Source organism: Myodes glareolus, chromosome 12 (genome assembly GCF_982192425.1).
Source record: "Myodes glareolus chromosome 12, mMyoGla1.1, whole genome shotgun sequence".
Taxonomy (NCBI): domain Eukaryota; kingdom Metazoa; phylum Chordata; class Mammalia; order Rodentia; family Cricetidae; genus Myodes; species Myodes glareolus.
In genome coordinates, this window is record NC_142037.1 from 5,169,458 (window position 1) to 5,291,648 (window position 122,191).

Consider the following 122,191-nt stretch of genomic DNA (forward strand, 5'->3'; position numbering starts at 1 on the left):
TGCAACAAGCCAGAACTCAATTGTGGGACATGGCCATGAGTGAGGAAGACAGGCTCTGTCTGTGAGGTACTACTGAGCCACACGGGGTGATTAACACAGCCTACTGAATGTGGGGAATTATATACAACATGGCTTGAACCTGTAGTCCCAAGGGGCTATCACTATGTTTGAGAGCCTGTTATGGGATTCAGCAATGATTGTTTTTATTTTTTAACATATTTTTAATTAAGTAATTAATATATTTATTGTATGTGTATGTACCTGTGTACATACATGCCACATTGTGTGTGGAGAGGTAAGAAGACAATCTATCGGTATTGGTTCTCTCCTTTTTTCATGCAGACACTGTTGCAAAGAGAGCGGGGGTCCCTTTGTTTCGTCCTGGCTCCCAGCTAGCTTACACCTGAAATAACCACACAGAAACTGTATTTATTTAAACACTGCCTAGCCCATTAGCTCTAGCCTCTTATTGGCTAACTCTATCATCTTGATTGACCCATTTCTATTAAATCTGTGTATCACCATGTGCCTGTGGCTTACTGGCAAGATTCTAACCAGCGTCAGTCTCAGGTAGGAGCTTCATGGCATCTGCCACTCTGCCCTTCTTCCCAGCATTCTGTTCTGTCTACTCCACCTATCTAAGTTCTGTCCTATCAAAAGGCCAAGGCAGTTTCTTTATTCAACCAATGAAACCAACACATAGACAGAAGGACCTCCTACACCATTTCCCCTTTTCTGTTTAAACAAAAAGAAAGGCTTTAACTTTAACACAGTAAAATTACATATAACAAAACTGTTATCAAGGAAGAATTATAGTTACAATATTTAGATCTATTTTATCTTTTATCATAATGAAGGAAAACTATAACTATCTATCTATTTTTCAACTCCATCAAAGACTCCAGAAGGATATAATATTACCTAAGTGAAAGAAAGTATATTGTAAGCAGCTTTCAAAGCTCTAGAAATGGCAGAGACATCTCGCTGCCTGGACAGTCACCCAAAGTTCTTCTGTACCATTGGGGCATCCATCTTCAGCCTATAGGCTCCTACACGAGACACTGAAGATGGAATTTCTGGCGGAGCCACCAGACTGTCTCTTTTTAATATATTCTGACCTGTCTTAACCCAACTCTGGGACAGGAAGGATGTCAAGGCACATCCCAGTTTACAAAGGACATGTTCTCATTTCTGAAGCCTTTTAGACACTCCAGGACACACTCCAGACCTTGGGATTAGCATCTCTGGGGACTGGCCCAGTAATTCTAGTGCATAGCCAAAAACGAATCCCTTTGTTTCATCTCTCCAGTCCAAAGACAGGTATGGTCAGACCTAGGGCCATCTTAGGCCTCAGGTCTGACATTTTCTCTATATTGCTGATGAGCAGCTTGTGTTGGAATTAGTTAATGCTGCTGATGGAAGATGGCTAGGAGTCTGAGCCAACTCCAACCTCAGCTCTCCTAATTCCCCTAGATACTAGCATGCCACAGTGCCCAGAAGGTTGAAGACAAGATGGTACACAGCAGAGCTGAGAGCATACTATACTCTAGGACAGGACTCCTGATATGAACAGACCGCCATACAGCCGTACATCAAAGGAGCACCACACAGCCCTCTAGGCTCCATTTCTGGTGCATACACTGTGTCCCAACTGAGCAATGGATCTGGAATAGCATTGGGCTGATATGGTGGTGTACTCCTGGAATGGAGAGTATAGTCACAGACATATCACTAAAATAGGGCCAGGTCTTATCAACAAGAAAGGTCTCCTTCCCTGCTGCCAACTCTCATATCTGGTACATTATGAAATCTCCTAAGGGATTCACTGATCAAGTGAGGGTGGATGCTACCTGTGACAGACTATAAGAGACTGATGTCATAGCATGACCTGCTCAAGGCCACAAATGGCAGGGATAGCCCTTAGCTTGAGGTCTTGTCCCTCCTAAGCCTCTGAGCATTCTTTCTGACCTCAGGAAGGACTCCAAAATCCAAATGGGAATTAGAGGTTTGTTGGGAGGACGAGGAACCCTTTGGCAAGACCTTTTCCTGGCATCTCTTAGAAGAGGGGGATTTTAAGTGTGGGGTTGCTCCAAGGGACCTTTCTGGATGGAAACACTTCCAAATCTGAGCATTAAGAGAGATTATAGGAGGGGACTCCAGAAAGGAGTCAACCTCATTTCCTCAGATATAAAACCCATGTTTGGCAGCTGAAGGACAGATTTGATACTCTGTGGGGGACATATACCAGTCTGTAGGTGCCCCTGCATATTGTAAGGAAGCACTTCTTCATTTCCTGGCCACCCAAACTCCCAAAATAATCGCACAGAAACCATATTATTTAAATCACTGCTTGACCCATTAGTTCTAGCTTCTTATTTGCTAACTCTTACATCTTAATTTAACCCATCACCATTAATCTGTGCATCACTACGAGGTTGTGACCTACCAGCAAAGTTTCAGTATGTCTGTCTCTGTCAGCAGCTCCATGGCTTCTCTCTGGCTCTGCCTCCTTTCTCCCAGCATTCAGTTTAGTTTTCCCTGCCTAGTTCTACTCTTCCCTATCAATAGGCCAAGACAGTTTCTTTATTCATTAACTAATAAAAGCAACACATATACAAAGGACTTCCCACACCACCTGCAGAGATGTACACTTCTTCTGGCACTTCCCTGAGTCCTAAATGAAGCTGATTCTTAGAATATGCTCAGAACAGTTTTACTTAAATTGCCCGCTATGGGTCATTCCCACTGTAGTCACAAATCCCCAGTAATGAATGCTGGAAAGAAGCCATGACAGGGCAGCATGCTAAATTAAGAGTGGAGAACCCCAGGCAGGGAAGGATGTTTGCTTAAGCTGGGATGATGCTGGTCTGGCTATGATTTGCTTGGTGGTGGGACCTGATAAATAGGCTGCACACAAAATGCTACATAATGGGTCCTGCTGTGTGTCTATACAGATTAAGTCCACTGGCCCTTTGGCTCTGACTTGGCAAGAAATGGCTCTCTCATCTCCCTCTTTGGTTTCCCTTGAGTCTGCATGATCACTAAGAAACCAGGATTTTTTTTCCTTTGAGAATAAAAACTGGATCCTGAGACTTGTATGTGTGTTAATGAATTACTTCCAGGCTGCTGTTTGTTAGGACAATAACGTTCCAGCTGCAGGGTAGAGGGAGACTGTAGCTCTGCCTTCTAATCAGCAAAGAGGACAGCTCTTGCTAGCTGTGCCTTTAAAAACGGTGTGACCCAGTGGAGAGAGCAGAACACCTGGGCTCCATTAGCTGCACAGCCTTGGGAGACTTCTTCAAGACTTCTTGTTTGTCAGAATAGCAGTCAAGCTCTTGCCTCTGCGTGCCTTAGGAATGTGGGTACATTGAGAACGTAAAAATGATATAGGATTCCCCTCTGTGTGCTGTGAATATGTTTTATCACCATTGGTTAATAAAGAAGCTGCTTTGGGGGCTGGAGAGATGGCTCAGAGGTTAAGAGCATTGCCTGCTCTTCCAAAGGTCCTGAGTTCAATTCCCAGAAACCACATGGTGACTCACAACCATCTGTAATGGGGTCTGGTGCCCTCTTCTGGCCTGCAGGCATACAGACAGAATATTGTATACATAATAAGTAAATAATTTTTTTTTTAAAAAAAGAAGCTGCTTTGGCCTATGGCAGGTCAGAATATAGGTAAGCGGGAAAACTAAACAAAATGCAGGGAGAAAGAAGGCAGAACCAGATAGACACCATGTAGCCACCGAAGGAGAAAGATGCCAGAACATTACCAGTAAGCCACAGCCTCATGGCAATACATAGATTAATGAAAATAGTTAATTTAAGATGTAAGAGCTAGCTAGTGATATGCCTAAGCATTTGGCCAGTGTTGTAATTAATATAGTTTTTGTGTGATTATTCATGTCTGAGTGACCAGGAAACAAAAAAGCAGTCTCCAATTATATAGAAATGCAGTAAGATAAATGTTAAACTTTATCAGTGCCAACTTACTGTGTGTGTATATATATATATGAGTGCATATGTGTGTGTGTGTGTGTGTATGCATGTGTGTATGTCTGCGTGTGTATGTGTATGTGTGTGAGGAGGCTAAAGTTCAACCTTAGGTTATTCCTCAAATGTCATCTATCTATTTTTGCATTAATTAATAAATTCAGAGCGTGCCGTGGCCCTGATGTGGAGGTCAGAGGGCAGCTTGCTTCTCTCCTTCTATCACGTGGATTCTGGGAACTGAACTTGGGTTGTCAGGCTTACAGCAAGATCATTTACCTTTTGAACCATCTTTGAGGTCCTGTTTGACACCCTAAAAGGAAAAAGCTGGGCACAGTGGCCTGCACTTATGATCCCAGTACTAGGAAGGTGGAGACAGGAGCCATATGGCTGGGCGGAGAAAGGAATGTAAAGGGGAGAGACAGGAACTCAGTGGAGTGTGGCGTGGAGTGTGGAGTCTTCAGGATTCAGGGAAACAGGATCTTGCCCATTTTCGGTCTGAGGTAGATAGAGATAAGAGCTCTCTAGTGGCTGGCCGTTTTGCTTTTCTGATCTTCAGGTTGAAACCCAATATCTGTCTTTGGGTTTTTATTATTCATGCTACAAGTATGCACCCCTGGATAATCTATAACTTTTTATGTACTCCAGACTGGCCTCAAATTCAAAGAGCTCTGCCTCTGTCTCCTGGGATAAAAGGGAGGCCTGGAACTTATAGTCTTTAAAAAAACAAAACGAGTCTGGTTTTTGCTTGTGTATGTATGTCCGTGGGGTGCATGCACGTTCAAGTGAGGGTGAAGTTGACATTGACTGCCTTCCTCCAAGGCTCTTCCATATGTTGAGGCAGGGTCTCTCACTGAACCTGGAGCTCACAAATTCAGCCAAGCAACATCTAAATAAAACCTCCATGCCAGAAGAGCTGGAACGTGCGAGAGTTATTTGGTTGTGGTGGCTTTCATTATAAGCTTTGACCACTACGGTTAACTTTGCTATCCAAGGTCACAACTCAGTGCCTGGAAACTGAACTACAATTCCCATAGTGCGTCACTAATGTCTCGGGGGATTCTGGGAAGTGTGGCAGAAGTATATTTTGGGCCAATTAGAATTACTGTCGCAGGCGTAGTGATTAAATTAAGTTTCCCAAAGTGCATTTTTAGGAGGATTCTGGGAGGAGTGGCAGAAGCATCAGTTCCCCCAGGGAAGAAAAAAAAAGAGAAAGCATTTGAACTTGAACATTTGGCGTTTCCTGAGGTTTTGGAGCATCGGAGGCACCCCGAAAGAATTCAGAGTGAGTACAGTGAAACGAAACCTGTTGTAACTGCAACCAGGACGTTGGCGCCATCATCAAAACTTAGCAGCCGCTCTCGGCTGCAGCGTTTGAATTTTAAAAGTGTTTCTAATCTCGAGAAACCAGACCTTTGCACCCAACTTTGAGTACCTCTGATTATTTCCTGAAACGTTTTTGGAGAGCTTTTTATACCTGAACTTTTTCGATTTCTCACCTTTTCTCTTAATTTTTGAATTGGTGGTCGGATATTTTAGAAATAAACCATAAAACTTTTTATATAGTCAAGACCGTGAAGTCTGCAACACAGTGACTTCGCGTCCTTCCCAGCCCCGCTGAAGTCCACAGTGGAATGGATGTCCCCAGGACTCTCTCCAACACAAGGAGCAATGCCTCTGCAGGGTGAGGGCACCCGTGAAGATTCAGAATGAATCTTCTGTCACGCTTTATGCTTTATAAGTCATTCCTTCTGGAAAGGCGAGCAAGTTGAGAAATTCGCGCGCACGTGCGTGCGTGTGTTGCAGTTATTTCATAAGAATCCTGCTTTGACATTTGTTAGTTTTAGGTAAAAACAGTTACACTTCATCCCATCTATAATTCTGTACACACACAGACACAGACACACACACACACACACACACACACGACAGGGCGTTGCACTCTGTGACAAATTCCCGAGTATCCAGACTGTGATAATCTGCAGCTGACTAAAATTAATTTAGTAACAGAAATTGGACCAGACACCAGACAGCCCTACAGTGGGCCACACAAAGTAGGAAGCAACCACAGTCACAACGAAGTACCTTTTGCAGTTCCCAGAACCCATAAACCTCATCAGAGAAATTCCAGTAGCCTAGAAATAATCTCCAGCTATTAGTCTCAGGAACTACTGTTTTTGTTATACATTCATCTTTCTTAAAAAGGAACATGTGCATGTGCTTAAATTTTTAAAGGAGGCCGGGCTTATAACCCCCTGCTGAGGCAAAATGGTCGGTGCCATGAGTCTGAGACCAGCCTCGGCTACAGAATGAGACCTTATCTCAAGAAGTAGTAAATGAATGAAATTTAAAATCATTAAAAATAAATAAATTTAAGTCAGGGCTGGGAAGATGGCTCAGTGAATAAAGTGCTTGCTGAGTTTGATTCCCCAGGACCCATGTAAATCTGGGTGCAAAACACGCATCTATAATTGTAATCTAAGCACACCCACGGTGAAAGGAGAGGCGGAGGAGGCTCACTGGATGCTCACAGACAAATTAGCCTGGTATACATAGGGATGAACAAGGAAAACAGCCTGTCTCAAAATAAGGTGTAGGGTGAGGGACCAACAGCTGAGGTTGTCCTTCAGTCTGTACGTGTGTCCTGTAGCATGTGTATGCCTACAGCCCAACCCCCACATCATATACACACAATCTGTACACGCTTCCTGTGGCATGCGTGTGCCTGCAGCCCCTCCCCCCACACCATATAACATAAATGTAAGTATAGAAAATGAACAGTTTATCGCATGTACCCTTCTCAACCTTCCTCATCTTCTCTTTCCCCTTACCTAGCCACTGTCTATAGTTTGGTCTGTATACTTCTAGTCTGAAATACCTAAATGCCTAACTATAATCTTAGCATTCGGTAGGTGGGAGTGGGGGGATGAGTAAATTCAAAGCCAGCCTGGGTTATGTGAGACCCTCTCAAACAAACAACAATAACAAATCCACATACCTCCAGATGAGTGAAGTGTCATACATTTGTAACAGCACCGTGGAGTCAGAGACAGGAGGATTGCCATGAGTTCAAGGCCAGCCTGGGTTACATAGTGATTTCCTGGCCCATCAAAGCTAAGACCCAATGTCAAAATAACAAAACAAAATAAAACTGTAATTTATGTATACTGGAATGTTTATCTGTTCTCTTCATTGTAAATGAATTAGGCAATCGTAACCAACCAATAGGCAAATAAAGCTCAGTAAGGTGGCTTATGTGTTTTATCTCAGTACTTGGGGGACTGATATAAGGTGATTGCCTCTGGTTCGAAGCCAGCCTAGGCTATATTGTGAGTTCCAGGCCAGATTCATCTTAAAAGTCAACATCATCATAAGTTGATAAAAATACATATTTATAGTATACAATGTAATATTTCAATATTTGCGTATCCTATTAAATCAAGCTAATATATCTATCACCTCACATATCTATAGTTGTTCTTTGTGATAAGGGCATTTAAGATCTCTTAAAGGTTTTCAAGTGTCTTTCAAGTATATATGGCAACTATCAGTACTACAGATTTGCAGAACTTACATATCCTGTCCAAGTGAAACTGTGTACTCTTTGGCCAGCATCTCCTCATTGCCCCCTAGGCATTTCTAACATAATAAAATATTATGAATACTACTTCCTGTTACTACACACATCATTTTCTATTTAAAAGCTACTTATTATTATATTTAATCATAGTTTTGGGGGTTGCTGAGGATCAAACCATAGACCTCATGCATGTTAGGTAAATAGTCTACAATTGAGCTACATCCCCAGACCATATCATAATTTAACCTTTTTATTTTATTATTATTAGTGTGTGTGTGTGTGTGTGTGTGTGTGTGTGTGTGTGTGTGTGATAAGTGTGCCTGCAGATGCAAGCATGCCATAGTATGCATGTGAAGGCCAGTGGACAGCTCTGGGGAGTCAGTTTTCTCCTTGCCCCATTGGTTCCAAGAATCAAACTCAGGTCACTAGATGTGCACAGCAGGTGCTTTTAGTGGCTGAACCATTCCACTGGGTTCCATTATCATAAATTTAAAATAAGTATTTATCTATTTTATGTTCATTCATAAGTAACTACATGTCCCTATACCATGTGAGTGCCTAGTGTCTAGTGCCTGTGGAGGCAAGAAGAGGGCACTGGATTCCATGGCACTGGAGTTACAGATAGTTGTGAGCTGGGAACTGAACAGATCCTCTGGAAGGGCAACCAGCTCCTTTAAATTCTGACTCATCCTCAGCCCATATACTTTTTATTAACATTCTTAACCATATTCTTTCCTCCCTAGAACATATTCTTAGATGTGGAATTTTTAGGTCAAAGAAAGTTTATTTAACACATTAATAGTTATTCCTAAATTAACTCTGAGCTAGTAAAGTTGACCTTAGTCACATACCTTTAGATTATTAAAATTAAACCTTTAACACTATTCTCACAGTGCCTTGTAACCCACATAGTACATAATGCCTTCTCTGAAGGTGATTCATACTATACATTTTTTGTTTTTTAAGCCATCTTGAGTAACATCAGTACCTAATATTTTGTTAGATCTCATTTGCTAAATATGTTTTATCTTAGCCAGGGTCATAGATTGCAGCCAAAACTATTCAAGATTAGTCATCAGTGACTCATAGTTGCACAATCAAGAAGCAGGCCTGAACGCTAAATGCTTCTTGGCAGGCTAGTCTCAAAGCTTGCTTCCTTTGGGCAGGTTAAAGGGTGGTTGGTTGTTTAACTGGTCTTTCTCAATGGAAATTTTTGACATTTTTCTACTAATATGAAAGATGCCCTTCACAAGAAAGACAGTACATTCTAATACACAATTTAAAAAGAAGCTTTGGGCTGGCAGTGTAGCTTGGAGGTTGAGTGCTTGCTTAGGATGTGCATAGGTAACATTCAGATGTGTGAGACTCTGGATTCAACCCCCATGTATGCAAAAACAAAGAATCAAACACAATTCTGAAAATGGATTTTTTTAAGAGACAGAATCTACTCCAAAAATGGGAATGAACGTGGATTCCTGTGAATTTGCATAGCTGCCTATTGAAATATTTTCCTAATGATCTTGTTTTTAATTTTTTTTTAAATCTACAGGATATTCTCCTACTTCATTCTCTAAGAGATGTTGGGTTTTTTGTTTGTTTGTTTTTCTTTTTGGTTTTTAGAGATAGGATTTTCCTGTGTAACAGTGCTGGCTATCCCAGAAATCACTTTGTAGACCAGGTTAGCCTCAAATTCACAGAGATCCGCCTGCCTCTGCCTCCCCAGTGCTGGGATTAAAGGTGTGTGCCTCCACCACCTGGCACTTTTAGCTTCTTAATATGATAAAACCTTTCATTTTAAGAATTCTTTTCTGTTATCACCCACAGTTCTAGGGATTGAATCCAGGGCCTTGCACATCCTATGAAAGTGTTCTATCATAACCCCATCCCCACCCCTACCCAATATGGTCAAACTTCTTGTCTTACAAAAAAAAAAAACAGTCCAATGCAAAAGATGGTTGGTAGGGAGCTTTCCTCCATATGTGAATCAAGGATCCATCTAATGACTGCCTTTTCCATTGGAGTCTTCCCAGAAAAGGGGAAATGAAGATAGAGAAGCCACATTCACTTCTAATGCTTCATCCTAGAAGGGACACACATCATTTTCACTAACACCATATTGTTAAGACCCGGGCATGACCCTACCTAGGAACAGGGAAGGGGAGAGAAATGATTAACTTTGCAACCACCTCCCAGAAACAACTTCAAAGTACGAAGGAGGAAGCACATTGTTTATGTGCTAGGATTAAAGGTGTAGTTGTGTGTGGTGGTACACACGTTTAACCCCAATGCTTGGTAGGCAGAGGCAGACAGACCTCTGTAAATTCAAGGTGTGGTGGCAGGCACCTTTAATCTCAGTACTGGGGAGGCAGAGACAGATGGATCTCTGTGAGTTCAAGGATAGCCTGGTCTACAGAGGGAGTTCCAGCACAAAGATACACAGAGAACCTGTCTCAAAAAGCCAAAACTTAAAAGTAAAAATAAAAGAAATACAGGTTAAAGTAAAGCCACATAAAGATGGAAAATACACAGAGAATCTTGATACTGTATACTATTATGCTCTCTTTGAATTGTTTAAATGCTGAGGAAGGAGCAACAGCTGCTAAAAGATATTTGTTTATAAATGCTGCTGAATTAATCCAAGATAGGTATTTTGAGAATACCTTGGCTTCAAAATTGAAGTCAAAAGGTATATTACTTTGAAGAAGAGGATTTGCTTTTGTTTCCACAGGAAATGAGAGGCTGTGGATTCATTCTGAGCTAAGAAAAATCAGGTTTGATCAAGGAAGACCACCTGAAAAAATCTCTGGTAGGAACAGATGTCCTGGATGTCTAAGGTCTGCATCCAGAACAGATTTAAGACTGCTGACTGAGATGATCAGGACTCATAGGATACTCCAGTCAGGACTTGATAATAATTCTAAATTTTCTTTACATCCCCATAAGATTATTGGCGCCCCCAACCAGCCGGAAGTAGCCTGGAATACTACACCCACATTTCCAACAAATGGACTATGGATATTTTCCTTTGTTTAGAAAAAAAAAAGAGGGCTGGAGAAATGGCTCAGCGGTCAAGAGCACTGACTACTCTTCCAGAGGACCCGGGTTCAATTCCCAGCACCCACATGGCATCTCACAACTGTCTGAAAATCCAGTTCCAGGGGATCTGACACCTTCATACCAATGCACATAAAATAAAGATAAATAGATCATAAAAAATTTTTTAAAAAAGAGGGGGAAGTGGTACGGGAGAATTGTCTGTATTCTGTCAATCATGTTTTAAATAAACGCTGATTGGCCAGGCAGGAAGTATAGGTGGGTCAGCCAGACAGGAATTAGAGGTGGGGCCATGAGAACAGGAGTATTCTGGGAAGCAGGAAGCTCCCTCCGCCGTTCTGCCCAGATCACTGAAGAAGCAAGATGTGAGCTGCCCCGCTGAGAAAGGTCCCAAGCCATGTGGCTAACATAGATAAGAATAATGGGTTAATATAAGCTTCAAGAGCTAATAGAAGCCAGAGCTAATGGGCCAATCAGTTTTATAACTTATGGAGATCTCTGTGTAATTTTCTTTGGGGCTTGCCAGCTGTGGGGAACTGGGCAGGACATAAACCCCAACAAGCAGGCTCCTTCATGTTACATTCTTCCTTTCCAATTGAATCCCCTTGATCTCCTTTAGTTGTCTTATTGCTATTGCTAAAACTTCAAGCACTATGTTGAAGAGATATAAAGAGTGGACAGCCTTGTCTTGTTCCTGATTTTAGTGGAATCGCTTTGAGTTTCTCTCCATTTAATTTGATGTTAGCTGTCAGTTTGCTGTATATTGCTTTTATTATATTTAGATATGATCCTTGTATCACTAATCTCTCTAAGACCATTATCATGAAGGGGTGTTGGATTTTGTCAAATGCTTTTTCAGCATCTAATGAAATGTTTATACACTTTTTCTTTCAGTTTATTAATATGATAGATTATATTGATATATTTTTATATGTTGAACCAGTCCTGTATCTCTGGGATGAAGCCTACTTGATCATGATGGATTTTTTTTTATGTGTTCTTGGAATCAGTTTGCCAGTATTTTATTGAGAATTTTTGCATCCATGTTCATGAGTGAGATTGGTCTGTAATTCTCTTTCTTGGTTGAATCTTTGTGTGGTTTTGGTATCAGGGTAACTATAGCATCATAAAAATATTTTGGCAATGTCCCTTCTGTTTCTAGCATGTGGGACACTTTGAGGAGTATAGGTATTAACTCTTCTTGGAAGTTCTGGAAGAATTCTGCACTAAAACCATCTGGCCTTGGGCTTGTTTTGGTTGGGAGGTTTTTGATGACAGCTTGTATTTCCTTGCAGCTTATAGGTCTATTTAAATTGTTCACCTGGTCTTGATTTAATTTTAGTATATGGTATCTATCTAACAAATTGTCCATTTCTTTTACGTTTTCCAGTTTTGTGGAGTACAGATTTTTGTAATAGAACCTAATGATTCTCTGAATTTCCTCAGTGTGTATTGTTATGTCCCCCTTTTCATTTCTGATTTTGCTAATTTGGATGTTCTCTCTCTACCTTTTGATTAGTTTGGATAAGGGTTTGTCAATCTTGTTGATTTTCTCAAAGAACCAGCTCTTTGTTTCATTGCTTCTTTGTATTGTTTTCTGTGTTTCTATTTTGTTGATTTCATCTCTCAACTTGATTATTTCCTGTCATCTATGCCTCCTGGGTGAGTCTACTTCTTTTTTCTAGAGCCTTCAGTTATGCTGTTAAGTCGCTAATGTGAGCTTTCTCCATTTTATTTATGTGAGCACTTAGTGCTAGAAATTTTCCTCTTAGCACTGCTTTCATAGCGTCCCATAGGTTTGGATATCTTGTGGCTTCATTTTCATTGAATTCAAGGAAGACTTTAATTTCTTTCTTTATTTCTTCCTTGACCCAGGGGTGGTTCAGTAGTTCATTGTTCAATTTCCATGAGTTTGTAAGCTTTCTGAGAGTTCTATTTTTATTAAATTCTAACTTCAATCCATAGTGATCTGATAAGATACAGGGGGTTATTCCAATTTTTTTGTATCCATGGAGGTTTGCTTTGTTACTGAGTATGTGATCAATTTTAGAGAAAGTTCCATGAGGTGCTGAGAAGAAGGTATATTCTTTTGTGTTTGGGTGGAATGTTCTATAGATGTCTGTTAAGTCCATTTGATTCATTACATCTGTTAGTTCTCTTATTTCTCTATTAAGTTTCTGTCTGGTTGGCTGTCCATTGATGAGAGAGGAGTGTTGAAGTCTCCTACTATTAGTGTGTGGGTTTTGATGTGTGATTTATGTTTTAGTAATGTTTCTTTTACATATGTGGGTGCTCTTATATTAGGGACATAGATATTCAGGATTGAGACTTCATCTTGGTGAATTGTTCCTGTTTATTGTGTAAAGTGTCCTTCTCCATTAGATATTAGGATAGCCACACCCACTTGTGCCTTAGGTCCATTTGATTGTAAAACCTTTTCCCAACCCTTTACTCTGAGGTAGTGTCTGTCTTTGAGGTTGAGGTGTGTTTCCTGTAAACAGCAGAAGACTGGATCCTATTTTTATATCCATTCTCTTAGCCTATGTCTTTTTATAGATGAATTGAGTCCATTGATATTAAGTGATGTTAATGACCAGTGATTGTTAACTCTGGTTATTTTTTGATAGTAGTATTTGTATGTTTATGCTGGAGGGAGGTTATCAGATGTATGGTTTTTTTGTGGGCTTAATTAGCTTCTTTGGGTTGAGGTTTTCCTTCTAGTGCTTTCTGTAAGGCTAGGTTTGTGGATATGTACTGTTTAAATCTGTTTTTGTCATGTAATATCTTGTTTTCTCCATCGATGGTGAACGAAAGCTTGCTGGGTATAGTAGTCTGGGCTTGCATCCATGATCTCTTAGTATCTGCAGTACATCTATCCAGGACCTTCTGGCTTCCATGGTTTTTATTGAGAAATTGGGTGTAATTCTGATAGGTTTACATTTATATGTTACTTGACCGTTTTCCTTCGCAACTCTTAATATTCTTTCTTTATTTTGTATGTTTTGTTTTGATTATTATATGGTGAGGGGATTTTTTTTATACAGTCTATTTGGTGTTCTGTAAGCTTCTTGTACCTTCATTGGCATATCCTTATTTAGGTTGGGAAAGTTTTCTTCTATAATTTTGTTGAATATATTTTCTGTGCCTTTGAGCTAGAGTTCTTCTCCTTCTTCTACTCCTATTATTCTTAGGTTTGGTCTTTTCCTGGTGAACCAGATTTCCTGAACATTTTCTTAAGAATTTGTTTGATTTAATGTTTCTTTGACCAATGAGTCTATTTCCTCTATAGTATCTTCAGCACCTGAGATTCTTTCTTCTATCTCTTGTATCTGTTGGTTATACTTGTCTCTGTAGTTCCTGTTCATTTATTCAGATTTTCCATATTCAGAATTCCCTTGGTTTGTGTTTTATCTATTACCTCTATTTCAGTCTTCAAGTCTTGAACTGTTTCCTTTCACCTGTTTGATTGTTTTCTCTTGGTTTTTTTGGGTTTCTTTGAGGGATTTATTAATTTCTTTCATTTTTTGTTTGTCTTCTCTTCCATTTCTTTAAAGGAGTTTTTCACTTTTTTAAAGGTCTCTATCATTTTCATAAAGTTATGTTTAAAGTTGTTTTCTTTATTTCTTCAAACATTCCTTCTAAAATATCTATGTTTGAATCAGATAGCAAAATATCATCCATGTAATGGTAAATTATAGATTTAGGAAATTGTTTATATATTATTTCCAATGGCTAACTTACAAAGTATTGGCACAGGGTGGGACTATGGAGCATTCCCTCTGGGAAAACCATCCACTAATATTTCCTAATAGGCTGAGAATTATATTAAGTAGGCACTGTGAAGGCAAATTTTTCTGTGTCCTTTTCTTGTAAAGATATAGTAAAGAAACAATCTTTTAAATCAATAACTTTCTAGATGTAACATGAGGGCCAGCTTGTTGGGGTTTCTGTCCCGCCCAGTACCCCACAACCGGCAACTCCTAAGGAAAAATCACACACAAGACTCCATAAGATTCTAAACTGATTGGCCCATTAGGTCAGGCTTCTTGTTAACTCTTATAACATATATTACCCCATTATCCTTAACTATGTTAGCCACATGGGCTCAGTACCTTTCTCAGTGTTACAGCTTACATGTTGCCTCTTCGGTGGTCTGCGCAGGAATCGCGAGGGAGCTTTCCTGCTTCCCAGAATTCTCCTGTTCTCATTGCATCACCTCTACTTCCTGTCTGGTTTTCCCGCCTATACTGCCTGCCTGGCCAATCAGCATTTTATTAAAATATGATTGATAGAACACAGACAATTCTCCCGCATCATCTAGAGGCCATCCTTTTGGTAATAGAGAAGACAGAGGAATTCCAGATTGTAGAGGGCCCATAGGTTGAATTACCTTGTTGACAGCTCTTAGATCTGTCGCATTCTCCATTTCTCAGATTTCTTTTTAACAACAAATACATGAGAATTCCGAGGGCTGGTTGATTCTTCAATAAGGTGAGCATCTAGTTGCTCCTGTACCAGCTGTTCTAAAGCCTGCAGTTTGTCTTCTGTTATAGGCCATTGTTTAATCCATATTGATTTTTCAGTTAACCATTTTAAAGGTAGTTTACTAGTTACTTTGTGTTCTTTTTTTAATTTTTTTATTGATTTTTATTAAGTTCTACATTTTTCTCTGCTCCTCTCCCTGCCTCTCCCCTTCCCCCTTCAAACCTCCCCCAAAGTCCCCATGCTCACAATTTACTCAAGAGATCTTGTCTTTTTCTACTTTCTATTTCCCATGTAGATTAGATCTATGTAAGTTTCTCTTAGTGTCCTCATTGTTGTCTAAGTTCTCTGGGATGTGGTTTCTAGGCTGGTTTTCTTTGCTTTATGTTTAAAAACCACCTATAAGTGAGTACATGTAATAATTGCTTTTCTGTGTCTGGGTTACCTCACTCAAAATAATGTTTTCTAGTCCCATCCATTTTCCTGCAAAATTCAAGATGCCATTATTTTTTCTGCTATGTACATTTCCATTGTGTAAATGTACCACATTTTCCTTATACATTCTTCAGTCAAGGGACATTTAGGTTGTTTCCATAGGTTTGGCTATGACAAACAAAGCTGCTATGAACATAGTTGAGCACATGTCCTTGTGGCACGATTGGCCGTCCTTTGGATATAGACATAAAAGTGGTATTACTTGTCTTCGAGGAAGGTTGTTTCCTACTTTTCTGAGAAATCACCACACTGACATCCAGAGGAGCTGTACCAGCTTGCATTCCCACCAGCAATGCAGGAGTGTTCTCTTTTCCCCACAACCTCTCCAGCATAAGTTGTCATCAGTGTTTTTGATCTTGGCTGGTTCTTTCAGGTGTAAGATGGAATCTCAGAGTTGTTTTGATTTGCATTTCTCTGATGACTAAGGATGTTGAACATTTCCTTAAGTGTCTTTCAGCCATTTTAGATCTCTCTGTTGAGAGTTGTTTAGGTCTGGACTCCATTTTTTTATTGGATTATGTGATCTTTTGGTGTCCAGTTTCTTGAGTTCTTTGTATATTTTGGAGATCAGACCTCTGTCTGATGTGGGGTTAGTGAAGATCTTTTCCCATTCTGTAGGCTGTTGCTTTGTCTTGTTGCCCATGTCCTTTGCTTTACAGAAGCTTTATAGTTTCAGGAGGTCCCATTTATTAATTGTTTTTCTCAGTGTCTGTGCTGCTGGGGTTCTATTTAGGAAGTGGTCTCCTGTGCCAATGCGTTCAAGTGTACTTCCCACTTTCTCTTCTGTAAGGTTCAGTGTGGCTGACTTTATGTTGAGGTCTTTGATCCATCTGAACTTGAGTTTTGTGCATGGTGATAGATATGGGTCTATTTTCATTTTTCTACACGTTGATATCCAGTTATGCCAGCACCATTTGTTAAATATGCTTTCTTTTTTCTATTTGATATTTTTTGCTTCTTTATTAAAAATCAGGTTTCGAGATGCATGGATTGATATCTGTGTCTTCTATTGGGTTCCATTGGTCCTCCTGTCTGTTCTTATGCCAATACCAGGCTGTTTTCAGTACTGTGGCTCTGTAGTAGAGTTTGAAGTCAGGGATTGTGATGCCTCCAGAAGTTCTTTTATTGTACAGGATTGTTTTGGCTATCCTGGGTTTTTTGCTTTTATATATGAAGTTGAGTACTGTTCTTTCAATTTTGCTGGGTACTTTGTGTTCTTGTACAGCCTGAATGCCTGTTGACCTTGTGTATAGTACCTTATATTATCTTTGTTTCTGGGACTCAGAAATGTTAATCTGGGTATTCCATTGCTGCAGCAGGTCTCGACTCCATAAATTAACTGTGATATTAACTACATATGTCCTCAGACTTCCTTTCTGTCCTTCTGGCCCTATGCATTCAAACCCATCTCGTGCTTTGTTTCACTTGAGATAAGGTTCCAATTCCTAGGAACTGAATATCTGCCTCTTGATGATGCCAGGATTCTGGAGTAATGACAGTCATAGCCACACCTATGTCCAGTAATCCATCAGTTACAATGTCATTTATATGCACTTTTAGCTTTGGTCTTTGATCATTTATAGAAGTCTGCCAGAATATATGTTTCCTATTTCCTACTGGAATTTTTGATTCATCCTCCATGTTTATTCCATCATCCAGAACAGTATGTTTTTTTTTTTTTTACAGCAGGCACTGAATTTGTTTTGATTTTCCTAGTGAGATAGGTCCTCCACAATTACGGGGAATGACTGGACCACTTTTGACTTGGGAGCCTGTGAGAGGCCTCCCAAGGAGTTTCCCCGATGGTATTGCCTTGTCTGTCTTTTGTTGATCTACCTTCATTGGTTCAAGTCAGCCTTTGCCACATCTCCTACATATTCCAGAAGGTTGAGGCCACCTATTCTTGCCATTCCCAAAGGAGGCATCATTTCTAGGACTGCCTACAGTCTTTTCTCAGGTGTCCTATTCTTCCACAATTAAAACATTTGTCATATTGATGTCTCCTCATATCATTGGAAATTGCTTATCCTACCCAAGCCTTAGAACTATAGTCAAATGTCTCAACATTTATTGTATGCAAGATCCATTAATCTATTGATGATGATCTGTCCTTTAAAGGCCCAAGTATCTTTTTGCATTCTAATTTGGAATTTTCAAAAGCCTGAGATTCAATAAGTACTCATCTAGCTTCTGGGCCCGTTACTCCTATTTGTACAGCCTTAGTTAATCTTTATAAAAAGTCACTAAAGGTTTCTCTCTGGCCCTGTTTAATCCTGGTATATGATTCAATTCCTTTTCTGGTTCCTGAATCCTGTCCCAAGCGTTTAAAGCTGCAGTGCTGCATAGAACAAAGTCCTAAGGATTGGAGTAATAGCCCTCACCAAGAATTTGATCTTGGGAGGCCTCAAATCCTTTTGTTTTTCCCTGTTGTTCTAAAAATTTTGCCTCTTCTTGCCAATAACATTTCCATAGCCGCTGTGGTCCATTTTCTAGGACCACTGAGACTAAGTGAAGTCAATTGTGTAGGGTAGCCTTATTGCTTGAAGCCTGCATTTTTTCTATTTCCCTAACAAATGGTGAGTGCAAGCCATAAGGTACTGTTGCTTGCTTAATTTTCTTTATATCGCTCATACCTATAAGTTTCCATTTATAGTCTTTGACTACCTTAGGGTATTTGGCTTCTCAGAGGAGATTGCTGGATAAACAATTAAAACTCTGGGTAAGTCATTTCTGACTTTAACCTCTACTAGCAAGGCTAAATCCTGTTCTTGTACCTTCTCTCCCTGCTCATCAGTTCTAATAATTTCCTCAATCATTTAAAATCTTTTTACCACTGCCTTTTGTAAAGTCTGAATCTCCAGTCCTGTGTTCTGTTCTAGTGCTCTCATTGATTCATTTAGCTTCTGGTTGTTATTTTTCACACATGATTCCAAGGTATGAAATTTGTCCAGTAAAGACAATGTCTCATCCTTGGACATTATTTGGATAGCATGCATATTGCCTTCCTACAGAGATACCTTGTCCGATAACTTATCATAACTTTTCAACAGATTCCAATTGTTAAATTTAGCAGTATGAATTCTTTCAGATAATTGCTCAGCACCCTTCGAACTGGATTGAATTTTGTCTGTCAAATTAATGTTATCCTTTTCAATAAGTGTTCATTTTTTCAGTTAGCTATTCATTATTAGTCTGTAAATCTGTATCATTTCTAAAAGTGTCTCATTCTTGGCTTTGTTATCAAACTATTTTCTTAAAGGTATAATATGAAAATCAAAGCTAATTCCCAAAATCAAATAAATGGATGTATAAGGAAAATCACATAAGTCTTGCAGAATACCATTCATAGCATGAACAAAGTGGTTATTAAATTCATGAATGGTAATATAGTCAGTCATCATATAACTTTCAAATTTCAATTTACTTACCTGCCCTAGGCAATTACAGTGAATTGGAGTAGGTGTAATAATCTTTATTGACCAGCAGGTGTCACAGTTGTAGCTGCATGGCAGAGGGCAGTGGAGGAGAGATGTAAGCAGCCCAGGCTCCTCCACACACGTTGCCTTCTTAGATACTGATAAATATGCCTTGTTTAACAAAATGAAAGCACTTATTAAGGACAATTAAAGTGATTCCATACATGGAGAGAGTTGGTGGCTGGAATAAGAAGAACACCCAAAGCTCCCCTTAATCACAAGTCCCTTCAACATTAGGCTATAGCGGGGAAAGTCAGGCTCCTAAGCAGCGGCAGGTGGGCCACGGGCAGGCGAGAAACATGCCCGGATGGCAAACTCCCAGTAAGCATGAACTCAGCCCCACATTGGGTAGCCAGATGAAGCAGAACGTGTCAGATGGGAGGGAGCATGAATAAAGGAATCCTATGCTAGCTCAGAATAGAGTATACTAAGGTTTTTCTTTATTAAAAGGGAAATTCATGGATTACAACAAGGAAACAGGAACGGGGTCCAACATCCAGGTATGGCAAGTGGGAACCAAGCAGGTGCTTCCATGGGCTTTTGGTACCCAAAGTCACACCCAACCTGGTCCAACCCCTCAAAGGCCATTGGCTGAAGGAAGTTCCCCATCAAACAAGCAACAGACAAATAAATAAAACAAGAATAGTGTCAAAGCCTGTCCATATGAGTATTGGTTTTTTGTTGTTGTTTGTTTTTTCCTGATACTGCAAAGTGGTTCTGGCCCAGCTTAAACTATAACTCTTTAGTACTTTAAATGCATACTATGACCCTAAAAACAAAACAAACAAACCTCCATTTTTTTCTAGGAGCGCAACAATGTCTCTGTATTGTGGAACAATTTGCAGAAGGAAATCTTTTTGGTGCTATAGGCTTCTGTCGACTTATGTCAACAAGACACGGTGAGTTCTGATCAATCTGATTATTTTGGGCCTAAAAATACTAAGCTCTAAACTCTTCTTTTTAAATCCCATATTAAAAATTAAATGTGTGCGATAAAAATTACACATACTATTGTTCACTGTAAATTATTTACCTTTGAAATCCATTTAGTAATAAAATTCCAACATTGAGAATGTTTCATAATCTTGACTATAAGTTCTACTCAAATAAGACATTGTCTTTTTGGCCAAGAGGTAATGCATACCTGAAATCCCAGCATGTAGCTGGTGGAGGCAGCAGGACCAGGAATTCAGGGTTCTCATCTCCATAGAGAATTTGAGGTCAGCTCAGATTACATGAAAGACTCTCTCAAGAAGAATAGGAAGAGTAGGAGGAAGAGACAAGGAGAAGAGAAAGAAGGGGGAAAGGAAAGGCTTTGTCTTTTTTGTTGTTGTTACTGGTTTTGTTTTGAGACAGGGTCTACTTGTATTTTTTTTTCATGTGTGTGTACATATTTATAGCTACACATGTGGAGAAGAATGAATGTACACATGGGTGTGCCTATGCATATGGAGGCAGAGGCTGACCAGATATCTTTCTCAATCACTTCTCCATCTTGCTATTTTTTTAAAGTATATATATATATGTGTGTGTGTGTGTGTGTGTGTGTGTGTGTGTGTGTGTGTGTGTGTGTGTGTGTATTTGGCCTGCATATGTTTATGTACCATGTGTGCAGTGTCCACAGAAGCCAGAAAAGAGTGTCAGATCCTGTGGAACTGTGTAGATGGTGGTTAGCTGCCACGTTGGGTGCCATGAGCTAAACTCAGGTCCTCTGGAAGAGCACCAGTGCTCTTTACTACAGAACCATTTCTTTAGTTCTCCACCTTATTTTTTCAAATGGGGATCTCTCAGCTAAACCTAGAGGTCACTGGTTGGCTAGCCAACAAGCCCCAGGGATCCTCTTGTCTCTGCCTCCCTGGCACTGGGATTATAAACCCTACCCAACTTTTTTGTGTGTTACAGATCCAAACTTGGGTCTTCATGTTGGCAGAGCAAGCACTTTACTGGCTGAGTCATCTCCATATCCCCTATTGGTTTTTTGAGTTACCATCCTTTTTTTTTTAAAAAAAAAAAAGACTTCTTTATTATGTATGCAGTGTTCAGCCTATATGTTTGCTTGCACACCTGAAGAGGGCACCAGATCTCATTATAGGTGGTTGTGAGCCACATGTGGTTGCTGGGAATTGAACTCAGTACCTCTGGAAGAGCAGCCAGTGCTATTAACCTCTGAGCCATCTCTCCATCCCCTTGAGGTAGTGTCTTACTATATATATAGTCCAAAATGGTTTGACCACTTGTTCTTTTGCTGCAGCCTCCCAGCTTCTGGGACTGCCCGTGTGCATAACCACACCCAGCTAATACTTTGACTTTCCTCTGTGATATATTGCCTGAAACAGTGCTTCCCACATAGCAGGCACTGAAATACTTTTAGGTGAATGCACAGAAAGGGAGATGTTAAAGCAGCCCTGTTTAGTATGATTTTTAACAAACACAGTTAAATTATATTGAATAGTGTATTTTTGTTTCTTGAAACAGCAAAGATAACTCTGAAACGAGCCTCCTTTCAAAGGAGATACACTTCAGTAGAAGATAGAATAGGGAGAGGGAGATTTAAAAAAAAAAAAGGCTGGAGCATAGGCTCAGCAGTTAAGAGCACCTGCTGCTCGTTCAGAAGGTCCAGATTTGGTTCCCAGCATCTGCATGGCAGCTCACGAACATCGTTAACTTTAGTTCCAAGGGATCCTGTAGCATGAATTCTAATTGTTCTTAATAATAAAAACCTAGAGTCAGATATTGGGGGTGAAAACTGAGAGATCAGAGAAACAGTACAGCCAGCCACTAGAGAGACCTTCTGCCTCTACGAATCCTCAGATGGACTGCATGCTCAGACTGCCTCTCAGATTGCATCCCCAGACTGCAGTGAGCTCCTGTCTCCTTCCACCTTATATTTCTCTCTTCACCCAGCCATATTACTCCAGTCTCCACCTCTCTGGTGTGGGATTAAAAGTGTGTGACTCTCAAGTACTAGAATTAAAGGTGTGAGTCACCACCCACCTGAGTCTCTTTCTCTCTTAGACTGGATCAATTTTGTATAGTCCAGGGTCACATTGAACTCACAGAGATCCGTCTGCCTCTGATTACCAAATGCTGGTACTAAAGGTGTGTGCACCACTGCCTGTCCTCTATGACTACCTAGTGGCTTAGCTCTGCACTCTGATCTTCAGGCAAGCTTTATTTGTTAGATTACAAACAAAATATCACTACATTTCCCCTTTTTGTCTAAAATAAAAAAGAAGACTATAGCTAATATAAGAAAACTATATGCAGTAAGTACAATAACTATATACAATATATACAGGCAGTAAATACATCAACGGTGTCTAGTTCATTTGCATTTGACAAATTCAGAGGAAATACTCCATTATCTTTCCTATCTTGGTAAATCAAAAGTCTTATACCTAACTTACTTTCGATCATAACTTGTATTGTCATCCAAAACTATTTTTTGATGTCTCTCAACCTTATACACTTTACACCTCTTTAGTGAGTTCCTTTTCTGTGTCTGGTAAACAAGGAAAACTATAACTATCTAGTCTTCAACTCCCTCAGAGACCCAAGAAGGAAATAGTGTTAACTAAGTAAACAGGAAGTGCAAGCAAGTAACTTCCAAAAAAAAAAAAGTGTTGAGAAATGACAGAAACAGCTGGCTGCCTGCCTGGACAGTCACCTAGAGTTCCTCTACAATGTTGGGGAATCCATCTTTGCCCTAAAGGCCTAGCATATCTGACAGACTTTTCTATGAAGCAGGATTTTTGAAGGACTGTTCTGCCTTGTCTCAACAAAGTTTGGCAGTCACTCTCTTTTGTGTCCTGCTTGTCCAGTATGTACAGCATACAGTTAGCAATCAAGGCCAGAGCACTTTCTTACCCAGTGGCTTACTTTTGCCACAAACAATGTAAACCTCAGGTGGAGGTTTTGGTTTTTTTTTATACCCATCATTTTCTCTGAAGTGCCAGGAGCAGATTTGTCTCACTGTCTTTTTTTTTTTTAAAGAACATACTTTTTAATAACATATTATTAAAACATCTTAAATGCCATATTCTGTAGTACTCTGAAGTGTTTGAAAATGACCTGTCTATTTAAAATAGATATGTTTGACCTTGTAAACAAACCTAATATGATTACAAATTCAATTATAATAGGTGATTCATTACTAACCTGTATTTCCTTATTATCCTAAACAGTTGGCAATAACAACTTTTAAAGACTAGAAATTTGTGTTTCAGTGTTAAATGAGCTGTACAGGTACAGTAGCTTGAACAGGAGTAGAAATGTATATGCAGTATGTTCTAACAAAATTAATCTTAAATTTGTATCAATATACAAAAGTCCAATCCAATGTAAAACATTAAAAACTAATAGTTGCTTTTTAAAAGTAGATTCAGGGGCTGGAGAGATGACTCAGAGGTTAAGAGCACTGACTGCTTTTTCAGAGGTTCTGTGTTCAATTCTCAGCAACCACATGGTGGTCCACAACCATCTGTAATGAGATCTGGTGCCCTCTTCTGGCCAGCAAGCATACAGACAGACAAGACACTGTATACATAATAAATAAATAAATAAATCTTAAAAAAATAAAATAAAAGTAGATTCAGAAATCTACCTTTTATCTTATATCTATAACCTCCCGTTTTTCTTTTCAGAGCATTCAGTAATCTACCCTTTTATCCTATCAAATTTATATCCTTCTTTTTTCTTTTCAAAACAAGGACTCTAAATCTAATCTCCTTTGTTCATTTTTTTTCCTGACCATTACCAATAATGATTTGTAACCAATCCTCCTAAACGATGACAAATATCCATAGCCCCATGAAAGACCAAAAACCACCCATTCCACCTCTTGGGAATGTTGTGTCATGTTCTTAAATTTACTTCCTGCTGTCTGGGAGTGATAGCATCTTTAGGGAATTCCAAAAAAGAAAAGGTTGGGCTAACTGTCAAGTCCTAGGAGAGGTAGCTCTATCATTTGTTGTCCGGTCTCTGCATAATGGGAAAGTGCAGGGTGTCTCATGTCCTGGCTAGAGTAGTCTGTGAGGCTGGATCATCTCAGCTAGTCACCTCAAAATTGTTAGGAGCAGTTTGTAGCCCAAAACCAATCTTTAGATGGTGTTTTTCAGCTTAGTGGTGTTATCATAGTTCTGGAATTGTCATTGTGGACCTCCATCCTCCTTTTGGAGACTTCAAAGGTTGCTGTTAGGCATGGTCATGGTTCACTGCAGAAAACTGATAGAGACTGGGGGCTGAAGAGATGTCCCAATGGTTAAGAGCACCGCCTGCTCTTCCAAGGGTTCTGAGTTCAAATTCCAGCAACCACATGGTGGCTCACAACCATCTGTAGTGGGATCTGGCGCCCTCTTCTGGCCTGCAGGCAGAGTTCTGAGAATACTGTATACATAATAAATAAATAAATCTTAAAAAAAAATACTTTAAAAAAAAACTGATAGAGACTCAAACCTGAAATCATGTAAGGAAGGTAGATGAAACCTTTTTCCAGAATTATTTAATATTCTATATGACCATTAATATCATGACAAAAAATTTAATATATATATATATTAATCCTATAAATTTTAGATAATGTTTACATCTTAAGAAAGCCCGTTAAAGAGTCAGAATAAAACCAAAGAATTGTGAGGTAGTGGCAATAAAATAGTCGCTTAATTTTGGTTTTTCTTCTGTCCCATATCAGGTGGCTCTTTTAACATGAGACAGAGATTTTGGTTTTTAATTTAACAAGCATGCTTGGCTTTAGAGAAGGAGAGAGCCACACTCCAACTCCAAGGTCAGCTTTAATTTTTTTAATTGAACTGGGACTACAACAGACCATTTGCATTATATTGAGAGTCTGTTTTAGGGCTTAATTTTTTTTTTTTTTTTGTCCTTTGTATGGAGATCAGACCCAGGGCCTTCCATGCCAGATAAGCACTCTAACACTGAGATACACCCTCGTTTGGTTTAAGAGTTTTAATAGTTAAATGGTTAATAATTAAGCTCCCAAGGGAATGCTCATTTAATCACCCACTATTTTTTTAAGGTATTTATTTATTTATTATGTATACAGTCTTTTTCCTGCACACCAGAAGAGGGCACCAGATCTCATTACAGATGGTTGTGAGCCACCATGTGATTTCTGGGAATTGAACTCAGAACCTCTAGAAGAGCAGCCAGTGCTCTTAACCTTTGAGTCATTTCTCCAGCCCCGCTACTGAATCTTAAAGACTCTGATTCATTTTGTGAAGCTTGTAGACAGATTACAGCCACCCTAAACAAAGGTACTAGAAAAGCCTAGAAGTTGCTTTATTTTTGTCTCTTTTTGAGAAATCAGTACTTTTACTTTTTTGAGACAGCCTTTCCACATAGCCCTTGTTGCCCTGGAACTCACATAGATCCACCACCTCTGCCTCCTGAGTCCTGGGATTAAAGACGTGTTTCACCAGAGAGTGCCGTACTTGATAAAATGATGGGCATTTTGGTTTGGTTTGATTTGACCTAATTGGATTTCTTTGTGTGGCCGAGTCCATGGCAGAAGAGAAAGGAAAGCATTGGGTCCAGGAGGGTCGTGCAAAGATGAGAGCACCACCAAGTCTAATAAACCAGACGCAAACTTTATTCCAGAAACCAGATCCTAGGAAAACCAGAAGCAAGCTTAAAAATAAAAAATAAAAATAAAAAACCACCGTGGGGCACAAAAGCTTATCAGCTAGCTGAGACCACAGCCAGAGATGGTGTTTGTTAGGTCATGGTCCCAGGCCAGTTTCTGAACCCACTTTTTATAGTAGGGGCACCAAGCATTAGCTCCAAACAGAGGAATTTTTACGATCTTGCCCTGACCCGTGGGTCAGTCTACATAGGAGGGGAGTGGGTTTTAACGTCCGTGGGTGACTAGGCAGCTATCACGAAATATGTTTTAGAGTAGATTACAATGAAAGTCACTAATTGCAAGAAAACAGATGTCTTTAGCAATTAGTCAGAAAGGGGGCTGCTAGTAATATCAGAGGGTTGATAAATCAGAATAATTGGTTCTTAGGCTGAGAACTTAGCAGAAAGTTCTTTACACTATCTCAAGGTAAAACTCAGATACTGACTCCCACACTTTACAACCTCCATTATCAGAGCTCATCAATTAAACCATTTTATTTGTCCACTGTCTCCTGGTACCTCCAGTTGTAAACTGGAGTCTTATGCCTCCCCTTTGGTGGCGCCAGTTTTCCATAACAGAGACTGTACCTAACCCAGAGGTCAGTATCTCTGTCTCCTAAAGGTTAACTCAGTTCACATCTGCCGTTTATCAAGGATGGCCAGGACACTACTCTCAATTTGCAGGGAGAAGCTCTGGCCTTGTAAATAAAACAGCTAGTTGTAAAAGGAAATGACCTAAGCTTCCCAAGCATCCGAGAAAATAGCTCACTGTGAATGACTGATCCTTGATCTGCTGAGAGTCTGTTCTCATTCTCCTAGACTTTCTAACTTTATATTTCTTTATTTCTACATTCTTATTTCTGGAATCTACTTTTTATTTTCTTATTCTTGGACTCTTCGGGGAGCACATGCAAACCCGGAACCACATGTTTCTTCTCTGGGAGCCCACTTAAATACCCTTTGGGAGTGGTTCTGACCCTCCCCCAGGGCATGCTGGGATTTGGAGTTCAGACAAATACAACTCCCAAGCCAGGGGGTCTGGGATGGAAGCCAAGGGCTGGGGGCTACGCTCCAGACTTAACAAGAGGGACCACCAATAAAGCCTATTCTTAACCTAACTCATATTGATAATATTTTCAGTAGCCAAAATGAAAATGTGGTTTAAGAAAATTTACTGGACCAGGCATAGAGGTGAAACACGCCTTTAATCCCAGGACTCAGGAGGCAGAGGTGGTGGATCTATGTGAGTTCCAGAGAGAGAGAGAGAGAAAGAAAGAGAAAGAAAAAACATGTTAAGAAAAAATTAAGAGGGGCAGCTCTGCCGACACAAAGAAATCCAATTAAATCAAATCAAACCAAATCAAAATGTCCATCGTTTTATTAAGTACGGTGCTCTCGGGTGGCTGAGCACATGGTGGGGAGACAGGAAAGCAGAGAGCACATGTAAACCCGGAATCACGTGTTTCTCCTCTGGGAGCCCACCCTGTGGGAATGGTCCTGACCCCTCCCCTATGGCATGCTGGGATTTGAAGTCCAGACTAATGCAACTTCCAAGCCATCGGGGGCTAGATTAAATGAAAATCCCTAAAGGTCAGATCCATCTGTGGATCTGTACTCCTTTTCCTTTCAGTCCCCTGCCTGCAAATACTTGCCTCACTGTGAAGAGCTGGTCAAGTTCCTTAAGGTATAATTCAGTGAGTTTTATTGCCCTTCAAGTTCAAGCCAATAAATACCGCTGAACTAAACCATTTCGTATGCTAATTACTGAGATGAAAAGCCAAGAATAACTGACCCTGTCCTTAAAGAAGCCAGTCTTTCTGCAGAGATGGACAGTGAACAAAAGGTTTAGTGGCACACAGAAGGGTGGACGGGCACACAGGATGAAGACCAGATCTGGTGCATGGTCACCTGTAGCCACCTCAACTTTGGAGCAAACTGGGATGAAAAGAAATGAGTGGAGCTTGTCGTGATGACACAGTCCTGTAGTCATAGCTACTCTAGAAGCTAAAGCAGGAGGATTATATTCAAGGCTTTACTAGAGTGAGTTCAAGACCAGCCAGGGCAACTTAGTGATAAAGGTGAGAAGAGAATTGAGCATATAGCTCAGTGTTGGAGAACTTGCCTAACATGTCCATGTCCCTGGGTTCAGGCTCCAGTACTGTTATACATACATACACACACACACACACACACACACACACACACACACACACACACACATAAAAACATACAGTGCAGGAGAGTTAAGAACTCCCCCAAATGAATGATAGACAAACAACCAAGTTTGGTTTATTTCTTGTTTATTTAACTTGGACTGTATCTGTATATGTCATGGCCTGTATGTGGAGGTCAGAGGATAACTCAAGGGAGTTGACTTTCTCCTTCTCCTGTGTGGGTTCTAGAGATTGAACTCAGGTTGTCAGGCTTGGTCACCTCACTAGTCTAAGTCTGGTCTTTCAATGGCTTACTTCCCAAATACAGATATTTGTTTGAATTGAAGGAAGATGATGAGGCCTGTAGGAAGGCTCAGCAGACCGGAGTATTTTACCTCTTTCATGATCTGGCTCCTTTGCTGCAGGCATCAGGACGTCAATACCTGGTCCCCCACCTTAGCCGAGCAGGTAAGGTCAAAGTGCACCAGTGGAGTAGATGAGGCTTTGCTCATTAGGTAGAATTCAGGTCACACTGGAGCTCCAAAAAATATCCTTGCATTTCAAATAGTTCAGATTTTTCTAACAGCTCTTGAGACTCAAGCTTACATAACTATTTCTACTAATTAATAACTTATTGTATGAACTTGAATTGCTAGTTAGATATTCTTGGTGGGAATGTGAACTATAAGTGACTTTAGCAGAAGTCCATGAAGCTACTGTTAAGTGGGATGGACCACTGCCCATTTTGTAAATGAAACTGTGTTGTAACATGCCATCCTCATTCCTTGACATACTGTGTCCACAGTATACTTTAATATACCACAGACTTTATTATAAACTATAAAATATTTATCTCTTTACAGAGAAGGTTTTCCAGCCTTGCCTTAGGCTAGTGATTTCTAGCCTCAGGGAATTGCAGTTTTCATAGTTCAAGATTTGTATCCTAACTTGATTTTGACTAGGTCAAAATTGAATAAAATTAGTTTTGAGACCCTTTTTAGTACATATAACTAGAGATCTACATCTTTTGAATTTGGAGATTTTATTTTTGAGATTCAAGTGTGAATTGAAAATATTTTTTAAAACTGACAGCAGGGGATGTGACTCAGTGGTCTAATACTTGACCAGCATACACGAGTGTCTTAGTTACTTTTCCATTGCTGTAGTAAAATGCCACGGCCAAGGCAGCTTACAGAAAGAAGGGTGTATTTCAGACTTGCCGTTTGGTTGAGAGCATCATGGGGTGGGGGACACTGGAGAAGTAGCTGAGGGCTTACAATTTGAAACTAGGAGGCAGAGACCACACTGGAAACAGTATGGGCTTTTAACACCTTCTCCAACAAGGCCACACCTCCTAATCCTTCCCAAATAGTTCTACCAACTGAGGACCAAATATCAAACATAAGGGCCATTCTTATTCAAACCTCCACAATGAGATTCTTAGATTCAATCCTAGTAGCAGGGAGAAAAAAATCCCGCAACCGTTGAATTAAGGGTAAATACCAATGAAAAAAAATCTATCTATGGTCAGGTGTTCATTCTTGTTATTATTCCCTAAACAATAGTGTAAAACAGTTGTGTACATAGTTGCATTGTTATTTGATATTTTAAACAACCAGGAGCTATTTAAAGTATTGGCAAATACTATCTTATTTTATTTAAGAGAGTGAAGCACATGCAGATTTCGGTATGTCAGGTATTCTGTAACAGACCCAGCTGATCCTGAGGTAGCAACTATATACTTTAAGCAGAAGTGCCTCCTGTGGGACTCACATGGCTGTGATGATGTGACTAAAATTCATGGCTTACTTTTCCTCTCCCTCTTCTTTGTTATTTAGAGTTGGAGAGGCTGCTGGGCAAGTTTGGACAGGATTCACAAAGAATAGAAGATTCAGTGCTGATTGGATGCTCCAACCAGTGTGAAGCGTGGTTTGCTCTGGATCTAGGTCTGAGTGGCGCATCCTCCATCCATAGTGCGTACCCTTCATCCACAGTCTGTACCCCTTTTTCTGCTAGGTACCTCCCTGATTTTAGGGTTTTGCATAAAATCACTTTAAAGAAAATTTTACACATACAAAAACATTACCAATTTTTCTCTTTAAATAAGGATATAAAACACTATTATCCACTGTCATCACTGAAAAGAGAATAAGAAAGGAGAGTTTTAGGTCATCGTATCCTACACAGTGAGTTTTTGAGTGGGGAGAGATAAAAAGCAGCGGAAGCTTGGCATGTTGGTACATGTTTGTAATCCCAGCACTTGAGCTACACAGAGGATGAGGTCAGCCAGTCAAGAATGTTTCCACGGAGTAGTTCTGGGTCCTCCCCCCTGCACTCTAGAGTCAGTTTGGATCCTCCCATGCTTTTCCTCTTTCTTCAGTGTCTGGTGAAAGTGGAATGGTGGTGGAGTGAGCTTAGACACCCCATCTATGTTTGCCAAGGACTGTGTTGCTGATCCTGACCACTCTAAGAGGATCTGGAGTAAGACTGTGCTCTACCATTTCCCAGACTAACCAGACTTGGGAACCCATACCCTGTGCGTGAGCATGCATTCCCCCACCCCAGGTAGAAGCCTGGGAACCTGTGTAAGTTCCCAAATCCTAGATGAGTCTTGTAGGCAAGTTTGGAAAGCAGAGCTCTGACAGGAGTGACTTTGCAGAGGCAAAGTGTTTAATCATGTGTTTAATCACGTTCTCTTTTCCAATTTTCTCCCCTCATTGACAGAACCTGAAGTGGAGGCAGAGCTCGGAGGTTCTTTCATCAGTCTGAGGCAGGCTCTTTTTAAGTTGAACTCCATGGATTCCTCCTTGCTGTTCACGGTACTTTGGTTTCTCAGTTCCCTAGGAAGTGTACGAAAGCCATGTGCGAGGACAGATGCTCATGTGCACACAATCCTGGGGTGACATGGATTCTCGGACCACAGACCTTCCTGACATTGCACATGTGCACACAGTCCTGGGGTGACACATGGATTCTCGGATCCCAGACCTTTCTGACATTCCACATGTGCACACAATCCTGGGGTGACATGGATTCTCGGACCACAGACCTTCCTGACATTGCACATGTGCACACAATCCTGGGGTGACATGGATTCTTGAATCCCAAACCTTCCTGACATTGCACATGTGCACACAATTCTGGGGTGACTTGAATTCTAGGACCACAGACCTTCCTGACATTGCACATGAGCACACAATCCTGGGGTGACATGGATTCTCGGATCCCAGACCTTCATGACATTGCACATGTGCACACAGACCTGGGGTGACACATGGATTCTCGGACCACAGACCTTTCTGACATTGGCAGGGGACAGTGTACTGTGAGAGGTGCTTTCCTCTTCCTTGTTCTGCTTTTAGCACGGCTACTGTGAAGACTTAACTCCTAAGAGCATAGCAACAGGCTCTATATATCTTTAAAATAAATATTGATTATTATTTATTAATATATGTTTTATATTTTTCTCAAATACTTTTTAAATTTTTTTTATATGCATTGGTGTTTGAGAGAGTTGGATCCACTGGAATTTCAGTTACAGACAGCTGTGAGCTGCACTCTGACTGCTAGGAATTGAACCTGGGTCCTCTGGAAGAGCAACCAGTGCTCTTAACCGCTGAGCCATCTCTCCAACCTATCATAAATGCTTTTTAAAGATTTTATTTTTAATTGTATGTGCATGTATGCCTGAGTGTAGGTTTTGCATGTGAGTGTAGGTGTCTGCAGAGACCAGAAGGGGTCAGCACCACTGCAGGAGATGGACTCACAAGTAGTGTAAGAAGTTACAGGCCATAGGTGCTGGGAACAGAACTCTGGTTCTCTGCAAGAGAAGTATGTAGTCTTTTTTTTCTTTCCAGTTTTTTGAGACAGGGTTTCTGGGTGTAGCCTTGGCTGTCCTGGAACTTGCTCTATAGACCAGACTAGCCTCAAACTCACAGAGATCCGCCTTGCCTCTGCCTCCTGAGTGCTGGAATTAAAGGTGTGCACCACCTCCATCCAGCCAGTATGTATTCTTAACCACTGGGCCATCTTGCCAACCCAACCTCATAAATATGTGTTTAATTCTATAGCATAATATATATCACATTTCTCATGAAAAATAATTTTACATTGCTTCAATAACTTGTTCTCAGAGCTTTGGATTCCACTAGTTAATTTTTACTATTGGTTTGTTTATTTGGGAATTTTAGGGGGAAAGGGGGTTTTGGGTTTTGTTTGTTTGTTTGTTTGTTTGTTTGTTTGAAACAGGGTCTTACCTACCTACCCCAGGGTGGTCTTGAACTCAGTGTGTAGCTGAAGATGACCTTGAACTTGTGATCCTTCTGCCTTTGTTCCTGAATTACCAGTATATTAATCATGCTCTTGAAGGACCCCATCTCGTTTTAACTTTAACCACAGTTATAACTTTTGCAAAGGATGAACAGATAACAAGCCTAGTCAGGGCCTCCGGAGTGCTGAACAAATAACAGGCTTAATTCAGGACCTCCGGAATGCTGAACAAAGATACTTGAAGTTAGGGCAAAGACAGCCTTATCTGGCTGCAAGACAGGGATTTATGGAATGGCCATAGAAACAAAGGAAGAAAGGATTGCGAGGCCTGAGTCACGTATAAAGCGGGGCTCTCACGAGTCAGGGGCTGTGCAATCAGACATCTGGTCGCCAGCCAGGAAGGGAGAGGGCAGGATAGGAGGAACAGCAAACCGCTGAGTAGTCCCCTCATTGTTACTTAGGTTAAAAATTTACCACCCTGCATCTCGCTTCTGTAAACCTTGCTTTTTGCTTTCCTATAAAAACCCCTCACCCCCAACCTGTGGCGCGCAAGTCTTCCGAGAGACTCTGTCGCCCCAGGTACCTGTGTATCCTATCCAATAAACCTCTTGCAGTTTGCATCCGGCTGTGTGTTTTCGACTGATCTTTGGGCACGGGGTCTCTCCCGAGGGAAGACGCCCTCACGGGAGTCTTTCATTTGGTGCATGGGCCGGGAAATGAGGCCCCTATCCCAGAGACCGCCGAATCACTGCCGGGAGGTGAGGTAAGCTGGCCAGAATTCCATGTTCTATGTTATATGTTCTGTATTTTGTCGTCTTTGGCGTCTGATTGTTGCGCTGCGAATTTGAATCTGTACGATTCAGCTGGGTCAGTCTGTATCTGGCGGGTCAAGGTCAGTGGTCACATTATATCCACAGTCAGGTGGCAAAGAGTCATGAAGGATCAGTTTGGTGTCTCCTTTTTATTCTGCCCAGGACCCCAGCCCATGAAATGGTGCTAGACACAATTAGGGTGGGTCTTTTCACCTCAGTGAACCTAACTAGATAATCTTTACCAGAACTGCCCAGAGTTTGTTTCCATGGGGATTCTAAATCCTGTCGATAACATTTCTCACCATACCAGCCTTTAACTTTAAGATGGGATCTCCGGTAGCCCAGGTTGGCCTTCGATTTACTGTCCAGCTGAGGTTGACCTTGACCTCCTGGTCCTCTGCTCTCCATTTCCCAGTGCTGGGATTGCAGACACCAGCACACCTGTCTGCTGTGGTGTTTTATTGTGTGTTCTGAGTTAAAGAGAAATCGCTAAGCCTTTTTTAGGTGGAAAAAGAAAATCACAACTTGAGTTGGGGAAACAGTGGCTGAAAGCAGCTGCCGCACAATCCTGACCTGAGTTCCATCCTGGGAACTTGTAAAACCAGATGCCGTGGTCTGCTGCTAGAATCCCAGGACTTCTATGGCAAGATCTCAAGCAGAGGCATTAGCCTGGTACACTGCACAGCAAAGCCAGTGAGGCCCTCTTCAGGGTGGAAGGCAAGAACTAATTCTTCTGACCTGCATGCACACACACACACACACACACACACACACACACACACAAAATTTTTAAAAAACAAATCACAACTTCATTGAGGAGGAATGCGTATGAAAGAAATGTTGTAGCTATACCAGAAATTGAAATGTTTTCTTTTTAAGCTGGGTGTGTATTATATTGCTGTATATTTTTATGTTTTAAGAAACTCATAGTGCATTTCAAAATACCTTTTAAGCTAGGAATATGGCTCAATGGAAGATTACTTCCTAGTGTATGCAAAGCTATAGATTTCCAGCACTCCAAAAAACAAAAAATAAAATAAAAAGTACATAAAATATGCTTTCTCTTAGACTTTTGATGCTAGGAAAATATATTTAGGTCATTTCCTTATTTTACAGTTTAAGGTCACTTGAAGTAAGTGAGCTAGGACCAGTGAGATAGCTCAGCAGGTAAAAGTCCCTGCCAGACAAGTCTGGTGACCTGGGGTGATCCTTGTAAAGGTGGAAGGGGAGAACCAACTCCACCAAGTTCTCCTCTGACCCATCCATGCACCATGGCACATGTACCATCCCCCCCCCCGCACATACACACACTATTTAGTAATACAATTAAACAACTTTATGAAATAAGTGAGCTAGAAAAAGATTCCCTCACGAATTGGTCTAGACACCTTTGTCTAAAGCCAGACCTTCCTTTGTGTCCCTAGGCTCGGGCTCTTCTCCGCTGGCATGATGGTCATCAGTTCTGCAGCAAAAGTGGGCAGCCCACTAAGAAGAACGTGGCTGGCAGCAAGCGAGTGTGTCCTTCCAACAACATCATCTATTACCCACAGGTGGGGCACAGCACTTGGGAGGTGAAGGAAGCCTGGACTACCTGAGATACTTTCACAAAAACCAAAGCAAGTAGCTGGAGAGATGGCTCTGCTCTCTTCCAAAGGAGCTGGGTTTGGTTCCCAGCACCCACATGGCAGCTCACAACAATCTGTAACTCCAATTCCAGGGGGTCCAATACCCTCTTATGGCCTCCTTGGGCACCACACATGCATGTGGGGCACATACCTACACACAGGCAAAACTTTCATAAATAAAAGTAAGCAGCCAGACACTGTGGTCAGCACTTGAGAGGCAGAGGTGGGCAGATCTCTGTGAATTTGAGGCCAGCCTGGTCTCCACGGTGAGTTCCAGGACAGCCAGGGCTATGTAGAGAGACCCTGTCTCCAAACAAACAAACAAAACAAAACAAAACAAAAAATAAAAATAAATTAAAAAACAAAAACAAACAAATTTATCTCAAAAATATTTCTCTTTGTGTTTTGAAAAAGGGTCTCTCTATGTAGCCCTGGCTATGGCAGAATTTGCTATGTAAAATGAAAAAAGAGGAAGAAGAAAATTGAGGACAGTAGCCCAGGAAAGCTGCTCCCTCTCTGCCGTGTGCTCAAAAGGCTTCCATGATTGCCTGTTCCTTTTGTCTTCTAGGCCCCAAAATGGCGGCACCTCAGTTTCCATTCTCCTTTCCTAGATGGCCCCTGTGGTGATCACCCTGGTGACAGATGGAGCCCGGTGCCTACTTGCCCGCCAGAGCTCCTTCCCCAAGGGCGTGTATTCTGCCCTGGCAGGCTTCTGTGATATAGGTGAGAGGTTTAAGGGAGGAGCTGCAGGTGACATGTCCTGTCACCATGCTGCTAGTCACAAACATTCATCCTCATGTCAAGAAAACTTTCCTGGAATCATGTATGATTTTCCTACATAGCAGGAGGCCAAGTTTCACACATGCAGCATAGCGGGAAGAATGATCCAGTGGGTGCCTCTTCGCCCACCGCCCTCAGTTTTATAATCTTTATTACACTCTTCCCACATATCCGTTTGTCTGCCCTGCCATCAACCCGTCTTACTTCCTGATGAACCAATTACAGACGTTAGTGAGTCTTTCGGCACACACAACACTGCTCACTGGACTCCCATGCCTACTGACACTGCTTTTCCATATGCTGTTATCTCTTTACTGGGTAAAGTCTCCAGATGGTGAAGCTGGCACTGTCATGCGGCTGAGGGCAGCAGTCACCTCCCCCACGGCTACACTCACCTGCATCAAAACCAGCCAACTAGACTTGAGCACTTGCTGATTCCTCGTGCTGGGGACTGAGACTTGGAACCTCACAGGAGCACCGCATTCAGACTCCTTTCACACAGTAGATGACATACAATTTTCCTGCTCCCTGGCTGTCTGGAATTAATCTGAGTGCTTTCAGGTGAAAGTGTGGAAGAGGCCATCCGGCGAGAAGTTGCAGAAGAGGTGGGCCTGGAAGTGGAAAACCTACAGTACTCCACGTCTCAGCACTGGCCCTTTCCCAATAGCTCGCTCATGATTGCTTGTCATGCAACCGTGAAACCAGGACAGACGGAGGTAAATTCTGAACTTTCCCTTATGCTGTGGTGTCCCCTTCACAGGCCACTGAGTACTCTCTGAGCATGTGTTTAAGGATACTGTCTGGGCTGTATGGCGGTATATAAGATAATCAGTATCGTGAAGGAATATGCACTTGAGAATGAAACAAATAATCACCATTCCCCCTTGCATATGTCTCAGCTATGAATCAGCTGCCCTTTGAGCTGCTTTGTTGAAGTGTAACTAACACAGTCTGCTGATGCACTGGGAGTGTGGCTCAAATGCTAGAGTATGATCCCCATACACCAAGTTAGGGGATCAGTCCTCAAGCACCATGTACACCCCAACTGGTAGTACCTGCTCATAATCCCACCACTTGCGAGGTGGAGGCAGGAGGGAAAATTTGAGGCCAGCCTAGACTACATGAGACCCTGTTTGATTTTAAAAGCCATCTGTAGATATCTAGTGCATCTAACTTGCTGGGTCTGGAGAGAGCATGTATTAGGAGCCATCAATCAGACATTACCGGCAGTGTCATAGATTTTACCCATCATTTTCTGTCCCCCTGTTTTACCTCTGTGCTAAGAGCAATGAGCATAAACTTTATTTTAATGTATTCAGCAGAATATTGCTAACTGTGAGTGTTGTGTAGGCCTCCACAACTTAGTTTGTGTAAGTGAAACTTTATATCCTTTGACCACTGCTTCCCCATTTCCCCCTCCTTCTGGGCCTTGGGAACGAGCACTCTACTCTTTGTCTCTACATGTTTGACTATTTTAGAGTCTCCAAGCACTGAGACCGCGTAGAATTTGCATAAGGTTTATTCTACTTAGCATGTCTTCCAAGCCCATCATCTTATTATAAATGTATGGTTTCCTTCATTTAAAAAACTCAGTAATGCCAGCCAGGGTGACAAATGCCTGTTACCTCGGTACTTGGAAAGCAGAGGAAGGAAGATTCAGAAGTTCAAGGCCAGCTTTGGTTGACATTGCAAGTTGAAGGCTTTAGACCCTCTCAAAAAAATATCAAACAAAACCTCTCAATACTAGTTCATAATGTCACACTTTCCTTTTTGACATACATCTATACTGTTTTTATATCATGGATGTTATGAACCATGTCACAGTAACAATAAGAATGTAGAGGTGCCTTTGACATCCTGATTTCAGCACACTTGGATTATGTGGTCAGAAGTGGGATTGCTGGATCAAATGATAGTTCTACTTTTTAAAATTTTATTTTGAGATAGGATTTCACTGTGTATCCCTGGCTGATCTAAAATTTACTATGTAGACCAGACAGGCCTGAAACTCCAAGAGCTCCACCTATCTCTGCTTACCCAATGCTGGGTTTAAAGGTCATAGCAACATTTTTATTTTTTTATAGAACTTCCATATATAGAACTATAGTGGCTGCACAAACTTTGGTTTCTGCCGATAGTTTACAGTGGCCCTCCATTTCCATACCCTTGCCGACATTTGCTGTCCGTTTGTTCATTTTTGAGGCAGGCTCTAACTATATGTAGCCCAGGTTGGCCTTCAACTTACTGTGTCACTCTGACTTGCCTCAAATTTAGGGTCTTCCTGTTTCAGCTTCCCAAGTGCTGAGGTTACAGGTGTGTCGTAATGACAGGCTTCTTGGTTTGTTTTGTTTGTTTGTTTGTTTGTTTGTTTTTATAGTAGCCATCTGACTTAGCTGCCTTTCTATTGCTGTGAAGAGACACCAAGGCAACTTGTAAAATAACTTGTAAACTGGGGTCTTGCTTAACAGTTCCAAAGGGTGAGTCCATGACTATCATGGGAGGAAGGCATGGTGCTGTAGAAGTAGCTGAGGGATTACATCTGATCCACAAGCAGGAAGGAGAGAGAATAACTAGGAATGCCATGGGCTTTTGAAACCTCAAAGCCCACTCCCCAGTGACACACCTCCTCTTAGGAGGACACACCTCCTAACCCTTTCCAAACAGTTCCACCTTCTGGGGACCAAGCATTCAAACATGTGAGCCTATGGAGGCCATTCTCATCCAAACCATCACACCATCTTAGAAGGTATGCAGCCATCTCTCCTTTTGACTTTGCGTTTCTCTGGTCAGTGACACACCGTATTCTTCCCTATATTTGTCATATGTATGTCTTCCTCTAAGAACCATCTATTCGGGTGTTGCCTTTTCCCCCCAGTACTAGGGATTGAACACGGGATCTCAAAGGTGAACGCTACCGCTGAGCTCTTCCCATTCTGCGTGTGGTGCTGAGCTGCAAGGGATCCTTTACATAGTTTGGATATTCTTTATGAGCTGTTTGTTCTACAGACATTCTCTCACATCCCGTGGGATGCTTTTTCATTTTGTGTTTCCTTTGCTGTATAGAAACTTTTTTCTTCTGAGACAGAGTTTCTCTGTGTAGTACTGACTGTCCTGGAACTCATTAGGTGGAACAGGCTGGCCTCAAACTCACAGAGATCCTCCTGCCTCTGCCTCCAAGTGCTGGAATTAAAAGAGTCTGCACCCCCTGCCTGACTTTTTATTCTGATCTCATCCTGTCTGCTTTAGCTTTTCCTGTCTTTGCTTTTAATGGCACACCTAAATAAGTCAGTGCCCAGCCCAGTATCACAAAACATTAATAGCAGTTTCTTCTAAAAGGTTTATGTGAGGTCCTACATGTACAATTAATTCCTGATACATTTTATGTTGTTTTTTTGGTGGACAGAGCGCAGTTTCACTCTCTTCATGTGTATCCAGTGTGCCAACCCCATTTATGTTGAGATTTTTCATCTTCAGTTTTGTTTTGTTTTAGTTTGGTTTTTGGTTTTTCGAGGCAGGGTTTCTCTGTAGCTTTGGAGTCTTTCCTGGAACTTGCTCTCTGAAGACCAGGCTGGCCTCAAACTCATATAGATCCACCTGTCTCTGCCTCCAGAGTGCTGGGATTAAAGGCGTGAGCCACCACCGCCCGGCCTCACCTTCAGTTTTTAACAGTACCTTATATACAGACAGAGTACACACACCTCACTTAACAATTTGTGAATTGGTCTTACTGCTCAGGGAATTCAGGATGTTGAGGACTAATGATATAAAACTCTAGGAACTTCTGGTTGAAAGGGACTTTGATGTCTTACCTAAATCCACCCTGGTTGTCTGTAGCATGTCTGACAGATGGAAGTCACCGAAGGCCCTGCCTATCAGTTTGCCAATTCTGTCGTCTGATTTTTATGGACTCTAATCTACTTCCACTTCCTGAGACAGTCTGTGTTGACTTTTCTTCTCGCTGTTAGTCGTCATTCACCTTTGCCCTGTAGAAAAGGGAAACATTTGTACAGATGTGTCTGTGTGTGTGCATGGTGGAAATCAGAGCCAGGCTGTGGGAGTCTGTTCTCTCCCATGTCTCATCATGTGAGTCTTGGGGACCAAGCGGGGGTCCTCAGGCTTGGCAACAAGTGCCTTTACCTGCTGAGCCAGCTTGCTGACCCTGTACCTGCTCTTTAATTGAACAAGTTATACAATTGATACAGACACAATTAATTATAACTTACCACTCAGTATTTTAGTATCTATACTTTGGGATTTTATGTGTATGTACACTGGGTATGTTCACTGGGTACATTTGTAAAACCAGGCTTAACAAATGTTCTTAGTCTTGTACAAATAAGATTTTTTTAATTTATATTTTTTAAAAGAACTATTTAAAAATACACTTACTTCTCTCTTGTGTTTCTGGTTTTCACCTAGCCCATCATCGCCAGGGGTTATCATTTGAGAAAACATAGTTTTATTTACATTTTCTCACTTTAGGCCTAGCATTTTAAATTTTATATTTCCTAATTTCGCCCCTTCCCCCTTGTCTTTCAGATCCAGGTGAACCTGAGAGAACTAGAAGCAGCTGCCTGGTTCAGTCTTGACGAGGTGACCGCAGCCCTGACGAGAAAGGGCTCCTTTATTCAGCAACAGAGTGATGCTCTCCCATTGTTGCTGCCTCCCAAGTTAGCTGTTGCCCACCACATGATTAAGAAGTGGGTGGAAACACAGACCTGTTCTTCCCTGGCTGCTTAGCTCATATCAGGCCATCTAGACCCTCCCAAGCATTGCTGAAGGACATGCCAGAGGACTGCAAGAGGAGGTGGCAAAGCCAGCTCCAGGGCCACCTCGTACAGTGAAGGAGCTCTGAGAAGTTCCTATTAATAAAAGAGGTTCCTGCTAATGAACAACCAGAAATGTCAGTATAACCTGGATAGAAGAACATCCTGTGCCCGCACTTGTCCAGCTACTTTGAAGGCTGAGGCAAGAGCATCACTTTTTCCTGACAACTTGGGAAACACATCAAGACTCTGTCTCTTTGACAAAGCAGGGCTCTAAGGAAAAAGTTGACTGATGAGATGCCGACTATGAAAAGCTGAGGGAAGGTGTTGATTTGTTTGGTGGAGGTCATTTTCTCCATGGCTGTATGAGCAAACACTTTCCAGCATGTGGCTCATTGATATTGCATTTATAGGAACTGCCAAATGTGCCTGGGGTGATTTATCTTAGTATCTAAACTATTAACAAATCTCAACTCACATTTGAGTTGCTTCTGTCCCCACAGAAAAATAACATAATATAATGTTTTTGAATTTGTGTGGAGGTATATTCTTTTTTAAATTTTATTATTATAAGTGTTTGCCTACATATACGTCTTTACACAACAGGCATACCTAGTTCCTATGGAGAGGGTGTCAGATTCCCTGGAACCAGAGTTACAGACTGTGGTGAGCTGCCATGTGGGTGCTGGGACTCAAACTTGAGTCTTCTGGATGACAGGCTCTGGGCCCTCTCCAGCCCCTAGAGGTATGTTCTTATGTGGTAGGAAAAGTCGACTTCTGTAGCAGTTGTTGCTAGAGGTGGAACCCAGGGCCTCATACATGGTAGGCAAGTGCTCTGTCGCAGAGCCCAAAAGTTATGGTTTTCTCTTTGTTTTTAAGCTCTTGAAGGGGTGAAGAAAGTGGGAGCAAAGGTCTTCCACAGCGCACCCTACAGGCAACCAGAGGCGGTGTACTTTTTTGAAGTAGCTAAATCCCAGCAGGGCTTGAGATGATTTGAAAGACTATGTTGTCCTTCCAGCTCTTTCGTTTGTTCAGTTTGTGACTCAGAGAAGAGACTAATCAAAAACAGAACTGGACTCTACACACCCAGAGAGTGCTGCTGCAGTTGAGGGGATGGCGAGGCTAAGCAAACACCACACCTGAAGCTCAAGTCAGGACGACCCCAACTCCACCCTTGCTGCCAGAGACCGAGCTCAGGACCTCACGCACCTAGGCAAGCCTGTCACTGAGCCGTACCCCAGTGCCTGTGTCCTCTGCTATAAAAGAGAAGATTCTCTGGAGGAAATGTATTTCATGCTTTTACTCAGACTTATTTTTTTTTCTGTTCTATGGTTCAAATTTTAAAAAAATGAGAATGGGGTGGGGACAGGAAAGCTCTTTGTGTGTGACAGACAAATGTCTGAGTCTAGATTGCCAGGCTGCGACACAACTGGGAAAATGTGCAGAAGAAGCTATCAGAGGGCCAGCTGGGAAGCGTGACTGTGGCAAGTCCTAGCTTCTGATAACGGCGCTCACTGATGGTTAAAAGATAGAAGACCCAACAGCCCTACGATTACCCGCACATTTGTGAAGCATTTATCTAATTATTCTTTCTTTATTTTTTATTATCAATAAAAAGTTGGGAGTCAGATATTGAGATAAGAACCTGAATGATCAACGAAGCGACAGAGAAGCCACCAGTGACCTCCTGTCTCTTCCATTCCTCCATCCAAAAGTCCAAGATTCTTTCAACCCACCTTCTTACTTCCTGTTTCCTATCTGTCCTCAGTCCTCCAAAATCTCTATGGTTAATTTGATCAGCTAGATGCTAACTCCGCCTTCTGACTCAAAACAAACATAATGGTCAGAATGCGATCAAGATATCACACAACACACTAAAGCCCCTTAGAACACTAGGCAAGAGATTCCAGAAGTGAAAAAGTTGAAACTCTGAATTTCCTTTTGACCCCAAAAGGTTACTTCCGGGAAAACCCAGGTGCCTCCATCTGGATTCTTGAAAGATACATCCTGGTCCTGATTTGGTGCCTTGCCTCCATCCAAGGAGGACAGCACTTGGGAAAAGAACCTGAGATTTCTGTACACCCCTGCAGTCAGAAAACAGTTCAGGGTCTGTGCATTACTACCTACTCATGCCGTGAATGGGCTGAGTTTGGAGAAGGGCTCAGAGTTTCAGCTTAATTATTTGCTTTTTGATGAACCTGGGTTTTTTGGAAAATATGAGGGAAGCCAATAGGAGACACTGCAATACTGAACTTCATTTTCCCAGCATGAGTTGGGAAGAGGAGCCTTACCACTCCAAGGTTATCTGGAAGATGGGGTTGGGATACTGAAAATGGCAGGTCTGTGGGCACAGGGTGTGTGTGCATGCACAAGGCACACACGTATTCATGTGCACAACACGGATTGTAGAAGTGCTAAGGATAGAGTGGCATAGCTGGGGCCATGGTGCAGATTAGCAAAAAACAAGCAAAACCTTTTACCAAATGTATTTGTCACCAGAGGGAGTCTGCATCAAGTTCAGTCACCTCTGGTAATGGGAATAAAGAAACAGCCCGCTCTTGCCTTAGTTTTATGTTTACCCTTCCTCAACATTTTGGCATCAATGAAGATATAATTAACATACATGAATGCATTATGGGAAAGCCTTTTTCTCATAATGAAGCTGGGACAAAACCATAATGTGGGGACTAAATTTCAAAACAAACTGTAAGATGTATTTACTTTTTGTTTGGTTTTTAAATTTATTCTTAAAATTTAAAATTATTTAAAATGCTAACAATTAAAAAAAATTCATCTGCTACTTCTGCATATGTGTGTGCTTGCAGGCAGACCTGTGTTCATGTGGGGAGGCAGAGCCATCCACATGGTTTTTTGAGAAAAGGTCTCACTGGCCAGGAGCTTGCTGATTAGACGAGGCTAGCTGGCAAGCAAGCTATGGATATACCCAGGGCTAGGATTATAAACATTTGTTACCAGGCCTGGCTTTTTTAGGTAGATTCTGGGGAACTAAAGGTGCAGCAAACATTTTATCGATAGGGCTCTCCACCCAGCCTGATTTTTATTAACATATTTTATTTGTATGTTTTGGGATTTTTTTTTTTGTGGGTTTGTTTTTTTGTTGTTGTTGTTTAGGTTTTTTGAGATAGGGTTTCTCTGTATAGCCCTGGCTGTCTTGGAACTCGCTGTGTCAACCAGGCTGGCCTTGAATTCACTGAGATCCACCTACCTCTGCCCCTGAGTGCTGGAATTAAAGGCATGCACCACCACCACTGCCCAGCTAATTATTATTTATATCTTATGTGTATATTTTGTCTTTATATATGTATGTATGTATGTATATATATATATATATGTATGTATGTATGTATGTATGTATATACCACATGCATGGAGTGCCCACAGAGGCTAGAAGAGGGCATCAAAACATTCTGGAACTGGAGTTATAGGTGGTTGTGAATGCTGAGAATGTGGGTCCTCTGCAGGAAAAGCAAGTGCTCTACATCACTGAACCATTTCTCCAGCCCCCAGCATTAGGCCTTCTCAGGACAATATATAGTAATTGTGTACAGCAAGACTAAAGGAAAGTTGAGTGTGACGGCCCACACTTATAATTCTAGCTCTTAGGCCATAGAAACAGAAGGCTCAAGGGATTGTCAACAAAATGGACATTAATTCTCAAATGAAAAACCTCCTTTCATGTGTCCGAACAAGTCTCAGGTACATAGACAATGTGAGCCCACCTGGCTACATGAGATTGCCTCAGTAAACTGAGAAAGAAACATAAATGTGCCATGAAAACAGAAGGGAACTAATGGGGAGAGACAAACGAGAAGTACCATCTCTCTCTGTGTGAAGCACAGCCCTGTGTTGGGGAGGGGATGGAAGGAGGCAGTGAGAGCTAAACAGAAGCCGGGCACTATACCAGGTACACAATGCCTCGGTGACACCCGGTCTGTATTCTGTTTTTAATTAATTAGAAAAATAAATTATCCTGAATTAGGAACATGTGCAGAATGTCACAGAATGAACATTTTAAAATCTTAGCACTTTATATATCTCATTAAAAAGTGAATGAAATGGGATTGCCAACTTAGAATTCTGACTGAGGAGGAACATACCTAAGAAACTAAATATTCAGAGTTACATCGAGGGTGCATCATGTTTTACTAAGCTACAAGGGAGACCATGTCTTGGGAAATTTTAAGCAAACAAAACAAGCTCATGAGGCCACAAGACTTGTGGAGAAGTGGTACTGGGGCTCTGGAACCTGCACGGAAGACTTTTTTTTAATTATTATTATTGTTTTTTGTTTGTTTGAGACAGGGTTTCTCTGTGTAGCTTTGGAGCCTTCCTGGAACTTGCTCTGTAGACCAGGCTGGCCTCAAACTTGCAGAGATCCGCCTGCCTCAGCCTCTGGAGTGCTGGGATTGAAGGTGTGCACCACCACCACCCAGCTAAGGCAGACATTCTTATGAACAGCCAACTAGAAATAGGACACTTGACTAATGGTCTAGTCAGTGGGAATTTATTGTTTATTCAGCTGATGTGCAGGCTAACCCTTCACTGGCTTTCCTTGGGGGTTGTGATCAGCGTTGTCAGGGAGTCGCACACCCATGCTGTGTAACAGGTTGGAAGCAGGTCCTGCCAGGCCAGCTTGGGAGCTGTAGGATTCCAGTATATTTGAAACCAGGTTCAGGTCTACATCCACTGCTTCAATGCAATCTCCTGCACCTGAGTCTTCCTCATCTGAATTGTTATTTGCAGTCTGGGATGGAAGGTCCTTCTAGAGAGAGGAAGAGAGAGAACAACATGAGATATTAACCCTTAGGTTGTTTGTTAGTTACAGTAAAATGCAATAACTTAGCAATAATATATATGTGTGTGTGTGTGTGTGTGTGTGTGTGTGTGTGTGTGTGTGAATTCCAAATTAAAAATGAAATTTCTAATCCTTGGTGACATAAAGTGAAAATGAGCTCTAATAATGTGATTTGATGCATACATTAACACCTGGTTCCATCAGGTGTGGTGATGGCACATGCCTGTAATCCTAGCACTTGAGAGGTGGAAGCCAGAGGATCAGAAATTCAAGATCATCCTCAGCTACACAGAGAGTTTAAGGACAATCTGGACTAGAGATCTTGTCTTAAAACAAGCTTAGTTCTAAAGAATGTGACACATTTCTGTCTCAAAAGAGTTTCTATATAATGGACATTTCCTGTCCTGACTGCCCAGACCCAAATAACTGACTCAGAGGCAGAATATGAATTATAATTGATCAGCTGATAGCTCAGGCTTGTTACTGGTTCATTCTTACATTTAAATTAACCCATTTCTATTAATCTATGCATGGCCACGTGGCTGTGGCTTCACCTGTCCTCTAGCATGTCTTGCTTCCTAGGCAGCTGACTCTGCCCTGCTCCTTCCTATCATTCTCAGCTTGGCTTTCCTACCTAACTTCCTGCCCAGCTACTGGCCTGTCAGCTTTTTATTAACCAATGAGAGTAATACACATTCATAGTGTAGAAAAGGATTGTTCTATAGCATTCCTACAAAGTGAGCAAAAACGTCTGCCCCTGCTTTGAAATAACCCAAAAGAGATAGCTAACATAAAGAGGTACACTCATAGCCTGCGTTAATATTAATACATCAATGAAAGAGAAAAATCTAAATTTTCCTTCAAATGAAAAAAGTTAAATTTCCTTTTTGGTTCCTGACCACAATCTTTTAAGTGGCGTCTAACTACAAAGCATCCAGTTTGCTACCTGGGTCTCCTATTTCACAGGCTGGAGGAAAAGATTTGAAAAATTGCATCTTGACCTATTGACCTTTATATCTTTGTTACTTGAACTGTGGTCCACTAACTTAACTGCCTGAATCTCTTAGGACTTCCCAAACAGAAAATTTCAGCTCTTTGCCCATTTGGCTTAATAAAGGCCATTAGTGCCTGGTGTGGTGGTGTCTTTAAGTGGATCTCTGTGCTTCAAGGCCAGCCTGATCCACAGAGAGGACAGCCAGGGCTAAACAGTGAAACCCTACCTCAAAATAAATAAATAAATAAATAAATAAATAAATAAATAAATAAACAAACATACCAACAAAAAAAGGCCCTTATTATAACAAGATCCTTGTGCAATATTTATTTACAATTAAATCTAATCTAACAATTTCTATTAAGGTGAAAGCAATTATAGTTTTAAATGTGGTCTAGATGGGTAAAGCACAGAGCTCACATTACCTATGGCTCCCTTGGCTTTGCTGTAATCTCATGCTAATTCTAGGACACGGGGGTGACTGGTTAGTTAGACAATGCACAGTAGATGGCCAAGCAGTATTCCAAACCCTGATTCACAATGCTCTAATGTCTGTGCTATTCCCATAATGTCTCCTGCTGGCTAAACAGTGTTGTCAAAAACACTAAGATGACTATGAGAACGGGAGAATTCTAAATTTGAATCTAAACTAGGAAAACAGGAAACAATTACGATTGAAGTTATTTTTTTCTTAGATACTTAAGCTCCTCTCAGCTTTCTTTACATTTTTGTTTGTTTTTGTTTTTCAAGACAGAGTTTCTCTGTGTAGTCTTGACTGTCCTGGAACTTGCTCTGTAGACCAGGCTGGCCTTGAACTCACAGAGATCCACTTGCCACCACCGCCCGGTTCCCTTTACATTTTTTAAAGGTTGATTCTTTGTGTGTGTGTCTGTGTTTGATATGTGTACAGGTGCTCTGAATTCAGAGGTCAATTTTGGGGAGTTGGTTCTCTCCTACAATGTGGATTCTCATTACTCCAGCCCCTCTTCTCTCTTTAAAAAAAAAAAAAAAGAAAAAGAAAAGAATCTACGTATTGCTAGACCCAGTTAGTTGCCCATGCCTGTAATTCCAGCTCAACTTTGAGGTCAGCTTGGACTACAAAGTGGGGCTCTATCTCAACTATCTCAAAAATCTACTCACTCCATAACCTTCCAAGCACCACACACAAAGGAAAAGAAAAAAATTCATTATAATGGCAGTAGTAGTAATAATCACAAGCTAATTTGAGTACATAATGATTCTTTACTTTAAATCCTGAAAAATCATAGCATAAAGAATTGAACTCTGGGGGCTGGAGGGATGGTCCAGCAGCTCAGAGCATCTCTGCGTCATCATGACGGTGAGTTTCAGTGACAACACCCAAGTAGAGAACCAGGTGTCCTGCAAACACCGTGACTGCTCTCAGAGACTCAATGCTCTCTTCTCACCCCAGCACAGACATAGTGTGGGATTTTTACAAAGTCGTTGGGTTAACTCATTGGTCCTTGCACATTGGTATAAAATCAAAGATTATAGGGGCCAGGTACAATGACATGTGCCTATAATTCATAACTACAAAAGAGGCTGAGCAGGGATGGTCACTTGTAAAACCCTGAGGCTCTGAAGGAGGCGGCAGTTGGTGGTAGAGCAGGCACTGGAGCACAAAGTCCTTCCTTGCGCCCTCACCACTGAAAGGAAAAGGCAGATTATAAACTTCAAATTAGGGAAAACTAGCATTCCTGGGGCTGAGAATATAGCTTAGTGATGGAGACTACATGTATCCCGGTCCCTGGGGTCAATTCTTAAAATCAATCAGCCAGCAATAAAATTAGCACTCATTTATTTCAAACCTCACAAATCAAAAGAAAAGAAAGGAAAACTCGGATTAAATATGACTGTCATTCTCCGACACATGGAGAATGAGAGGGTAAAAACACTTACTTCCTGCTTCCGTGTACTGAAGCTCTTGCCCATGCTGGTGTGTGCCAGTTCCTGATCCATCTGAGCCATATAGGACTTGAGACTGCCAAGAGCTCCTTTCAGAGACTCGGAGTCCTGAGTTTCAAAGTCCAAGTCCTCATCACTGTCTAAACATCCAAAGTCATCTTCTTCATCTTCATCCAGATCATCAGGGTCTGACTCTTGAGGTTTTGTTCCTATATTGACCAAGACACAGAAAGTACTACTAGGAATTTTTTTTTTTTTTTTTTTTTTTTTTTTTTGGTTTTTCTAGACAGGGTTTCTCTGTAGCTTTGGAGCCTGTCCTGGAACTAGAGCTCTTGTAGACCAGGCTGGCCTCAAACTCACAGAGATCCACCTGCCTCTGCCTCCCAAGTGCTGGGATTAAAGGCGCGCACTGGCAACTCGGTAAAAATTTTTGAGCAAGGTTACAAAGGATTGGAATATTCCACAAGGACCAAATGAGTTAACCCAACTATTTTGTAAAGATCCTTTCCCAAAAATGATGATTCAGGGAGACATTTATAGAACCATGAATAGGCTGAGCCAAAAGATTCGACTAGTTTTTTAAAGTGAATTTGATTAACTGAAAATATTTTTTAAAAAAGATGAAGCCAGACAGTGGTGGTGCACTCCTTTAATCCCAGCACTCGGGGAGACAGAGACAGGTGGGTCTCTGTGAGTTGGAGGCCTGCCTGGTCTAACAGAGTGAGTTCCAGGACAGACAAGGCTGTGACACAGAGAAATCCTGTCTTAAAAAAACCAAAATAAATAAACAAATAAAATGAAACATTGGGCTGTTGAGATGGTTCCCAAGGATAGGTATTTGCTGTGTAACCTGATGATCTGAGTTAGATCCCTGAAGGAAGAAGGAGAAAACTATTCCACAAAGTTATCCTCTGCCTGACCTTGACACCATGTGCTGTTTATACATACACTACCCCACACACATAATGCACACACACTAATAATAATAATAGTAATAATATTTTCTATTTAAAAACTGGGTTGGGGGGCTGGGGAAATGGCTCAGCAGTTAAGAGCACTGGCTACTCTTCCAGAGGTCCTGAATTCAATTTCTATAATGAGATCTGATGTCCTTTTCTGGCCTGCAGGCAGACATACAGGCAGAACACTATACATAATAAATAAATCTTTTTAAAAAAGTAAAATAAAAACTGAGTTGAAAGTATGTAAAAACTGAGTTTAGTGGTAGAAAACATGCCTACCATGTATGAGGCCCTGGGTTTGATCTCCAGCACCATAAAAAATACAGATTAAAAATATGGAGCTGGAAAGGTGGCTCAGAGGTTAAGAGCACTTGTCTTGGATTCTCAGCACCCACCAGGCAGCTTACAACCATCTGGAGCTCTAGTTCCAGGATATCCAACACCCTCTCCAGCCTCCTCAGGAAAGGCACACACATGACGCACATAAATTTATAAGCAAAATATTCATATATAAAATAAATCTTTAAATTACAGGGACATTTTTTAATTTAAAATTAGAAAATGACATAAATATACATTGACGTCAACATCCAGCTACTCTCTGAGACATCTTTGAACAGTTAGATGGAGTCCAGATGTCAGATGTAATAAATACAGGTCTGTGCACAGGAACATGCAAATACAGATAAAAGATTTTCATTTGTGTGTGTACAGACACATGCCCACGGGCCAGAAGAGGGCATCAGACGCCCTGGAGCTGGAGCTTGTGAGCTGCCTGATACGGGTGCTGAGAACCAAATTCCAGCCCCCTAAAAAACCAACAAGCCACCCCATGGCTTCCTTCTTAACCCAGATGTGCTCACAGTGAAGTGGTCTGCTTTTCTACACACTGTGTCTTGTAGGCCTTCTTACAAACTACACAGATGACTTCATACTTTATTATGATTGCGCAAATTCATAACACAGTGCTTTATTTACCCATTTCTCTTGGTCATTAGAATTTTGTTGCTACAAAAAAAAAAAAGCACTGAAATGATCATCAGTGACCGTTTATCACTTTCACAGAATAAATCTCTGAAGTGAAATTGCTAAGTCAAAAATAAGGGGCTTCCTAGATTCTCAAAATGTCCTTAGAAAAGACAACTTAGACTTACTTCTCCCCCACAGAGGTGATGGTGTTTATTTCTCTAACCCTTTAAAATAGCTGGTTAATTTTTTTCAATAAGGTAAGAAAAAAATCATGCTTTTATTTTACATTTGCTTGCTTACTAGGAAGAGTTAGCTATTTTCAAGGATGAACTGGTTACTCTTCAGTGCACAGCCTGTTCAAACCTTGGGTTTTGTTGTGTGTGTGTACACACAAGCACGTGCTTCACCTTGTACTTTGACACCGTCTCTCCACTGAACCCGGAGCTCCTCAGCAAGCTCCAGGGATCTGCCTATCTATTTCTGTCCCTTCGTTTCTCAGAGGCACAGAAAGATCTGTGCCTAGCTTTTTAAGTTAGTGCCAGCGATCTGAACTCAGGTCCTCATGCTCCTATGCAGCAAACACTCTATTGACTGAGCCATCTCCCCAGCCCTCTGTGTTGTCTCTTATTTTCTTATTGATTTCTAAAATAGTCAGTGTGAAAGAAAAGACAAAAAAACGAAATATGGAAGCCAATTAAAATCCTCTCAAAACATAAAATGTTTGTGCACTCTGTCAGTTAGCAGCTAGCAAGTCAAGCACTAATAGGTTACCTCTGTAAAGTGATTCAACCAGGCAGTAATTTATGGTTAAAAACAACTCAAAACTATCAAAAGAAAGTAGTATTTTGACTCGTAAATGACCTAATGTCCCAGTGCTCTAACAGCAGTGATGCCTCGTCACAGTTTCAAAATAAAAGTAAACACCACACTGTAACTCACCTAAAATCTTATCAAAATAATTAAGAAAAGAATCTGCATCAAAAGTAATTGGAGCCTCAGAAGGGTCTCTGAAAGATAAAAGGGAAAAGGCCATGTAATTTATCCTGATCACAGTTCTCTGAGGCATGTTCTAAGATGGTGCTACCAGAAATATCCAAGAAAGGAATACCTATGGTAATCATAGTTTAAATCAACAAGAAAAAATCCTTGTGTTTGTTTGAGTGACAATAGAAATACAAAAATCTGATCAAAGAAAAGCAAAAATTACACCTTGTTATCATACATTTAAGCATATGCATTTGGTGACCTATCTGCTCTTTACTCCCCACAAGACACATGGTAAAAGCATGATTTATCTGAGTTCACTTATAACACTTATTCTTATAGGATGTCAAGTTTATGTCTTTAGCCCCAGCACATGGGAGATGTAGTCAAGATGATCATGATTTTATGTGAATTTAAGGCAAGAAAACAGCAATAACAAAAATCAAAGCTTAACAAATTGCACTCTCCCTTATCTTTTCCCTCTTAACAACAAATAATGTGCATGAACTCTGTCTTTTCTTACAGTTCAGGAATAGTAACACTGACAAGGTTTCACTGGCCTAGAGAAGAAGCTCAGCAAGGTGTACTTCTTATTGTGTACAGTCCCTGGGCCAATGGTGTGCACGGCCTCTGGGTCAGTGAGTGGTGTGCACGGCCTCTGGGTCAGTGGCGTGCACGGCCTCTGGGTCAGTGAGTGGTGTGCACGGCTTCTGGGACAGTGTGTGCACGGCCTCTGGGTCAGTGGCGTGCACGGTCTCTGGGACAGTGTGTGCACGGCCTCTGGGTCAGTGAGTGGTGTGCACGGCTTCTGGGACAGTGTGTGCACGGCCTCTGGGTCAGTGAGTGGTGTGCATGGCTTCTGGGACAGTGTGTGCATGGCCTCTGGGTCAGTGAGTGGTGTGCACGGCCTCTGGGTCAGTGAGAGGTATGCACAGTCTCTGGGACAGTGGTGTGCACGGCCTCTGGGTCAGTGGTCTGCACGGCCTCTGGGCCAATAGTGTACACAATCTCTAACTCAATGGTGTGCACAACTTCTGGGTCAATCCGATTTCAACCAAAAAGAAAAGAGATATTTGCTGTTCAATTCTACCTCCTTTTTCCCAGTTACTTGCCACAAACAGCTTCACAGTTCTGTGATTCTTTCTGCCTATGATGAGTTTCTTTAATCCCTCTCTTTGAGTTTCAAGATTTCAGTCTGCTTGTGAGCTCAGGAATTTGAAACCAGGACAACACAGGAAGACTCAAACAAAACAAAACAGAGAAAAACCAAAGTGGAAATGATACTTTCTTGAAGCACAATTAATAAACACTCAGGGTCAGAAATTGGGGTTCAACCTGAAGATCTGAAAAGCAAAGCAGCCAGCCAGCCACTGGCTCTTACCTCAACCTCAGTCTGAAATGACGATCCTGCCTCCAGGAATCTCACAATGAGACTCTCTGAGAGCTGTCTCTCCTGCTCCAAACCACCCCCCATCTTATATTCCTTTCTAGGGCTGGGATTAAAGGTGTGCACCACCATCATTAAAGGCATGCTCCACCCAGTTTCTATGGCAACTAGTGTGGTTACTGGGATTAAAGGTGCATGTCATTATGGCCACTGAGATTAAAGGTATGTGCTACCATAATCTGGTCTGTAAGGCTGACCAGTGGGACTGTTCTACTCTCAGATCTTCAGGCAGCATTTGTTTGTTTGTTTGTTTTGTTTTGTCTTGTTTTGCTTTGTTTTTCAACACAGGGTTTCTCTGTAGCTTTGGAGCCTGTCCTGGAACTAGTTCTTGTAGACCAGGCTGGCCTCTGCCTCCCAAGTGCTGGGATTAAAAGCGTGTGCCACTACCTGGCCAGGCAGTCTTTATTAAAATACAGTTGAAATGCCACTACATTTTCCCTTTTTGACTTCCACATTAGGAATAACTGGGCATTTCTGCTTTAGCATAGCTACCTTGGCAGTTCTGCCCCTTTGTGGGTTGAGACTTTGGAGATGAAGGCCTTCACGCTGTCTGAGACCTGCACTACATCATAGTTCTGCTCCTCCTCCTTCTGGGAAATGGGCTGTGATTCTTTTCGGCCTGCAGCATCTTGCAGCAGCTGGTCCAGCTGGTCTGGTGAGAGGACTAACCACTGATCATCTGAAAAAGAAAGCAGGTGAGCCATGTCGCAGGACAGGCCCTCCTTTCTTTGCTTCCTGCTCTGCTCCTGGCCCATCACTCACCATCCTCAGGAGGAAGATCAGTTCCTTCTTTCCTGAGCTCCTCAACATCAAACGGCAGTGTCTGCAACACGGTTAAGATTTCCTCACCAGGACTCATAGCAAGTGAACTATAAACAATGAAAGACACAAGCATTCTTTATGATGGTGTGTAGGTGACATGACTTATTCTCTACACTGATGGAACCATCAGAACTATTTAGATGAAGCAAATTTAGTAAACAGTTGGATACTTTGAAAAATCACATAAGTAATAAATTATCCCGACCCCATGTTATGCAGACATGACTGGGCAAGAAAAGAATAATAAATGGCCAAACACAGGTGGGTGTGGCAGGGACGTCTGTAATCCCAGCTCCTGAAAGGTGGAGGCAGGAGGGTGTGGCAGGGACGTCTGTAATCCCAGCTTCCGAAAGGTGGAGGCAGGAGGGTTAAGGACTTCAAAAGCAGTCTCAGCTATGCCAAAGGTTGAGGCAGGCATGGACTAAAAAAAGATACTGAGAAGCAACCAACAAACAAAACCCTAAAAGTGATTTTCAAAAAAAAAAAAAAATGGGAAAAACAGTCATTTTAGAACAGCAAATGCTAAAGAAACATGAAAGAGGGCAATTAATTACTTTTATTAGGGTGTGGACAAGATTTTGTTTTTTGTTTTTGTTTTTCGAGACAGGGTTTCTCTGAAGCTTTAGAGCCTGTCCTGGAACTAGCTCTTGTAGACCAGGCTGGCCTCGAACTCATAGAGATCTGCCTGCCTCTGCCTCCCGAGTGCTGAGATAAAAGGCATGCGCCACCACCGCCCAGATATGTTTTTTTGTTTTGTTTTTTTAAGAAGAGATAGGACCTGAAACATGGATCAGTGGGTAAAGGTACCTGCTACCAATCCTGACGACCCGAGTTTGACTGTCAGGACCTGCATGGTGGAAGGAGAGAACCGACTCCTGCAAGTTGTCTCTGAGTTTCACAAGTGCGCTATGGCACACATGTACCGAGTGCTCGCCTCTCACCACGCAGTGTCGGTGCATCTCAAGTGTATATGAGGTAATACACATTTTACTTAGATTTGACATTCTGCAGTGGATACAGATTTTAAAATACCACATTGAGGTCGGGCAGTGGTGGTGCACACCTTGGCAATTTCAGCACTCAGGAGGCAGAGGCAGGTGGATCTCTGTAAGTTTGATGCCAGCCTGGTCTACACAGAGCAAGTACCGGGACAGACAAGGCTACACAGAGAAATCCTGACTCGAAAAACAAAAACAAAACAAAAAAATGACCACATTATACATGAAACACATGCACAATTTTCTCTGTTACTTAAAAAAAAAAAAAAGAATCTGAAAAGAAAAATACACGGCAATTCATTTATCTATTTTGGATGGATACTTAAGGTGCATGCATATTTTCATTGTTGTAATCTCCAATAAATTTTTAAAAGATGGGAGATTAGCACGACCAAAGGTATATTTTCCTGGCTCTAATCGTTAAAGTGAAAAAGTTATTAGAGGTTGAGAACCAAGTTTAGGTATAGACACAGTTGAAGAAATAAGGGTGTGGAGGGACAATGAGGAAGAAGGGTGCAGGACACGGATAATAAACAGAAGCTACAGACCAGACCAAGGACAATGGGGAGGCTAGTGGTGCTAATAAAAGATTACGACAATGAGCCAGGCAGTGGTGATCACTCGGAAGGCAGAGGCAGGTGGATCGGAGTATGAGGAAAGCCTAGTGTCCGGGTAGCACTTGCCTTGGGAGGTAGAGGATCAGAAGTTCAAGCTCAAGCTCAGCTACACAACAACAAACTCAAGGCCAGCCTAGGCTACAGAAGACCCTGCCTCAAAAGAAAGACAAAAAGTCATGTTATTATTTTTTAAAAAGCTCTAAGAATGGAGCTGGAGGAATGTCCCAGAGGTTAAGAACATTGACAGTTCTTCCAGAGGTCCTGAGTTCAGTTCCCAGCAACCACATGGTGGCTCACAACCACCTGTATGCCCTCTTCTAGTGTGCAGGCAAACACTATACACAATAAATACATAAAAATCGTTAAAACAAACAAAAAATCTCTAAGGACTGGAGAGATTGCTCAGTGGTTAAGAGCACTTAGCTCTTGCAGAGCATTTGGCTTGCTTCCCGGCACTCACATGACAGCTCACAATCACTGTTAACTCCAGTTGCAGAGATCTGATGCCCTCTGCTGACTCCTGAAGGCACCAGGAACACAAAATGCATTCAGGCAAAATACTCATAGACATAAAATGAAGGAAGTCTAAATAAATGAAAGAAGGTGTCTAAGCCTTGGGATTCAAGAACAGGTCTTCAGGGAGACAGGAGTTTAGTTTATAACAGTTTAAAACGTCAGTCATGGTGGTTCAAGTTCTCAATTCCAGAACTTGGGAGGAGGAGGCAAGAGGAATAAAAATAGAAGACCTATAGAAGGCTACACACCGAGACTCTGATTCAAATATCAAAAGATCAAACCAAAGCAAATCAAAAGGAAACTGTTGAAAAATGACTGGTGTGAGAAATGGGAGTCTCTCTTGAAACTTTCAAATTCCGGTTATTTTGCTTCTTGAGTCAAGGTCTCTCAATTACGTGGCCCAGTTGGCCTCCTACTCATAGTGATCTATAGTGCTATACTATCTGTGTTTTAATAAGGAAAGCTTCCCTGAAGACAAGAAGGCAAAGCAGCCACACCAGTCAGCCATATACGCCAGGCAGTGGTTGCACACACCTTTAATCCCAGAAACCACACTAGTCAGTCACAGAGGTAGGGTGATGGTGCACGCCTTTAATCCCAGCACTAGAGAGGAATACAAGGCGGAATGAGACAGGAACTCGCTCTCTTTCAGTCTCAAGATTTCAAAGCGGTAAGAGCTCTCTAATGGCTTGGCTGCTTTGCTTTTCTGACCTTCAGGCTGAACCCCAGCATCTGTCTCTGGGCTTTTATTATTTGTGCCACAGTGATCCTCCTGCTTCAGCCTCCTGGGTGCTAGGATTACACCCATGAACCACCACACTTGCTTAAAATATTAGATGTTTAAGCAGATTGTATATTTTTCTCAGTAACAAACATTTCCTTAGATATTGTGTTATAAAGAACTTCAGGGGACTGGAGAGGTGGCTCAGGCTCAGACGTTAAGAGCACTGGTTCTTCCAGAGGAACTGGATTCAGTTTCCAGCACCTACCTGGCTGTAACTGCTCTCAACTGTCTGTAACCCAGCTCCAGGGGTTCTCTAACCCCATCTTCTGGCTTCCTTAGGGAACCAGGAATGCATGTGGTGGACAAACATACTAGCAAAACATTCATATACGTAAAAATAATAATTTCTTAAAAAAGAATTGTACTCAAAGTAAAATGAACAAGTAAAATTATGTATGGAAATAAAAATATCTACAATATAGATACAAATGGTAACAATATCTAGAAACCAATAAATCAAAATAATAGTGGTCAACTTTGGTATAAATATTTTCCTTCTCACATCACTCTCCACATATACTAGAGTATCTATGCTATTTTCATAGCAATAACAAAAATCTTACTTAGGGCAGGCACAATGCCCATGGGAGCCTGACGATGTGAGTTTGTGTCCATAGCCATCCATACACACATTACACATACAGTTATGATACTTTTATAAAATAGACTAGTGAAAAAGAAATACCCACCCAGCAGCCTTCCTTCCTCTGTGGTGGGTCCTAGCTAGAACTCACCTTTCTGGCCGGTGTATGGAGAGCTGGAAGTAATTCTTTGCCATTTCTAGTCTTTCCTGGTACTCCACAGAACCTTCCATCAGTCCCTTGGAAACACAATACTGGCCATTAGAGCAGCACTTATACAATATGAAGTGCTCCGCTACTGGGCTCCATTCCCAGTCCAATTTTATTATGATTCTATAACTAGGTCTTGTAAGTAGCTCAGCTGGCCTTGAAATAGCTACAAAGACAAGGCTTTGAACTTAGAATTTCCTGTCTGAGCCTCTGGTAAACTGGGATTCCATGTGTGTGCCACCACACATGGCCTCAAAATGCATTGATTTTTAGTGTTTCATTATCATATGCTAATTATATATGATAACGGGTATCATTTTGACATTTTTCATATGTATATTTAATGCATTTGATCATACCCCTGCTGCACTCTCAGATTCCTGTCTGGTAAGGCCAGTGACAATGGCAGCAGTGATGTACAGGCGCATTCCCTTTCAACTGCCTTCATGACCACTCTCACGTGTCCACATCTGCTACTGGGAGCTCCAGGTTCAGTGAGAAGAACACCCCTTCCACCCACCTCTGGCCCCCACATGTGAGAACACAAACAACAAACACAGTCAGGCACACACTCACAAGAAGAAAGAAACAAGCACCACAAGTCCCACCTTAAAGTAATCATTCCTCTTCAGACTTTCGAGGAAGCTGGCCCAGACGGGTGAAGCAGTCACAAGGGATTTCCTGGAGTCAGAAAAATGTGGGCTACATTTGGAGCACAAAATCTCAAATCCATGAGCCTAGTTGAGACAGACAGAAGTTTTGTTATGTTATTCTTGTATTTTCTTTTTCTCTCTATCGTCTTAAATTAATTTCTTTCCATTTAGTTCAAATCAAGAACTAGATGACCATACACAATGGCATGTGAATACTTAGAATACTTTTTTGTTTTTGTGGGTTTTTTTCAGACAGGGACTCACTATGTAGCCCTGGCTGTCCTGGAACACACACAGTAGAAACAGAGAACCAACTCCCAAAAGTTATCCTCTGACCCCCACTGTGTACCATGGCAGGCTCCCCAACCCTGCCATGCACACAAAATAAGTAAATGAAAATGTAACAAAAATATGAAAGTAAGTTGAGCATATTCTCAGACAAAGGCAAGACGATGATTTTGTCTTATGATCCTTTGGTTTAAAATTACAGTAATATGGGACAATAATTCAAACATCATTACCAACGTCCAGCATCTCCCTTCAGAAGTAATCTGTGCACCCAAGCAGATCCTGGTGCCATCCTCCTCCACCCCTCTCATCACCCAACAGCAGCACATGCTCTGCTGCACGGAGAAAACTTCCTATCAGCACACATTTGTCTACTTCGCTGCACACACGTGCCGTAATTGACCTATTCTTCCACTACATGCACCAAGGTGTTTTCTATATTTTCACCATTACAACGATGCTTCCTGACTATGTCTATGTGGTTTCTGCACCTGGAAAACAGGTTTCTAGAAGTGCAAATGATAAGCAAAATGGCAGGTGCAACTGCAGTGTTAGTGGGCAGTGGAGGCTGTTTCCACAGGGACCAGTCAATCTCACTCTGGAGCCATGGCTGTCCTGGAACTCAAAGGCCTGCCTCTGCCTCCCAAGGGCTAGGATTAAAGGCATGCACCATCACACCCAGCTCAATTTTTATTTCAATCAACACGTTAGAGTATTTTTTCCTTTATGTATTCTTATAAATTCTTATCAACTCAGTATATGTTCTCATACATCTTTATACTTGCCAATCTAGTAGTGATAAACTATTTTGTAGCTTTAAATGATATTAATTCTTAAGAACAGAGGTCAACATTTTTTCATTTTTAAATTAAAATTCATTTGTACTTCCTTCTCTGCAAACTGTTAAGCTTCTGAATATTTAAAATTAATCAGTCAATATTCTTTTCTATAGGAACACGTAATATTCCTTCTCTGGGTTTTCTGATATCTTTTGAGCACATGACTTTTTTTTTCCATGCAGAACATTTACTGTTGTGTTGTTGTTTGAGACAGTTTTGCTATCTGTCATACAGGCTGCATTCTGGCTCCTAGACTCTAAATGGAACCACAGATGTATACTGTGCTTGGCTGGAAATCTTACATAATCAAAGTATCAATATATTTTTTTTTTTTCTGGATTTTTCAAGACAGGGTCTCTCTGTAGCTTTGGAGCCTGTCCTGGAACCAGCTTTTGTAGACCAGGCTGGTCTCGAACTCACAGAGATCCAGCTGCCTCTGCCTCCTGAGTGCTGATTAAAGCCGTGTGCCACCACCACCTGGTCAAATTATCAATCTTTTATTGCTTGCAATAAAAGCAATGTTGATTGCAAGCCACACTTTAAAAGGCCTTTCCCAGTCAGATAATTTTCTATAGTTTTTAACTTTATAGTTTCAATTTTTACATTTAATTATTTAATCCAAGTGGAACTGACTTTCTCAGATGGCTTTACAACTGTTGGATCACTATTTACTGAATAAGTCACTTGATGCTCTGATTTGGATTGATGAATTTTACTATATTCTCACATACTCAGGACTTATTTGTAGAGTTCCTATGCTGTGTCATTCATTACCTCAGGTGAAAATGACAAAAAAAAAGGTAGGTGTAATTTAAATGTTGATGAATAGCAGGAGATTTTTGGCAATAGGGATTGAATCAATTTATATCTCTATCATTGATGTTTAATGTTCAAGAGTGTCTTTCTTTGTGTAGTCTTTTTTAAAATAACGTATTGTTTAATTTATTCGGTTATTTATTTATCTATGTGTATGTGTGTAGATGGGCATGTACATGTGAATGCAGATACTCACAGACGCCTGAAGCATGGGAACCCACTGGTGCTGGAATTACAGGCTGCTGTGAGTCATTAGCTATAGATGCTGGCAATCAAACTTGGACCCTCTATAGGCAGCATGTACTTTTAGCCACTGAGCCATTTCTCCAGCCCGTTCATATTAGAGAAAGAAAGGAAGGGAAGGAGAAAAGGGAGGGAGGGAGGGAGGGAGGGAGGGAAAATTAGTTAGGTAGTTTTCTCATTCAACTTACCAACTTCATGCCCAATTCATGGGCTCGGTACTGGGGATGCGATGGAGGTGGCAGCCCATATCCACTCCGCCGGTCCGGCACAAACTTCTGTTGTACCAGCTGTGCGTACAGACATTTAGTAAAAGTGACCTGGGCGTTGAGATGCAAAATGTGTGAGTCTTTTCTTGAAATTGAGTTTTGAATACCATTTCTAACAGTTTGAATAACAGACCTAACGGTTGATCCATTCATGTACTCCATGTTTATAGACACATAGGTGCAGTCAGAGGTGCGGCCTGATCACTTCCTGTGTGTTTTCAGAAGCAGCTAGTGAAATAAACATTCACAGACTGTGAATTTACACTATTGCCCACTTTTCATTTGCCACTACTGAGATTATCACTAGTTATACCACAGCAATTTAGAAGAGAGTGGAAAATAATAATTCTTCAGAGATGAAATGTTTTATTGGTAAAAAGGAAGTAATTACAGAAGTAGGAAGAATATGGTCAAAAGTAGGTAGTACTAAGCCACAAAATGAGGAGTTTCTTAACATGCCCTGGATACACCACACACACACACACACACACACACACACACACACATACACACACACACACACACATACACACACACACACACACACATACACACACACACACACACACACACACACACACACACAGGTTAAAAAAAGAGAGAAAGACAGAAATGTGCATTGATTTTCTAAAAGACATATTAAAGTGATAAGAAAAACTAAATGACCAAGAAAGAAATATCTCACAGATGCCATTATTCGTGTTTCAGGCAAAAACATCTTGAATATGCGACAGGCTCTCAAGTCAATAGGGTCTCGTAGATAGAAGGCCTGAACTGCAGCAGACACCAGTCTGGGTCGTTGTCTGAGCACTGCCACGATGCCAGCTGGAAGGAAGCAGTGTGCCCGATGAAGGGAAGCTTCAATTTTTTCTGGGTACCTGTGGCAGGTAGCATAATGTTCTTATTGTAATTTTTTGTAATTATTGTAAATTATTGTAACTATTTAATGTAAATATTGTGGGGGTTTTTTTCAGGGTCTCACTGGGTACTCCTGGCTGACCTGGAACTCACAGAGATCTTCCTGCCTCTGCCCCAGAGTGCTAGGATTAAAGGTGCTAGCTAGCATGCCCAACTTAACAAGAATTTTAGTATCATTAAGACAGTATTGTTGAGAGTCAGGCAGTGGTGGCAAATGCCTTTAATCCCAGTGCTTGGGAAGCAGAGGCAGGTGAATCTCTGTGAGTTTGAGGCCAGCCTGGTCTACAGAGTGAGTTTCAGGATAGCCAGGGCAGGTTACACAGAGAAACCCTGATTCAAAAAACAAAACAAAAAGAGAGAGAGAATACGCTGAACTGAAGTGCTATTGGAACTTGTCTTCTCTTCAAAGTGAAGCCTAAAGGGGCCCACATAGGTCAAAGACCATAAAGAAGCTCTAAAATCACAAAAATTTCAATTTTTACTTTATTTTTAAAAATTTATTATTTCACATGTACGAATGTTTTGCCTATGTGTATGTTTGTACACCACATACATGCCTATGCGTATGTTTGTGCACTACATACATGCCTATGTGTATGTTTGTGCACCACATACATGCCTATGCGTATGTTTGTGCACTACATACATGCCTATGTGTATGTTTGTGCACCACATACATGCCTATGCGTATGGTTGTGCACCACATACATGCCTATGCGTATGTTTGTGCACCACACACATGGCCACAGAGGCCAGAAGAGGATATGGAATTCCCTGGGGCAAAGTTACAGACTGTATGAGCGGTCACACAGGTGCTGGGAACTGAATTCAGGTCTTCAGGTGTGTTTAACCATGAAGCCATCATTCTAGCCCCGATATCAAATTTTTATAGATAACACTTTGATAAGACACCTAAATAAGAAAAGATACTTTGGAGGTAGGATTTGAGACAGGGTTTCTCTGTGAAGTCCTGACTGTCCTGGAACTCACTCTGTAGACCAGGTTGGCCTCAAACTCACAGATCTCCAGCTGCCTCTGCCTCCTGAGTGGTGGATTAAAGGCATTTGCCACCACCGCCCGCCCAGCTAAGAGATACTTTAGAATGGGAAGTAAAACTACACCTAAGTCAGTCACAGTGATACACACCTGAAATCACAGCTACTCAGAAGGTTGAGGGAAGAGGTTGGCTTGAGCCTTGGAGTCCAAAGCCAGCCAGGGTAACATAACAAGACCCTATCTCAGTCAATCAACCAATCAATGTGATTTCTGAATTTAAATCCCATAAATTTAACTGTCAGTTTCATGAACAGCGCCACCAATAAAATGCAGATGAGTATTAAAGGCATTCTGTATGCGAATAAAACCTGTGTTGCCCTGAACCAAATGTTTCTCAGCTAACAATATCAGTGTTCTCTTTCTTACCCTCTGATGCGCCTGTCCACAGCAGCTCGTACAGATTCTGAAGCTAAAACAGCTTCTGGGTGTGCTGAGATAATACTCAAAGCCTGCTGGATTGTTGGGGATGTAGTGGGTAGCCAGGGTATTCCTCCAGATTTCCTTGGCACAGGAATAATGCACAGCTCCCCATGATGAAAAAATACCTGCAAAATAGTACGTCTTAGTCTCTTCGTGACCTCTGGGAAGCTCTAGGGACCCAGGAAATAACAGGGCATGAATTCACCTGTGTTCTAAGCCTGGGTGTACTTACCCTATTGGCACTATTATCAGGATCCAACCACTTAGGGAGAAAGTCAGCAGCTTCTATTAACAAGAATTCACCATCGTTGTCTTCAATCCTAGTGAGAGAAAAGTCCCTTTTCACATCCACAGAGCATAAACCAGCTGTGATCAAATACATTTCCCCTTCTTCTCCTCAGAAAAAACTTGTGTGTGTACTATGGACAGATGGTCATTCTAAAGTACAGTCAAGTAGGGCTGTGAAATGGCTCAGCAGTTAAGGTGGTACACACCTTTAGTCCCAGCACTCACAGGGCAATGGCAAGTGGATCTCTGTGAGTTCGAGGTCAGTCCGATCTACACATCAAGTTCCAGACCATCCTGGACTATACAACGAGACTGTCTTTAAAATGTGTGTGTGTGTGTCTACCAGACTTCAGACAAAAAATAATAAATGAACACAAATAAAATCACTTAAGTTTTAAAATGAGAATTCCTTTAGAATAATTAAAATAATTACATTACCTTGCTACTAACTCTGGAAGTGTCTTTGTAATCTCCTTTATTATATAAACAATAAACCATTCATCCTCAATGTTATCTCCAAACTTTGTCATGCCATATATATGAGCAGGAACACCTCCTATAAACAAGAAAGAACTGATCATAACCCAGGCACGTCTGACACTGCAAGGAAAGTAGACATAACTATTCAATAACTAACCACTGACTGCGTTCCAGAAATTATTTGGGACATCACAATCCCTGACTTCAAATTCTACTACAGAGCCACAGTACTGAAAACAGCCTGGTATTGGCATAAAAACAGACAGGAGGACCAATGGAACCCAATAGAAGACCTGGATTCAATCCACACATCTTCGAACACCTGATCTTTGATAAAGAAGCAAAAAAATATCAAATAGAAAAAAGAAAGCATATTTAACAAATGGTGCTGGCATAACTGGATATCAACATGTAAAAGAATGAAAATAGACCCATATCTATCATCATGCACAAAACTCAAGTCCAAATGGATCAAAGACCTCAACATAAAGCCAGCCACACTGAACCTTATCGAAGAGAAAGTGGGAAGTACACTTAAACACATTGGCATAGGGAACCACTTCCTAAATAGAACCCCAGCAGCACAGACATTGAGAAAACAATTAATATGGGTCCTCCTGAAACTGAAAAGCTTCTATAAAGCAAAGGACACGGTCAACAAGACAAAGCAACAGCCTACAGAATGGGAAAAGATCTTCACTAACTCCACATCAGACAGAGGTCTGATCTCCAAAATGTACAAAGAACTCAAGAAATTGGACACCAAAAGATCACATAATCCAATTTAAAAAATAATGGAGTACAGACCTAAACAGAGAACTTGCAACAGAGGAATCTAAAATGGCTGAAAGACACTTAAGGAAATGTTCAACATCCTTAGTCACCACAGAAATGCAAATCAAAACAACTCTGAGATTTCATCTTACACCTGTTAAGAATGGCCAAGATCAAAAACACTGATGACAACTTACGCTGGAGAGGCTGTGGGATGAAGGGAACACTCCTGCATTGCTGGTGGGAATGCAAGCTGGTACAGCCCTTTGGATGTCAGTGTGACGATTTCTCAGAAAATTAGGAAACAACCCTCCTCAAGACTTAGTAATACCAATTTTGGTCCAAAGGATGCTCAATTGTGCCAGAAGAACATGTGCTCAACTATGTTCATAGCAGCTTTGTTTGTCATAGTCAGAACCTGGAAACAAACCATGTGGTCGGGGGGAATTGAACTCAGGACCTTTGGAAGAGCAGGCAATGCTCTTAACCTCTGAGCCATCTCTCCAGCCCCCAATAAATAAATATTTTTAAAAAAAGAATTATTTGGGAGCTGGTATTTCAATTCTGAAAAAGATATGAAATGTGAATTTCTTAGGAGTTTGGGTCTAAAACAAGGATCTGACAACCAAACCGTCTTTGAAAGCAAACTAAAGGTTGTGTGAGCATAAAACTGTGTTGTTGCCAGGCGCCTTTAATTCCAGCACTTGGGAGGCAGAGGCAGGTGGATCTCTGTGAGTTCGAGGCCAACCTGTACTACAAGAGTTAGTTCCAGGATAGGCTCCAAAGCTACAGAGAAACCCTGTCTCAAAAACAAAAAACAAAACAAAACAAAAAAACCTGTGTTGTCTGGAGGAATGGCGGCTACAGAATGACCAGAGCTGGCTTTCCAGAAAAGGCACAGAACCATAGCAGATAAGGGAGTATCATGGGGATATAAGGATCCTGCTTTTTCAATTGTAGAACATTTGAAACAGTTGTAACATCTGTAAGTATACAGAAGCTAGGCTGGGCGGTGAAGGCATACGCCTTTAATCTCAGCACTCAGGAGGATCTTTGTGAGTTCGAGGCCAGCCTGGTCTACAAGAGCTAGTTCTTAGCCAGGCTCCAAAGCTACAGAGAAACCCTGTCTCGGAAAAAAAAAAAATTATACAGAAGCTAAACATCACACTCTTAAACAACCAAGAGTCAGAACAAATGAAAATGAAAATACTACATACAAAAATTTATAAAATTTAGCAAAAATAGTGACAGCAAGTTTACAGTTATGTAAAATCTCAAACCAGCACTCTAACTTTATACTTAAAGAAAACAGAAAAACAAAAAGCAATGCATAAATCTAGCAGGAGAAATGACAATTACAACAGAGATAAATGAAACAAACAGGGATTTTTGTTTTGTTTTGTTTTAATAGGGGAGAAGGCAACAAAATTAACAGACCAATAACAAGATTAAATAAGAGGAGATCCTACAATCAGATATGAAAGCAGGAACGTTATACTCTTTCTACAGAAAATAAAAGATTATAAGGAAATATATCAATGCCTCACATGAAGAAATTGGGAAATCTATAAGAAAAGGATAAATTCCTAATTAAGGTCTTGACTCAATCATGAAGAAGTAGAAAATATTATCAGGCCTATGACTAGAAAGGATATTGAATCAGTATCTAAAACCTCTAACAGCTGAGCAAAGTGGCACACATTTGTAATCCTAGCACTAGGGAGGCTGAGGCAGGAGGATAAAGAGTTTGAGGCCAGGCTGAGTTACACAGCAGAGCCAGGACTCTGAAACCATAAACTAAAATAAGTCTTAAGCTGATTTTTCTCAGGTATTTTTGGCACAACAATGAAAAGCTTACTAATAAAATTCAACAACACACTGAAAGGGTTATAATACTATAATTCAGTGGGACTTATTCTTAGACTACAAAGATGGTTCATAATACAAAAATCAATCAATAAGGGGGCTGAAGAGATGGTTCAGTGGTTAAGAGCACTGGCTGCTCTTCCAGAGAACCTGGGTGCAATTTCTAGCACCCACATGGTGGCTCACAATCCTCTGTATCAGAGGAGGATGTGATGAACACAGTGCACAGACATACATGCAGGCAAACACCCATGCACATAAAATAAATAAAAATTTAAGAATTCAATCAATGCAACGTACCACATTAACAATGAACGTCAAGCACTGAGTAATAAAGGGAACCATGAATGAAGAAATGGTAAACCTGGACCTGTGCAGTACAGCATCATAATTAAAGTTCACAACAATAGCCACAATCCCCACATTCTGATCTATATGGTATATATTTAAATTTAGGGGCTTACATGGATATGGGCAAACATCACTGATTTTAAAAGTTACAGGTGTAGCCTCTTTGATAACACTAAATGGAAGGATTACTTTACCTTTGGCAGGTTTATATTTGAGATTGAAAGGCTGATTCTGCCAGATATAAGGCACCAGTATAGGTGCAAACTGGGTCATTATTCTTTCAATGTACTTCTGAAGAATCTCTTTGGGTTCTTCTATGTCTCTTGCTTCATCTGGCATCAGGAACAGACAGTACTCCACAGCATCTTCTACCACTGCAAGCTTCATATTGGCCTCCATTCTTTGAAAATGACATTCAAAGTTTCAGTGATATAAGCCATATACAAGGAGAAATAACAGCATTCCCCAAATGCTTTTATATGACTGCACTATTTCCCAAAACTTTGATATGCACCTACCTACCATCTTCATGGTTTTGGTATTCATCAGACACCACCTGACTTATAATCTCTGAAGGTCATTAATACTTAAAACCATGTTTCTTATACTTAAATTATGTTAATTGGAAACCTTGACATTATAAAGTGAATGGAGACCCAACAATGCACTTCCCAATTACCAAATAAGTATGAAAAAATAAAAACTAAATTTAAAAATAGCTAAGTGCAATGAGTGTGCCTACTGTCTCAGCTGAAAGCCTGAGGCAAGAAAATCACTAGGGTCCAGGAGTTCAAGGATAGCATAGCAAGGCCCTGTCTCACCAACAAATGAAATGTTTGCCCTTAAATTAGTAGCAATATGTGTAACATAGTTTGAAAATATTACATTACTATCCACTATTTTCTCTCAAAACTTCCATCTGTGCTTCTATTGCATACTTTGGGCACTTTCTTGAGTCTTCTCGTTAATTGTGGAGCAGAAGTATTAACCAATCTCTAAAATACCTCATTACTTCAAAACTATGTTATCAAGCTGGGAGGTGTTGGCATACACCTTTAATCCCAGCACTAGGGAAGCAGAAGCAGGTGGAGCTAGTTCCAGAACAGCTAGGGCTGTTACACAGAAAAATCCTACCCTGGGGATGTGGGGAGCAAGCCTCTTACTTTACAAAATTTAAGTCTATAGAAGATTTAAAACTACAAATATTTGTGTGCTACCATTTTGTCCCAAAATAATTTACGATGGTTCCGCTGCCCGCCTCATGCAGCGATTTCTTTGTTTGTTTGTTGTTGTTTTGGTTTTTTGTTTGTTTCGTTTTTCAAGACAGGGTTTCTCTGTAGCTTTGGAGCCTGTCCTGAAACTAACTCTTGTAGACGAGGCTAGCCTCGAACTCACAGAGATCCGCCTGCCTCTGCCTCCCGAGTGCTGGGATTAAAGGCGGTCGTCACCACTGCCCGGCTTGAGATTTGATTCTTAAACTAAGGAACCTGCATCTTCTATGCAACTACCCTCTCACCACGGTAAATTAGAATTATGCTGTCTTTCAACCCGGAGGGTCGAGGAAAAACTCTACCCATCCTCGCACTAACCCAAGCAGGAGTCCTCATGCAGCATTTACAGGGTCGGAACTTGAACTTGATATCATTCGGGTTAAGGATCACAGCACAAATGACAAACCTGAGCGCACAGAATGAAGCGACCAAAGAGCACAAACTTGGCGCGGTCTAGAACTCTTTGATCAAACTAGACTCCCATCTTCTACCCGACAAAGGCTAAGCAGTTCCTTTTACGACTAGAGGTCCTCTCTTGAGGGCCTCTGCTCTGGCACCTTTCCTTGGCCGCCTCTTCCACTAGGACACCTAGTCAGAAGATACCATCAATCGCTGGGTCCCCTCCGCTTGGGCTGGAAACCGCTGCTGGAAACTTGGAAGAGGTGAGTCTATGTAGCCACTAATGCGCATCGGAGCCAGTTTCTGCACCATGGTGTATTAGTCCGTCACTTCCGCTCTTGAGAGGAAGGAGGCAGGTCGGAAGACTATAGAGTGGGAACTCTGGGAGGTGGCGGTCCGGAATCTAGGCGACGGGGCGAGACGGGGCCGGTAGGTGGCAGGAAGGGGCTGGGCCGGAGCTGGCGGGAGGGCCAGGCCCCGAGGTCCCCGCCCTGGCTTGCCCGCCCCGGCCGCGGAGGAGAAAACGGAAGATGATCTCCAGATACACTCGGAAGGCCGTGCCACAGAGCGTGGAGCTGTGAGTGGATTGCTCAACCCGTCCAGCCTGGGCCGCGGGAGCTCTAGGGACCCTTCCTTGGCCTGTCCTTCTCTCCTTTCCTTTCCCAGGGCTCGTGAGAGAAAATAGTATTCTCGTCTCTCAACCCTGGTGGAAGCTGTCTCTTGTCCGTGGGTCACCAGCGGAGAGTGTGTCATCCATGCTATCCTAAGACTGTTTTTTGGGCTGTTACTACGTGAATTGAGGGAATGGATATCCAGAAGCACTTAATGTTCCCACAGTGCTTCTGGCCCCACTGAAGATAATAGCTGAATGCTACAATAAAGTTGAACGTGTCTAGTTCCAAACACTTTGCAAAGCTGTTTGCCTGAATGCATTAGCAAAACCAGGAGACCGACTTAGCACAATCTGCAGATAAAAATAACAGATCTTTACAATGTGGTTACATTCTATTTTTTTAAGTGAATGATTACTTGTATTTATACAAGTTTTAAAAAAAGCATGTTTCCCTTACATGAGTAAACATTTTACATATTACAGGTAAAAAACTAGTTGTCCCAAGAACCCACGTACTCAAGCAGTTTGTTGTAGATGAATAGCAAGGTATTTTTCTTAGCCAGTTCTTTTGCTGAAAACTGCATTTTGTGGTTACAAAAAAGAGGACCAATCACTTTATTATTTATCTCAAAAGGTAACCTTATTTAAAAAAAAACCTACAAATCTAAACATTTGTATGTGAAAAAGAGTCAGCTCCACTGTAAATCCTCAGGGTGCATACCCACTCATCAACAGTTTTTATATCAGGAAGCTGAGGGCCGAAATGGGCACAAGGAATTTTTTGTTTTGTTTTGTTTTTCAAGACAGGGTTTCTCTGTAGCTGTGGAGCCTGTTCTGGAACTAGCTCTTGTAGACTGGCCTCGAACTCACAGAGATTCGCCTGCCTCTGCCTCCCAGGTGCTGGGATTAAAGGTGTGCACCACTGCCTGGCTGGGTACATGGAATTAATCATCACCTTTGATCACCAACCCATCCTAGCAGGAAAGGTATGTTAGCCAGCAATAGCCAGGCTGCCGTTGTTCCTATTCTCTGACCTCAACAAGTCCCAAGTTCAACTATTAAAAATGTGTCTTTATAAATTTTAAACTGTTCCCCGAGATTTCTACCTCAAGCCATTAACAAAAACATTTTAACCTAATTTTACTAATCTACATGTCTAAATTCTTTCTAAGGGTAGTGGTTGAATCATTATTCTGCTCCAACAGCAATACTTGGAAAAAGCCAATCACTATTAGTACCAGTAACACTGCCCAGTGAGGGGCTAGAAACCCCCTGAAGAGTTTTCATACAACCCATAAATTATGAGGGATGTGGGGACCACAAAGGCAACAATCAGAACTAAGCTCAATAACAGCATGAGGCCCTCAGAACACGGTCCTCTGGGCTTTGCCAACCACCCTGCTGTGGTCCATGAGTTCTAGTGCTACTTATTGGTCCCCTTGCATGGCCCAGACAGTAGGACAGTAGGGCCTCAATAAGTGGTAATAAAACCTTTATTATGGTAATAAGTGGTTAAAAAAAAACTGTACTTAGTGCAAGAGTCATACAGAGAAAAGAAAGCAAACTGACGGGTGGTAGCGGGTGGTAGCGCATGCCTTTAATCCCAGCACTCAGGAGGCAGAGGCAGGCAGCTCTCTGTGAGTTCAAGCCCAGCATGGACTACAAGAGCTAGTTCTAGGACAGGCTCCAAAGCTACAGAGAAACCCTGTCTCGAAAAACCAAAAAAGAAAAAGAAAAGAAAAGAACACCCTGCTTTCCATGAGCATGCCATCCGCTGAGGAGTATGTTATCTCAACACCACAGCAAATCGGGCAATAGACTCTTTAGGGAATAAAAATAAGAAACAGTCATTTCCCAAAAGGATTTGGCTTAAAATCTGTTTTTAGTTTTTAAAATTTCATTCAGTGTGTGTATATGTGCATACATACTAGCTTATAAGAGTCACTCCTTCCATTTTGTGAGTCTTGGGATTGAACTCGGGTCCTGAGGCTTCGTGGCAACTACCTCTCCCTACTGTGCTATCTCATCAGCCCCAAATTTGCTTTTATAATTAATTCTAACCAGAGAAGTTCAAAATACATTTTGTAGTTTTGATAGTTCCTAAAAGTAATGTTTCCAAAAGGGAATTCAAGTGGAGTGGATGAGGATTAAATGCATATAAATAATAGTAAATTAAAGTGAGTTTTTTACTTGAGGTGTAACAGTGATAATCCATTTTCAAGCTGTAGCTTCAAACAGCTTTCTAACAGGGTACTAAGTATATGTGTTGGAAAGAGTTTAACAAAAGTACTCACACATACGGCCTTCCACACTCACCCACTTTCTTTGGTGCTGGGAATTGAACTTAGTGTCTCACATATGCTAGAAAGCTCTACTGCTGAGCTGCATTCCCAGCTTTGGGAATGAAAAATTCAAAATAAACACAAAAGCCAGGTGTGATGACCTGACATTCATATAGTTTTTTATCATATTTCTATTGGACATTGCTCCTCTGGAATCTATATTCTGCTGGGCTTGTCCACTGAAATAAATAGACTATGTCAGCTATTATATCTTCTAGAACTAATAATCTACAGTAGGCATCATTTCCCTACAAAATACATTCAGAAACTTGACAGATTAGACAGAGTTTTACAAGTTTCTTTACAGGAAATCTTCCCAGGGCCTTTAATGTGCAAATGCACTTCATAATCCCTGGTACACGTTTTTCACTTAAAGCACAGGATTAAATAACTGCTTATGATAATTACAGTTATTAAGTGATGAAGCCAGTGTTCAAATCTAGGTAGTCTGGCTCCAAGGATTCCCAGGGGAAATGAATAGTTTGGGATTTTAGTGAATCATACCATATTTGTACATAAAACTAAGACCCCAGTTAGTGGTTTGCACTTTAACTTTTCTAACGGTGGACATGATTAAAAAGTATATTCGGCTGGCGAGATGGCTCAGAAGTTAAGAGTACGTACTGTTCTTGCAGAGGACCTGAGTTCAGTTCCCAGCACCCGTATCAGGGGTCTCAGTTATCTGGACTCAGACTCACACAGGCACAAACACATACATGTAAATTTTTTAAAAAATGTATTTTTACTTGGGGCTAACAAGATGGCTCAGCTTGTAAAAGCTGTTGCTTACCAAGGCTGACAACAGAGTTCAGTTCCTGGGACTCACATGGTGGAAGGAAAGAACCAGCTCTCACAAGTTGGTCTCACTCTTCACATGCACACACACAGAGAATAAGTAATCGTGAGCCAATGACTCTAGGGAATACCAACTATAAAGAGAAGACTGTTTTATCTTTCACAGGAAAGGAATAACAAAGCACGCTCTTAACCATCATCCCCTTCCAGAGCAACTGGATGACATTTCCTCTACCAATGACGGCCATGAAAAAGATACAAGTTCGCAAAGGTACTAGCACAAAGCATGCTTGCTTACTTATTGCACTTGCTAATGGCAAAAATTTTGTTCATTAGGACCTCACATATGCTAGTGAAACAAAACACGAATTTTATCTCTCTGAGAACCTGAGGCAGGAGGCTTGCTGGAACTCAGACTTGCAAAGCCAGCCTGTGTGTGTGTGTGTGTGTGCGTGTGTGTGCACGCGCACACTTTTTCCCCTTAGGACCATTTATTTTTCATTCTGGAATATCTACTGGAAAAAATCACTTTCATAACTTTCCAGAAGTAGCAATATGAAATTTATTTTTAATTACTTTCCAGAAGTAGCAATATGAAATTTATTTTTTAATTACATATGTGTATGTGTGAGATGACTGCAGTTACCAGCAGAGGCTAGAGGTCAGGTCCCCCTATGAGCTGCCTAACATGCATGCTGAGAACTGAATTTGGATCTTAACACTCTTAGCTTCAGAGACATCTCTCCTACCCACCAGAAGTTAATATGTAGTTGTTGTTAAGTAATTAGATTCAAAGGGGATCAGACATTTGATTTTAATTCTATTCCTGCCATTTATTAGCTGAGTAGCAATGGGCAAATGAGTTAATGGATAATGACATAGAAAAACAACAATCAGCCAGGTGGTGGTGGTACATGCCTTTAGTCCCAGCATAATTCTAATTTACCGTGGTGAGCGGGTAGTTGCGTAGAAGATGCAGGTTCCTTAGCTTAAGAATCAAATCGCAAGCCGGGCAGTGGTGGCACAGGCTATTAATCCCAGCACTCAGGAAGCAGAGACAGGAGGATCTCTGTGAGTTCAAGGCCAACCTGGTCTTCAAGAGCAACTTCTAGGACAGGCTCCAAAGCTACAGAGAAACCCTGTCTCAAAAAACCAAAAAAAAGAAAAACAACAATCAGAAGTTGGTTCTTTGGAAACTGGTCAGTAAAACTGACAAATCTTTCGTTGGTTTGACCAAGAAAAAAAAGACATTATCAACATCTCTCATATGGTCTTGTAACTATAAATCAGATAAAGTATGTAAAGTGTCACACAATGTTTGTCCTGTATGAACACAGAGTAAATAATACCTGCAGTTCCTAAGAAACAGACCAGCTCTGAAGAGGGCTCTGAAGGACAGTGTGCTGCCATAGGAAACACTGGGAATAAACGTGAGATTCCTTGAATTTTAAAGAGAGCTCTTTAGAACTGCTTTAGCAGGTTACAGTAGCAAGGGTTTAATGAGGTGGGTATCTGTGAATGCACTTGGGGAATTACAGGTACTAAGCGAGTTCAGATGTCCTGTCACCATTTCTGAACTACCTCCAGTGGTAAAGCGCGCGTGTCACCGGTGGACACTGAGCAGCACAGCTGCCGTCATTTCTGTATTGCTAGGAGGGCTTTTCACAGTGCTTGAATTCCAAGTCGATTTTTGCCTCTACAGATATATTGTACACATGTTTACCACCTAAGTTGCTGAGGAAACGTGAAAATTTTTCTTTTTTTTTCCTCCCTTTTTCTCAAATTAACCATTTAGTGAGTCTGACATCACCCAAGAATCACCGTTTACATCAACTGACACCGGGAACTCGCGTTCTGCTTTTCCAAGCTATGCAGGCACAGGGATCTCTACAGAAGGCAGCTCTGACTTCTCTTGGGGATATGGTGTGAGTTGTCTACTAATCATTCTGCTGCAGTTCTGGGAAGACTCTCTTGGAACTCCTCAGGAATTGTCATTCCTGCACTCTTCGCACTGTGTGTGCATGCATGCATGTGTTTGTGGTGTAGGAGTATGCTTGCCTTGTTGCCTTGTATGGATGCGTGGAGACCAGATGTCAACATTAAGTGTTTTCCTTGATCACTGTCACCTTATTTATTTATTTATTGTTTTTTGAGACAAGGTATTTTTGTGTAATTTTGTCTGTCCTGGAACTTGCTATGTAGGCCAGGTAGCCCCAAATGCACAGAGATCCACCGGTCTCTGCCTCCTCAGTGCTGAGATTAGAAGCGTGTGCCACTATTGCATAGCTTATTTTTTTAAAAAAAAATGTTGTGTGTGCATGTATGCATTTTCTGTGTGTGGTTGCTGGTATCATGATCCACAGCTGGAGACTATAGGACAACTTTGTGAAGCTGCTTCTCAAATTTTGTCTTTCCGTAGGGTCTGGGACTTGAACTCAGGTGCAAGGCTTTGGAGACAGGCGCTTAATCTACTGAGCCATCTCTCCAGCCCCCACTGTTTTGATTTAAACAATAATTAGCTGCTCTCTTTACAGAAAAGCCTAATTGTTTAAACCTATTGTTATTATCATTAATCACTTCCCAATAGTTTTTTATGTATGTGTGTTTCCTTGGTTATTATGAATGTGCATACTATTTTGTTGTCTAATTTTGTCATTTGTCGTTAATGGTGAGGTTTGTTATTACCTCCACATCTGTCAACTAGAATAGTGTATATATAGTAGTTCTTGATGTTAACCTATCATAATAATATCGTCCCTGTATTTAATATTTGGGTTTTCAGGGTTTATTAGCTTCTTCAAGAATATTTTGAGCATATCTGTTGCTGTAGTTACTAGGATATGGAGTGAGACTTCCATAGTTCAGTAGTCTAATGAGACTGCCCAGAGGGTGGAGAAGTACAGAGTGACAAAGTGCTCTAGCAGGGCATTGAAACACTGTTATAAGAGAGTCTCCTTGAGACTCTAGCTTCGTCTGTCCAGTAGGTTGAGATTTAAGGACTGTGGAGGTTACCGTGTGAAGAAAGAGAACAAGAACTTCTCAGACAAATAACGGCAGCTCTGCAAGAGCCCCAGAAGTGGGGATGGCAAGATGGTTCAGTGGTTAATGTCATCAGGACCACCAGTGTTTGGATCCCAGCATTCATTGTAGCAGTCTGGGTGTCCCCTCAAATGCCTGTAATCTCAACTCTGATGGGGGTGAAGACAGAAAGATTTTTGGGACTTGATAGTTTGCATCTTAGCTGAGATTCAAACTGCAGACTCAGGAAGAGACCCTGCCTCAGGAACAGGCACAGAGTGATAGAAGAGAAAAACTAATACCCTTGCCCTCCTGGCCCATGTGCATGCACACACACAGACACATAAATAAAGAAATAATGTATTTCAAAGGTAAACATTCTTGGGACTGAAGAAAAGATGGGTGTGTAGAAGATGTCCAAGATGGGAACCTAGGGAGGAAATATAAATGACGGGGCAGAAGAGCAGGATTTGGCAGTAGGGCCTTGCAGGGGTGGGGTGGGGATTAAACTTTATTCCTGGTGATTTAATCAGATGCCTTAGCAGGAAGATCCAGTGAGCTGAGTAAACAATCCCGCCACCCTGTGTTGTGATCAGTATTTTTAGTTTCTGAACGTTGTGTACCTATTTCCCATCTCTTGCTTTTCTTTAAGTGCTTGCTGTACAATGAATTTTTAGAATTAATTTCTAAATTACTTTTAAAATGTATTTCTGGCCAGGTGTAGTGGCACACGCCTTTAATCCCAGCACTCAGTAGGTGGAGGTGGGTGGATCTCTGTGAGTTCAAGGCCAGCCCGGTCTACAGAGCTTCCAGGACAGCCAGGGCTACAACACAGAGAAACCTTGTCTCGAAAAACAAACCAAAAAAACATATTTCTGTAAGTTGTCCTTATAAAGAGAATCAGAAACATCTGAAAATTCCTTGAGATAAAAACTCCCCAGTTTAACTTTCCTTTTATATAAACACAGTATCTCAATTTGATTGCTTTTAATTTTTTTATTTCTTGGTGCTGGAGATTAAAGTATTCCCTCTGCTCTTGTGTTTGTGCGTGTTTCTCTGTCTGTGTCGGATGCACAGATGCCATGGCATGAATGTGGAGGTCAGAAGACAACTTGTGGTTGTGCTGGGGAGGTGGCGCAGTGGTTAAGTGCACTGTCTGCTCTGCCAGAGGACCAGGGGTCAGTTCCCAGCACCCACATGGCAGCTCACAGCTATCTGTAGCTCCAGTTCTGGGGGATCTGGCAGCTTCACACAGACATCCATGCAGGAACAAACCACATAAAAATCAATGAATCTGCTGGGCGGCAGTGGTGGCACACACCTTTAATCCCGGCACTTGGGAGGCAGAGACAGGAAGATCTGCGAGTTCAAGGCCAGCCTGGTCTATAAAGTGAGTTCCAGGACAGCTAGGACTGTTACACAGAGAAACACTGTCTTGAAAATAGAAAAAGAATAAATAAAAATAATAAATTTTTATTTTTAAAAAATAAAAAGCAAAAAAGACATCTTGTGGATGCCAGTTCTCTCCTTTCACCTATGGGTCCTGGGATTTAAACTCGAGTCATTGGGATTGGGCCCGGCAGCAAGTGCCTTTACCCACTGAGGTAAATAAATATATTTATTATAGAATTTTTAAGAGCAGCTTAAAATGGATAGAAAATTCAATGTTATCCACTGGTACTCCTTCTCCATAGAATTGTACAGATTTTTTTAATTAAAACTTTATTACAAAGAACTTGCCCCCCAAAAAAAGTCAGACACCAAAATTAATCTGACACAAAGTCGATACATCCCTCTGGCTCCTGATTGCATAAAAATATTTTTAATAGGGAAGATGTCAAATCAAATGTGAAGTGCCTCAGGTTCAGAATAGCTAATCTGACTGTACAGAAGTTCACCAAAATACATTCTTAATATCTCATCTAAATGTTGTTTCTAGGAACTTGACCAAAATGCCACTGAGAAAGTGCAGGCCATGTTCACAGCCATTGACGAGCTCCTGTATGAGCAGAAGCCGAGTGTGCAGACACAGAGTCTGCAGAAGGAGTGCCAGCAGTGGGCATCCAGCTTTCCTCACCTCAGGTACCAGACGAGACTGCAGTCTAGGCTGTGGGCATCTCAGATCTGGAATTCTGAACATGTATGAGCTTTGGATTTTTTTTTTTTATTTGATAGGGTCTCACTATGAAACCCTGGCTGGCCAGGAACTCACTGTGTAGACCAGACTGGACTTGACTCACAGAGATCCACCTGCCTCTGTCTCCAGAGTACTGGAATTTAAAGGCTCACCTGGCCTGAGCATGGTTTTGTTTCTTTCTTTCTTTCTTTCTTTCTTTCTTTCTTTCTTTCTTTCTTTCTTCCTCTCGTTCTTTCTTTCTTTCTTCTAATGGACACGATTTTGATAAAATTATCTAAAGCCATGTTGTATAAAGCCTCAGCTGAAAAAATACTCAAATTAGTAGAAATTTTTAGACTTACCCTAATCAACATGCCAACACATTTATTCTAATTAAGCAAACTTTTTTTGTGTGTGATAAGTCCTCCCTGTGTAGACAGGCTGGCCTTGGACTCATTTATCTGTCTGTCTCTGTCTCCGTGGTGCAATGTAAAACTTTTTAAGATCTGCTTGTCCATGCGTGCATGAAACAAAGTCTCAGATAGCCCAGATTTGCCTGGCCTTGAACTTTCTTTTTTAAAAAATATTTTTTTGCACACCTTTAATTACAGCACTCATAGGCAGAGACAGGTGGATCACTATAGTTTTATGTACTTTGGTCTATACATTAAGTTCCAAGACAGCCAGAGCTACTTAGTGAGATCTTGTCTCAAAAAGAAAATTTCTCCTTTATCTGTTGTGTTTTTCTTACATGTATTTATATGTACTGCACATATGCCTGGTGCCCGTGGAGGCCAGAGCCCTGGAGCTGGAGTTACAAACAATTGTGAACTGCCATGGAGATGCTGGAAACTGAACCTGGTTCTCTGCAACAGCAGAAAGTGCTTTTAACCCCTGAGCCATCTCTCCAGCCCCAGGCATTGATCTTTACATGTGAGCTGATGATCTTTAACTTCTGATCCTCCTCTACCCTTCACCTCCAAGGGTCTGGGATTGTAGACATAGCCTTTCTTTTGAACAAAATGGCCAGAAAATGTTTTTTATACAACTGTCTACAAGTAATTCTCGTGTATTTTAAAGAACATACATACACACATTTCCTGAGAAATCACCATAGTACCATGTCTATATGTACTGAAGTTTCTGTTTAATGTTATTAAGAACATGATTCATGGGCTAGAGAGATGACTCAGCGATTAAGAGCACTGGCTGCTTGACCTAGGTTCAATTCCCAACACCCACATGGCAGCTCACAACTGTCTATAACTCCAGTTCCAGGTGGATCCAACCCCGTCACATAGGCATACATGCAGACATAACACCAATGCATGAAATAAATCATTTTAAAAGAAAGAGTATGATTCATAGTTCTCACTAATTGGCTGGCCCTTCATCCTCTCATGGGGGTTGGGGAGAGGGTGTGCAGTGCATGTTGATGATTGAACCCAGGGCCAAGTGTTCTACCACTGAGTTTACATCCTTAACTTCTCTTGGATTTTTCTTTAGAGTCCTGGGCAATAGCTTTATCTTTTCCATATATATTCTATTAAATGTACCTGAGTAATAATTCACATTTCCTCTCAAGAGTCACTCTTGACCAGTATCTGACTAAATCTGTGGTATCTTCGTGTAGAACCATCAGATTTGGCGCTGAAATGCTCATACTTGGCATGCATGTATGCCAAGTGAAGGTACTTTACTGTGTCTGTTCTTCGTTGGAAGGATTCTAGGTAGGCAGATAATCACTCCAAGTGAAGGCTATGGATTGTACCCTCGATCACCTTCTGCTGTGTCAACTTCACATGAAGCAGCCTTGTCTCAAGAGAGAGACTCTACCATGTAAGTATAACGCAAGCACTTGAGTCTCCAGTGCATAGCGATGGTTCCTGTGGAGGACGCTGGCACAGAAGAGCAAAGCCTAGATCCTGAAATGTGTGCTAGTGTTGCCGGATTTTAGAGACAGGGTTTCTCTCTAGTTTTTGGTACCTGTCTGTAACATGAGGGGCCAGGCTCGTTGGGTTTTCTGCCCCTCCCAGTACCCCACAGCCGGCAAGCCCCAAAGAAAATCACACAGAGATCTCCATAAGTTATAAAACTGATTGGCTCATTAGCTCAGTCTTATTAGCTCTTGTAACTTATATTAACCCATTGTTCTTATCTATGCTAGCCACATGGCTCTGTACCTTTCACAGCAGGGCAGGTCACATGTTGCCTCTTCGGTGATCTGGGCTGGACTGCAAAGGGAGCTTCCTGCTTCCCAGAATACTCCTGTTTTCATTGCCCCGCCTGTACTTCCTGTCTGGTTGACCCACCTATACTTCCTGCCTGGCCAATCAGCGTTTATTTAAAACATGATTCACAGAATACAGACAATTCTCCCACACCACCTGTCTTAAAGCTAGCTCTTGTAGACCAGCTTGGCCTCAAACTCACGGAGATCCACCTGTCTCTGCCTCCCGAATGCTGGGATGTGCCACCACTGCCCGGCCTATTTTTTAATCTAAATAGAAAATATTTACATGAAACAAAGTACACAAAAAAGCACACTAATACATAAATTGAGATTATGGTTTCAAACAAGATTGTCATATAACACAGATAGTAGTGTGTAGGTCAAAATGATAGTCCAGGGAGTTAAGTATTAGAAAATGGTGTTAGGCTACAGAAGCACAAGCATGAAAACATGAGAAATTGAGTTTGCAGAGATAATTCTTCTGTTTTGGGCTGATTTAAGGGTTGTGTCTAGACAAGATTTCATTATGTAGCCCTGACTGGCCTAGAACTCACTATGTAGACCAGGATAGCCTCAAACTTAACAGGTATCTCCCTGCCTCTGCCTCCTGCAGGGATTAAAGATGTGTTCCACTACAGCCATCTATATTATTTTAAATATATATTTTAATGGATGCTTTTGGGAAACTAGATTCCACCTCCTAGTTAATGAAGTCAGCCCCTACCATGGTGTATGCAAAACAACAAGCATACAGTGAAACACAGGAGATGCTTCCAGGATACAGAGTTGACAATGATTTCTAGGATGTAATGTCATAGGCAAAAGCGAAAAAAAAAAATGGCCAAATTCCTGTGTACAAATAATCAAAAGAAGAAGAGAATATATACAATAGGATAAAGTGTTCACAAATCATATACCTAATAAGGATTAGTATCTACAAAGTAAAATGATTTTTACAATTCAGAAAATCAAAAACAGCCTAACTGAAAATGGACAGAGGACATGAATAGCTGGTTCTCTAAAGGTACGCGAATGGCTGTCAGGTGTGAGAAAAGATGCTCAGCATTAGCATCAGAAGAGAAATGCCAGTCAGAGCCAGGCAGTGTCACCTAGCATGACCAAAGTACTGAGTGCAGTCCTTCAGCACTGGAGAAAGAAAAAAAAAAAGACTTAAAATAGTTCAGAAAACTATTGCCAGGACAAGGGGGGTTTGTTCCAAAAGTTATGTTACTTGCCACGTGAAAGCTGTTTACGTTAATATGTCACTAATACTGCTTTTTCTTCTCTCTCCAAGATTTGGTATAAGGGGAAAGAAGTTACATTTTTCATCTTCTTATGCTCATAAAGCATCTCCCACCACTAAACTCTCTGGCTTGTCTGTTGCGGAAGGGGAAGAGGTGGACTGTATAATCTTTTCTGAAGGAATAATTGAGGAGTACCTAGCTTTCGACCACACAGATACGTGAGTACTGTGTTTTAAGACTGTCGCTCTGTTTTGGGTATCAGCGTCTACTTTTATGAAACTGCGCTATTGGTATCACCCGTAAGCAGGTTTGTAACAGTCTGATCCCGTGTCCAGTTGGCTCCAGTTGTAAGCGGTTTGTAACAGTCTGATCCCGTGTCCAGTTGGCTCCAGTTGTAAGCGGTTTGTAACAGTCTGATCCCGTGTCCAGTCGGCTCCAGCATACAGAGCTTGTGTCTCTTTGCTCCCACACACCAGGCTTCCCTCTGTAGCTTCCTTCTTCACTTAGAAATTGCTTTTTTCCTGAGATGAGAGCTTTCTAAATGACTTTCTCTCCATAATTTGATTTTATCATTTTATAAATTTTCACCAGTAGAAACTGAAACTTCAAAGAGTAGTTGAAGAGATGTGAAACTTTGTTTATTTAAAATAAACTTTCTTGCTTTATTTTTATTACTATTGTTGTTTTGAGACAGGGTCTTACTATGTAGCTTTGACTGCCCTCAAATATATAGAAATCTGCCTTCCTCTGCCTCCCACATGCTAGGATTAAAGGTGTATGCCACCATGCCCATCTGATTCTTTCTTTCAAAAAAATACATATAGTTTATACAAGTAATAATGTGTATTTATATCCACTTATGACAGCAGTCATATAATAGATGTTACTTTGACATGGAATAGATGAGAATCAGAGTGCTTAAGTAATTTGTCTGAGACAGAGTTAAAATCAAAACCTTGTTCATCTGTTTCTAAATCCAGTAATCTCATCATATTGCATGTTACCTCTCTGAAATGTAAACTGTTTTTCTTTTTGTTGTTGTGGTTGTTGTTTTTTGAGACAAGGTTTCTTTGTAGCTTTGGAGCCTGTCCTGGAACTAGCTCTTGTAGACCTGGCTGGCCTTGAACTCACAGAGATCCACCTGCTTGCTGAGATTAAAGTCCACCACCGCCCATTACAAACTATTTTTCTAAGTTCTAGATTTAATTTTGGTAAGTGATATTTATCCAGAAAGTTATCCATTTCCTTTACATTTTCCAATTTTGTGGAGTACAGGTTTTCAAAATATGACCTGATTATCCTCTGTATTTCCTCCATGTCTGTTGTTATATCCCCCTTTTCATTCCTGATTTTGTTAATTTGGATAATTTCTCTCTGTCTTTTGGTTAGTTTGGATAAAGGTTTGTCTATTTTGTTGATTTTTCTCGAAGAACCAACTCTTTGTCTCATTGATTGTTTGTATTGTTTTCTTTGTTTCTATTTTGTTGATTTCAGCTCTCATTTTGATTATTTCCTGCCGTCTAGTTCTCTTAGGTGAGTTTGCTTCTTTTTGTTCTAAAGTTTTCAAATGTTCTGTTAATTCACTAGTGTGAGATTTTTCCAGCTTCTTTATGTAGGCATTTAATGCTATGAACTTGCCTCTTAACACTGCTTTCATTGTGTCCCATAAATTTGGATATGTTGTGTGGTCATTTTCATTGAATTTTAAGAGGTCTTTAATTTCCTCCTTTATTTCTTCCTTGACCTATTGATGATTCAGGTGAGCATTGTTTAATTCCCACAATTGTTTGTGGGTTTTCTGGAATTGGTATTGCTGTTGACTTCTAGTTTTAAAGCATGGTGATCTGATAAAGGTACATTGGGTTATTCCAATTTTTTTGTGTTTGTTGAGGTTTGTTTTGTTACCGAGTATGTGGTCAATTTTTGAGACGGTTCCATGAGGTGCTAAGAAGAAGGTATATTCTTTTCTGTTTGGATGGATTATTCTATAGATGTCTGTTAAGTCCATTTGAATCATAACATCTGTTAGTTCTCTTATTTCTCTGTTCATTTTTCATCTGATTGACCTGTACAGTGGTGAGAGGGGAGTGTTGAAGTCTCCCACTATTAGTGTGTGGGGTTTAATATATGACTTAAGCTTTAGAAGTGTTACTTTGACATATGAGGGTGCCCTTGTATTGAAATTTCCTCTTGATGGATTTTTCCTGTGACTAATATGAAATGTCCTTCTTTGTCTCTTTTGACTGATTTTAGCTTGAAGTCTATTTTGTTAGATATTAGGATAGCTACACCTGCTTTTTTCTTAGGTCCATTTGATTGGTTTTTTTTTTAATTTATTTCTTTATTATGTATACAATGTTCTGTCTGCATGTATACCTGCCCACCAGAAGAGGGCACCAGATCTCATAGATGGTTGTGAGCCACCATGTGGTTGCTGGGAATTGAACTCAGGACCTCTGGAAGAGTAGCCAGTGCTCTCAACCTCTGAGCCATCTCTCCAGCCCCCTGATTGGTATATTTTTTCCCAACCTTTTACTCTGAGACATTATCTCTCTTTGAGGTTGAGATGCATTTCTTGTATGCATAAGAGGGATGGATTCTGTTTTCGTATCCAATCTGTCAGCCTGTGCCTTTTTATGGGTGAGTTGAGTCCATTTACATTAAGGGATATTAATGACCAGTGGTTGCTATCTCCTGTTAATTTAGTTTTCATCGTTGGTGATGTTAATTTGTGTGTTTTTTTCTTCTTCAGGATTTACTGTAATGAGATCATCAATTGTCTGTGTTTTTGTTGGTGTAGCCATCTTCCTCGGGTTGGAGTTTTCCTTCTAATATTTTGTGTAGGGCTGGGTTTGTGGCTAGGTATTGGTGAAATCTAAATTTGTCATGGAATATCTTTTTTTGTCCTTCTATGGTGATTGACAGTTTTGCTGGGTATAGTAGTCTGGGCTGGCATCCATGGTCTCTTAATGTCTGCATAATGCTTGATCATGACCTTCTGGCTTTCATTGTCTCCACTGAGAAGTCAGGTAGTCTGATAGGTCTACCTGTATATGTTACTTGGCCTTTTTCCTTTTAGCTCTTAATATTCTTTCTTTACTATGTACGTTTAGTGTTTTGATTATTATGTGGCAAGAGGACTTTTTTTTGGATCCAGTCTATTTGGTGTTCTGTAAGCTTCATAGGCATATCTTTCTTTAGGTTAGGAAAGCTTTCTTCTATGATTTTGTTAAATATATTTTCTGTGCCTTTGAGCTGAACTTCTCCTTCTATACCTATTATTCTAAGATTTGGCCTTTTTATGTTGTCCCATATTTCCTGGATATTTTGGGTTAAGCTTTTGTTAGATTTAATGTTTTCTTTAACTGATGAGTCTGTTTCCTCTATTTTATCTTCATTGCTTGAGATTCTCTCTTCCATTTCGTGTATTCTGCTGTTCATGCTTGCATTTGTGGTTCCTGCTCTTTTTCTCATGATTTCTGTTTCTATAATTCCTTTGGCTTGTGTTTTCTTTATTTTTTTCTGTCTCAGTTTTCAAGTCCTGAATAGTTTCTTTTATATGTTTGAGTTCTTTTTCTTGGTTTTCTTTAAGTGATTTGCTGATATCTTCCATTTTTTGCTTGTTTTTTTCCTCCATTTCTTTAAGGTAATTTCTTACTTCATCTTTAAGAATTTTAAACATTCTCTTGATGCTATTTTTATGATAATTTTCTTCTGGTTCATCCATTGGTCTTACTTTTGTAGGGTCTTTAGGTTTTACTGGTATTGTGTTGCTCTTTGTGGTGTAGTGTGTGATCTTACCTTTCTCTCATCTTTTCCTCTAATAGGTGTGGTTGGGGCTGTCTGAGATTCTGTTGAATAATCTTCTAGGTGCCAGTGAATCTAAAGCTCAGGTGGTTGTTCCTCGTAGTACACTCAGTGTCAGAGTTCTAGTTACCCTGTTGGTTACTCCTGTTCCTGGAGGTAGCTCAGTGCTCCTGTGCTTTGCTCTGCTCCCTTGGAGTTTGCTGTCTCAGGCCTACTTTGACCCCGGCTGCTGACTTTGATCTGTTTCTGTAAATCTTGGTCTGGATCTCCTCCTGCAGAAGTCTCTGGCTTGGAGTTGGACCTGTTGTGGTGGAGATTGCTGACTCTGGATCTGGTCACTGGGTCAGTCCTGATCTGCCCGGTCCCAGGACTGGGTTTGCTCCTGGCTTCTGCTCCTGGTGGAGCTTGTTCTCTCTGTATCTTAGGTAACTGGTTCAGTCCCACTCTGGTTCCAGTGAAGGTCGCAGACTCTGAGTCAGGTCATTGGCTCAGTCCTGATCTGCCAGTGTCCCAGGACTGGGTTGGCTCCCAGGGCTGGATTTGCTCCTGGCTTCTGCCTCCGGTGGAGCTTGTTTCCTCTGGCCCTCTCTGTCCTAGGAATCTCCAGCTTTTGGTTTTTTTTTAAGAGACTCCTCTTTCCCTAGCTTTTGTCATCTACTTCATCTGTCTTTTGTTTTTTTCTCAAAATAGAAGTCCTCCCCTTTAGTCCTTCTTAAGTTATGAAGAATGGAGTTGACTGAAATAACATAAAATGTGGTACAAATGGCTGACATGTGCTCCCAGGGCACCTTTCTCTTTTTCAGATGAGAGTAAACACAGTGAATTTTCAGGCAATATGGGCAAGATATTACAGATACTACCAAAGTATCTTCTTGTAAAGTATCTCAGTAGTTGGGCTTTTAGGATGTTCCTAACTAAAGCTGGGCCTATGGACAAGCCTATAATCACAGTTATTCAGGAGACTGAGGCAAGGAGAATCACAAGTTGAAAGCCAGCCTTGGCTACAAAGTGAGATCAGGATAGCCTATGCAACCTGGCAGAACACTGCTTCAAAATCAAAAGTTAAAATCTGTGTTGTCGCTCAGTTGTCGAGCACTTGCTCCTGCATAGCTGGAAACTCCAGTTAAACTGAAAATATCGAAGGTCACAAAATAAGTGAAAATGCCCGCAGGAAATGAGAATGTATGATAACTTAAGCAAATGATTTTATAAAAGTAAAAAAACCGAGAAAAAGTAACATTCCTAACTTACTCTTTCTATAAAAAGTAAACTTAAATTTCACACATAAAAATTTGCACATGACAGATCAAATCATGTAGGTTTAGAAAGCAGATATGAAAGTATTTTTTAATTTTTTGTTTTCTTCTTTTTTTAAGTGCTGAAATTAAAAGCATGTCACCACGTTACACCTCAAAAGCATTTTTAAACCCTAATACAGAATCTACAAGTCATATAAGAAGTTCTTAAATTATGATGTTAGATGGCATTTCTGCACAGGAAAAAGAAACACAAAGTCAGTAAAACTAGGCAAAAATATCTGTACCACATTTATAGAAATAATTTTAATGTATATATCAGTGAGGAAAAGACTAGGGATTAGACAGGAAAAGAACATGGACAGAAAGTTCTCACGAGCAGAACAAACGTTTTATTTTTTAATTAATTAATTTATTTGTTATGTATACAGTGTTCTGCCTGCATGTATGCCTGCCCACCAGAAGAGGACACCAGATCTCATAGATGGTTGTGAGCCACCATGTGGTTGCTGGAAATTGAACTCAGGACCTCTGAAAGAGCAGCCAATGCTCTTAACCTCTGAGCCATCTCTCCAGCCCCAGAACAAACATTTTAAATATTTGAAATTCAACCTTGTTTACATTAGAGATAAAATGTCAACCCATAACGAGATGTTGTGATCTCCCATCAGTTTGAGAGGACCTCAGGGCAATCGTGAAGGGTTTCTTCTTTACTTATCTTTCAAATTACAGAGTAGATGCCCTTCACCTCACTAATTGTATTTACAGGCATCTATTCTATTGATGTAATCACCCATGAAATGAAATACTGTATAACAATTACAGTACCTACCATGGTCAGAAGCCTGACTAGTTGGATAGATGTGGTGCAGCCGCTGGAATCTTCCAACTGTTCTCTAAGAGACAGGCTGATATGTGCTGATAGGACAGTTCCAGATGCACTGGTAATAAAACATGAGGTACAGTGTAACATGCAATGTAATTATTTCTCTGGAACAATATAGACTACTTGTTCTTGGTGGTGGGGACCAGGAATCAAGAGATATAGGAGACATCCTTTTCATCATGAGCCTTTCTGTACATTTTAATTTTTCACCAAACTATAGGCACATGTTGCAGCATTTGTTGGGTAGGGGCAAGTGTGATCACACCTGATCTAAGTAGTGAGTTCTACCCAGTCAGGGCTACATAGCAAAATCCTACCTCAAAAATAACATTTAAAAATGAGAGAAAGTAAATGCAGTTCAGCACAATCATCTGATCCTCTTAGTCCCTACTACTGCCAAGCTCGTTCTTCCTCTGGTAGCTGCCCTACATGACCTCTTTCCTGCCTGTTTTGTTTTGGGGACCTCTGTCTGAGAGCAATCTCCTGTAGAAACCTAGAATATTTCTTCCATTCCTCAGTCACTTTCAGAATTGCTTTGTTCTATTCTATGGCAGCGGTTCTCAACCTTCTCAATGCCGTGACCCTGTAATACAGTTTCTCATGTTGTGGTGACCCCCAACAATAAAATTATTTTGTTGCACCAGGCGGTGGTGGCACACACCTCTAATCCCAACACTCAGGAAGCAGAGGCAGGAGGATCTCTGTGAGCTCAAGTCAACCTGGTCTACAAAGTGAGTTCCAGGACAGCCAGAATTCCACAGAGAAACCCTGTCTTGATAAAACAAAACAAAAAAAAATTATTTTGTTGCTACTTCATAAGTAATTTTGCTACTGTTATAAATTGCAATGTAAACATCTGCTATGCAGCTGGAGCCACAGGTTGAGAACCACTGGTCTATGGTAAATGAGCACACTGTCAGCTAATTCCCTCCGCAGCCCCAGACTGTTGGTATTCCCCTTAGAGAAGCAGAGAGGCTCGACTTAGTGGGAGTTCCTGGTTATAGGTGTGGAGTCTCCAGAAGAACCCCAGGGGACTTCCGGTCTATTTCAGTCCCATGTTTCCTTTGTGGGGCATTAAGGCAGGATGCTGATAAAAGAAGGAACTTCTTCTACCGAGAACTTCTTTATTTCCCAAGGCAGCTGCAGGTGCTGGGTGAAGAGGAGGGTGGAGCGGGTACACCATGCACATTTCTGAGTATAAAGGACAATGGTGGGGCTCAGGGAAGAATAATTATGAAATCTTTCCCTCTTGCTTCTATTCCAGGGAAGAGGGATTTCATGGAAACAAATCAGAAGCAGCTACAGAGAAACAGAAATTAGGGTACCCTCCCATTGCTCCATTTTACTGCATGAAAGAGGATGTCCTTGCTTATGTTTTTGACAGCGTGTGGAGCAAGGTTGTGGGCTGTATGGAGCAGTTGACACGTAGTCACTGGGAGGGATTTGCTTCTGGTAAGGATCCTAATGAAACCAATGTGAAAAATAATTATTTATGATTTACAAATCCCAGTCAGTCTCTTTGTTTGTCTGTGGTGCTGGCTAAACCTGGGGCCCTGAGTGTGCCAGGCAAACGTCACCACCAAGATACAAGAGACAAAGTCTCACGGAGCTGCTCAAGACAGGCCTTAGACTTGGGATCCTCCTGCTTCAACCTCTCACCTGATATTCTAGGGCTTTGCTACCAGGTCTGGCTCTAAAAAATCAAAGCTGTATGCTTTGTTAGTACAGTACCTGGGTAAGAGAGACAGCAGAACCCAGTATTTTTCTATCTTCACACACACAAACACACATACACACACACACACACAAACACACACACACACACACACCACACTTGTGAAACCAAGTTTGTCGGAGTATTCCACACATACTTAATAGATTCTCACACACCATGTGAGTGTGCTGTGGTTGAATTCTCACACTACCTAGAAGATGACTTTAGATCCCACAAGGGTTTTCAGTTCCACAGCCCCTCCCACTTTATACCTCACACAACACGGTGAAGCCTCGTGCTGTGACCTGTACTTCTACCCAAAAATTAGAACTCATGAGTCTCCTTCCTTAGGCTTGATTAATCTGCTAGAATGGTGCACAAGACTCAGGGAGAAACTTAGGCTTTCTGGCCTAGAAAGAATACTACAAAGGATGTAGATGAATAGCCAAAGAAGAGATGCCTAAGATAATGGAGGAGGGAAGGGTGTATCCTCACCACCCTCTGAGCACCCTCAAGTGAGTAGTCGGGAAGCTCTTCTGAAGAAGACGTTTGTTTGGATTCTTATTAAGCCCTCATTATCTAAGCATGATTAAATAATCGGCTCGACCTCCAGCTCCTCTCTTCACAAACGTCAGGGGAGTATGGCTAAGAGTTCCAAGCCTGATTACATGTTGTTCCCCTGACAGTTAGCTCTCCTACTGGCTCCCATCCTGAAATTATTCAGATTCTCCCAGCCACCAGCCATCTTCTCTGAATGCAGAAAGGTACTGTTGCTTTGAAGGTTCCCAGGGTTTTAGGAGCTCTGTGCCAGATGTAGAGACCAAATATGTTCTTTATATTATATCAAAGTGAGTCTGATTAATGTTGGTGTTTTGGACAGAAACTAGCAGAGAACTTAGTAAATATCTGAGAATGGATGGAGCAGTAATGAGGCCTCATCTGTGGTCATCACACGAGTACAGAGCTTGTACTTTCTCCTCCAGCTGTAAGAAAAACCATGTAAGTGGCATATGCTTAGCCAGTCTCAGTGAAGAATAATTAACACACAGGTACTTCACATCAGGTGTATAATTGGTAAGCTGCATTGTGTGTATATAATCAGTACAGTGAATATGCATCACTCCCTTTATAAGCCCTCCCTTCTGTCATTACACGTTACATCCATTGCCAAAAGATGCTCCTACTGAGAGAAGCCAGATCAAGTATGTGGTGGCCCCCATAGGCTCATAGAAAGTGGCACTATTTGAAAGGATTGAAAGGATTAGGACATGTGGCCTTGTTGAAGTAGGTATGGCCTTGTTAGAGGAAATGTATTTCTTGGGGTGGAGTTTGAGGTTTCAAATGCTCAATCAGGCCCAGTGTCACACTTTCTTCCTGTTGCCTACTGATCCAGATGTAGAAGTCTCAACTACCTCTCCAGCACCATGCCTGCCTTGACAGTAATGGACTAAACCTCTAAACCTGTATGTCAGCCCCAATTCAATGTTTTTCTTTATGGCACATGCCTTTAATCCCAGCATTTGGGAGGCAGAGGGAGACAGGTTTCTATGAGTTCAGAGCCAGCCTGGTCTACAAAAATGAGTTTCAGCCAGGACTGTTACACAAACAAACCTTTGTCTCAAGAAACCGGGGAGAGAAAGAGAGAAAGAGAGAGAGAGAGAGAGAGCGAGAGAGAGATGCTGTGATCATGGTGTTTCTTCCCAGCAATAGAACCTAAGACAGAGATTGGTGCTAGAGACTGGAGTATTGTTGTGAAAGGTGTGACCATGCTGTTGTTTAGAAGAATGTGAACTTTGGGACTTCAGTTGAGGCTTTCAGCAGGACTTAATGGGCCATACTAGTAGGAGCATGGAAGACAGTGGAGCTGAGGGGGCCTGGCTCAAAAGGTTTCAGAGGAGAAGAATATTTATATGTGGCCTAGAGAATGCTTGTGAAATTTTGGTAAAGAATGTATATGGCTGCTTTCTGCACTTGTCCAAAAAAAAAAATCTGCCTGAGGCTAAATTGAAAAGTTTAATGGATTAACAGCTTTGGTAGAGATTTCCAGGCTGCCTACTAGTGACTGTGTTGCTTGGTTATTATTGCCCACACTTACACAGATCTATAATGAAAAGGAGCAAGCCAAGCAAGGAAAAATACAAAATGTACAGTTTGAGAAGAAAAGGAGCTCCAGGAAGTGTAAAAAGAAAATCCTGCTGCTAAGTTGAATAAAGGCAGTGGTGACTTCTGGACAAGACTCTACCTAGCTAAGCTTTCAGTTTGTGAAAAGGAATGAAAGACAAGCTTAGAGCCGGGTGATGGTATGTGCCACCCTAGCACTTTGGAGGCAGACACAGATAGATCTAGTTCAGGCCAGCCTGGTCTACAGAGTGAGTTCTAGGACAGCCCACAGTGAAGGAAACCATCAGTAATAGAAAGCTAGCGAAAATGAATTTGAATGAGGGGGCCATGTTCCAGTTCCAACAAACAGCAGAACTTGGCAGCTTCAGCCAAATGGTTCTGGCCTTAGAGTCAAGGAATGACAAGAAAAGCTGCTGCGGCTGGGCCTGCGCCAGGGGCGTCCCTGACAGGAGGCCTGGAGAAGCCATTGCATGAAGCTGTGAAGGAGAAGCCTGGATTGCCTTCGAGACTCCGAGATGTTGGAAACGCCGAAGCCATGGGACACCCGCTGAAGACAGCTGCTAACAGGGAGTGGAACCAGCCCAAAAGAGAGAAGTGTGCTGCAGTCAACAAAACTGAAAGGCGTTGGAGATCTGAAGAGCACTTTGACATGAGACACAGAGATGCAGAGTTTGGAGTTTGCCTAGCTGGTTTTAGTCTTACTTTAGTCCAGTATTTCCTCACTATGCTCCCTTTCCTCCCTTTTGGAATGGTAATGTATATTATGTGCCATTATATGCTGGAATTATGTGATCTGCTTTTTCATTTTGACTTTACAGGGTGTAATAGTTAAGAGATTGTCATGAGTATCAGAGACTTTGAACTATGAATAATGTGGAGAGAATGGGAACTTTAGAAGTGGAAGTGAATGTAGTTTTGTTTTATGAATATGGCTACAAGCCTAAGGGGGCCAGGGAGTAGATTGTGGTGATCTGAATGAAGATGAACCCTATAGGCTCATAGGAGGTGACATTATTTGAAAGGATTGGGATATGTGGTCTTGTTGAAGTAAATGTGGCCTTGTTAGAGGAAGTGTGGCACTGGGCGGGGGATTTGAGATTTCAAAAGCTAGGCTCAGTGTCACACTTTCTTCCTGATGCCTCCTCTCCAGCATTGTGTCTGCCTACACACTTCCATGTACCCACTGTGACAATAATGGACTAAACCTCTGTACCTGTAAGCCAGCCCCAATTAAATGTTGTCCATTGTAAGAGTTGCTGTGGTCATGGTGTCTCTTCACAGCAGTGGAACGCTAAGACAGAGTACATACTGTCTAACTCCATTTACACCAACACCCACTAAAGTTAATGATCTGCAGTGACAGGAAGCAGATCATTTGCTCCGTCAGATTCTTCCACACAAGCATAATGATTTTAGATATATCCATTTCACTTTTTATATCTGTAATTCCTTTTATTTCTGGATATTATTTCATGAAACCACATTTTATTAATTCATGTATTGGTGGACATTTCAACTGCTTTCCACTGTAGCTCTTACAAACACTAATGTACAAGAATTTAGAGGTATATATTTTCATTTCTCTAGACAAATCCCCAATACTAGAATGACTGAGTTATATGTGTGTGTTAGATATATAAGTATTTTGTTACAAATTATATGTTTTTCTTTAGCACTCAAATTATTCCAGACCTCACAGCTTTAAATAATACTGTTGTCTCACACATTTGTGAGTCAGAAGGCCTAGAATAACTTAGCAAGTCTTTTGTTTAGGGTCTCACAAGACTGAGGTCAAGGTATTGGCCAATGCTGGTTTTCCATATGGAGGCTAAGCTAGGACAGAGTCCAATTATCCTTTTTTTTTAAAAATTTATTTATTTATTTATTATGTATACAATATTCTGTCTGTGTTTATGCCTGAAGGCCAGAAGAGGGCACCAAACCCCATTACAGATGGTTGTGAGCCACCATGTGGTTGCTGGGAATTGAACTCAGGACCTTTGGAAGAGCAGGCAATGCTCTTAACCTCTGAGCCATCTCTCCAGCCCCCCCAATTATCCTTTTGTGTATGCTCAGAAGGATCTGTTCCTTGTGGCTGTGATTTTCATGGCAGCTTTATTTTTCAAGGTCAGCCAGTCTAAAACAATTAAGGGACAGTTCATTTCTAATAACATCAAATGACTGAACTGGACTGAAGTGTACTGAAAAGATGGCTCAGTGGTTACCAAGAGTGGCTGTTCTTCCAGTGAGGACCTGGGTTTGATTTCAGCACCCACATGGCAGCTAACAACCTCTGCAACTCCAGTTCAGGGAATCTGACACTCTCTTCTAGACCCCACAGACACTAGATGCACTTTATACATGAATACATAAAGATAAATATCTTCATGTCTTTAATTACCCTCCTCTTCCTTTTATACTGCCAGCTTCCTATTCTATTAAAAATGTTTAGGAATAAAATTAACTCTAGAAATGAGAGATGTGTGCCAAAAACTACAAAGACCATATGAGCTTACAGAAGACCACAACCTAAATAAAGAGACACAGGAAAGACAGCCTGCATTTCATGGACTAGAAGACATGCTGCTGAGGTGACAGTACTTCCAAGTAGATCTGTATGATCAGTGCAGCCCCTATCAAAATTTCACCTGCCTGAGCTGAGGGTATGATCAGAGAGAACACAGTACACGGCAAAGTCTACAAAAGAAAAAAGGACAAAATGGGAATTCAGCTGCATGTTTTGTATAAATGGGCAAGCAGATCCTAAAAGTCTGGAACTGCAAGGTCCCTCAACAGTTAAAACAGTATTGAAAAGAACAGAACTAGATAACTAAATTCCTGATTTGAAAACCCTTAAAATGCTGCTTTGATTAAGACTAGCAAAGGACAAATACAGTTTCAGCAGCACAGCCAAGATTAGTCAGTCAGGTGACAGGTGACATCTTGCCAACAAATGTGGCTAGAGTAAATGGATTTCCACACAGACAAAAGTGAAGTTGGACCCTGACATCTCACCTACAAGAGTCAACTCAAAAGTGGATGAAACAAGCCAGGTAGATAGCTCAGTGGCTAAGGGTGCTTGCCCATCAGACCCAACAAGCCGAATTCAGTACTCAGACCCTATAGAGAGAGGAAAGAACCAAATCTAACAAATTGTCCTCTGAGTTCCACATGCACACGATGGCACATGTATATCTGAGCACATACCAATAAATGATGAGTGTAAACATTTTAAATAAAATGTTTTTTCTTAAAAATGAAACACTAAATTTGAGTGAAAATTATGAAATCTCGAAAGAAAGCTTATAATAGATTTTATAACTTGGAGTTGACAGTGATTTCTTAGGACATCAAAAGCATGCATAACAAAAAACTAAGTTGGGGTTCATCAAAATTTATAAGTTTGTGCATCAAGAGACATTCTCTAGATTGTGAAAAACCACACACAGGTCAAAATAATTATAACCACCTTTCCAGCTTGGGCCTGGTAGAATGGCTCCCACAAAGAAGAGTGGCGAGAAGTGCCCTTCTGCCATCGATAAGGTGTTGACCCAAGAAAGCACCATCAACAGTCACAAGCGCATCCATGGTGTGGGCTTCCAGAAGCATGTCCCTAGAGCACTCGAAATCTGGAAATTTGCCATGAAGGAGATGGGGATTCCAGATGTGCGGATTGATACCAAGCTCAATAAAGCTGTCTGGGCCAAAGGAATAAGGAATGTTCCATACTGTATCTGGGTATGTTTGTCCAGAAAACGTAATGAGAATGAGGACTCGCCAAACAAGCTCTCCACATTGGTAACTTACATGTCTGTTACCACATTCAAAACTCTACAGTGAATGTGGATGAGAACTAACCTACTGAATCTCAAATAAAGTTGGAGAAGTGCCTTCAAAAAAAAAAAAACAATTATAATCATATACCAGAGGAGATAAAGAACTACAACTTAATAAAGAAAGGACACAACCCAATTTTTAAAACTGAGCAAATGCCTTCAACAGATATTTCTCCAAAGAAGATCTATAAGTGGTCAAAAGTCACACATGAAAAGATGGTGTACAACAACTAATCATTAGGGTAATTCAGATTAAAAAGAGAGAGAGATGCTGTTTCATGCCCACTAAGATGTGTGTGTGTGTGTGTGTGTGTGTGTGTGTGAGTGTGAAGGGTTACTAAAATGTAATGAATCCTATTTTTGAGAGGAAATAAATGGGAAGAGTTTTCAGAAACTGGAACCATCATGAATTACTGGTGCAAATGTAAGATGAACAGCCATTGTGGAAAGTTCCTAAAATGTTAAACAAAATTACCATATAATGCAGAAACTCCTCTAGAAAGTATATATATATTGCCAAGAGAACAGAAAAGACTTTACACAAAACTCCATGTGTGGGCATAGTAGTAGTAGTATCAGAAATAGACCCAAAGTGGAAACTCAGGTGTCTATCAGGTAATGAATAAACACAAATTTGATGTGTGTGTATGTGTGTTATGTATGAAATAAATTGTGTGCACTCTAAAACTCCTGTGTTGAAACTATAATCCTTGATGTGTTTTGGGAACATTTAAGGGAGGTACTTAAGGTTAAGTGAAGCCAGGGGGTACCAGCCCCCTGAACCAGTAGATTTCTTCTAAGAAGGTGAAGAATCACCAGAGATCTTTCTCTTTCTACACATACATAGAGAAGAGGCTGAATGAGAACACAGTAAAATAAGTGGCCATCTATAAGCCAGAAAGAGAAATCTGAGAGGTCAGCCTTGGTGGCATCTAGAACTGTGAGAAATTAAGTGTTGTGTATGCTACCCACCTGTTATTTTGTTAAAGCAGCCCTGACAGACTAATACAGTAGAATACTATTTATCCATACAGTAGAATACTATTTATCCATAAAAAGGAATTAATTACTGAACCATTATTACAACATGGATGAACCTTGAAAATATACTAAATGGAGACAGACACAGAAGGCCACTTAAAAAATTAATGTATTGTTTGATTTATATAAAATATCCCAAGTAAACAAAGCCACAGACACAAAGTAATAGTTGCCAGGGGACAGAAGAAGGGACTTAGAGTGGTGGGAATTTTCTGGAAATGACACTGTGGTGATAATTGCACAGCACTGAGTGCAGTGAGAACTGGCATACACTTTAAAGTGCATTATGAGTCTTACCTCATTACCAAAAAACTTACAGCCTGGGGCTGGGAAGATTAAATTAAGTGGCTAAGAGCCTTTGCTGCTGTTACAAAGAATTCAGGTCCCAGTAGCGACATGGTGGGTGATTGAAAATGGTCTGTAACTCTAGTTCCAGAAAATATGATGCCCTCTTCTGGCCTCCATGAGTACTGCATGCATGTGGTGCACACACAGAAATGTAGGCAAACACTTAATAAACACATAAAATTTAAAAAAACTTTAAAAGTCGAGCCTAAAGAGTATGTGGGGTTTTTTGATTTTGTTTTGTGTTTTTTTTTTCAATCTCTCACATGGCTTTCTTTTTCTATGGATATTTACTGAGCTCTACATTTTTCTCTCCCCCCTCCCTGCCTCTTCCCTCTCCCCTTCAACCTTCCCCCAAGGTCCCCATGCTCCCAATTTACTCAGGAAATTTGGTCTTTTTCTACTTTCTACTTCCCATGTAGATTAGATCTATGTAAGTCTCTCTTAGTGTCTGCATTGTTGTCTAAGTTCTCTGGGATTGTGGTTTGTAGGCTGGCTTTCTTTGCTTTATGTTTAAAAACCATCTATGAGTGAGTACATGTGATAATTGTCTTTCTGTGTCTGGGTTACCTCACTCAAAATAATGTTTTCTAGCTCCATCCATTTTCCTGCAAAATTCAAGCTGTCGTTATTTTTTTTTCTGCTGTGTGTAAATGTACCACATTTTCATTATCCATTCTTTGATCAAGGGGCATTTAGGTTGTTTCCATGTTCTGGCTATGACAAACAAAGCTGCTATGAACATAGTTGAGCACATGTCCTTGTGGCATGATTGAGCATCCTTTGGTTATAGATCCAAAAGTGGTATTATTGGGTTTTGAGGAAGGTTGTTTCCTAATTTTCTGAGAAATTGCCACACTGTCATCCAAAGGGGTTGTACCAGCTTACATTCCCACCAGCAATGCAGAAGTGTTCCCTTTACCCCACAACCTTTCCAGCATAAGTTGTACTCGGTGTTTTTGATTTTGACTGGTTCTTTCAGGTGTAAGATGGAATCTCAGAGTTGTTTTGATTTGCATTTCTCTGATGACTAAGGATGCTGAACATTTCCTTAAGTGTCTTTCAGCCATTTTAGATTCCTCTGTTGCTCTTTGTTTAGGTCTGGACTCCATTTTTTTTTATTGGATTATGTGATCTTTCCAATTTCTTGAGTTCTTTGTATATTTTGGAGATCAGACCTCTGTCTGATGTGGGGTTAGTGAAGATCTTTTCCCATTCTGTAGGCTGTTGCTTTGTCTTGTTGCCCATGTCCTTTGCTTTACAGAAGCTTTATAGTTTCAGGAGGTCCCATTTATTAATTGTTTTTCTCAGTGTCTGTGCTGCTGGGGTTCTATTTAGGAAGTGGTCTCCTGTGCCAATGCGTTCAAGTGTTCTTCCCACTTTCTCTTCTATAAGGTTCAGTGTAGCTGGCTTTATGTTGAGGTCTTAGATCCATCTGGACTTGAGTTTTGTGCATGGAGATAGATATGGGTCTATTTTCATTATTCTACATGTTGATATCCAGTTATGCCCACACCATTTGTTAAGTATGCTTTCTTTTTTACATTTTATATTTTTTGCTTCCTTGTGAAAAATCAGGTGTTCAAAGATGTGTGGACTGATATCCGGGTCTTCTATTGGGTTCCATTGGTCCTCCTGTCTGTTCTTATGCCAATACCAGGCTGTTTTCAGTACTGTGGCTCTATAGTAGAGTTTGAAGTCAGGGATTGTGATGCCTCTAGAAGTTCTTGTATTGTACAGGATTGTTTTGGCTATCCTGGGCTTGCTTTTTTTTTTGCTTTTCCATATGATGTTAAGTACCGTTCTTTCAAAGTCTGAAGAATTTTGTTGGGATTTTGATGGGCATTGCATTGAATCTGTGAAAATTATGTTTTTGAAGATTGATTTATTTATTATGTATACAGTGTTCTGCTTGAATATATGCCTGCACACCAGAAGAGGACACTAGATCTCATTATAGATGGTTGTGAACCACCATGTGGTTGCTGGGAATTGAACTCAGAACCTCTGGAAGAGCAGCCAGTGCTCTTAACCACTGAGTCATCTCTCCAGCCCCTTGAAAAGTATTTTTTAATGCTTTGTACACATATCTGCTAGTTAATTTGTATTTAAATTTTTCTCTATTCGATCAACAGTTTACGTCCCAGTACTTTAAGGATGTTGTCTCTGGTCCTCTCCTTTGTGTTATTTCTAACAAGAAGCCTGATGCCATTTTGTCCCAATCTGTGTTTTTCACTTCTGGCCTAGAACCATCTGTATAGACAAGGCTGGCCTCAAACTCACAGAGATCTACATGTCCATCTCCCTTGACCTAGGATTAAGGACACATGTCACCACACCCAGCCTCCAGCTACATCAATATTTTCTTCTTATTGCTGATTTCAAGCAATTGATGATGTACTTTGCTGTAGTCTTCTTCCTGTTTCTTCTGGCTGGAGGTAGCTGGGTTTCCTGTGTCTGTGGACCCAGGAAACTTCATTTGGAGTTTTGAACCATGTTTTTTCTTCACATGCGTTTGTTTCTTATTATCTGTCTGGATGCTGGTTACTCAGAAATGGGTTTGTTGCATCACAAAGCCTTCAGATAACGCGGGCTTAAAAACCTTTTTCTTCCTCTCCCTGACTGTGTACAACTATGCTTTTTTTATGTCTGTCTGTCTGTAATAGCCTCTGTCTCCTCTTCTGCTTAGTATCCATGCTTAAATCTCTATTAATAAATGTATTTAAACTCCAATCTTGATTTATATTTCTTTTTTTCCTCTTTATTTCATTTTCTTTTTTCTGTTTGTTTGTTTGTTTGTTTTTTCCAAAACAGGGTTTCTCTGGGTAGCTCTGGATTTAGCTCTGTAGACCAGGCTGGCCTCAAAATCACAGAAATCCACCTGCCTCTGCTTCCCAAGTGCTGGGATTAGAAACATGCACCGCCACCACCTGGCAATATCCTCAATCTCTGCTGTGATGTTAAATATGGTATTGTTTATCCACTCTATGATCTTTATACTTTCATGCCTCCCTTTAGTGCTGTGAGAAAGTAGAGTAGTGCTAGGCATTTAATCACACGCCTGCAATGCCAACGCTCTAGGCTGAAGTAAGAGAATTCTGAGTTCAGGACCAAGCTTGGCCACACAGTAAGATCTGACAAAAAGGAGGGATGTAGACTATCTTGGGAACCTGTTCCTGACTTTGGTTTTGCTTACTGATGCTCTCTTCATTTTGAGTTAATAGTTTCCTGTCCCATATCTTTGAATCTTTGATCTTGGAAACAAATTTAGGTAATAGCAAAGCATGTCTCATTAGTTTATATCTGTAGTGAGGGGCTGCGGGCAGGCCTGCTTTTCATCCTGTCCAGCTCCCGCATGGCTAGCTTAGCCCCGGAAATAACAACACATAAATTGTATTCATTTAAGCACTACCTGGCCCATTATCTCTAGAGAGTTAGTTACTGGCTAACTCTCACATCTTGATTAACCCATTTCTAACCATCTGTGTAGCATCATGAGGTCATGGCTTACCGGGAGAGATTTAGCATATCTGACCTGGTGGCTGGCTCCATGGCATCTGGCTCATAGCCCTCTTCCCAGCATTCTGTTCTGTTTTCTCCGCCTACCTAATTTTCTGTCCTATCAAGGGGCTAAAGCAGTCTCTTTATTGACCAATGAAAATAACACAATAGACAGATAACCCTCCTCCATCATATATCTCCAAGATTTACTCTTTTATTATCCATTATCCATTGTGTTGAAAGCCAATGTCTTGTAGCTTCCCCAGGCTGAATATGGTGGTGCACACCTTCACTCTCAGTAGTTAGGAAGTGAAGACAGGAGGATCTCTGTGAATTCAAGGCCAGCTGGAGATAGAAAGTGAACCTTGTCTCAAAAAAATTATAAGAATGGATTATACACCCTTCTGCATGTTTTCTTTCAACATGAATGTTAGATTATTATGTTTACTTATAACAGTATTTTTGTTGCTGTATACTATTTGTTATATCTACTGCTGATGACTAGTTGGGTAGTGTATGTTTTTCTGCAGAGTGCTATTAGGAACATCTCCATGTGTCTTTTGGGGGAACATTTATACTGGATATACTTGCATAGAATTGGTGGGTCATGTGATAAACTATGCCAATGTCAGTGACATCACCCCCCAAAGTTTTTCTAATGTGACTTTACCTATGTACACTCTCTCAGGTAGTGTGAGTTCTAACGAGAGGTTTTTGAGGGCCAGCCCCAATGCTCTCTCAGGGTCCAGAAAGAAATCTATAGCCAGAGAAGGCTAGGGATCTGAGGGCGATCCATATTTCTTATGCTAGTTTCTTTATTCTTCTGTTTCTATTCTAATTCTCCTGTCTTCCTTCTAATTCTTCCTAGATTCTTCTTCTATCTTCTCTGTAGTTTAAAAACTCTCTTTCTCCCAGAAGCCTTGAAGTGATAAAGAAATTACAAGAGTTGCCTCTCATCACTCAAAAGCACATTCCTAGAGCAAGTGATAAGGAGCTGAGCTGTTTACCATGGCAACACAAGGGTCCAAGGTTACAGGACTAAGTCCGTGACCAGAGGGCAGAGGGCACAGTGCCCAGTGAGATAAGTTTTGAGATGTAGGTCTTTTGTTAACATACTGGCAAGCAAAGAATTGGCATGCTTTTCTTAGGGTGCTTTGTGTAGTAACCGTGGTTGGACTTCTGAGACTCTGACCTTACGCATAGCTTACACTTGTGATCTATTTTTTAAAAGCCTTTAGTCTAGTTTGAACTTGCTCTGAGGTAAAAGTGGGCTAATTGTATGCAGTTTGTGTTAGTCTAAGGAGAAATTGTTATTTTTTGATAATAGAAGTAAAAAGGAACAGAGCAGGCTTTTAAGTGTCTACAGTCTTCATGGGACAAATACATCTAGTTATGAAGTGTGTCCCAGTGAATATATTCTATATATCAAAATTATTCTGTCAAAAGAAAAGTCATCTTTCTGACAATCCACAGATATGAGCCCATAAGACTGAGATGCAATCATGAGATTTCATATACACATCACGAGATTACACACTACAGTGCAGGTATCGGGGAGACACCAGCTGCTTTAGCAAAAATTAGCAACACTTTCCAGAGTTGATGGTCCTGCAGACCTTGCCTGGGCAGAGTTAACCTCCACCAGATAACCACTCCTCTGGTGAATTGACATCTGAACACTAGTCACCTGTAGTAAGTAATTCTCACGGCCCCTGACAGAGTTCTAGTTGCCCAACCTTTGCTATGTTTGATGTCTATGTGTGTTCCCTTCTGAAACCCAAGAGAACAGGACTGATACTTTTCATTAAAATTACTTGGTCAGGCCAGTGAGAGGGCTCAGCAGGTACAGATGCTTACATGCAAGCCTGATGCCCTTGATTGGATACCCCAGTCTCATGAGGTGGCAAGAAAGAGTTGATTCCTTAAATTGCTCTCTGACTTCTACACACATGCACATGCACTCCTGCCAGCACATGCTCATATTTCTTCCCCATCCCCCATAGACACAAACAAAAGCAAAAATCACTGGGTATCTTGTAGTGGTATACACCTATAATCTCAGTACTTGGGGGAAGCAGAAGGAAGAGGAATTGAAGGTCAGCCTAGGCTACATAAAACCCTGTTTCTAAAACCTAAATTAATTAATTAAATACAATGAAGTGGGTTATTTTTATGAGTGTTTTGAAGATATGACAAATGTTAAGTCTGGGGCTGAAGAGACAGCTAAGCAGTTAAGAGCCCTTGTTCTTGCAGAGGACCCAGGTTTAACTCCCAGCACCCACATGATGGCTTACAACCATCTATAAGTCCAGTTCCAAGGATCTGACATCTTCTGACTAGTCTTTCCTTTTTGAAAAAAAGAGTGCTTTTATTTTATTTTTGTGTGTTCACATATTTGTCTGCTCGTCTGTCTGTGCACCATGTGCATGCAGTGCCTGCAGAGGTCAGGAAGGTGGTGCTGGACCTCAAGACTGCAGTTATAGACACTTGCAAGCCATTATATGGCTGCTGGGAATAAAACCTGGGTCCTTTAGAAGAGCAGCCAATGCTCTTAACCTCTTTTCTTATACAACCCAGGATCATGACTGCCTGGGGGTAACACCATCCAACTTGGGCTGGGCCCACCCACATCAAGAAAATGCTGCAAAGCTATGTGCATAGGCCAGACAGGTGGAGGCAGTTCCTCAACTGAGTGCATTCTTTCCAGGTGACTCTAGTTTGTGTTGACCAAGGGGGGAAAAAAAAAACTAACCAGCACAGAAACCAACCTGCAGTTTAGTCATGTGACATTCTGTTATGCTTTGTTTTTCTATAAACCAAAAGTATATAAAACTGAGTCATGTATCCATATCCATATTTCTCTTCTTTATTTGTTTATTTGTTTGGTTTGGTTTTTCAAGACAGGGTTTCTCTGTAGTTTTGAAACCTGTCCTGGAACTCTGTAGACCAAGCCAAGTGCAGATGTATAAGAAGGGCCTCTTCCTCCCAGGAACTTCAGCATTTGCTGTGCACAGAACTTCCACTCCCGGGTCCTCACCTGCACTCTGGGCATCTGTGCAAAAAGACGCACAGAGCTAACTAGAGCTTTCAGAGGCTATACAGCTTATGTTAGTGATCATTTTAATTGTCAATCAAGATGGTTTTTGAAATCTAAATTAGGAAGAAAATACTTAGCTTTAAGTTATTATCATGTTTTTAACCCTAATTCGCTAATGGGAACCAAGCTTCACCACTCACTGTTTCTGAAAAGTGGACCATCTCTGAATTAGACAGTGAACCAGATGAGGAGAATGGGAATGATTTAGAGACTACGAAGACAAGGGTTCATATTGGTTTCATCCAAAAACATCATTTATCCTCCAGCTCATTTTTCCCCCCTCCAGTTCATTTTCAGTTGTGTCTAATGATAAAAAGTTCAAAAGTCCCAGTGATGAGGTCAGAGAGTAAAGGAGCTGCCAAGCCTGACAACCTGAGTTTAGTCCCCAGAACCCACTTGGTGGAGGAGCAAGATGTCAAGTTGTCCTCTGACCTCCATACAATACCTTGGCACATGTATGTACCCACATACAAATAAGTAAACATACAGAACTTTTAATCTCGCAGGGCAGTGATAGCACACTTAATCCCAGCACTCAGAAGGCAGAGGCAGACAGAACTCTGTGAGTTCAAGTTCAGCCTGGGCTGAGCTACAGACCAAGTTCCAGGACAGGCTCCAACACTGCATGGAGAAACTCTGTCTCAAAAAATAAAAGAATTAATCTCAGTTCCATATATACTAAAATTTGGCAGTTATGACATTCTTGCATATTTCCTGTCACACACATGTTACGTTTTCTCTATGCTTGCCAAGGCTGGTCACTGTTCACTATGCTGATCTTCAGATTTTTTGTATACTAAAGGATGTTTTTCTGTTTTCTTTTGTTTTTTGTTGTTGTTGTTGTTGTTGTTTTGCTTTTTTTGTTTTTCAAGACAGGGTTTCTTTGTGTGGCCTTGGCTGTCCTGGAACTCACTCTGTAGACCAGGCAAGCCTCAAACTCAAGAGATCCAGAACTGGGATTAAAGGTGTGGGCCACCTTTTTCCTTTAGATTTATTTTTATGCGTGCGTGCGTGCGCGTGTGTGTATACATGTACCTGTGTATGCTGGTACTGCAGAGGCCCAAGGAGGTTATGGAAACCCTTAGAGTTGTGGGTTCAGATGGTTGTAAGCTGCCTGATGGAGATGCTAGGAACCAAACTCTGAGTCCTCTTAGAGAATAGCAAGTGTTCTTAGCTTCTGAGTCATCCCTGCAGTCCTAGATTTACCTCCTAGTTCACCAAAGCTTAAATCTTAGTTTAGAGGCTTTTGTAGATTTATTGTGTTCTTTAAAAAAATGCTTCTTTTTATATTTTGCACTTACTCATATTTTCAGGTCTTTTAAGAAAAATGCTAGCTTTACATTCAGTGTCTGTCTGTCCCAATTTTGGAAGTCTTTCCAGAAGTAACAGTGCTATTCCACTTGCTTTTTTTCCAGGGTGCTTGATCTCCATATAGAAACTATGATTTTAATGGTTTCTAGTTTCAGTGCATTGTCTATGGCGTAGTTCTCAACTTTCCTAGTGCTTTTACTCTTTAATATGATTCCCCACGTTGTGACCCCAGCCATAAAGTTAGTCTTTGCTGTTTCACAACTAAATCATAATGTAAACATCTGAATGCAGGGCGTCTGATATGTGACCCTGTGAAAGGGCTGTGAAGTCAGGATTAATGATCTGAGGGTTCTGCAGATCTACAGCAGTCACTAGCAACATGTGGCTCTTTAACTTTAAAAATTTTGTTCCACAGTTACAGTCGCCACATTTTAAGTGTCCCATGATGTCATCCGTTATGACCACCACATTGGGCAGCACTGATGTAAACATGTCCATCAATTCCAAAGGCTCTGTCATAGATGACTGCTTTTCCTTCTGCTTGGCACCTCCAGTCATCACCAGCCTGGAAAGCTCTTTAAACTGAGCCCTCAGCCTGAGGGTGTATAACTGTGTGGGTATGCAATGAGCTGCAGAAGGGAGTGAAGCCTTTCTAGACTACTAGCTGTCAGGAAAATTGTCTCACAGAACTGTAATCAGAAGAGACCTATGGATAATGGATCCTTTTCTTTGCTCAGATGATGAGAGTAACATTGAAATTACCAGACTGGATTCGGCAAGTCCCTGTGTGCTGAACGAACAGCATCCCTTGGTTTTACCTCGAGTGCCGCAGTCCAAGGTGCTGTCCATCACCTCAAATCCGGTAAGCCTCAGAGCAGACTATGAGAAACTGGAACTGTTCTTGCCAAAAGAAACTTGCTCAGGTGCTTGCCTTGGTTGTATTATTTCTGGCAGGGTTCATAACAACGTAGTCACTTTTTTTGTTATAAACTGATTGGCCCATTAGCTCAGGCTTCTTATTAACTCTTATAACTTATATTAGCCCATTATTCTTGTTTCTGTTAGCCACGTGTCTTGGTACCTTATTCGATGAGGCTGTCATATCTTGCTTCTTCTGTGGCCAGGTCACGAATGCAAAACAAGCTTTCCTCTTCCCAGAATTCTCTTTTTCTCATTGGCCCACCTCTACTTCTTGTCTGGTTGTCCCGCCTATACTTCCTGCCTGGCTACTGCCAATCAGCATTTATTTAAAATATCATTGACAGAATAAAGACCATTGTCCCACACCACTTCCTCCTCTTTTTTTTTTTTAAAAAAAAAAAGAACTCTGAATCTAATATCCTTTGTTTAGTTTTTCTTTTGACCATTAGCCATAACAACTTGTAACCAACATTTTAAACAAAGGAAAATATTCATAGTCCATTTTTTGGGAATGTAGGTGTATTTTCCAGGCTACTTCCTGCTGGTTGGGGGTACTGATAATCTTATGGGAACCTAAAGAAAATTTAAAATTATGACCAAGTCCTGACTGGAGTATCCTGTGAGGCTTGATTATCTCAGGCAGCAGTCCTGAATCTGTTCTGGATGTAGAACTCAGACATCTGGACCATCTATTCCTGCCAGGAGATCTCTCAGATGGTCTTCCTTGATCAAACCTGATTTTTCTTAACTCAAACTAAATCCATAGCCTCTCATTTTCTGTGGAAACAAAAGCAAAACCTCTTCTGCAAAGTAACATACCTTTTGACTTCAATTTTGAAGTCAAGGTATTTTCAAAATACCTCTCTTGGATTAATTCAGCAGCATTTATAAGCAAATATCTTTTAGCAGCTGTTGCTCCTTCCTCAGCATTCAAACAATTCAAAGAGAGCATAATGACATACAGTATCCATACTCTCTGTGTATTTTTCATCTTTACATGGCTTTATTTTAACCTCTATTTCTTTTATTTTTACTTTCAATTTTTGGTTTTTGGAGACAGGTTCTCTGTGTATCTTTGGCTGTCCTGGAACTCCTTCTGTAGACCAGGCTGTCCTTGAACTCACAGAGATCTGCCTGCCTCTGCCTCCCAAGTGCTGGGATTAAAGGCGTGGTGCCACAGACCTTGAATTCACAGAGATCTGTCTGCCTCTGCCTCTCAACCATTGGGATTAAAGGTGTGTGCCATCATACCCAACTACTCTTTTTTTATTTTAAGGACTTTTAACCTTTTTCTTTCCTCTCCCAAGCCTGTATATATTTTTTAAACACACTGTAAACCATTTAGAGGTTTTCTTTGTCTTCGAATCCATCTTTAATGTATATCTCTCTTTTTCTGACCATGTGAATCTTTAATTTGCTAAACAGTATGGAGAGGATTAAAGCTGTGGGTTTGACTGCTGGATCCAGCCCATTCCTTAGCTTTCTGCTATTCCAGCCTCATGGCAGAGGTACCGGCTATAGCCATGTTTATTGCCACAACTCTATGGCATTTCAAGGTCCCTGCCAGCAAGTAAGCTGCAGAAGTCTGCTCACAAACCACATTCAAATGCTCTGTAGCTGGACCTCCTGCCTGAAAGAGTCAGAGTTTTCCCTGGCAGGACAGCCCAGAAAGCCAGCATTTTAAAACAGCATGGCTTTTTTTTCCCTGCTACAGCATGTAGTCAGCTTTTCATCAACACCATTTAAGTGTTTTGTGGCAGGGCCTCTTAAAAGAGCTGCAAGGTTTTATAACTAAAGCTGAGTCAGGAAACCTCTCTTAAATGAGATGCAAACAGAGCCCACCTGAGAAAATGCTGCTATTAGTAAGCTATGCTTGACTCTATTATTTTATGTCTAGAATTACTTCCCAAGCTCTCTCAGGCTTTATGTGGATGCAGTTGTCCACCTGGGTGCCATTTGTTGACTGAGGTTTCCTGTCCTGCCTGGTTCCTGCAGTTGTTAAGTCCCAAAGAAATCACACAGAGTTTTATATTAGTTATGAACTGTTTGGGCCATTAGCTCAGGCTTTTTGTTAACTCTTTTAACTTATATTAGCCCATTTTTCTTGTCTAGGTTAGCCATGTGGCTTGGTACCTTATTCAGCAAGGCATTCACATCTTGCTTCTTCTGTGGCCGGGTCATGACTTCATAGTCATGTTGTTAAGAGATGGTTTCATTGTATAGCCCAGACTGGCCTCAAACTCACTGTGAGTTCAGACCAGCCTTGAACTCACAATCCCCCTGCCTCAGCTTCTCAAGTGCTGGGATTACAAGAGTATGCCATCTCTTCTATGGCAGAAGAGGTGGTTAAAGGGCACTGAGTGATGGCCAGCTCACATTGGTAGTATTAGAACAACTACGATTAGCTCCTTATAAAGCCTTTGAAATTTAGGTTATCACATGGACAGACATAGGGAACTATACCCCTGTAGTTCCAGCTACTCAGAAGGCTGGCACAGGAAGATTACTTGAACCCACCATTTCAAGGCCAGTATGAGAAATACAGAAAGACACTGTCATAAAAATTTTAAAAATAAAAAATAAAAGAAAGAACAATGAATGATCAAGAACCAGCACTCTAGGCTAGTGAGAGACAAGTCTGCAGAGCTCAGAATCGTGTGCTAGTGAAAAAGATCAGTTACTTTGCACTTATTTCTTCCTCTTGTTCCCAAGTTTGCTTATGGCTTTACTATTTAGGGTTTCATTTCTCTTGTAAGCAGTAATAATGCTTCTCTCTGCCCATGAGAGTGGCCATTAATTTTCATCTATGTTGTTCAGCTGTCACTTAGAAATACAGAACAAGGGGCTGGAGAGGTGGCTCAGCAGTTAAGAGCACTGGCTGCTCTTCCAGACATCTTGAGTTCAATTCCCGGCAACCACATGGTGGCTCACAACCATCTGTAATGAGATCTGATGCCCTCTTCTGGCATACAGGCATACATGCAGGCAGAACAATGTATTCATAATAAATAAACTTAAAAAAAAAAGAAATGCAGAACAAGAAAAGAGCCCTGTTTTCCTGACAGTGCACCTTGCCGGCTACTGGTCAACTGTTGTAAAGTTAAGGCACAAGGTTGGGGGAAAGTGTAAATAACCTAACTGGAAAACTAATTTTGCAAACTTAGCAAATGGAGCAGGTGTCTTCACCAACCAATGTATGCTTTTGACACATAGATGAGTTTCTGTCAAGCAAGTGGTCACCAGCCAAACGTGAATGGCCTCTTGGTTCACGGGATGCCTCTACAGCCAAGGAACCTGTCCCTGATGGATAAGCTCCTGTAAGAAGCTCGGCTTTTCATTCACTGGAGAGCTTAAGTAAAATGCTGAGAAAGAAAGGAAAGAAGCCAGTCACCACCAGGCCACTGGGTGGCAGACACAAGAGAGGATAACAGTTAAGGAGCAAAGTCTCTCTCTATCTCTGGGAAGGAGACCCAGGTCCTGGCTACATACAGCAGTGTGTGGCTGAGTGTTGTGTGTGTGCTGCCCACATGGACTGCTGTACAACCCCAAAGGAAAATCTGTGTCTAGGGATTTAGATAATTACAAGGCCATCCTAGTAAGAAGAATGGTGTGTGAAAAGAGTTGCAGATGAAAACATGTAAAATACTTAGGAAAAAGGAGACCATTTTGGCATAAAAGTGTCAGATGTCAGAACTTTAATGCTTTCAGGCCAAAGGGATTGCTTAATGGATACCAAGCCTGACAACCTGAGTTTGACTCCAGGGAATGAAGTGGTGGAAGGAGAGAACTGGCTCCCTAAAGCTGTCCTCTGACCGTCATACATACACTGTGACTGACATGTGCGTACCCACACACTTACAGAAAAAGTTTTTTGGTTTGTTTTGGTTTTGGTTTTGTTTGTTTTTGTTTTTTTGTGGCAGGGTCTATGTAGCCTGGAACTCAACTATGTAGACAAGGTTAGCCTTAATCTCTGAGATCCACGCTTCTGCTTCCTGAGTGCTGGGATTAAAGACATGTGCCAACACATCAGGCTCACAAAAAAGTAATATTTTAGAACTTCAATGCTTCCAATCAAAGATAATTGACAATATTGTAGAATTTAAATAGTCCATGGTAAAATTAGTGGGAAAGAATTCCTGAATAAATGTGATCAGATTGTGATGGCTATGCATACAATGTTAGTATCTGTGCATGTAGTTGTAGATGACCACCATAATTTACCTGTGCTGTTTTCCCTAGGTTGTCTTAGGTGGGGTTTATTATGCAGAAAGGCATCATAAGTATTTTGTATAGAACACTTTTGAGGACATACAGTCACACTTAGGACGCTGGGGCAGATGACACAGCATGAGACGGGAACTGTACTGCAGCAAAAGGAAGTGAGAATCAGCAGGAGCTGTAAGGGTGTGCAGTCAGCACCGGCGGGGGGCGACGGGGAACAGGGCCACAGAGCTTGGCTGCACGAGTAGTCGACCCCCAGCACTCAAAGAAGGAATGGCTGAGCTTAGGGGGTATTGTAGTAACAAATGAATCCAAGTCAGTTCTGAGATTTCAAGCTCAGGAGGTTCATTTTTCTTTTGGGCTCTGTTCTCAGTAATGGACCACCTTCAGAGATTGGAGAGATCAAGCTTGGAGACTGACTTAAATGTCACCTAGTAAAAGATGGTAATTGAACTCACCGTCGGACAAGAAAGGAGTTGACAGAATAAAACACCGATGGAGAGCAGCTAAAGCCCATGACTCTTTTTTGTTTTGTTTTTGTTTTTGTTTTTTTGGGGGGGTTGCTTTTTTTTGGTTTTGTTTTTGTTTTTGTTTTTCGAGACAGGGTTTCTCTATAGCTTTGGAGCCTGTCCTGGAACTAGCTCTTGTAGACCAGGCTGGCCTCGAACTCACAGAGATCCACCTGCTATTGCCTCCTGAGGGCTGGGATTAAAGGCGGGCACCACCATGCCTGGCTAAGTCCATCCTTTTTTAATTAGAATATAGTGAGTGAATTGGAAAAAGAAGACATGAGTGGGTGGTTACTTAGGAAGACAAGAGAGCTCTCTAAGTCTCCAGGGCTAGAGCTTGGACACTCCCTTTCCCAAATCCTCCCAAACACCAAGGCCTGGACACAGCCCAGGCCCGACAGGCTGAGCAGTCACGGCAGAGGCAGGCTCCTCACTTCTTTCACTCTCCTCTATCCTGTCTCCTAGACGTCTTAGAATCGCCAGACTTCCTGGTATCTTTGTAAAACAAAAACAAAACAAAACAAAACAGAAAGCCCCTGCTGTGTCTATAGAGCAGCACTAGGCTTATGAGAGAATCGCATTCTTCAGCTGTTTATGCAGACAGGGGTCTGCTCTGTTCTCACTGCCCTGGGCAGCATGGAGCAGGAAACCTTTGCTTACTTTAAAGGTTTACTTTTATTTGTATGAGTGCTTCACTTCCACATATGTATATGTGTCGTGTGTGCAGTGTCCACAGAGCCCAGAAGAGGGTGCTAGATTCCCTGACACTTAGTTCACTACTTCAATAGCAAATCAGCACCAAACCAGTGAGGCGGCTTGGTGTCCCAGATCTAACCCTGAGAACATTTCATCAGCTCACAAAGTGCTTCGAATATTTATTGTAGGACTGTGGGCAGGACGCACTAAGTACCTGTCAGCCTTGCCTTCCCCACAACTGAGCAAGTGACTGTGGCAAGTGGGCCTTGTGCATTTAACCAAATCTTCATTCTAGAAAGTTATGAGTGAAACAGGTCATTGTCAGGTACACAGCTGTAATCCAGGACTGGAGAGCCCAGGAGAAGGATCTCAAACTCCAGCCCGGCCTCTGCTATCTAAAAGACTGCCTGAATCCTAGGTAGCTCTGGAAGCCGCTCGGCTCTTCTCTTCCCGGAACATCTTAGGTTGAGGCTTCTTACCCAGAGCCCTGTCTTCTTTTACATAGAGATTTTCATTGTGGTTTCTGATTTGGCCACCAGAGATCTTGATGACAAGCTACTTATGAGGCCCGGCTCCAGTTCCGTCCTTTCAAACCGAAATTGGCCAAACCGAGCCCTGGAGCTTAGTACGTCATCTTTATCATATACAGCACAGTCCGCCAGGAGACGCAACCCCCCACCACGCACCCTTCATCCGATCAGCACAAGCCACTCACGTGCTGGGACGCCATGGCCTGCAGAAGAAATCCTCAGAGGATCCCGAATGTAGGTTTCAAAAGCAAAACTTCTGAAACCAGTAAAACTAGTACCAATAGTTATGTGAATAGTAATAGAGAATGAGTTTGACTATAAGATTTAAGCTATGCCTGGAAACAAATACTCAAGTAGTCATACTATGAATTGTCTGTAGTTTAAATCCAATTCATTTTTTTAAGTTTTATTGAAATACAAATACTGGATGAGATCATTCAGTTGATTCTGCTGAAGATTTGTATTTGTGAAATTTAAGGGAGGGGGAAAAACTCTTTCCAAAATTGCTTCCCCTTTTCTGAAAATCTAGGTGAGCACATTAGACTTAGCGACTTAATGACTGCACTTCTCATTGATTTGCTTGTGTTGTTACAACTTTGCTTTTGCATCTCGGTTTTGCTGGTGGGCTCTGCAGTCCAGTGACTGCAGACACGCTCTCTTCTCCCTCTCCAATGCCCCTGGGTCGGAACAATCTGCTGCCACCTATTGGAACAGCTGAAGTAGAGCGTCTGAGCAACATGGGGTCACAGCGGCCAACAGTAAGTCTCATTCATACAGCCTTCAGGTGTGTGCTCTGTAATCTCTTGGGCAGTGGTAGTTCTGCAGAGTTTATGGTGACCATAATTCCTCTCTCAAACATAAGCCGGGCTCTAGGCGGTGGGAGTGGGGTTGGAGCTGTGGGCAGCGGTGCCACCGCTGTTGATGCGGCACTTGCGCAGCAGCAGCACACCCCCCCCCCCGCCACACCCACACATATACTGTTAGCTGTTTCTCCTCTGCAGAAAGCCCATGGTGACTCCAGCAGAGCTCGGAGCGCAGTGGTGGACGAGCCTAACCAGCAGCCCCAAGAGAGGCTCCTCTTACCTGTCTTCTCTAGACCCAACACAACTCAGTCATTTTTGGTAAAGTGCCTTACCTTATTGGCTTTGGAGGGGGTTAACACAGCGTCTCAGATAGCCCATGCTGGTCTTGAGCTCCTAATTCTGCCTCCCACTCCCAAGTGCTGGAATTACAGCAGATAGCTACCTACCCAGCTCCTGTTTGTCTTTGGTAGTTGGGGAAAGAATGGGAGTAGGGTATAAGTTAGGCAAACTCAGGACTTTTTTTAGTGGTTTCATTAACTCTAAGGAAAACAGTTGGATGTTCTGATGATAAAAATACCAAGTGTTTCTCCTTAAAATTTTCAGTTGTCCCCATTCTCACTTTTTTTGGTAGTAAAATGCCCTTATTCATAAACTGAACATCCTCAGCAGCTTACTCTGAGCATAAGCACAATAAACTCCAGTGTACATCCCGTCAGCCTAACTTCTGGATAGTTACTGTCTACTCTGCTCTTGTGGAAAGTACTCCAGAAAGTGATGTCAGATTGAGGACTGAGCATAAGATGGCGCTCTCCCTGATGGGTGCTTTAAGTGCTGACACTTGCTCCTCACGTCTGCGCACCTGCTAGCTCTTTTGCTTTTAAGGGTATCTGGTTTTTGTTGTTGTTGTGTTTTTATTTTTCAAGATAGGGTTTCTCTGTGTATCTTTGGAACCTGTCCTGGAACTTGCTCTGTAGACCAGGCTGGCCTTGAATTCATCCACCTGCCTCTGTTTTCCAATGGCTGGGATTAAAGACATGAACCTCTACAGCCAGCTGAAGTAACTTTGAAATGTTTGAGTTTCATAAAGCTAAAAAGTAAATGGAAAGTCCGATTCCATCTCATGGTGTTGACTCTGGAAATAGCATGCTGTGTAATCAGACGGCACTCTACTGGCAGCTATGGTGTTGCAAACCTGCAATCCGAGCACAATGAAGGCAAAATAAAACATCCTTTTTGTCCAGTTGCAACATTATACCATATGGATTATTTATGTTAAGATTTTCTTAAACACCTATTAATAAAGTTATAGAACATGCAATTCTTATAAGTTAGCAAATGGCATTGTGGGCATCTGGTTTGAAACTTTCTTCCCGGAATTTAACATAGTGACCCCAGGTTGGCAGGTGACCGTTTTTCATTGTTAATGTCAAGGTTTTCCTGTGAGACTGGAGTGTAGGACACACGAGTACTTGGTCCCTAGCAGTGGCACTGTTTGGGCAGTTTAGGAGGTATGGCCTGACTAGAGAAAGTATGCTATTGAGGATGCGTGGGAGAGTTTGAAGACCCCCACCCCTGCTAGATAGATCTCTTAGCTTCCTGCTTGAAATTCAAGATATGGACTCTTCAGCTGTTCCTGCTGCCATGCTTTCTGCCTCCCTGCCTCAGACTCACTAAACCTTTCCTTCTGTAAGTTGCCCTGGTTTATGAAAGCAGTAGGAAATTAGCTAATGCACTCTCTAAGCCTCAAACAACGATCTTTGAGGGGAGAAGTTGCATCCTAAGACATCTTTTCTTTTCTTTTAGCCAGACACACAGTACCGAAATTCCTGTGCATCTGAGTATCCTCACCAGGCCCGACCTGGCAGAGGGGCTGCAGGTACAGGTGGGGCTGCAGTTCTTGCTTTTGTCTTTGTTCCTACACATCCTCCTTTCCTGCAGACTTTCTATATTTAGCTGTCCCTCATCTGTGTAAATCATCTTAGCATCGTTTTGGAAGATGGGTATAAAAGGAAGGCCTAAAAGCTCCAAATTTCTATTGTTTTTTTAATACCAAGTAAACTAATCTTTAAGGTAAATTACTTTTTAAACAAAAAATTTAGGGGACTGGAAAAATGGCTCAGTAGTTAAGATTTGCTTCTTCCAGAGAACTCAAGGTTCCCAGCATCCATGTCAGGCAACTCACAACCACCTGTAAGTCCAGAAGCCGAGAGATCAGACTCCCTCTTCTGGCCCCCACAGGTATCTGCACGTGTGGCATACACTCATAGGCACACACATAAACATAAATTTTTTAAAAAAAAACTTTTTTAAAGCCTCCAATCTTGTTACAACATCAGCTACACTTTTAGTCAGCTGTTAATTAGTTAAATACTTAGCTTAATGAAATGTGTGTCTTAGGCTCTTCAGCAACTAGACTACAGTTCTGAGTTTGTTTGGTTTTGCTTGGAGACAAGAGTCTCTACTGTTCAACCCTGACAGTTCTGGAACTCACTTTGCAGACCAGGCTGGCCTTGAACTCATGAAGATCCTCAAGCCTCTGCTTCCCTAGTGCTGAAAGGTATGTGCCACCAAGCCCAGCTTGCTTCACTTCTTAGATGATAGTTGTTTCTTCAGTAGGGTAGACTATTTAAACATGCCTTTTAGTGCCTTCGTGAATGTGTACTTCGCAGTATTCAGTCTCCAAATTTAAAGTTCACTAGTAATTTATGCAAAGGTCCCTAAGATATGAACTGTGATGTTCATCACCAAATATAAACTGTTGACTAATGTCACTCTGCAATTCTGTATCTGACAGGTCCTCAGTCACATGGGTCTACAAAACCTCAAAGCAGAGGTGGACCCATCTCTAGAACCAGGCAGTGACCAAAGGACAAGTGAGAACCCGCAAGGCTGCAGCAGACTGCGAACACATGGAGGGCTTCATGCACCAGTGCTCAGGCACCAAATAATGCACAGCTCCTACCAACAGCAGCTCGGTCCATCTTCAAGGGTCATCTTGGTACAACTGTCCGAGAAACACTAGAGTATCTGCCGAAGACTGCATGGGCAAGTGTTCCGTGTCCAGTTACTGTCTTCTTTCAGCTATTCCACTGGGTAGGAAAGATTGTACCCAAAGACGTGACAATGAAAAACAGCCCTAAATCACTGCTCATGTTGTCTGTAACCAATCACCAGTCTGATTCTTGTACAGTTCAGTGAGATTACACATACACGGATGATTCATATCACTGGCTTCAGAATATTTCTACTTATATTAATTTCTGGAGAACTGCACTGTTTTACCATATTTTTAGAAGAAAGTGCTGCCAAAAATCTGAGATACTCATCAAATAAATGTCATTCCTAAACTTTTAAGTTCTTTATTACTTTTTTTTTTTTTTGGTTTTTCAAGACAAAGTGTCTCTGTGTTACTCTGGAGCCTGTCCTCGATTTCAAATCCGCCTGCCTCTGCCTCCCATGTACTGGGATAAAAGTGCGCCACGGCCGCCCATCTCTATCACATCTTAATTTTTGTGTGAATACATGTGTGTGGGGGCATACACATGTGGGCAGAGGACCGACCACCTTCAAGGTGACTCCCATCTGAGTCAGGCTGAACTCAAGAGCCATCTGTCCAGCCACACTTTCCTTTTAAAAAGCAGAAATAAAAAAGCTAACCAAAGGTATCAGCAGTTTCTTTTCCTAGGACTGCCTCATATGCCTGCTTCACGCCAGGGTCTTTTGTGTGTGCATACATGTGGGGGCCAGGTGTTGTTGGGTACCTTTCCCGTTTCTCCATCTCATTTTTTAAGACAGGGTCTCTTGCTGAACTTGGAGCTCATGCACAACAGGGCTTTTTTTTTTTAGATTTATTTATTTACTTATTATGTATGCAACATTCTGCCTCCATGTATGCCCGATGCCAGAAGAGGGTGCCAGATCTCATTACAGATGGTTGTGAGCCATCACAACCATCATGTGGTTGCTGGGAATTGAACTCGGAACCTCTGGAAGAGCAGCCAGTGCTCTTAAGCTCTGAGCCCCACAACAGGGATTTTTGTCAGTGGCTGGGCTCCAAACTCTTCATGCTTGTGATGTGAGTACTTTACACTGAGCCAGTTCTCCATTCCAAGAGCAATGGAATCGGAGAACTTTTCAAAGACACTAGAAATGCAAGGGTGACTCTTGTTTTTTGAAGACAGGTTTTCTCTGTAGCTTTGATGCCTGTTCTGGAACTTGCTCTGTAGACCAGGCTGGTCTTGAACTCACAGACATTCATGTGGTATTTTATGTTATAAAGAAACAAAGCTTGTCTGAAGATCAGAGTGCAGAGCTAGAATACTAGGTAGCCATAGAGGCCAGGCAGTGGTGGCCCACACCTATAACCCCAGCACTCGGTAGATAGAAACAGCTCCCATAAAGGTGATCCTGGCACTAGAAAGGTGGAGACAGGAGTGATATGGCTGGACAGAGAGGAATATAAGGTGGGAAGACAGGAGCTCAGGGCAGTCTGAGGATTCACAGCAACAGGATCACCTCTTTGGTCTGAGCTCTGGTAGAGGTAAGAACTCTAGTAGCTGGCTGCTCTACTTCTCTCTGACCCTTTACCTGTTAGAATTAGTGTTACAGATCCACCTGCCTCTGCTTCCCAAGTGCTAGAATTAAAGGCGTGTGCCGGCACCACCACCCAGCAAAAGTGACTTAAATTATTTCCAGTTCTTATGCCATCAATTAGATAATATGCTTCAGATATCCCACACTGAATTATATTTGTGATCACAAAAAATGTGTTATGTATCTACCTTGAATTATAATGCTCTGTAGGAAGAGGCTCAATTTCTCGACAGCCAGGACTTGAACAGTCACTACAAATACACCACATACTGCAGCAAGTACCTACCACCCACCCACCCCCCAGCATAAATGAAAACCTGTTCTCACAAGTCTGCACAGTGACTCAGAGTACCCTCAGGCCACTCAGCGGAGTTCCTCACCCTTTTCACCTGTGTGTTCCCTAAAGTTAGTAATCATCTTTAAGAAAAACCCGGAGTATTGGCCAGGCGGTGGTGGCGCCCGCCTTTAATCCCAGCACTGGAGAGGAAGAGGCAGGTGGATCTCTATGAGTTCAAGGCCAGCCTGGTCTACAGAGTTCCAAGACAGTCACAACTACACAAAGAAACCCTGTCTAAGCAAAAAAATAACAACTAAAACAGATTGAAACACATCCACCAGACCTTTTAAGTTTACTTTATTTAGCCATATACAATCTTACAAAAATGTCTGCAGTAATATGAACACCCACTTCTCCTACCACAAGGACAGAAGACAAAACACAACAGTAGAACAGGAAGAACATCTGTAGGATTATTGAAACAGCTGTTCAAGTAGTCTGAGGGTGTTCTCTGTAGATAGAATATTTCTTTTTTTTACATTTTTTAAAATTTCACTTTATATTCCATCTGCAGTTCTCCCCCTAGGGTAGAATATTTCTTAAGTGCATGCACATCAGCTCCCTGGGCAGAAACCCCACGGAGGCAGATGTCGAATCCACCCTCCCCACCATCACCGCTACACCCTTCATGTGAAGCCCTCACACATTGTCAGGTGAACTCTAGGGATGACTCTTGCCTGGCTTAGGCGATCCACGTATTTTAAGCAGAAAAAAAACTTCTCTCAAAGGTTAAGCTAACGCCTGCCTTCACCTTGTCTACCATGGCACCACTGACATATGAAGAGAAAAATTCTATTATTTTTTTTCCTTCTTGGGAGCCGTCCTTTTCCCTTTGGAAGGTTTGCAGTATTTTGCTTCCATCTGAGCCAGAAAATTGTCCATTTCCTTTTGCCGATCCTTTTGTCTGCTCTGTTTGAGAAGTTAAAACACATCTTTTAAAATGCAACACTATCCTATGAGACAAAGTATTTCATGGTTTGGAGGGGTTGGGGCCAAGGAAGCACTCCGGTGACTAATAATGGGTACCGGCTTCCTTGGGAGTGGTAATAATATTCCAGAACCAGGGGTGACAGCTGTACAATGTGGAGGGGGGGGGGGGAAATTACTTCATTGTACACAAGGTGAGAGTTATGTGTAATTATGCCTTAAAAGAAAACAAAAACAAAACACACTGGAATCCATCCTAAAGAGTGTACATACACACAATAAGAGACCGTGAGAGGGCTGTGAGGGAAGTCTGCCACGTTTACCTGGATGAGTGCTTTCAGGTTATCCACTCCTTCCTGCAGTCCCAGCTCCTTTCTGGTCAGCTCTGCTTCCTTAGCCTCTTCCTGAGCCTGAACAGAAACTTTCATCAGACTCCATGGCAACCAAGAAATAATAGATTTACACCTTTTTTCCTTAAAGAAAATGTTAAGCCGGCAGCGGTGGTCCACACCTTTAATCCCAGCATTTGGGAGGCATGGATCTCTGTGAATTCAAGGCTAGCCTGATTTATAGAGCAAGCTCCAGGACAGCCAGGACTGTTAAACAGAGAAACCCTGTTTCAAAAAAAAAAAAAAAAAAAAGAAAAAAAGAAAGAAAAAGAAAATGTTAAGACTGCTTCTAGTGCTGGGGATACATGAATAAAATCACACACGGTTTTCAATAGAAGGTGGCGTACACTTCTGAGTCTTGTAAGCTCTTCTGTTCTATCCTAGAGAGCACAAGTACTTTGGCATTACAAACCGTATGGTGACACAAAGGAAAACAATCTACTAGGTGGACTGGAAGGGTCACATAGCCAGGAATGGCTTCAAAGGGCAAGCCAGGATCAGACACTTCAAGATCTTCGTCTGAAACCCAATTTTGTACAGAGTGGCAGTCTTGTGAACCATTGTGGTTCAAAGGCTTTCTCAAGCTGGCTAGCCGGCTTAGTGGTTAGCAGCACTTCTTGTCCTTTGAAGACATGCATGCCAGCATCAGGCTGTCTGTCACTCCAGCTCCTGGAAATCAACAGCCTCGTTGGCCTCGTGTTTGCCTCTGTGAGCACCTACACTCATGCACATACGGTGCACCAGCAAACACACACAAACACATAAATTTAAAATGTTTTCTGAGTAGAGAAAACATTAGGAAATTCAGTTTTAGCTTTTTTTTTTACTTGCCTTCAAAGCTGCCTTCACTTAACAGAATATGCCAAAATACCACACGAACATCTAAAGGCAGCAACTGTAATAATACGTGGCCCTCATCAAACAGAGGTCTGATCTCCAAAATATACAAAGAACTCAAGAAGAAATTGGACACCAAAAGATCATATAATCCAATAAAAAATGGAGTACAGACCTAAACAGAGAGCTCTCAACAGAGGAATCTAAAATGGCTGAAAGATACTTAAGGAAATGTTCAACATCCTTAGTCATCAGAGAAATGCAGATCAAAACAACTCTGAGATTCCATCTTACACCTGTAAGAATGGCCAAGATCAAAAACATTGATACAACTTATGCTGGAGAGGTTGTGGGGAAAAGGGAACACTTCTGCATTGTTGGTGGGAATGCAAGCTGGTACAACCCCTTTGGATGTCAGTGTGGCGATTTCTCAGAAAATTAGGAAACAACTTTCCTCAAGACCCAGAAATACCACTTTTGGGTCTATAACCAAAGGATGCTCAATCATGCCACAAGGACATGTGCTCAGCTATGTTCATAGCAGCATTATTTGTCATAGCCAGAACCTGGAAACAACCTAAATGCCCCTCGATCAAAGAATGAATAAGAAAAATGTGGTACATTTACACAATGGAGTTTTACACAGCAGAAAAAAATAACAGCTTGAATTTTGCAGGAAAATGGATGGAGCTAGAAAACATTATTTTGAGGTAACCCAGACACAGAAAGACAATTATCACATGTACTTACTCATAGGTGTTTTTTAAACATAAAGCAAAGAAAGCCAGCCTACAAACCACAATCCCAGAGAACTTAGACAACAATGAGGACACTAAGAGAGACTTACATAGATCTAATCTACATGGGAAGTAGAAAGTAGAAAAAGACAAGATCTCCTGAGTAAATTGGGAGCATGGGGACCTTGCGGGGAGGATTGAAGGGAGGAGGAGAGAGGCAGGGAGGGGAGCAGAGAAAAATGTAGACCTCAATAAATATCAATAAAAAAAATTTTAAAAAATAATACATGGCCATAACTCCTTGTAAAAATTTCTAATTAGCAAAGAATTTTATTAATAGTAGGAATAATAATAAGTTGGAATCTTGGTTATTCCAGAACAAAAACAAGCTTTGTTTTCCTCTCACCTCTCAAATGCAGCATCTCCTAAATCCCCTCACATTGGTAGGCAGTTTTCAAACTGTCTTTCCGCCATCAAATTTCTCAAACTAAAATTGCATGTTCGAGCACAGCTGTCTCAGTTTTACCTAGAAAATGATTAAAATGACTAGCGTGGTGGGCACAACAACAAAATGGTGCCTTCTCACTTCTTCCCCCTGAGCAACAGAAACGGCAGTCTCTTATTCCGGTAAAGCAGGCCCTAAACTCACCCCATACACAAAGGTCAGTTTTTCTCTGCAATTTCAGCATCCAAAAGCTTTGCCCACCTACTTGAGCCACACAGTAGACAACTCAAGTGCTCACCAGACCCCTAAAATCTTGAATTGCCTGCTCTCCAGGAAGCTCTCATTGTGAAAGCAACTGTTGCTTTAATAGCAGTCGAAGATCACTTTTCCAAAGTGCATAAACACAGACGCTCACTACCTTGAATTCCTATACTATCATTTGTAACAACCCTGGCTTAATCACAAATCCCAATCCTCAGCTCTCAGCAGTCAAGTGTTCCTCAGAGTGGACAGAAAGACTCACCTCAAGTGTGCTTACAAAAAAAAAAAAAAAGAGCCGATGGGGTCTGGAGAGACCACTCAGGGATTACACAGAGACCAGACCAGTGGGGTCAAATCCCTGGAAGCCGAAGATATAGACAGCTGTAAAGCACCTGACTTTGGTGCTGGAATCAACTTGGGCCTCTGTAAGAGCAGTGTATGTCCAGAGTCATCTCTCCAGCCCCTTAGTTTACAATTTTTAGTAATTATACGCATTTACAGAATTTTAAAAAACGAATCTGTGTTTTCTCCTCGGTGCTCGAGTACCAGGACCACCACACTCCAACATCTTCTCTCTGTCCACCAACCACATATGGACCACAGCCTCTGCCATGTAACCAGGCTCTGAACATTTCCTTCCCTAAGAAAGCAAAGCTACAAGGACTGCCCCATGTGAAAGGTGTTTCAGAAGCACTTTAGGGTGATTTCAAACAATCCATAAAGTAAAATCATTTTCAGCATAACACACGGGGAGGGGGGGGAGGGGGGAGGGGGGTGGGGATAAAAAAACAGGGTTTTCTTCATGATCTGACAAGCCTGTCAGACGAGTGCTGCAGCTGAGCCCCATGTCAGCAGTCCTGATTCCCATCGTCCTTAATACTCCACAATCCTTTTCTGAAGCAGCTGAGATATGCTACAAATAGCATTCAGACTTACCCTCCTTTTCCTTGCATTCATCTTTTGTTTAGACTCTTTGACGAAGGCATTGTACGATGGGACCTCCTTGGCATCAATAGCTTGTTGAATGATGTTCCTTAGCCTGGGTTCGTCTGTGTATTGCACACAAAGCACAGACTCCATGATCTGATCCATGTCGCCCTTGAAGTCCAGATAGGCCTGCTTAATATCGGCTAGCTCTTCTTCAGAACCTTTGTACGTCTTTTCAAAAGCTTGAATGTCTTCTAGCGATATCTAATAACAAAGAAGATTGCTTTAACTTCGAGAATTGTACTTATGAACTGGACGGTGGAATTAAGCAAACCCTGTTACCTTTTTAAAGAGTAACCTCCAATACGCATCCCAGTCCCGGTCTTGGTTGAGGCCACCAGAGTCCTCGTCCACTGTCCCCTGTTCATCGTACACTGCTCTCTGCTCCTTGTCACTCAGAATCGCATAGACTCTTCCCAAGATCTGCAGGCAAAGAGCATCCAAAAGTCACCCTGAACCACCCGCTGACACCGTGCGGCTAGAAATGCTTAAAAATTCCAGGCCAGGGTACAGTGCGCTGTACCGGGGATAGTGTCGCTGCGGAGTGGGAGAAGTTCGGGTGGCAGTCCGAACGCGGGCCCACATACCTGGAAGCGGCGGGTGGCGTCCTCTTTCTGATCCTCGTCTACGCGGTCGGGGTGCACTTGCAGGGACACCTTGTGGTAGCCGCGTCGGACCTCGCCGTCGGAAGCCTCACGCCGCACGCCCAGCACCCGGTAGAGGTCGGCGGTGCCGAACACCTGCTCACAGAGCTCCAGCAGCCCCATGGCCGGGAAAGGGCCGCTCTGTCCGTCCACAGTCGCTTCGCACTCCCGCGGCCTCTACCCACCCACCGCCTTTTCCCGCTCAAAAAGCCTTGATCGTTGCGTCACAGGCGGTGCATCGGGGGCGGGGCCAGAGCGCTTTACGGCAGCCGCAAAGCGGACTTGATCTCGCCCGCGAAAATACAGCCCTCTGCGTGCGTTGACCGCCTAGTCTCCTGGAGCGGAAGCACGCCCTCCCCGCTTCTCACCCAGCACTCCTTCCTGCCCTGAAATCTGCCATCAGGATTCTCACACAGAAGCTCACTCAATGACACATGAAAACATTTAGCAGTTTCTCAATAGAAAGCGGTTACTCGGGCTGGCAAGGATACTCAAGCCATACCTGATGACCCCCGCAGGGGGAAGGAGAGCACAGAACCCATCAAGTTGTCTTCTGACCTCCACACACACAAATCACACAAAATAAGTAAATGTAATACAAATGGTCATGTATTTGTGTTGAGAAATTTAACATGCTCAACCCAAAGGTTAAAGTAATGTGTATTTTTTGATTCTCGAAACAGAACTATACAGACTCAAATGACATCTGGGACGAATCCCTCAATCCTTGACACAGGAGAAAGCCTATGTCAAACAAAATGCACAAAGCAAGTTTCTAAGAGCACCTTTTATCAGTCAGGCAGTGGTGGCACACACCTTTAGTTCCAGCACTTGGGTGGCAGAGGGAGGCGGATCTCTGTGAATTTGAGGTCAGCCTGGTCTACAGGGTCAGTTCCAGGACAGCCAGAGCTGTTACACAGAGAAACCATGTCTTGAAAAAACAAAAAATATCTTTTATATTCCAGGACCATATATATTAGACAGCACAGAATTAATTTTACTTGCAACTCCAGTCACCTCACACTTTTGGTGGACATAATATTGACTCAACCTCTCATTTTAAACATCTCAGTGGTTTCTCGCCTTTTCCCACTCCTCATATCTAAAAATCAAAGACAACTAAGAGCAGTCCCTCTCTATCTATTCTCAAAGACCCCTCATGCCAAGTGAAAGAAAACCAGCCGCCACGCTGGAGAGCCTCAATCTCATTTGCTAGTAGATGTTTCTAGAACCCAGATAAGACAAGTCAGAGCATTAGCAAACCTTGGAACCTTCCAGTACTTTTTAGCCTTACTCTAAGTTTGAAACCTACATTATCCAGTTGTGAAAAACAAATGATTATGTGAAGGAGACACCCCCATGCGCAGCAGAGGCTCCCTCTCGGACCCAGGATTAGGCACAAACCA

The 122,191-nt window shown here is 41.5% G+C and overlaps 4 protein-coding genes across 18 annotated transcripts; 2 read left to right on the forward strand and 2 right to left on the reverse strand.

Moving 5' to 3' along the window:
• Positions 1 to 5,111: 5,111 nt before the first annotated feature.
• Nudt13 (nudix hydrolase 13) lies at positions 5,112 to 40,653 on the forward strand. Of its 5 annotated transcripts, XM_085698326.2 has the most exons (10): positions 5,135 to 5,272; positions 10,296 to 10,373; positions 19,881 to 19,973; positions 28,195 to 28,334; positions 29,705 to 29,839; positions 30,591 to 30,685; positions 34,372 to 34,497; positions 35,184 to 35,295; positions 35,914 to 36,068; positions 39,892 to 40,653. In XM_085698326.2, exons 3-10 carry the CDS (start codon positions 19,891 to 19,893, stop codon positions 40,090 to 40,092), a joined length of 1,047 nt encoding a protein of 348 aa, XP_085554452.2. In that variant the 5' UTR covers positions 5,135 to 5,272; positions 10,296 to 10,373; positions 19,881 to 19,890; the 3' UTR covers positions 40,093 to 40,653. The 5 variants fall into 5 exon arrangements, with proteins under 5 accessions (XP_048282417.3, XP_048282418.3, XP_085554452.2 ...); XM_048426460.3 differs by lacking the exon at positions 10,296 to 10,373 and having other exon boundaries at positions 5,112 to 5,272; XM_048426461.3 differs by lacking the exons at positions 10,296 to 10,373; positions 35,184 to 35,295 and having other exon boundaries at positions 5,112 to 5,272; positions 39,892 to 40,031.
• A 3,968-nt stretch (positions 40,654 to 44,621) lies between these two features.
• On the reverse strand, positions 44,622 to 68,009 carry Ecd (ecdysoneless cell cycle regulator). Of its 4 annotated transcripts, none has more exons than XM_048426508.3 (14): positions 67,877 to 68,009; positions 66,197 to 66,402; positions 62,970 to 63,087; positions 62,476 to 62,563; positions 62,190 to 62,368; positions 60,535 to 60,727; positions 59,772 to 59,900; positions 57,353 to 57,481; positions 56,688 to 56,773; positions 52,979 to 53,085; positions 52,709 to 52,895; positions 50,725 to 50,792; positions 47,849 to 48,063; positions 44,622 to 44,901 (listed from the first exon to the last, which is right to left on the reverse strand). In XM_048426508.3, exons 2-14 carry the CDS (start codon positions 66,399 to 66,401, stop codon positions 44,671 to 44,673), a joined length of 1,935 nt encoding a protein of 644 aa, XP_048282465.1. In that variant the 5' UTR covers position 66,402; positions 67,877 to 68,009; the 3' UTR covers positions 44,622 to 44,670. The 4 variants fall into 4 exon arrangements, with proteins under 4 accessions (XP_048282465.1, XP_048282464.1, XP_048282463.1 ...); XM_048426507.3 differs by having other exon boundaries at positions 67,831 to 67,984; XM_048426506.3 differs by having other exon boundaries at positions 67,680 to 67,984.
• A 65-nt stretch (positions 68,010 to 68,074) lies between these two features.
• Fam149b1 (family with sequence similarity 149 member B1) lies at positions 68,075 to 113,982 on the forward strand. 8 transcript variants are annotated; one of them, XM_087911915.1, is made up of 14 exons: positions 68,075 to 68,249; positions 71,589 to 71,693; positions 73,218 to 73,347; positions 76,380 to 76,522; positions 78,279 to 78,395; positions 80,084 to 80,251; positions 87,247 to 87,434; positions 103,686 to 103,810; positions 107,083 to 107,186; positions 109,835 to 110,059; positions 110,460 to 110,583; positions 110,827 to 110,946; positions 112,432 to 112,510; positions 113,423 to 113,628. In XM_087911915.1, exons 1-14 carry the CDS (start codon positions 68,203 to 68,205, stop codon positions 113,488 to 113,490), a joined length of 1,743 nt encoding a protein of 580 aa, XP_087768041.1. In that variant the 5' UTR covers positions 68,075 to 68,202; the 3' UTR covers positions 113,491 to 113,628. The 8 variants fall into 8 exon arrangements, with proteins under 8 accessions (XP_087768041.1, XP_087768042.1, XP_087768040.1 ...); XM_087911916.1 differs by having other exon boundaries at positions 112,432 to 112,504; XM_087911917.1 differs by lacking the exon at positions 112,432 to 112,510 and adding an exon at positions 69,183 to 69,271 and having other exon boundaries at positions 68,121 to 68,249; positions 73,218 to 73,345; positions 113,423 to 113,982.
• A 1,856-nt stretch (positions 113,983 to 115,838) lies between these two features.
• Positions 115,839 to 121,014, reverse strand: Dnajc9 (DnaJ heat shock protein family (Hsp40) member C9). Its single transcript, XM_048426408.3, has 5 exons — positions 120,729 to 121,014; positions 120,424 to 120,564; positions 120,091 to 120,345; positions 116,809 to 116,895; positions 115,839 to 116,467 (listed from the first exon to the last, which is right to left on the reverse strand). The coding sequence occupies exons 1-5, from the start codon at positions 120,906 to 120,908 to the stop codon at positions 116,354 to 116,356; spliced, it is 777 nt and encodes a 258-aa protein (XP_048282365.1). The 5' UTR covers positions 120,909 to 121,014; the 3' UTR covers positions 115,839 to 116,353.
• Positions 121,015 to 122,191: the final 1,177 nt, after the last annotated feature.

Excerpts from the sequence above, each read along its gene's own strand:
- Nudt13 (XM_048426460.3), top strand. The coding sequence starts at position 19,891 with ATGTCTCTGTATTGTGGAACAATTTGCAGAAGGAAATCTTTTTGGTGC. Across the intron at positions 29,840-30,590 it reads TGGCGCATCCTCCATCCATA|AACCTGAAGTGGAGGCAGAG; the intron begins GTGCGTACCCTT and ends CCTCATTGACAG. Across the intron at positions 35,296-35,913 it reads GGCAGGCTTCTGTGATATAG|GTGAAAGTGTGGAAGAGGCC; the intron begins GTGAGAGGTTTA and ends GAGTGCTTTCAG.
- Ecd (XM_048426508.3), bottom strand. The coding sequence starts at position 66,401 with ATGGAGGCCAATATGAAGCTTGCAGTGGTAGAAGATGCTGTGGAGTAC. Across the intron at positions 62,369-62,475 it reads CTGATAATAGTGCCAATAGG|GTATTTTTTCATCATGGGGA; the intron begins GTAAGTACACCC and ends ACTATTTTGCAG. Across the intron at positions 44,902-47,848 it reads TCAGTACACGGAAGCAGGAA|AAGGACCTTCCATCCCAGAC; the intron begins GTAAGTGTTTTT and ends TCCTCTCTCTAG.
- Fam149b1 (XM_087911914.1), top strand. The coding sequence starts at position 68,203 with ATGATCTCCAGATACACTCGGAAGGCCGTGCCACAGAGCGTGGAGCT. Across the intron at positions 78,396-80,083 it reads CAAGAGAGAGACTCTACCAT|ATTTGGTATAAGGGGAAAGA; the intron begins GTAAGTATAACG and ends TCTCTCTCCAAG. Across the intron at positions 103,811-107,082 it reads TGTCCATCACCTCAAATCCG|ATGAGTTTCTGTCAAGCAAG; the intron begins GTAAGCCTCAGA and ends TTTGACACATAG.
- Dnajc9 (XM_048426408.3), bottom strand. The coding sequence starts at position 120,908 with ATGGGGCTGCTGGAGCTCTGTGAGCAGGTGTTCGGCACCGCCGACCTC. Across the intron at positions 120,346-120,423 it reads GGAGGTTACTCTTTAAAAAG|ATATCGCTAGAAGACATTCA; the intron begins GTAACAGGGTTT and ends CTTTGTTATTAG. Across the intron at positions 116,468-116,808 it reads ACCTGAAAGCACTCATCCAG|AGCAGACAAAAGGATCGGCA; the intron begins GTAAACGTGGCA and ends CTTCTCAAACAG.